This window comes from Microchirus variegatus (genome assembly GCF_963457635.1).
Source record: "Microchirus variegatus genome assembly, chromosome: 3".
Lineage (NCBI taxonomy): Eukaryota > Metazoa > Chordata > Actinopteri > Pleuronectiformes > Soleidae > Microchirus > Microchirus variegatus.
Genome location: NC_139804.1, coordinates 2,447,521 through 2,591,699, shown reverse-complemented (window position 1 = coordinate 2,591,699; position 144,179 = coordinate 2,447,521). Strand labels below are relative to the sequence as shown.

The 144,179-nt window shown below is 40.0% G+C and overlaps 5 protein-coding genes across 6 annotated transcripts in view; 2 read left to right on the top strand and 3 right to left on the bottom strand.

Annotated features, from left to right (window-relative positions):
• The window catches only part of synrg (synergin, gamma), a gene marked incomplete at its 5' end in the record, with an annotated part of 48,018 nt that extends 44,801 nt beyond the window's left edge, over positions 1-3,217 (bottom strand). For both annotated transcript variants that reach the window (XM_083887244.1, XM_083887245.1), the window contains one exon: positions 3,183-3,217. In XM_083887244.1, the coding sequence (XP_083743370.1) occupies positions 3,183-3,217 (35 nt within the window). The remainder of the gene's footprint in view (positions 1-3,182) is intronic.
• Positions 3,218-4,063: 846 nt separating this feature from the next.
• On the top strand, positions 4,064-8,364 carry thyn1 (thymocyte nuclear protein 1; the record flags this gene model as incomplete). Its single annotated transcript, XM_083886554.1, has 8 exons — positions 4,064-4,125; positions 5,494-5,552; positions 6,019-6,215; positions 6,667-6,735; positions 6,854-6,946; positions 7,050-7,145; positions 8,051-8,201; positions 8,318-8,364. Exons 2-8 carry the CDS (start codon positions 5,504-5,506, stop codon positions 8,362-8,364), a joined length of 702 nt encoding a protein of 233 aa, XP_083742680.1. The 5' UTR covers positions 4,064-4,125; positions 5,494-5,503.
• A 587-nt stretch (positions 8,365-8,951) lies between these two features.
• On the bottom strand, positions 8,952-14,998 carry LOC310924451 (vacuolar protein sorting-associated protein 26B-like). Its single transcript, XM_083886191.1, has 6 exons — positions 14,332-14,998; positions 13,203-13,359; positions 12,870-13,034; positions 11,626-11,801; positions 11,389-11,531; positions 8,952-9,973 (listed from the first exon to the last, which is right to left on the bottom strand). Exons 1-6 carry the CDS (start codon positions 14,552-14,554, stop codon positions 9,836-9,838), a joined length of 1,002 nt encoding a protein of 333 aa, XP_083742317.1. The 5' UTR covers positions 14,555-14,998; the 3' UTR covers positions 8,952-9,835.
• Positions 14,999-17,704: 2,706 nt separating this feature from the next.
• Positions 17,705-33,358, bottom strand: jam3a (junctional adhesion molecule 3a; the record flags this gene model as incomplete). Its single annotated transcript, XM_083886563.1, has 9 exons — positions 17,705-17,740; positions 17,845-17,896; positions 18,650-18,779; positions 18,899-18,998; positions 20,268-20,470; positions 22,020-22,172; positions 22,431-22,544; positions 23,386-23,457; positions 33,295-33,358. The coding sequence occupies 9 exons, from the start codon at positions 33,356-33,358 to the stop codon at positions 17,705-17,707; spliced, it is 924 nt and encodes a 307-aa protein (XP_083742689.1).
• An 11,040-nt stretch (positions 33,359-44,398) lies between these two features.
• On the top strand, positions 44,399-133,138 carry igsf9ba (immunoglobulin superfamily, member 9Ba; the record flags this gene model as incomplete). The annotated part of the gene is made up of 21 exons (XM_083887164.1): positions 44,399-44,462; positions 65,712-65,909; positions 72,361-72,507; positions 85,211-85,362; positions 92,341-92,458; positions 99,048-99,189; positions 101,447-101,592; positions 103,815-103,957; positions 105,627-105,767; positions 106,927-107,046; positions 107,132-107,282; positions 109,416-109,539; positions 110,406-110,581; positions 113,772-113,998; positions 114,116-114,200; positions 114,957-115,118; positions 115,221-115,266; positions 118,357-118,443; positions 121,262-122,887; positions 130,852-130,988; positions 132,909-133,138. 21 exons carry the CDS (start codon positions 44,399-44,401, stop codon positions 133,136-133,138), a joined length of 4,422 nt encoding a protein of 1,473 aa, XP_083743290.1.
• Between the last annotated feature and the right edge of the window lie 11,041 nt (positions 133,139-144,179).

The following is a 144,179-nucleotide window of genomic DNA, read 5'->3' as shown; positions in this document are numbered from 1 at the left end:
ATCATGAGACGTTCAGTAGGTCATCAGTTTACAGCGAGTCTGCTGACGACAAAGAAATCGACCTCGTCATATAGAAATCACGCGTCTATCACACGCTCTCTGTCTTTACACGGAGGTTTAAAATCACACTTTATTTCGTTTGTTTGTTTTAAAACGGCCAAATCCATTAATTCCAGTACAAGTCCAGTGGTTTTTAATTCACGTTTCATGAGGTTTGTTGAAGCTGCAAAACAAATCTACTTAAGCGGTAAAAAAAAAATAAAGTGAAAAGTCTAGATTTATTAACACGTATGAGTAATACTGATGCTTCCACTTCCACAGGTAGCTTCAGCTTGCACCACTGCGCCACCTCCTGGTTTTCCACCAAAACTATCCAAAATATACTTTCATTCACGTCATGTATAGTTTTGGAAATATAAGATAAGAGAGGGATTTTAATGTTCTGCAGGAAACAGACACTTCAAATGAGCAATATAACCATTTTTCTCTGTGAATCATCACTGGAAGTGCAATAATATCGAAACAAATTTTCACATTTTGTTGATTTCTAGACGAAAACACGATCATCGAGTGTTCTTACAGCGGTTATTTCAGTACTATTTCAGTACTTCCAGAACCCATAAAGCATCAAATTAACCCTGGATTTTGAAGCTCTTTTACAATACAGCAGCTCTTTCTCACGTCATCTGCTGTCAAACTGTTTTTTTTTTTTTATCCACCCACTCGTCCAGACTCGGTCACGCAGTCAGACGTGACGTCTTTGGTTTCACCGGTCAGATCAGTATCACCTGCGACGTCAGGAGACTCAGAACGTGACCATCTATTATTAAAGCTGCTCCAGTTCAGGCCATGAAAAACTCATGAGGCTTTTCTTCTTCTTCCTCCTCTGATGCTGATGCAGAACAACATCTTACAGCTTCAATAAAACACTTTTTAACTCCTTCTTCACAGACTGTGGAGATACAGAGGAGGACGTACAGGGTTTGTTATGTAATTGAATAAAGACGCGTTAATAAGAGGTAAATAAAGGTTCCCCGACACAATTAATCTACCTATCTAACTTATTTCTTTTTTGTTCTAAAAGATTCATAAACATAAAAAGATGTTCTGTCCGTAATCTACTTTCATTTTGCTTCGTAACTGTAAACTTTAAAGGTGCATTATGTAATAAATCTAAAGCAACTAAAGCCATGAAATCCTCCTAATATGTCACAGAGACTCAGGAATAATGTTCATATAACAAACGGAACTCACCAACAACAACAGTACAGACAAAATATTTGCATTAAAAAAAATATTGTTGTTTATGTTTTGAAATCATGTTTTGGCGTCATGTGGCGCCACCTACTGCCGTCTAACCAATCATTGCAGCCAGTAGAGTCTCAGCTGCCGAGCAACCACGGGTTGCCAGTTACGTAAGAAAACGAAACCTAAAAGACCTCTGTGTTTTGAATTTGAATGTAGTAACTGTTTTTGGCCACATTCTTACATATGGCACATTTAAGCATAAAATATACGAATAATACAAGAAAACAAAGTTCTCTGGTTTCTTTGCGCCATAAGTAATTATTGAAAATTGACCAAACAAAACATTTGAGAACATCATCAACAACATTGAATTCTGCAAATTTGTTTGGGGGACCCCATTACAATCTCTAGCGACCCAGTGTTTGAGAACCATTAACGTAGACTGGCTGTTGACTTTTTCGACAACATTTGCAAAAACTCTCTTTCTTGATGAAGAAAAATCCACCAAAAATAATCAACTTATCGCGTGAGCATTTTCATCGCAATGCAGAATATTATCGCGTATCGTCTGATCTACGATATTTAAAGCATGTGCCAGGACAATACAGATGACAATAGACATTTCCTGTATTTGAATGAGAAATTGTGAGAGATTTTTATTGCAATGTCTCGCCATATTGTCACTTCCCTGAGTGCAGAAGTAAAAAATAAGAGCAAGTTCACATCCCGTCAACATGATGTTCTTAAACACTGCACACGTTTACTGACACAATACTAAGCTAGTATAGCTAGTATAGTTATCAGAAAAATCTTTCGTCCGAACATTATAACTCCAGCAAATAAAACCTCTTATGGCTGGTTATCAATTGATGATTAAATAAATCGGCAACTATTTGATTCCTGACACAATACTAAGCTAGCATAGCAAGTAAAGTTATCAGCAAAATCTTTAGTCCGAATATGATAACTCCAGCAAATAAAACCTCTTTGAATAAATGTCATTATCAATCATTAGCTATCAAAATAAAATAAACTATAGAGATAATACAGAGCGTTAATAATATGATATTGTAATGAATATAATGTGTAAATGTTGTTAATATTACAGAATTGTTACTGGTCCACTCTGTTAGCACAACACATTATCGGTTATCAATTGACGATTAAATTAATCGGCAACTTTTTGATTATTAATCAATCAACTATGTCTTTTTCAAAATAAAACAAATTATTAATTTTATCGTTTTCTTAAATGTGAATATTTCATTTGTTTCCCCTTTCAGATGAAGAAACCAGGAAAACCAGAAATACTGCCAAATACTGGCTTTAGAATGTATTATCAGATATCGGCAAACACGCCAAGATCTGCTGATATGACCAACGACTACAACAGCAGGCTAAATAGGCTTCTAGAAAACATATATCTACATCTGCTGCGATAATTAGAACATTAATTTATCTACAGAAGTGACTCGATTACCTCTGCACTATATCGGTATCAGCTATCGGCCCAAACACTACCGATACATCAGCGTATCGGATATCGGCAAAAAAGCCCGATATCGTGCGAGCTTATTTCAAAGGTTTAGACACTTTTCCGCCACTTTCCATCACATTACGGAACAAACAATTACAGCGATTAATCGAGAGGGGTGAAATAATCGGTTAGTACGTAGCAGCCCAGTGACAGGGAGAGGCAGGAACCGCGAGCTAACGTTAGCTGTGACACCTGACAACCAGCCATCTCATCAGCACACACACACACACACACACACACACACACACCAACACACAATAAAAACAACGCCGGGCACCCGCGCCGTGTTTACAGCTCCCCTCCCCCCCGAGGACGAGTCGCTTTTCACGGGTCCCTACGTCGCGAACACGGACACATTTTTCGACGCAGGGTTGATTTAAAAAGAGGTTTAAAATACCTGCTGCCTCCTCCGGATCCTGGCCGCAGCGCCATCTTGAAACAGGCCAGTCACTCATAGAAGGGTGACGTCAGCAGTGACGAGGTGGACGCTGGGAGTTTGAGTCCTGGGTTTGTTCTGTCAGGTAAACGGCGACTGTGACGATGACGTCGATAAATGGTACAGGAAATTACGCTTTTGTGCATCTATAAACGTAAAAACAATGTTTTTTTCTAATGTTTGACGTTAACATTTTAATATTATGGTGTTCATAGATGGGTAATGCTAACACAATACAAGAAATGTGTTCTGTCATTGGTGCAAATTAATATGAGAGCATGAATAAAAAAAATTACAATGCAAAATCAAGAAAATAAAGAACAGTAATTTCCAAAGAGAAATATAAATATAAAGTAAAAGAATAATAATATTCTTCTATTTCACTCTGCAAACGTGTAACAGTTCACTTCTGCCACTGGAGGGTGACATTGCTCATATGTCTGAAAAGAATCATCAGCCACGGTTTCTACACAGATAAGAAATTCATTATTTTTTACATTATTCACAATTTTATGTACACTAGGATTAGTCCGTGCAGAGAAACATAATGGTAATTTATCAAAAAATACTACTAATATGAATAATGTCAGTAATAATAATAATAATAACATGTACTTATTTATTTATTTATGTATTTGTTTATTTATTTATGTCAGGTCTCGTCCTCATACACTGTAGCCGTGATTTGGAACGAATCGCGATGTTTTTCCTCACGTATATTACTATTATTTGTGTTTTCGAAACGTTATTTTTTTCCCCTCCTCGCCAATGGGAGGCGTCAGTAAACAAATCAAGCGCTCCTTCAGCTCCGTCGCGGTCACGTGACGTCAGCGGTGTGAACTGTTCGGCGGGTTTTCTCGTTTTCACGACTGACAACTTCCCCTAAAATCGTGTTCAGCTCGAGGTACAGTTAAATATATTTTATATTATTTAGTCATTTTCACATTTACACGCGTGTTTTTCTGACCACCGTGGGTACGCCGTGGAAGGAGCGTTTGGTTTGTGATACGCGGTGTCCAGGTTTGTGTGTGAATATGTAAGAAACTCCGGTAAATGTGTGTCATTTGTGATGCCTTTACTGACGTTTTTAAACTCCGGAGTGATGACGATTAAACTAACAAACAAACACGTATCTCTGCCAACTGTTGAAGTTGAAGCTAATTAAAGGTAAAGTGTGTAAAAGTAAGTTAGTTAGCTAACAATGAGGATGCAAACTGCATTGATTTAAAGACTGCTAGCTAACTCTTCTCTTTCCCAAGCGCATCGGGGAACTACGGTGGACTTGAAAAAGGATGTCAACAACAATATAGCCACAGCTTCTTTTTTTTTTGTTAGATATTACTTACTTTTATTACTTTTAAGATATTACTCATTAGTAAGATCCTAAGTATTAGTATTGTGTAGTTAGCTAACGTACAATCTGCCTTGTTTTTACCTGGTGCCACAAGATGGCAGACTTTTAGAATTTTACCTTGAGAAAATATACAATTCTAATTATTCTAAGGCTACAGTGACCAAACATTTTATTTTATTTTAAAAGCTCAGATACAACGTAATCTCATTATTAAAAAACAGGGGCTACTTTAGAGGCGTGTACGTTATTTAATAGAAAATAGTTTGGCGTTGTATTTGTGTTTTGTTGTTATTTGAATTTTGCTTTAAAAATGGTAATCATCACAATAATGTTGGCTTGTAGGTGTTGTGGTAACGAGATAAGACTAATAAATAAATACATGTATGTAAAGAATACATGCCTGACAACTATTAATGTCATAAATCCTAAATTTGTAGGCCCCTAATTACTAATAAATATATATCATAATTTCAATATCGATTAACATTAACTGCAATGCCCCTTTAATTATTTAAATCTGAATAACAAAGTGAGACATTATTAATACTTTTATTATTAACTTAACTAAGAACACATGATGACATTGAAATATAGAGAGGATTTGATAATTTGACTTTTTTTACAACCTTCTCCAAGGTGCACCTGCAATATCTTAAAGGCCCACTAGAGGGCCACAGCCCACAATTTAGGAAGCTTGGTGCTTTTGCAATTACAAGTAAAACATTTAATTATTTTTGATTTCTTATCATATAACTACATTTATATAAGTACAAATATAGCTCTAAAATAAGCACATTAATTGTCTGCTTTGCTGGTCACAGTAATCTGGTAAATAATGTTAAATATTATGTATATGTATATGTATATGTATATGTATATAAAACAAAACAAAACAAACTGCTGCATTTGTCTTTATAGCCTTTGAGAGATGCCACCCAAGAAAAAGGCCCGAGTGGTTAAAAAAACAGCAAAGTCAGGTAAGAAAATGAAAACGCTGACTCATTATAACCAGAGGTCGACTCATGAATTGGTAAATTTGATTAATGAGGACGATATTTTATATTTTTTGTTTATCAAACAGTTATTTCAAGTCATTTTGTTGTTCTCAGAAACGTGATAAATGTTGAAAAGTAACTAAAACAGTTAATTTCTTTAGTTTTTTGATGACCTGTTTCATGTTTTCAATATTTAGTTTGTCCAATAATTTCATCTAAACTACTTAATGGCACTACAGTGCAGACATAACATTTTAATTGATTGTAGAGACAGAACATTGGTATATATTGTATGCAATTATTTTGCATTATTTGTCATTGATATTTCTAAACATTGTCATCGGCCATAAGTCGACCTTTAATAATTACTGATAAAGGTGTTTTATTTAATATTATTTTATGTCGCGGTGTTTTTAATTGCGTTGTAAATGATTGAAAACTGTTGCAGAGAAGGGTGATGACACTGAAACAGCGCCCTCTGGTGGTAAGAGGAAAACTGCATCTTCTGTTGCCCGTGGAGGAAATAAGCAGAAGATTTCTTCATCATCATCATCATCATCATCATCAGCTGACTCGTCTCCGCTCTGCCATTGGCTGATGAAGTCTGAGCCCGAGAGTCGCTTTGAGAACGGGATCGATGTGAAGGTACAAGAGAAGTGACGTCATAATACGATATGATTAGATTACGTGTTTACAATACGAAGGCTACGATACGTGGTGGGATTTATTGTGAAATATTACCATAACTCGACACAACTTTTACCCATGTGATGTAAAGTGTCCATCATCTTTGCTAACAGTTACGCTAACAGGACCAAGTGTCCGCCATCTTTGCTAAGAGTTAAGCTAACAGGACCAATTGTCCGCCATCTTTGCAAATAGTTACGCTAACAGGACCAAGTGTCCGCCATCTTTGCTAACAGTTACGCTAACAGGAGCAAGACTATCGTCATAGCATTTGCTGCTGAACCTGACTGCTACAATTGAACATGCTAGCATGATTTACACAGAGGAGCTAGTGCGCCCCTACATGTCCTGTGGTCAAGTTTATTGTTGCAGTTTTACTGAAAAATGAATAGATGGGTTCACTCTGCAGTTTGGAATCGAGGATCTGAAGAAGCTGCCTGATCAAACCGGCTGTTGGGACGGAGTGCGAAACTATCAGGTTAGATTTTACGCTACGAAAATGAAACCACGTCATGTTTGAAGAAGACGTTCAGGAGAAAGACGAAGTGAACGCGTAGCTAACGTTATCGTTATCGTCGTCTGGTGTGAATCTGCAGGCACGAAACTTTATGAGGCAGATGAAAGAAGGACAACAAGCTTTCTTTTACCACAGCAACTGCAAAGAGCCGGGGATCGCAGGACTCATGAAAGTGAGGGTTTTAACTTTAAAATGTCATCATTTAATTGCATTTTAAATCCATATTTATATTTATATTTATATTAACTGCTCTCTTTTTTTTCCGTCCTCTCCAGATCGTGAAGGAGTCTTACGTGGACCACACTCAGTTTGACAGGAAAGACGTCCACTATGACGCCGGCAGCAAACCAGAGAACCCAAAGTGGAGCATGGTACTAAACGTTTATGATAAACTTCATTTGACGTTTGAAACGAGGCAAAGAAATAAAGCAGGAGTTAGCTTAAAAATTAAAGGTAATAATATGTGTATTTTAAGATCACAAAAACAGTGGATTATATGTTATTTCAGAGTGTATTTATAACAAGAAATTTTGAATTTTAAGTAGATTTTGAAACTATAAGTAGAATTTTAAGTTGATTTTGGAACTGTAAGTAGAATTTTAAGTACAATTTGGAACTATAAGTAGAATTTGGATCTATAAGTAGATTCTGGAACTATAAATAGAATTTTAAGTATATTTTGGAACTATAAGTAGAATTTTAAGTATATTTTGGAACTAAAAGTAGAATTTTAAGTAGAATTGGGAACTATAAGTAGAATTTTAAGTAGAATTTGGAACTATAAGTAGAATTTTAAGTAGAATTTGGAATTATAAGTAGAAATTTAAGTAGATTTTGGAACTATAAATATAATTTTAAGTATATTTTGGAACTATAAGTAGAATTTTAAGTATATTTTGGAACTAAAAGTAGAATTTTAAGTAGAAATTGAAAAATAGTAGAATTTTAAGTACATTTTGAAACTATAAGTAGAATTTTAAGTAGAATTTGGTACTATAAGTAGAATTTGGAACTATAAGTAGTATTTAAAGTAGAATTTGGTACTATAAGTAGAATTTTAAGTAGAAATTGGAACATAGTTGAATTTTAAGTAGAATTTTTAAGTCTTTACAGTGTATCATCACACATGACCTGTGTGCAGCTTCATATCCATATATATAGACTAAAAATCTATACACAGTATTTATACAATATCTTTTTAACGTTACCTCCTCAAGACGACTGTAAATGAAGTCTGGACACTTCCTGTCTTCTTCTTCTTCTTCTCCCATCTCAGGTTGACGTCCAGTACCAGAGGACGATGAATCGTTTCATTCCTCTGTCGGAGCTGAAGAAGCTTCACCTGCAGCACAGAGACAAAGGTGGTCCTCTGAAGGACATGGCACTGTTCACCAGGGCCAGACTCTCAGTGCAGCCTCTCACCACTGGTACGTCAAGGAAAAAAACTGTCTGTCGGTTAATAACTGTCCAAGCGGTCCTCAAGTTCCGAGTCATGGAAAGGTCGTGCTTTGTTGAAGACCGTGGTTCTTTTTTGTCTTCACAGAGGAGTTTGATTTTGTCCTGAGTTTGGAGGACAAAGAGCCGCTGTGACGACGTCAAACTGCTGCTTTTATGTCAGGATCACTTTCTTAAATATTATATATAATGGTTTTTTTTTCTTTGTCACATGACATGACGCCTTCTATGCATTTCTTTCTTATATACATTATATTAAGAACCCAGCAGTAAGGAGTCAGTGTTTATAACTACCTGAAAAATGTCTTGATTAGTCGTTTGGTCCATTAAAATATCATAAAACTTTAAATTAATATATTATAAGTAATTGTTGCAGGCATATATGGGGCACTCGGCTCCAGGGAGGGAAGCTGACAAGCTTGTGTCCAGGCAGGGGAGGCCCTAGTCTGGGTAGGAGAGGGGTCAGAGTCCCCTGGGGCAGAGTGGAGCCCCAGGGAGGGGAAGGGGAGCGGGATATGCTCGTGTCCGAGCAGGGAGGCCCTAGTCTGGGCAGGAGAGAGGTCAGAGTCCCCTGGGACGGAGTGGAGCTCCCTCTGTTCAGGGTCATCATCACATTCATTTCTGCATCACAACAACAACAACAAAAACAGACCCTGAAAGTATTTAGTTTTTCATTTGGCATCATTTATTTGACTTTCGGGGGTAACAACAGGGGGGAGGGGTTTAGTGATTAGCATTTTTCAAAAGATAGATAGTTGTACTGTCATTTTTCTCTGGTTAAAAGACTAAAGTTATGTTAGAGGCAGGATTTCATTATTTCATTAGCTTGAAACACTGAGGCACAAATTTCAAGTCTCTAATAAAGAAGATAAAGTTCATACTATCAGACTTTTTTTTTTGACACGCGTTCCTAACACTCACCACTGGAATGCTGAGGTAAAGCATACGTACATGAACGGCCACTGTGTGGCGCCGTGTGCTCTCTATTCTCCACGTACACCAGCTGCAACAGGATTTATCTGGTCTTATTTACAGGTTTAAAAAAAAAAAAAAAACAACAACAGAAATAGTGTCAGATAATACTTAAAAAGGTCAAAAAGGAAAAACAAAGATTCCAGTTTTCACTTCCACTTCTTTTTCTATAAACGCACGACGACACAAACCCAAAGAGACGAAATGAAGCAGTGCAAAAAAAAAAATCATCTCCGATCTCCTGATTTCTTGACCTTTTTTCTAACGACGTGGAATGTCAGACTTTTTGTTGTCGCGTGAATTTACGCCCGAACGAGCTGAAAGAATGTATGTAACAAAGAGGAATCGTAAAAAATACAGGGATTTTTTTTAATGTTTACACAGTGAATATCGTGATTAGTTTGATTCCCGTAAAGAAAAAAAAAGAATGAACGAGGAAAAGTGAAGACCAGCAGCAGCAGCTGTTTGAAATCCCTCATGGAAAAAGAAACGCTCTCATTGGTCACATACTGTGTGTCGTCGCTCTCCCTTCTTCTTCTTCTTCCTGCTGCTTGTTGACGAGTTGTTGAACAGTTGTCGGGCTAATTTGACGCAGACGTGGAGTTGGTGGGCGGCGGCGGCATCGATGGCGTCTCTAGCCGTTCTCTTCCTTGGCGGCCTGTTCCAGCGCGCTCTCCGACGCCGCCGAGCCCTCGAACCTCTGGGAGGCGATGGCGGCCTGGTGCGACATGCTCTTCCTCACCACGTCGCCTTTTCTCCACAGCGTGATTTCCTGCACACGGAGAGGAAATGAGGAGTTCAGTTGTTAGACGTTACTCCTCAACTCCAGAAATTACATTAGGAACTTTGAAAAAGTATGTGTGTTTCAATCTCGAGGATGAACACAAATTAAAGCGGAGTAACTCACCATAAATCAGTTTAAAAGAATACACAAAATACAAATTATAAATAAATATATAAGGATGAATAATAGTAGTTTAATCCAGGACGGTTTAGAGCCCGAAATATTCTTGTGTACATATGTAAATAGACTCGATGGCCGGGGAGTTACACAACAAATCACATCAGAAAATAATCCCGCAGCGCGCTAGACACAATAGCCGCGAAGCTACACTACAAAACGCTCCACAAAATGATCCCTGAGCACGATAGACGCGATGGCCACGGAGCTAAGCAGCTACTGCGACGCAATAAACGCAATGGCTGCAGAGCTATGCGACAAATTACATCACAAAAGGATCCCGCAGCGCGATAGACACGATGGTCGCAAAGCTATGTCACAAAATTATCCCGCAGCATGATAGACGCAATGGCCGCGAAGCTACAAATCCCGTCACAAAATGATCCTGCGACGCAACAAACGCTATGGCTGCAGAACTATGCAACAAATCGCGCCACAAAATGATCCCACAACGCGATACCCGCGAAGCTACTCTACAAATTGCATCACAAAACGATCCTGCGACGCAATAAACGCAATGGCTGCAGAGCTACGCAACAAATCACATCACAAAATGATCCCGCGGCGCGATAGACACGATAGCCGCGAAGCTACAAATCGTGTCACAAAATGATCCCACAGCATGGTAGACACGATCGACGCAGAGCTATGCTACAAATCGCATCACAAAATGACCCCACAGCATGCTAGACACGATAGCTGCGAAGCTACGCTACAAATCGCGTCAAAATGATCCCACAGCGTGCTAGACACGATAGAGGCAGAGCTATGCTACAATCGCGTCACAAAATGTTCCTGCAGCGTGCTAGAGACGATAGCTGCAAAGCTACGCTACAAATTGCGTCATAAAATGGTCCCACAGCATGCTAGACACGATAGCCGCGGAGCTATGTAACAAATTGCATCACAAAATGATCCCACAGTGCGCTAAATGCGATGGCCGCGAAGCTACGCAACAAATCACGTCACAAAATTATCCTGCGACACAATATACGCAATGGCTGCAGAGTTATGCGACAATTCACATCAAAACATGATCCCCTAGCGCGATATACGCTCCGAGTGTCCACACAAAAAAAATAATGTTTCCCCGACGCTAGCGAGCATGTGACGTCATTCGGAGAATCTCAACGCTGATTGGCCGTCGCGTCGTCGACTTTGTATGTAAACTTGTCGCACGTCCGGTGTGAACACGGCATTATTCTCCTCTCTGTTTAGAGCGCCACCTGCTGTTTGAAGTAGCGTCTCTCCTCCTCGTCGATCAGCACCAGGTTCAGGTAATATCGCACTGAGAACTTCTTGTTGATGTCTCGCATCGTCGGAGTCAGATCGTAACCGGCCAGGAATAACCGGATGGGAATGGATTCACCTGAACAACATTATAACACGTGGAAACAGGATAAATATTTTATCAGATCTGAACTGATTTAGGATTGAGATTAGGTGAAGTTACAGCTGTTCACCTCTGACCGGAGCGCCGTCCATGATCTCGTACTTGGCGATGGTGTCGTTTTCGTGGTAAACGCTGGGGCCGGTGCCTGTTGTTTCTCGTTTGATGATGTCGATCTCCATGTGTTTGATCTTGATCCTCACCAGCAGGAAATAGATCTTTCCAACAATGACATCTTTCAAATGGTACCTGGAAAAAAAACAACAATAGACAAATAAATAAAACGTAAACAGCAACTGAACTAAACTGTTCATACTATGTTCATACAGTATGTTCATACTGTTTCATGAGCTTGTACGGAGGCCCCTAAGGGCCAGGATGGGAAATGTTTCAGGGTAAACTTTTGCTTTCCGTTGCAGAATTTTTCTTTTGTAATAACTTTTGCAAGAGAAGGTAAAAGTATTACGAGGGAACGTAAAAGTATTGTGATGGAACGTAAAAGTAGTATTACAAGGGAACATAAAAGTATTGCGAGTAGGGAATGTAAAAGTATTACAAGGGAACGTAAAACAATTTCAAGGGAACATAAAAGTAGTATTGCGAGGGAACGTAAAAGTATTGCGAGTGAACGTAAAAGTATTACAAGGGAACATAAAAGTATTGCGAGGAGAGAATGTAAAAGTATTGTGAGGGAACATAAAAGTATTACGAGGGAACGTAAAAGTATTGCAAGGAAACGTAAAAGTATTGAGAGGAGGGAATGTAAAAGCATTACAAGGGAACGTAAACATTTTTCAAGGGAACATAAAAGTAGTATTGCAAGGGAACGTAAAAGTATTACGAGGGAATGTAAAGTATTGCAAGGAAACGTAAAAGTATTGCGAGGAGGGAACGTAAAAGTAGTACAAGGGAACGTAAAAGTATTTCAAGGGAACGTAAAAGTATTTAGAGGGAACGCAAAAGTATTTCAAGGGAACGTAAAAGCATTGCGAGAGAACGTAAAAGAATTGCGAGGGAACGTAAAAGTAAAAGTATTGCGAGGGAATGTAAAGTTATTGTGAGGGAACGTAAAAGTATGACATGGGAACGCAAAAGTATTGCGAGGTAGCATAAAAGAATTCGCGAGGGAACGTAAAAGAATTTCGAGGGACCGTATTGCAAAGGAACGTTAAGATATTGTGAGGAGGGAACTTAAAGGAACGGGGAAAGTATTGTTAGGGAACTTAAAAGTATTGCAAAGGAACATGGAGAGTATTTTAGGGAACGTAAAAGTATTGCGAGGTGAACGTAAAAGTATAAAGTGGCCACGCCTCTTACTTGGACTTGTTGTACTCGAACTCGATGTGGAGACAGTCCTCGATTCCGACCTCCATTTTGATGGAGGAGTTGAGTTCGGGGTAAGTGCTGAGAGTGTGGACCACGATGTCCATCTCTTTACTGATGTCATTGAGTCGTCTGACGACTGTCGCGCGGAGGAAGTATCTGAAAACACACAAACACCTGTAAATGTTTACGTTTCATCACATCTGAACCATAAATGTAAACGTTTACATATATATATAAAGAAAGTGTGAGTCGTGAGCGACAGCGTTAAAGAGTCACTGATTTCACGGAACCGTTAAAAAGAAGCGAGTCAATGATCAAACCGACCGTAGCTTGACGTTCTGTCCCGTGTACGACTCGTACGGTTTCTCCACGTGAGTGAACTCAAAGTCGAACGTCTGCGACTGAGTGATTTCACCAGGTCTGGCCAGATCTTTGACCAGAGAGACAAACTCGTGATGGTTTCCTCTGTCGTAATACAGCTCTGAAAGACAGACAAATGAAGAAGATAGAAATAACAACGTTATTATTGTGTTAGCAGCAGAAACTACTAAATAATTACACCTTTATCTGTATTTTTTAATTTCCACAGTTTGTTTATTTATATATTTGGCTACATTTTACATTTTCAAATTTTGGCTACATTTATGTTTCCAGGCTTTATTCTAAATATTTTAGCATTTCTAAAGTTTCTAAGATTTGACAAGTGGATATTTTGGCTAATTTTTTTTGAATATTTGTGGGGTTTTTTGTGTCTAAATTATAAAATATCCATATTTTGTTTAATGTTTTAAATTTTGGCAAGATTTTATGCTTCTATGTTTTGTCTTATTTCATATTTTTATTTTGTTGGACTTTGTATTTTAGCTGTATTTTTATTTAAGTTCATGTCTTTTTGTGTTTTTGATATATTCAATAATTATAATTACTAACTTCATCAAGGTTTTCTATCACATAGGTATTACAAGGGAACGCAAAAGTATTACAAGGGAATGTAAAAGTATTGCTTCTATGTTTTGTCTCATGATTTGACTACATCTCATATTTCTATTTTAGCTTTATTTTTTATTTAAGTTAATGTCGTTTTTGTGTGTTAATATATTCAATAATTATAATGACTGACTCCATTAAGGTTTTCTATCAATTTACAGAATTGCAATGCAAATATATTCTCAATTTTCAATACAAATAATGGCTAATACACAAAAAGAGAAACAAGCAACGCGTTTTTTGTTTTTTTTTAAATAAATGTCTGATAAATAAATAATAATTGATCAATGGATTATGAAAATATGGCAAAAATACCAGTCTGATTAATAGGTAATAGTCTGTCTACCTGTGGACAGGAATAACAGGAAGTAGACTGTATAATAATAATAATAACAATACTTTAACACTTCTGAATTAGATGGAGTTTATTTTTGTTAATTCAATGTAAAAATGGTGATTTTTGTACCTATTTGGCCCACAAACTCGATCTTGATGCCCTGGTGCTCGAGCCTCTTGCCGGGATTCTTCAGGGTCACATTCACTTTCCCACTGACAGTTTCTCCGTCGTAGAACAGGAAGTATTTGTCCTTCTTCCCGTCCTCGCTCTTGTGTTCCGCTTTCTTTCGCGTCTCCGCGTCGTTCAGCACGACGTCGATTTCTGCGCTCTGTCCGAAACTGAAGAAACTCATTGTGACGTCACGACGGTCTGCGCCGCTGCCGCTGCTACTACTACTGCGAAAGCTCCGTTTGTGTGTGCGTGGTTCGTTAGCAACCCCGCTAACGCAGCCCCGCTAACGCCTCAGAGTAAACAACAGGCGCGCGACAGGAGACCGGAAACGCACGGACAGCAAACAGAAGGACCCTTAAAACCCCGACAATGAAAAAGAGAAGGACCCTTAAAACCCCGGACCCGAAAGAGAGTCCAGAACGTTCCACAGGAGAACCGCTCCACGTTAGCTACATGTCAGCGCTCATTTCCCACGGGTGAAAGCCAAGTCACGCACAGAAACGCGGTCCGCGCGCTCAGGTGAAGCGAGCCGTTTCTGCGTTTCCTCCTGGTGACGTCACAGCGAAGTCGTCACAGCGCGGATGACGTAAACGACATGTTTGTTTCCTCTGACACAAGAAAAAAACCCGCCGTGCGAATAGTGTTGTCAAACGAACAGGAAGTGCGCCACCTGCACCCGCGCGACTACTTCCGGGTGGAGGTTTTCAAAATAAGAGCGAGAAGAGAGGCGACCCTCGCACCGGAAATGTTTTTTTTATTAATATTATAAATATAATTAGTTCCTAGTCATATCCAGTGTTTTTATTTATTTGATAATTGATTGTTTTGTTTTATGTTGTCCACTTTTAATAACTTATTTAAGCTTTATTAAAGATGATTAGATTAAAATACAAACACCTTGAAATTTAAATGTAACTAGTAAATACTGATTTTAATTCATAATTATGTGACATAACAACCACAAATATAAATCTACTTGTAATCTTGCTTTTTAGGATTTAATTATGTAAAATTAGCAATATTAACATTTATTATGAGCGAATATTGGGCTACTACTATCCATTATTACTACGTCTATATTATTATTATTTATACATATTGTCCTGTATTAGCACATAAGAATTTCACTATATTGTAAATGTATGTGACAATAAAACTTGAAACTACTAATTATCCAAAGTAAAAGGGAGATTTTCTCTTATCTAATAACTACATTATATGAATGTAGACACTCATATAATGTATATATTGTATTTAATGTTATACTAAATATAACATTTTTAGTTCAGAGCTTGTGTAAATATACTCACTACTCACCTTTATTTTATATTTATTGTGAGTATTTCCATCCAAAAATCACCATTAATTGGCAGATGAGGGTTTTATGAATGAAATCCTTTTGTTTTTTTGTCTACATTTTTATTAAATTGTCATAAAATACTCCACAACATATGAACTGTATATGTAAATAATGCAAATCTGAACTCGTCAATCGTAATGTGGTATTTTGTTAATATACTGCAGTAAAATAGTATTTTTTTTACACAGTGGTACTTTCTATAATATATGTAGTATTCTTTATCATTGGGTGATGAATAAATATATAATAAATGCTCAGTGATAAAATAGGTCCATATTTTGCACAAAAACCTCAGAAAAATATCCAAAAACATGTACAGTTCAACTGTATTTAATAGTAACAAAATAACATGAACATGTAGTAGCAGTAATATCAAACGAACAGTTCCTGAGTTCAGACACAAATAAAGAATAAACTGTTATCACTGCAGACACACACACACACACAGACACACACACATACACACCCAACAGTAAATACTGTACATTTATTTTCCAACAGTTTTATCGCCATATGTACACAATAAGGTATGGAGGGCAATGTATGAAAATCAAAAGGTCAAAATATGTATATTTATGTACATTAATACTCAATAATCAAAAAACTGGACAATATGTCCAATACTAACAGAATAAGTAAGTACAGAAGGTCACTTATACACAGAAACAGCACTCTGAAAATCATACTCCACCACCGTTATAGTCTGTAATGATTCTGCAGCATAGTGGGATACATGTGTTTATTTTGTTTTCATTTTTGTTCAAACTCAGTGGTTATTCTGTACTCGTAAATACTTGTTATTGTATGTAAATATAATAAAGGCTAATAAATTGTGCCATGTCAATCTGAGCTAATCACTCTTTTGCAGTCTGCTACTAGTTGTCTGTATAACGACAGTTTCTACAAGAACAAGGTTCCTCACTTTTCCCCCACGTGCAACGAACTTATGGACAAAAGCAAACGTAATCATAATAATAATAATAATAATAAAAAAAAGGAAAACGTCAGCGTACTCGGTAAAAATATTAAAAATTTTAACAAAATTGTCCGGAAAAAAACGTGGACAGACTGACGCGGCTTCCAGCATCTGACGCCGTGGACCAAATATCACAGCTTTGACATAACTTGTGTTTTTAAATAAAAATAAATAATAATATGCTGGAAAATTTGTTACAAAAAAATAAAAACAACTTAATGAAATTAAAATGTAAAATATGGAGGCATGTTTCCACCAGTTGGGGGAAAAAGGAGGCACATTTTCTGTCATAAATGTCATATTTATGACAAATGCTAAGTCATGCTAAGTCAGGCTAAGTCATAAATATGAGCTACCAAGTCATAATTATGAAATACTAAGTCATATATTTGAGCTACTAAGTCATAATTTAATGCTTAGTCATAAATATGAGCTGCTACGTCATGATTATGATATGCTAAGTTGTAAATGTGAGCTACTTACTTAGCATTGTATTATCATGACTCAGCATCTCATAATCATAAGATACTACGACTTAGCATTTTATTATCATGACTCAGCGTCTCATAATTATAAGATACTACGTCTTAGCATTTTATTATTATGACTCAGCGTCTCAATATTATAAGATACTATGACTTAGCATTTTATTATCATGACTCATCATGTGCCTGCCTTTTTTTCTGAAAGTGGCAGAAACGAGCTTCCGTAGTAAAAAAATTGAAATCAATACTAACAAATACTTTTTTTTTTTCTTTAATTAAATGCTGTTACCGTATAAATAAAAGAGAAAACTGTGCCACAAAATGATTTTAAAATTACTTTGGCAAGTTGGTTTGATTTTGATGTGCATCAGAGAATCATGTGCCATGTTACGTCTCATTGTTGCAAGTTTAACCTTAACAGTTTGTGTTTGTCTGTTTGTTTGTTTGTTTGTTTTTTGCCTCGGTTCCATCTCGTCCTCTCTCTCTCTCTCTCTCTCGCTCTCTCTGTCGTCAAATGATGAACGAACTCTTGTGGCGAAAGTGGCCCTGTGAACAATCAGAGTCAGTACAGTGAGTTTCACGGTCCTTGTCTTTCGTTAAAAAAGTAAATAAAATGTGCAAAAATACTGTTTAAATTACGGTTTATTCACCTCGTCTGTGTCGCCATAGTCAACAGCGTCACGCTGCGCTGGCCAGTTATAACTGAAATAAACACAGACGTACAAAAGTATATCATTATTTAAAAAATAAAAATAATGACAATAAAAACACATATAATAGTATATAATATATTACTGCAGTAGCTTTAACTGAGCCCGGAAATATGATTCTTCATATAAAATGTTATATTTTTCTAATCAATACATATAATATTTAGTGTATTTCACTAATTTACTCAATATAATATGATGATGATCAATGCCACAGCATTTAAAACCAGGAAAAGTCACCACAGATCACCCTTAAAGATTCACCCTTAAACACACCGAGACACATTTTTGTGTTTTTGCCTTATAATGGTTAAAATAAAAAATGCATATTGTTAAAACATTTATGCCAGGTTGTGCATTTTTGAGTGTTCTAAAAAAAATTCATGTATTTTTTATTTTTAGTCTCCTGTAAACAAAGTTAACTAAAATACTCACACTAACACACCTACGGACAAAAATGTGCTCATTGAAACTCATTCAAATCACAATTTTTGATGCATCATGACAAAAACTTTAACAAGGGGATAAAACTTAAAAAAAAACATATTTAATATATATGATGAGGGCTATTGTTGGTTAAAAAAAATTACGGTATTAACGTGACTTATTTGAAGGCACATCGACGGGGTTAATCACGATAAGATGATAATATAATTTCTTCAAATCTGGGAATATTGTAGGTTCTTTTCTGTGGGAACAGTGTGACGAGAAAAACACACACAGTGCAGTTTCTATTTGTACTCACTTGTTGTCGTTGTGACCTTTTTTGTGGAAGCATCCACGTCTGAGGTAATGACAAATGGACGCGGTCACGCCGAAGAAAACGATCACCGCGCCGAGGCACTTGAGGAAAATCCCCAGGATGTCGACGTCATCTGCAGCAGAGCAGAGATTACAGATTATCCCGTATCAGATTTAAACAGCAGGGGGCGGGGTTGAGTATCTCGTGTGAAGCCGAGTTTTCACAGAACACGGACACAAACGCGTCACTCACAGACTTCCATGGTTTGCGGCGAGCACTGCGCGTGTCCCGCGTCGTTCTTGGCCTGGCAGTAATATTCTCCCGCGTCCTCTTTCCTCACCCGACGGAATTTCTGCGGAAACAAGTTTCAGAGGGTTGACGGACACACAGCTAGCTGCTACGTCGACGTCTATTTATATCTGTTCTATGACATTGACCTGAAATGTATTCAATGATACGGTTGAATTTCTGCGACGTGTAAAACTTTTACGATGGGATGCAAGATATTATCGGCACGATATCGGTATTGGCTAATATTGTCTTAAAGATGTATGAGTAGGGCACGTTAACGCGCTAATGGCGGTTAACGGCGTCAACGTTAACGTACATTAATGCATGACACGTTTCCATGACGACTGACCGGAAAAAGACACGCGTGACGACATGTTTACGCACCAGAGTTCAGGCACCGTTTACCAGTTAGCTCCGTTAGCTGCGTTAGCTCCTTTTAGCGGCATTAGCGTGCCTACAGTGGAACTGGAGCGCTCTGCTTATTAAAGGAAAAGTGCAGTGCTACAAATAACTAGCATACCTGTGTACTGCGTATGTGTTAGCTGCGTTAGCTCCTTTAGTGCCATTTAGCCCGTCTACAGTGGAACTGGAGCGGTCTGTTTATTAAAGGAAAAGAGCTGCGCTACAAACGACTAGCGTAGCTGTGCACTGCGTATGTGTTAGCTCCTTTAGCGCCATTAGCACGTCTACAGTGGAACTGGAGCGGTCTGTTTATTAAAGGAAAAGAGCAGCGCTACAAATAACTAGCATACCTGTGTACTGCGTATGTGTTCGCTCCTTTAGCGCCATTAGCACGTCTACAGTGGAACTGGAGCAGTCTGTTTATTAAAGGAAAAGAGCAGCGCTACAAATAACTAGCATACCTGTGTACTGCGTATGTGTTCGCTGCGTTAGCTCCTTTAGTGCCAGTTAGCTCGTCTACAGTGGAACTGGAGCACTCTGTTTATTAAAAGAAAAGAGCAGCGCTACAAATAACTAGCGTAGCTGTGTACTGCGTATGTGTGCCTCTGTTTTCTAAAGTTTAGCGTTACTTTAGAGACTCATTTTAACAATTGGGAGTCACGTAAACATGACGTCACGTGTGTTTTTTTCCGGTCAGTCGTCATGGAATACGTATATATATATATAACATTAGCGCCGTTAACGTGCCCAGCACTAATAATGACATATCAGCTAACACGCTACAATGACTAACGACTAAAACAGTAGCTGAAATAAGCTGCTACGATCAAAAATAGAACAAATTAAATGGCATATGTTCGTAGAAAATCCCAAATATTCCAGGCTACGTAGTCGCCGTCGCAGTCGCCGCCGCCGTCGTCTTTCTTACCAGACCTCCAGTGTCGGGGTTGATGGTGTACGAGGAGTTGACGAACTTGGGGCTGGTTTTCGGATCCTGAGGAAGCTCCTCGTTGTTGTGGAACCAGCGGTACAGCGGCGTGGGGAAACCCTCGTTCTCCAGACATCGCAGCTCCGTCGTCGTTCCCACGGTGACGGATTCTGGAATGCTGCACCGCGGCACCACCGGTTTCACTGCAAGACACAAAAAAAACACGGCAAATCAACAACAGTCAGACGATCGTGGGGCTCAATTTTTTAACGTTCATTTATTTCTCTATACATTTCAGAGTCTCAGTATTTCAGGCAGCTAGCATGTACCAGACAAGGCTACAGCTAACTGTTTGACCGTCAGCTGACGCATAAAACACCCAAAGCTGACGCCATCACGAGTTCATAAAAACCTGAAGTAAAGACGTCAAGAAAAAGTCTCACATTTCGCTGAAGATTTAGTGAGGAAACACCAAAAGACCGTTAGCTAAATTTAGCATAAACGCTGTAAATCTGGAAGTGCGTCAGCAAAATCAGTCAAATTAATAGGACAGGAAAAAGGGAACAGAATATAAGTAATGTGAATATATTACTTAATAAATGAGAAGGTTTTTAAGTGAGTCACATTAAAAAAATCCTCTTTTTAAAGTTTCACTCAGACTGAACGAGCTAATAAACTGTGAAGAGAAATTTGAAGGACAAAGACATGAAAAGGATAGTTTGAGATTTTTAGTGTAGTGTTGAGTGAGGTGATTATACATCAGTCAGTGTTTAACACACAGATGAGGCAAATTCATTCAAACAGTTGTTAGAAACTGAAATAAAATTGTCCGCATATACCCTGACAAACATTCTCTTCTTTCTATGTACATAGATTTTCCTACAGTGAGCTGACTGATCTCAGAATTACTTGAAATTTACCATCATAATAGTCGGCATCGCCCTGAACAAGGATCCATTGAAAATATTTGCAAACCTCTTAAGGAATAATTTTTGTGAATTTTTGAAATTCAGGAAATGATCCATTTGCCCTGATGCACTTTGACAGTGAGCTGACTTTCTTCTCGAAAACAAAAAGTATCTCGGAATTACTCGAAATTTACCAACATAATAGTCTGCATCGCCCTGAACAAGGATCAGTTGAAAATATTTGGAAACCTCTTAAGGAATAATTTTATTGAGTTTTTGAAACTCAGGAAATTATCTAGCATATCTCGCTGACCGTTAGTCAGATTGCCCTAAGACCTTGGATATGGGTTGAGCATGGCCCGATGGTTTGCATCCTTGATTTTAAAAAATTTTGGGAGGAATTTTAATTTTCAGTGATTTATCATGCTGCACCAGGCAGGCAGCGGCTCATCAGCAGCAGCTGCGCTGTGTGGAGCGGGGAGGTGGGATTCACCAATACGTGAGCACATATTTATTTCCGCATTAGCATGCTACTACTTTGCAGCTAACTTGGCGAACCTGTTTCCAAAGGTAAGCTAGCGAGGCTACGATTAGCATTAGCGTAGGGCTAACATAATACAAACACTGCGCAACATCATTAGACACAACGCAAATGTTTTTGTTTTCAAACAGCATTAGCTTAGCTAGATGTTGCCGACAAAACATTTTTGCGTTATGCCTAATTGTTGCACAGTGTTACGTTCCTTATCATGCATTACCATAACTGAAGAATCTTCTTCAGCTCCCTCTATAGGAAAACATACTTCCTACGGGCGCTGCACTAGTGAATGCAAATGAACTTTACCTCTCACTGCAAGACTAATAAGAATCTCATCAAAGTCCCTTTGATCGTCGATGGCGGCCACCTCGCAGCGATACTCGGCCGTGTCAGAGCGAGTGGTGTTGAAGATCATGATGTTGGCCGGTTCTCTGAGCTGAGCTCTGTGCTCCAGGTCGCCTACACACACACACACACACACACACACACACACACACACACACATAGAGAGACGAACACTTAAGAATTGCTCATTGAAACACACAGCATCACTTCACAGAGCAAAAACAGAGCCTGGTGCCAACTTCTTTCAAGGAACCATTCATTCATTCATTCACTCATTCATTCAGCTTCAGAGGTTTGATTCCTGAGAGGCTGCTTTTAAATTCTGTGCTCTGCTGATTTTCAAAGAGAGAGACAGAGAGTTTTTTTTCTTACCTGATATCTTGTTTTGAAAGTAAACATAACTGGGAACGCCGTTTTTGATCTTCTTCCACTCAATCCTCGGGTTGTTTGTAGAAATTGACTCTATCAAACAGGTCAACTCGACGGCTGTGAAAGAAAACACACGTGACAATGAGACCCAACACTTCTTAAAGGCGCCATGTGTAAGAATGTGGCCAAAAACGGTTACTACACTCAAATTCAAAATACCGAGGTCTTTTAGGTTTCGTTTTCTCCGCCATTGTACCTCAGACGCAAGTGGCAACCCGTGGTTGCTCGGCAGCTGAGACTCTACTGACTGCAATGATTGGTAGACGACGGTAGGTGGCGCCACATGAAGCCAAAACATGATTTCAAAACATAAACATGATTTGCAGTCTGCAAAATATTTTCTTTTAATGCAAATATTGTGTCTGTACTGTTGTTGTTGGTGAGTTCAGTTTGTTATATGAACATTATTCCCGAGTCTCTGTGACATATTAGGAGGATTTTATGGCCATTTGCTTTAGATTTATTACATAATGCACCTTCACTTTCAACATTTGCTCACCATATTTTAGTTGTACTTATTTTATTTCCGTGCGTACTGCTGTATATTATATATACCTACGTTGACTGTGATTCTTTTTTGATTCTTTTTGTGGCATTGTTGCATTTAAGTTACTGTTGTAAGTTACTGTTTTTCCTTCTGTTTGGCACTTTGTTGCATTTGTCTTACTTGTTTATTTTACTTTATTTTATTTTTTTTTGTTTTATTTTTATTTTTATTTTATTTTATTTTATTTTATTTTATTTTATTTTATGTATCTTTTAACTCTTGTACATCTACACTTTTACCTCCCAATTGTTGCACAATAATTTCCCTCGGGATAAATAAAGCATCTTGAATTGAATTGAATTGAATTTAAATCAATGGCTTTCGTAGGAAGTGATTTTTCCTCAAACTTACGCTCAAACTCATTCGCCCACACAATCTTGTCCGTGGTCCGAAGCGTCACCCCGACCGACGATGGGATTTGGCCTGTGGAGAGAGCGAAAAAAAAGTTAGGAAATATAATATAATGTTTTTTATTGAATTTAGCTAGCTGCTGAGTTCGCAAAATTTAAATTTTCTCTGTTGTCATCTCGTGTCAAAAAGAAATGCAGTACTCTGAGAATGTTAGCATTGTTTAAAGAAGAGAAACAGAATAATAATAGAATACTAAGTTAGGATACTGTATAAATAATAAAGATAAACAATGAAAACACTCATAAAAATCAAATCAGAACAGTTTTTCATGTGATTTCAACACATCATACATCTGATTTAAATTTCACTTTTCTTTCTTCTAATTTAAAAAAAGGAAATGAATGGAGAGGGCAGGAAACGGCACGAGCACTCTTTATTCAACCTGATGAACGAATATTGGAGAAAATGTCAATATGCGTTTGGGCAGTTTGATTCCAATTTCCACAATTGTGTACGAACAATCAGGATTAAATTAAACTAGTGTTGAAATCAATGTGGATATTTATTTATTATTTAGCCGTTGCTCGGCCTGCAATAATTTTTTTTTAATCGGTGATTTAACTTAATTTGTAAACCTGACAGCACTCACAAGCTTTAGCTGACGTTATCGACCGGGCACGTTGCCGAATAAACAGAGGATTAGACGGATAAATATAGAAACTCAGAGAGTGTGAGAGGCCTGAGGTTTCATTCAGGGTAAACATATCACAACAGTTAATTCCCGTCTCTGTTTAAGACGATTAGCACCCGGTGCCAAAATGTGTAGTTTTTAAATGAACATGTGTCCTGCACATTATTGTGTTTTAGTAAGAAAAAAACTGACTCCAATATGAGGACAAGCCACTTTATTAGGTACACCGGCTCAAACTGCTTGTTACGGTGCGTTCTAGTTGTCGTTAGAAAGTTCCAATTTCAAAGTCGGAGGTTCCAACTGGTACGCCCCCCTCAAGTGAAAGTTCAAACAATTTGCAGCTTTATGAAAACACTCTTTCATAACCAAGAAAAATGTGTATGAAAACTGAAATGTATCGAAATAGATACATTAATAGACAACAGAGAAAAGCTTCACTTTTCTCTGTTGTCATTTTCGTGGTACGTTAGCATCGTTTAAAGAAAAGAAACAGAATAATAATAAGTTTGGATACTGCATAAATAATAAAGATAAATAATGCTTCCTATACTGCCTTCCAGTTGTAGTTAGAAGTTGTAATTTCAAAGTTCCTAGTCGGAGGTTCCAACTGGAACGCCCCCCACAAGTTGGATTCACAACTCGGAAAGTCGGACAACAGTCGGACATGGCTAACAAAATGGCTGCCGTTAGCATCAGTAGTAAAAACACTCTGCTACTTTGACTGTTAATAACACGTCTGTCTTATTCGCTTCACTTTAAGTCAGTTATAGATAAATCATAGCGTAGAAAGATGGCGATCGATGGCGTAGAAAGATAGATAAATAGCGTAAAAAGGTGGCTAATTAGCGTAGAAATATAGCTATAGATAGTGTAGAAACTGAGATAGATAGATAGATAGATAGATAGATAGATAGATAGATAGATAGATAGATAGATAGATAGATAGATAGATAGATAGATAGATAGATAGATAGATAGATAGATAGATAGATAGATAGATAGATAGATGGGCTAAGTTGCTAAAATCAGGACAAACGTCCAGATAAACCCATGCTAATGACTCACAGAACCTCCTTATTGGAGGTAAATTAAAAACTTGTAATGTGCCTTTTTTCTCTTCCATCTCTCAGAAACATTTATTTAGATTTGAACCTGAGCAGCTTTCAGACGTTTCTTTCCTTCTGTCAGTCACTGATGAGCGACAGTGACTGATCGTCACAGTCACTCGGGCTAAACGATGTGCGAGTGAGACGATAATAACTAAAAGCAGAACCAGAAACTTCTTCTGGATCCAGTGGGTCAACATTCCAGGTTTCAGGTGTTACGTAAACAGCCTTTTAGCCAGGCACTACCTTATCAGATGTCCTCTGTTCGAGAAGGTCCATTCTTATGACTTTGACTGCATTTGGACTGTGACTGACGTTTATGTGCTGACATTCAGCTTCTCTTTCTTTGAGGCTGTTACATGAGTGAATACTGAGGAGCCGGCGTAGGAGGCTTTTTCACTCTCAGTCCCTCTGTGTGTCGACCTCAGGTCACAGCAGCAGAACAGTGAGCATACAAAAACACAGCAGACCGGGAGCTTTTTCCACTGCAACAGTCACTTCACTGCAGCCACAAAGAGCAAGAAGCTCCTGAAAACACTCAAAACTCTACGTCATACTGTAGTTTTTAATGAATGTAATCAATCAGGTATATTTATATCGTTCTTTTCATACAAAGTAGAGTAACTCAAAAAGATACACAAATAAATATATAGTTTGCTTAGTTCATAATGATACAAATATCATGCAAATAATGTCCTAATCTACCCGTTAGCGGGGGAAAAAATCATCCGATTCTAATCATCCACGATTCTGAATCGATTCATCAATTTCAAAAATCGATTTTTTAAATTATTTCTTCTTTTTTTTTAAGTTTCTATTTTGAAAAACCACACAAAACACCAGTTTGTGTTATTTGTGTACAGTTTATTTTTGTAAATTCTGGGAGAAAAAGGCAGCTAGCCTAAGCTTTTATTTATGCTAGTTTTTTTTTTGTACAGTAAGTAAGTTTTTATTTGTTTTGAATGAATAAATGTTAACTTTTGTCCTAAGTTTGCCTTTGTGTGATCACATTATCACATTATCTTATACAAACTGTATTGTTTTGATGCCATAATTTGCCTTATCGGTTGAATCGAGAATCAATTTTGAATCATTCAGCCACTAAAACACCACAGAATACATTGTGACACCAAACTTGCACCGAATTTCACTGCAAAAATAACGTATTAAAAATCCCCTAAAACAAAAACAACCTCAGAAGCACAGAAATAACTTCAGCTCCAAACACATTTAATCAACGTCACTTTAACCTCGTGACCTCTGGCACAAACTCTACATGACATTTTCTTAGTTTCTTAGTTTCTTGCTTGAGTGAACGTCTTCAAGCTCCCAGTGTTTACTTTGTAAATGTCAGATTAGAATAGAAAGTACGGTGGCCCTGAGGTGCAAAACACAAACGCAAATCACAAAACACAACCGCAAATCAAAAAACACAAACGCAAAAGAAAAAACGCAAATCAAAAAACACAAACACAAATCAAAAACACAAAAACATGAACTCAAAACGGAAACACAAAAGCAGAAAACACAAAAGATTAACTCACAACGCAAACACAAAAGCAGAAAACACGAAAACATTAACTCACAACGCAAACACAAAAGCAGAAAACACAAAAAGATTAACTCACAACGCAAACACAAAAGCAGAAAACACAAAAACATTAACTCACAACGCAAACACAAATCAAGCGTTTTATGATTTGCGTTTCCGTTGTGAGATAATGTTGTTGTGTTAAATGCTTTTGTGTTTGTGTTTTCTGCTTTTGTGTTTGCGTTGTGTGATTTGTGTTTCCGTTTTGAGTTAATGTTTTTGTGTTTTTTGATTTGCGTTTGTGTTTTTTGATTTGCGTTTGTGCTTTTGATTTGTGTTGCGTTTTGTGATTTGCGTTTGTGTTTTGCACCTCAGGGCCACCGTAAGAAAGAGACGTAAGTTTCCTACCACAAAAAACAAATAGCAAATCTGGGCGAGAGGAGGATAATTATTGAATTAACAACAACAGGAGGATACATGTGAGCATCATAATTTACAATGAATTGAAAACACTGAGGATAAATGAGCACGTTGCCACCCTGCACTTAAACTATCACGTCCACGCCTCTTTTCTACATGTTGTAATTGCTGGGTTTGGATGGAACTAACAGCAGCTTCACTAACTGACTAATGAAGACGTTCACGGCCTCCGCCTGTGGTTAATATGAAGGGTTTACAATGAAGCTGAAAGCAGACAATAATAATCATCTGCACAGGCTTTTCTTAACTAATTAGCAACTGCTAAATTCCCCCATTCGCCCACTTGGGGCGGTCTTGTGTCTCCTCCATCCTAAGGTTCTGCACAGTATCTTAGGACTGCGTTCTTCTGGACAGAGATCTCAGATGTTCTTCACAGGATCACCTGGAGACAGTTCCTCCCAGTTTGAGCGTTATAGCCTCAAGTGCTCCAATCACCACCGGGTCCACAATTGTCGTTACATCCCACATCTTCTCTAGTGAGTGGAAGTTAGCAAAATAGTACCAAAATAAAATAACAACCCCAACCGTTCCATTCTTTGGCACCCTTCCCATGGGGTACCAGAGTAAAATTATATGGTACGGTCGAGGTAGAGCTAGACTAGCTAGATGTCCTACAATGTTGTCTGTTGTGTTGCACACCTGCCTACCAAGTAAAGGTACTGTTCTCGGTCGCCCAGGGCTTTACCATTACAAACTGTAATACGCTGAACCAAACCGGTAAGTACCATGATGGTAACACAGCATATTAGCCAGCACCAGTTTGTCTGTCTACATTTAAACATTTAACACTGGCTAAAGATAGAGTTGTTGTCATTGGAAGGGCAAGCACAGCGTTAGCATTAGCAACAGGCAATATATAACGTTCCTGTGCAGACTAGCTCTTGGTAAATCTAGTCTGAGTCCATGATTTACCAATGGCTGACCACGGAATCGGTCGCTTGTTGGTTCCCATCGCCGCGTCTTCTTCTTCTGCTACCTCAAATTCGAACGCAGTCGCAAATATGATAGAGCGATACCAGCTCGGACGTCGCCGCCGGGGGTCAACGAGGACTTTGATGGAAACAGCCTCGTTAGCATACGACTGACCCTGAGACCTGCAACGTGACTCTGAGCCACAGTGACCGAAACATAAAGCGGACAATCGCTGGCCTGAAAGTAAATGTGCGTCCGGTCACATGAGCACAGCTGCAGACGCTGCTGAGATCTGACTCCCAGGTCTCTGCTGCTGACTTTCCCACTCTGTCCACGGCGAGCTATTTTTGCCCCCACTGTGACTGGACGTCCTGGGAGACACAAGAAGTGCTTGTCCAACAAAAAAGATAAAAAATACAAAAACAAGCGCTCCCCTAAAACAGAGGGCTGGACCGAAAGAGGTCTCGTTTGAGGGACAAAATAAAAACCTGAGTGTCTCATTACAAAAAAAACAACAAATACGCATTAAAAACTCATTATTTCAGGGATTACAACACAGAGTGAACGTGTCACACAGACCGTTTGTTTTTATAAAGCTCTCTGGAGCGCTGATAAAAAGGTCCTTGGAGGCGACCTTTGGCACACATCGCCTCTTACATGGACGTCAGTCCAAAAACGTCCACCAGACACATTCTTTCTCTTTATTATTGCAGTACATAGAATAACAGTACAGTGAATATTTTCATGTTTCTGTGATTTTTCAGCTTCTCAAATGTGAATATTTTCATGTTTTTGTGATTTTTCAGCTTCTCAAATGTGAATATTTTCATGTTTTGTGATTTTTCAGCTTCTTAAATGTGAATATTTTGTAGTTTCTTAGATTTTTCAGCTCAAATGTGAATATTTTCGTGTTTCTTTAATTTTTCAGCTTCTTCAATGTGAATATTTTCTAGTTTCTGTCATTTTTCAGCTTCTTAAATGTGAATATTTTCAAGTTTCCTTGATTTTTCAACTTCTTAAATGTGAATATTTTCGAGTTTTTGATTTTTCAGCTTCTTAAATGTGAATATTTTCTCGTTTGTTTGATTTTTCAGCTTCTTAAATGTGAATATTTTCTTGTTTTTGATTTTTCAGCTTCTAAAATGTGAATATTTTCTAGTTTCTTTGATTTTTCAGCTTCTTAAATGTGAATATTTTCTTGTTTTTGATTTTTCAACTTCTTAAATGTGAATATTTTCGAGTTTTTGTCATTTTTCAGCTTCTCAAATGTGAATATTTTCTAGTTTCTTTGATATATCATGTAACATATATTAATTTAATTTCTGCCAGTCCACTTGGCTGTTTTCATTTCTACCCAAACAAAAACAACAAAAAAGTAGGTCGTGGGAAAGAATAAACAAAACCCGGTCAATTAAGCAGACAATGCTGGACTAATTACAAACACAGGTTTAGAATAAAAGCTATAAGAGTTCTGTGCCTCAGAGAAACAATGAGGCTGAAGAGAAGACAATGAAAAAAATAATCTCAGCGCTTATTTCTAATCCCGTAGAGACAATACAGGTTTATTATCGACTGTTCTGAGAGAAATAGCCCGCATTCAACAATCTTCTTCTGGGATAATTGTGAAAACAAACCTCCCTCATCCCCTCATCCCCTCATCCCCTCATCCCCTCATCACAAAGTTGTTGATCCAGTTGCGTCTATAAAAAGCCTTTTTCCCAGACATTCCAGTGCAGTCAGCGCTGCAAACATGCCGAGGGCAGACTCGGCTGCGCTGCGATTGGCAGAGCGACGGTGCAATAACCGTTAATCTCTGCAGCAGATTAAACTCACACAGAGAGTCACGTTGTCGTGAATAATTAAGGCCAACGTATGGAGGAGAAACAGGAAAATGTTACTTTACCTTTATATATATATATATATATTTTTTTTAGGGCCCGAGCAGCGACTAGGGCCAAAAAATTTCTACGCAACTGAATATCGGGCAAAAAACATGTCCAATGACGCACAAAAAAGTTTTTGTAATTTTGTAAATGTATCGTTAAAAAAGTAACTCAAATTTACCAAAACCAGTGCTGGGCACGCTAACACGCTAAGGAAGGTTAGAGGTGTTAACTGCGTCAACGTTAAAGTACGGAAAAAGAATGGAAAAAGACGCGCACGACGTCATGTTTACGTGACTCCCGATTGTCAAAACGAGTCTCTAAAGTAACGCTAAACTTTCCTTTAATAAACAGACCGCTCCACTGTAGGCGTGCTAATGGCGCTAAAGGAGCTAACGCAGCTAACGGAGCTAACTGGTAAACGGTGCCTGGACTCCGGTGCCATGACGTCACACGCGTCTTTTTTTGGTCAGTCGTCATGGAAACGCGTCCTGAAGAAAAGGTTTTTCAAGGGTTCTTGGTAACACTAATGATTCCAGTAAGAACCATTTTGGTCCAGAGAACCCTTTAAAAACCCCTGCCTGAATAAAGGGTTTTAAAAGGGTTCCAGGTAGAACCTTTTTATAACCTATTTCCAAGAGTGTAGCGTATAAAATCACTTCGTGGAGGTTTTCCGAGCTGTGATGACTCCGCTCACGTTAAGGAGGTTCTATCGTGATGTAAAATCATACCAAACCGAGTAGAGACGTTCTAGACCTACGTCGTGGAAAATCGGCATATCTGGAGATGATTTCTGGTCAATTTTGTGTTACACTCTTGGAAATAAAAGTGCTAAGAAGAACCATATAAGGTTCTTCGGCTTGTCCTCATAGGAGAACCCTTTTTGGCTCCAGGTAGAACCTTTGTATAAAGGTTCCACCTAGAACTCTTTTGGAGGGTTCCACCAAGAACCATTTTAAATCCCTTTATTTAGGAAAGGGGTTTTAAAGGGTTCTCTGGATCAAAATGGTTCTTACTGGAACCATTAGTGTTACCAAGAACCCTTGAAAAACCCTTTCTTCAGGAAAAGGGTTTTTCAGAAGCAAATGGTTCCAGGTAGAACCATCAGCCCTTGCAGAAGACCCCTTTTGGAACCCTTATTATTTAGAGTGTAGAGTCTTAAAACGTATCCACATATGCCGATTTTCCACGATACAGTTCCAGCACGTCTCTACTCGGTTTGGTATGGTTTCCCATCAACATAGAACCTCCTCAACGTGGGCGGAGTCATCACAGCACGGCTGCATAAAGACCTTTATAAAAAGGTTCTACCAAGAACCCTTTTAAAACCCTTTATTCAGGAAAGGGGTTTTAAAGGGTTCTCTTTCGTGTTACCAAGCACCCTTGGAAAAAAATTTCCTCGGGAAAGGGTTTTTCAGAAGCAAAGAACCTCAACTCTTGTAGAAGAACCGTTTTTGGAACCCCTATTTCTAAGAGTGTACGTTTTGAACAATAAATTGACAGAATTAGTCTTTTTTTGTGCAGGTTTTTGGCCCGATATTCAAAAAATGTCGGTCCCGGTCGCTGCTCGTCGTCGGACGCGACCGCCACGTTAAACGTTAGCCTCTTCAGTCGCCTGCTGAGTCGTGTGATTCACACACAGAGTTAAAAAGACCCGAGTCATGTTAAGCTCCACCACCTCAGTGATGTGCGAGCAGACTCTGTCTTCGCTCCAGCAGCTTCCACTCAGCATCAGCAGCAGCAGCAGCAGCAGCATCAGCACAGTGGACACAGCACATCCATCAATGTGAAGCTGTTTTCAGGACACTCGGTGTGTGTGTGTGTGTGTGTGTGTGTGTGTGTGTGTGTGTGTGTGTGTGTGTGTGTCGCCTCACACACATGTGTGACCTCACCATGACTGGCGTCCTCGACCTGCTGCTGCTGCTGCGCTCATGACATCACAGCCACCAACATTAGTCACCACCTCATCCACGAAAAAGGTCAACGCTCACAGGAGCGTTTTTCATCGTAGGGCCACAGCAGGAGACGCTCGTCATTTTAACGTTGCAATATTCCGTCATCCAGCAAAACTAACACAAGGTTTACGGTGCGTTTTATTTAAACCCCCGAGCTGATTGCGTTCCTGTTGGGGGTTTTAAGTATATTTTCAACGTTATTGATTCATAATTCCACAAATAAAAAAATCCCAGAGAAGTGGACGTATTAATAAGAAAACAACAATATCAGACGAAATGAAGCGTCAGTGAACGTCTCATCGTGAGTGAGTGAGTGAGTGAGTGTCACGGCAAAAATTTACGGCAGGTAAAAAAAAACAATGAAGTGTTTTATATTTTAACCGAAATAAAACTATTCATTCATTCATTCATTCATTCATGAAATATTAGAGTCAGTGAACGTCTCATGTGCTGTGAATTAATGAGTGAGTGAGTGAGTGAGTGTCTCACAGGTAAAAAAAACCAACTAAATATTTACACAATATATATACATACATTTATATATATATATATATATATATATATATATATATATACTATAATAATAATAATATTAGACAAAGAGTCAGTGAACGTCTCATGTGCTGTGAATTAATGAGTGAGTGTCTCAGGTAAAAAAAACAACAACTCAATATTTATAAATACATGTATATATATATATACATATATATTAGATAAAGAGTCAGTGAATGTCTCGTGTACTGTGAAAACAACTAAATATTCACGCAATATTTATACATATATATATATATATATATATATATATATATAAAAATAATATAATATAATAATAATATTAGACAAAGAGTCAGTGAACGTCTCACCGTGAGCTGCTGTGAATGAGTGAGTGGGTTAATGAGTGAACGTCTCACAGCGAACATTAACGTCAGGTAAAAACGCGAAATATTAACGCAAAAAATACATATATACACATATTTATATTTATGTGTGTTTTTTTTTTAAATAAACAATAATATGAAGCGTCAGTGAACGTCTCATCAGGAGCCCGTTAATGAGTGGGTGAGTGAGTGAACGTCACACAGCAAACATTTACGTCAGGTGTGAAACGGAATATTCACGCAAAACAAACAAACAAACAAACAAACAAAATCTCTGTGATATTTAAACACACACACACACACACAGAAAACACCAAGCCACGAAGCTAACGCGGTTAGCATGTAGTGACAGCTGCTACGCCTCTGCTTCGCGCTCTTAACGACACCTGCGACACCTTTTTACGGCAACAATGAGTCGAATAAAAGATTTTTTTTAAATAAAATAAATAAAAATAAAGATCAGTCACACTCACCGAGGCTCGAGCACAGCGCGAGACAAGCCACGAGCCGCGTCACCGCCATCTTGTAGCGTCTCATCATCTGTGGGTGACAGAAGCAGCTTCAGCGGCAGCAGCGGAACCTCTGTGAGAGGAGGAGGAGGAGGAGGAGAGGAGGAGAGGAGGAGGTGAGGAGGAGGAGAGGAGGAGGGAGGACACACTGGAGGCTGTTGCCATCGACCAGTTTCCATAGCAACAACAGAACACGAGGACTCCGCCCTCAGCGCCGTCTGACAGGCCTCAGCGGAGCAGAGGAGCTCCTCCCGCTGGACACGAGCGGTACTGCAGGTCAAAGATCCTCAACACGTACAGTAAACAGTAAATCTGTTGTGTCTAAATCATCGACATAAATCATTTATAATGAGGATTATATCATTGTGTGCATGTTTATGAGTTTGTAAACACAACAAATGGCTTTATTTAAAAATATTATTTATTATTTATTAAAATATTTATTGATTTATATCAATGGTATCTTTTAACTCCAATGCTCATTTGGCACAGGGAGTGCAAGTGTATATATATATATATTTGTATATATATATATATACATATATATATGTAGATAAAGTGATCAATCGCAGTGATCGATAAACGCAAATCACAGTGCATACTAAAGCAATCGAATCAATGACTCTGATCTGTTCCATTTATTCCACCAAATAGCCCGATTTCCCTCTTGTAACTCGTCAATCTTCTCAATTCCAGTGTCAGGCTATTCATTTATATCACATTTAATATGATTTTTAAGGTGGAAAATGCTATTTTGAGTCATTAAATTACTCCGTCAGACAGTTTTGTACCTGACGTCTTGAACAAATCGGTGTAAAACACAGTGATTATAGTTAAAATAGATAATTTCAGCACAAATAGATCACTAGAACATGATGGAAACACACTTATTTGTCTTTATTTGAGCATGAAACAAAAAATTATAGATAAAATACATAATTTCAGAACAAAAAACATACTGATTTGCCTTTATAATGAGAAAAAAATAAAGTTATCTTTAAAATACACAATTTCAGCACAAATAAACAACTAGAACTTGATATTGGACACACTGTTTTATCTTCATTTGGACATAAAACTAAAACATATAGTTAAAATTGATCATTTCAGCACTAGAACATGATGTAAAACACAGTCTTTTGCCTTCATATGGATGTAAAACTAAACATTTCGTTGAAAATACATCATTTCAGCACAAATAAACCACTAGAACATGATGTTAGACACACTGATTTGCCTTTATTTGGACATAAAACTAAAACATATAGTTAAAATAGATAATTTCAGCTCTAAAACATGATGTAAAACTTGATAATTTGCCAAATTTGGCCGTAAAACAAAAAAATACAGTGAAAATACATAATTTCAACACAAATTAACGTCAAGAACATGATGAAAAACACACCGATTTGCATTTATATGTCAGAAAATCTAAAATAGATAATTTCAACACAAATGATCGACTAAAACTTGATGTAAAAGACAGTGATTTGCCCTTTATTTGAGCACGAAACTAAAAATTATAGATAAAATACATAATTTCAGCAAAAATAAACATTAGAACATGATGTAAAACATACTGATTTGCCTTTATATGGATGTGAAACTAAAAATACAGTGAAAATATATCATTTCAACACAAATATCACAAATAATCATCATTTGAGTCCAAATAAAGGGCTGTAGTTGCCTGTGAGACGACGCTGAGGGCGAACACACACACACTCATGTTAATGTGCACGAGGACATCAGGAGGAGGATGGACGGTCACACACAGGAAGTTGCCGACACATCATTTTTTCTACATCACTGAAAACACAAAATCATCGTTGTTCTTCACCGGTGAGAAAAACAACAGGCGTCGTCATGGAAACATCACAGATCCCATAATAACAGATGATCCAAGAACACGTGAAAAGTCACATTTAGCACAAAAAAAACCCCCAGCAGTTTCATGAACTTAATTTTCTGTTATTTATTTTTTTTAATTGGTATTCTAATACACTGCACTCCTGCTAATAAACAGCAGGGGGCAGTGTATAACTGGACATGACCACAGCTGTCAAACTGTCACACACACATTCATCACAGATCACAGAGCACCATTTTGTGTCAATGGACAGAATTAAATATCATATTATAGACGGTTTTAAAAGTCCTTAAAGTCACTTAAACACGTTATTCTTCATTTAAAATCCCAACAACAAAAATAGTTTTGAATCAGATAAATAAATACGTACAAATAAAACGTAGTATATCAATGTAAATAGATTGATAGCATAATAGATAGGGTAGATAGAGATAGATAACATAGCGTAGAAAGATAGCATAGAAGCATAGAGGTAGATAGCATAAAAAGATAACGATAGATAGCATAGAAAGATAACGATAGATAGCATAGAAGCATAGAAGTAGATAGCATAAAAAGATAACGATAGATAGCATAAAAAGATAACGATAGATAGCATAGAAGCATAGCGGTAGATAGCATAGAAAGATAACGATAGATAGCATAGAAAGATAACGATGGATAGCATAGAAAGATAATGATAGATAGCATAGAAGCATAGAGGTAGATAGCATAGAAAGATAACGATAGATAGCACAGAAAGATAACGATAGATAGCATAGAAAGATAGAGGATAGCGTAGAAACATAGAGGTAGATAGCGTAGAAAGATATATAATTAGGGTCGAAAGGTGGATAATTAGCGTAGAAAGATGGCGATAGATAGCGTAGAACGATAGCTAGATGATAGCGTAGAAAGATGGCGTTAGATAGCATAGAAAGATAGATGGATGGATGATAGCGTAGAAAGATGGCAATAGATAACGTAGAAAGCTGGATAATTAGCGTAGAAAGGTGGATAATTAACGTAGAAAGCTAGCGATAGATAGTGTAGAAACTGAGATAGATAGCATAATAGATAGATAGCGTAGAAAAATGGTGATGATCGATAGATAGATGATATCGTAGAAAGATGGCGTTAGATAGCATAGAAATATAGATGGATGATGGCGTAGAAAGATGGACAATTAGCGTAGAGCGATGATGATAGAGAGTGTAGAAACAGAAATAGATAGATAGATAGATAGATAGATAGATAGATAGATAGATAGATAGATAGATAGATAGATAGATAGATAGATAGATAGATAGATAGATAGTGTAGAAACTGAGATAGATAGATAGATAGATAGATAGATAGATAGATAGATAGATAGATAGATAGATAGATAGATAGATAGATAGATAGATAGATAGATAGATAGTGTAGAAACTGAGATAGATAGATAGATAGATAGATAGATAGATAGATAGATAGATAGATAGATAGATAGATAGATAGATAGATAGATAGATAGATAGATAGATAGATAGATAGATAGATAGATAGATAGATAGCGTAGAAAGATGGCGATCGATGGTGTAGAAAGATAGATAAATAGCGTAAAAGGTGGCTAATTAGCGTAGAAATATAGCAAGAGATAGTGTAGAAACTGAGATAGATAGATAGATAGATAGATAGATAGATAGATAGATAGATAGATAGATAGATAGATAGATAGATAGATAGATAGATAGATAGATAGATAGATAGATAGATAGATAGATAGATAGATAGATAGATAGATGGGCTAAGTTGCTAACATCAGGACAAACGTCCAGATAAACCCGTGCTAATGACTCACAGAACCTCCTGATTGGAGGTAAATTAAAAACTTGTAATGTGCCTTTTTTTCTCTTCCATCTCTTAGAAACATTTATTGAGTTATTTAGATTTGAACCTCAGCAGATTTCAGACGTTTCATTCTCTCAGTCACTGACGAGCGACAGTGACTGATCATCACAGTCACTCGGGCTAAACGATGTGCGACTCTTTGCCAACCAAGAGTCAGGCATTAGCAGCTCAGCTCAATTAACACTGTGGTATTAATAGATTCCACATGTGAACTGAGCGATGACGTGATGCACGGGAGGGGAACGAGGAATAAATAACGCTTAGTTCGCTGTGATTCAAATCGTGAAGAAGATTTTGGGGCGTGAACTGTTCCACAGCGCGGTCACCGGCTGACTTTTTCCCCCTGGAATATTAATGACCGGGTTAATTTAGGAGCTCTATTTCTGGAAGGTAACGTTCACCTGTAGAGAAGGAGAGAGACATGGGAAACCATGGCAACCGTCCACGTTAGCTCCAGCTGAAAGGGGTTCAACGGCAGGAGCTAAGAGCTAAGACTTTAACAGGAAGAGCCGTGCAGATATTAAGTCGGGGGAAAAAAATGCTTAACAGTCAAAGTACGTCCTTAAATTCTAAAAAGACTTTTTTACGCTAGTCATAAAAATACATTTATGTCAAGATTTCCTGCATTTTCTGCACAAAATCTCACGGCCAAGTATCGCATAACCGTGACAGCTAAGCTAACGGCAGCGTATCAGCGTAGATAGATTAATAGCATAATAGATAGGATAGATAGAGATAGATAGCATAGATAACATGGATAGACAGCGTAGATAGATTGGTAGCATAATAAATAGCATAGATAGAGAAAGAATGTATTGCCCGTGGTGTTGATGCTAAGAGCTAATATTTAAACAGTAACAGCCTAAGACGGGGAAAAAGACACTTAACAATCAAAATATGTCCTTAAATACAAAAAAACTTTTTACGGTAGTCATAAAAATACATTTATGTCAAGATTTCCTGCATTTTCTGCACAAAATCTCACGGACAAGTATCGCATAACTGTGACAGCTAAGCTAACAGCAGTGTATCAGCGTAGATAGATTGATAGCATAATAGCTAGGATAGATAGAGATAGATAGCGTAGAAAGATGCATAGATAACATGGATAGATAGCGTAGATAGATTGGTAGCATAACAAATAGCATAGATAGATTAAGATTGAATCGCCCGTGGTGTTGATGCTAACAGCTAAGACTTTAACAGGAACAGCCTTGTAGATATTAAGTCGGGGAAAAAAACACTTAACATTCAAAATATGTCCTTAAATTCAAAAGTGGAAGTCCAAAAACTTTTTACGGGATTCAAAAAAAAAACTTTTATGTCAAGATTTCCTGCGTTTTGTGCACAAAATCTCGCAGTCACGTATCGCATAAGCGTGACAGCTAAGCTAACGGCAGTGTATCAGCGTCGATAGATTGATAGCATGATAGCTAGGATAGATAGAGATAGATAGCATAGAAAGATGGATAGATAACATGGATACAGCGTATCAGCGTAGGCTAGTTCAGGAAAGGGGTTTTAAAGGGTTCTCTGGATCAAAATGGTTCTTACTGGAACCATTAGTGTTACCAAGAACCCTTCAGGAAAGGGTTTTTCAGAAGCAAATGGTTCCAGGTAGAACCTCAGCCCTTGTAGAAGAACCCTTTTGGAACCCTTATTTCTAAGAGTTAGACTGAGGAGGACCTTCAGAGTCCCATATATAAGGATTTAAATGATTAAAAAGTTAATTTTGCTTAATATATCACCTTTGAATGCGTATTTGTATCGTGATATGCTAATATCTATGCTAATATCGCAATATTTCAGTTACTGCAAAAGTATGAAAAAAAAAACCTAACCAATCAAATCAAATCAATCAAATTTGTTCAAGAATCGCTACAAAACGACTAAAACCAAATATAACAGACGTTGTTTTGACAGAAAGAAGCAGAATCGTCAATAAATCACACGATTTAAGAACATTTAAAGTGAGGTGAACACAGTAGAGAGAGATGATCTTAAATAAAACAGCATAAACAGAAGCAGCTGAAAGTTCATACTTCACTGTGTCACTGAAGCATGTGAGTCTGGGAGATTTAGACAGTGAGAAAAACATGTCTGTCCAGTGAGAATGTCTTATATTATCTTATATTGTGGCCTAAAAATAAAAAGAATCTTGATGAGCTGAAAAAATAATATTAAAGTTTGTCTTCATGAGATATTATAAAAAATTTTTAAATTACTAAAGCACTGTTTTCTGTCTAGTTTCTGGTCTATTTGCAGTGTGGAGTTAAATCACTGTTGTCACTATAGTGACTGTTAAATACACTGAGTTATCATTATCGGGTCGCAATACGACAAAAATAGTCGTAATATAAAAAAAGGTCGCAATCCGACAAGAATAAAATCGCAATATGATAAGAATAAAGTCACAATATGACAATAATAAAGTCACAATACGATGAGAATAAAGTCGCAATCCTACGAGAAAAAAAGTAGCAATACGCAACACGACGAGAATAAAGTCACAAGACGACAAAAATAGTCGTAATATTTAAAAAGGTGGTAATATTAAAAAAAGTCGTAATACGATGAAAAAAGTCGCAATCTGACGCGAATAAAGTCGCAATACGACGAGAATAAAGTTTGAGGAAGTGAGGACATTTTGAGTGGTCCTCACTTTCCATCACATTTTAAAATGGTTATTTTTGTTTAAGTTAAGGTTAATTTTGATGGTTAAGGTCCATCATAAAGGTTTGTGTCTTTTGGTTTAAAACTAAACTAACTAGTAACTACTAAACAACCTGTGCTGCAAAACTCTCCTTTCTCTCAAATCAGCTTTTAGTGTGCGACCAGCAGGGGGCGTCGCAGCCACTTCACCACATCGGCCTCAGTCACAGTGGTGCAGCTGGAGAAGCAGATTAAAAGAAGGTTTTTTTGTTTTCTTGATTGTGTTTATGTGACAGTGACAGTAGAGAGAGACGATCCTCACATAACAAAGCTCAGACGCTGTGTTCTGGACTCTAACAGGAGGTCAACGATTTAAAGCGTTTAAAACTCCTTTATCTCAGTTGTGTCACACAGAGCTGAGTGTTGCACTCGTGACCTTTTCTTCATCACTGTGATGTTGAACAGTTGCTCCTCACACTCGTCTCCGTGGAGATGACTTTCAGTCGTGAAACACTCGTTTTCTCCTGTTTGTTCAAAGAGATCTGACTGAACAAAGACTCTGAGTCTGACACTGACACATCTGCTCATCATCACACATATACTGTATATACATATATATGTATATATATGCATATATGTATATATATATGTGTGTATATATGTATGCTAAAACTTTTGGCTTCAAAGGCTTTGAAGAGATGTTAAAGGAACAGTTCAGGTTTTTTTTTTTAAGTCTGTTTGTGACTGACTCTGTGTCTGACTGTGTTGTGTGCGCCCCCTGCTGCTGAGAACCAACATGAGTATTTACACTTTACGACTTTATTATTGTCGTATCAAGACTTTTTTCATCGTATTGCGACTTTTTTTTAATATTACGACTTTTTAAAATATTACAACTATTTTTGTCTTATTGCGACTTTATTCTCGTCGGATTGAGACTTTTTTCATCTTATTGCGACTTTTTTAATATTACGACTTTTTAAAAATATTCCGACTATTTTTGTCGTTTTGCGACTTTATTCTCGTTGGATTGTTACTTTATTCTCGTCGTATTGCGACTTTTTCATCTTATTGCCACTTATTTAATATTACGACTTCTTAAAATATTACGACTATTTTTGCCGTATTGCGACTTTATTCTCGTTGTGTTGCGTATTGCGACTTTATTCTCATCATATTGCGACTTTTAGTATTACGACTTTTTTGTCGTATTGTGACTTTATTCTCGTCGTATTGTGACTTTATTTTTCCTCTTATTGCAACTTTTTTCGTCTTATTACGACTTTTATTAATATTACGACTTTTTTTGTCGTATTGCGACTTTATTCTCATCATATTGCGACTTTATTCTCGTCGTATTGCGACTTATTCATCTTATTACGACTTTTTAAAATATTACGACCATTTTTGTCGTATTGTGACTTCATTCTTGTTATATTGAGACTTTATTCTCATTGTATTGTGTTTTTTTTCGTCTTATTACGCCTTTTTAACTATTACGACTATTTTTATCGTACTGCGACTTTACTCTGAAGAGGAACAACGCGATGTCGTTCCTCTTCAGTATGGCCCTAATACTCTGTCGCACATAAAATTAAAGGAGTGAAGACATAAACTCTGTGGTCTTGCATATAAAAATGGAGAAAGTCTCATTTTGGTTTGTCGCCCAGTGAGACTGTGATTTCAGAAAGTGACAGACGACAGGAGGAGGAGGAGGAGGAGGAAGAGGAAGAGGAGGAGGAAGAGGAGGAAGAGGAGGAAGAGGAGGAGGAGGCAGACACTGTGAGACACAGAGAGAAATCTGCTGGAAATACCAAGATTTAGGAAAAATATGGTGCTCACACACACACACACACACACACACACACACACACACACACACACACACACGTCACCAATCCTCAGTGGGTCATCATGCGTGTAGTAGAAAACACAGGGTGTGTGTGTGTGTGTGTGTGTGTGTGTGTGTGTGTGTGTGTGTGTGTGTGTGTGTGTGTGTGTGTGTGTGTGTGTGTGCAGCAGCAGCAGCCACGCTTGTGGCCGTCGAGGAAAAGCAGGCGGACGATGACGACGACGATGATGATGATGAAGGTGGTGGTGTCGCATGTGTCACCACACCCACGTGTGTGTGTGTGTGTGTGTGTGTGTGTGTGAGAGAGAGAGAGAGAGAGAGAGAGAGGGAGGGAAAAGAGCGTTTTTAATGCTAGTGACAGCGACATGACAACAGCCGAGGGCTACACACACACACACGTACACGCTCACACACACACACACACGTACACGCTCACACACACACACCCCCCCCACACACTCACACACATTCATTCTTGTACTGCTGTCTCAGTGAGGACACTCATAGACACAATGTATTGCCATAAGCCCTTAACTTAACTTACCTTAACTTAACTTAACTTAACTTAACTTAACTTAACTTAACTTACATTAACTTACCTTAACTTAAACCATCATAACTAACCAAACACTAACCCTAAACCCCAGGTGTCACAGGAAGTGAGAACCAGACAAAACGTACACACGTCCTGTGTGTCATAAATCAAAATGGACGTCACGAAGATGTACAGGATAGAATAGAAGAGATTTGAATAGAATAGAATAGAATAGAATAGAATAGATCACCCTTGACCCTAACCTTAACCATCACAACTAACCTTAACTTAACCTAAACAAAAACAACCATTTTAAGATGTGATGGAAAGTGAGGACCACTCAAAATGTCCTCACTTCCTCAAAATGTCCTCACTTCCTCAAAATGTCCTCACTTCTTCAAAATGTCCTCACTTCCACAATATGTCCTTGCTTCATTTCCTCACTTCCTTGTTATGTCCTCACTTCCTCGTTATGTCCTCACTTCCTCGTTATGTCCTCAAACTCTCCACCCTTCACGTCCTCAACACGTCCAACCTTCATGTCTTCATTTCCTCAAAATGTCCAACCTCCATGTCCTCACTTCCTCAAAATGTCCTCACTTTCTCAAAATGTTCTCACTTTCTAAAATTTCCTCACTTCTTCAAAATGTCCTCACTTCCTTAACATGTCTTCACTTCCACAATATGTCCTTGCTTCATTTCCTCACTTCCTCGTTATGTCCTCACTTCCTTGTTATGTCCTCACTTCCTCGTTATGTCCTCACTTCCTCAAAATGTCCTCAAACTCTCCACCCTTCACGTCCTCAACACGTCCAACCTCCATGTCCTCACTTCCTCAAAATGTCCTCACTTTCACAAAATGTCCTCACTTCCACAATATGTCCTTGCTTCATTTCCTCACTTCCTCAAAATGTCCTCACTTCCTTAACATGTCTTCACTTCCTCAATATGTCCTTGCTTCATTTCCTCATCACGGGGACATGAGGTCTGTCCCCGTGATGTGACTGTAAACAGACCTCAGGTCCTCACAACATCAGTAATACCTGACACACACAGACACACAGACACACACACACACACACACACACACACACACACACACACACACACACACACACACACACACACACACACTCTAATTTTATTAGTGTTATTATTATTAATGGACTTTTATAAGACAAACAGCAGCATCATCACATTTAACACTTTTTACAGCGTCATAAAAACACAACAATCATAAAGAAAAAACATGAATTAAAAACAGAATCATAAACTAAACATCATATAAATGTCTTTATTTATAAAATATTAATAATATATCATAATCCAGTCAGATTAGATCTGGGGAAACGCCCACTACAATCCAGCGGGTTCGAATCATCTCGCAACATTGACAGGAAATAAAAAATAAATAATAAAATAAAATAAAATAAAATATAATAAAATAAAATCCTGGGAGAGGGAAGAAGAAGAAGAAGAAGAAGAAAAATGTCGGCGCATGGATGACGAGGAGCGGCGCGCGCGCGCGGCTGTGCGGATGAATGGATGACGGTGCACGTGGGGACCAGTGTGTTGGGTATTTAAAGATGACACACACACACACACACACACACACACACACACACACACACACACACACACACACACACACACACACACACACACACACACACACACACACACACACACACACACTGTCAGTGCGCATGATACTGCGGCTCCACTACTACGGCACGCTCCAACTCACCTTGAATCGACGCACGCGGCACCACGGCGCGCACGCACGCACGCACGGGCCGCGCTCCTCCTGTCACTCCGTTAGAGGAGGAGAGAGAGGGAGGGATGGAGGTGTGGGGGGGGTGGGGGGGGGCGCGCACCGAGGCAGCCAATGCGCGCACCCACAGCCTCCGCGCGCAGCCAATCAGGCGCGAGCAGGGGCGGACCTGTGGCTCACTTGGTTTCACTATGCGCTCGTAGAAAAAGAAAAAAGGAAAAAAAAAAAAAAAAAAAAAAAGCCCCGTCTACTACGAACGGTGCAGGTGTCTGTGTCTGTGCGCGAGAGAGAGGAGGATGCGGATGGAAGGACGCGGGTGGGAAGACGACGAAGAAGAAGACGGAGAAGGGATGAAGGGAACCGCCGGCGCGAGGACACGGGCAGACGACGGGATATGAGAAGCGCGAGACGGTGCGAGAGCAGCGAGAGCGAGCGCGCGAGCTGCAAGGTCGAATATGCGAGCTTGGTCGAACGGGGCAGTGAGCGCGGCGCGAGCTGGTCGGCGGTAGTACTATGATTTGGTATGTGGCCGCTCTGATAGCAAGTGTGTTCGGCAGCAGAGGAACCGCCGCTCAAGGTGAGTCGAAGTGCACGATGTGCTGCACGCGCGCAAGCACAAGCACGCACGCACGCGCGCACAGAGTAAACGTCTGTCTGCTGCTGCTGCTGCTGCTCTTTGTCATAATATATATATATATATATATATGTGTGTGTAAATATATGTGTATCATTGAATCACATGAGGCTGTTTCACTCACTCATGTTTCATGTGAAAGTTCACCGTCACATATATGTATATATACACATATATGTATCCATATATGGATACATATATGTGAATATATGGATACATACATATGTATCCCATTGAATCACATGGAGTTTCACTCACTCATGTTTCATGTGAAAGTTCACCATCATATACATGTATATATACACATATATGTGTATATATACATGTATGTATACATATATTCATATATATGTTTACATACATGCATATATCCCATTGAATCACATGGAGTTTCACTCACTCATGTTTCATGTGAAAGTTCACCATCATATATATGTATCCATACATGTAAATATATATATATATGTATATATACATATATATGAATATATGTATCCATACATACATGTATCCCATTGAATCACATGGAGTTTCACTCACTCATATTTCATGTGAAAGTTCACCGTCACATATATGTATCCATACATGTATATATATATGTATACATATATATGAATATATGTATACATATATCCCATTGAATCACATGGAGCGTGAGGCTGTTTCACTCACTCATGTTTCATGTGAAAGTTCACCGTCATATACATCTATATATACACATATATGTATGTATATTCATGTATGTATACATATATATACATATATTCATATATATGTATTCGTACATGCATATATCCCATTGAATCACATGTAGTTTCACTCACTCATGTTTCATGTGAAAGTTCACCGTCATATATGTATCCATATATATATATATAATATATACATGTGTATATATGTTTATATATATACTCATATATACGCATATATGTATACTTATGTACGTTTATATATATATGTATCCCATTGAACCACATGGATAGTTTCACTCACTCATGTTTCATGTGAAAGTTTGCCATCATACATATATACACATATAAATATGTATACATACATGTATGTATAGATACATATATATGTGTATATATGTATATATGCACATATTTATCCCATTGAATCACATGGAGAGTTTCACTCACTGATGTGAAAGTTCACCATCATAGATATATACACATATAAATATGTATACATACATGTATGTATAGATACACGTATATGCATATATATGTGTCCCATTGAATCACATGGAGAGTTTCACTCACTCGTGTGAAAGTTCACCATCATCCACACCTGATTTTAATGGTCAATAATCACCCATTCATTAAGTGTGTTGGATCAGAGGTGATGGATACATGATGAAAATGATTAAATCTCAGATTAAATTATCCACATGTGATAGGAATGCTAGTCTGTTTGTTTTTTTAATCCTAAATCTTTCGTAGTTGTCTTTGTTGAAAATACTGTGACGTAAAATGCAGTAAAGTTCAGTAACTGGTTATTTGTTGTCTTTATCAGATTGAAGAAGAAAGAAAGAAAGTTGGGATTAACATATTAGCCAAAAATGTTTTTTTAAAAAAGCTGACAGAAAATCCTGTATCGCTGAACTTTGTAGTGCTGGTGTCCACATTCTGGGTTTGTGACAATATTATCACATATCGCGATATAAACATACGCAATAAGTTAATCGTAGAAAACGACCATTGTTGCGATATAATCGTGAACGGAGAAAATTGTTACATGAAGTGACTTGAAAATGCTATCCTGCTCGCCAGAGTGCAGTTTGTGTTAGTGCCACTAGGGGGAGCCTGGACTTTCAAAGTCATTCAGCGAAAAAAAAATATGTATGCTAAGTAACATAAAATTACATTTTGCATGAATGTTTTTATAACGAAACATTTCATCAAATTTTGTGGAAATGTAAGTGATGAAGTAGCACTTTTGTCATTTTACTTTTCGGTGACACAAGTGACATTAATTGTGCTCTCAGTAACATTTCTGTAACATTCTAAATACAATTTTTTGTATAAATTTGTCACTGTAGCACATTTTTGCGAATTTTTGTAATTTAACACGTTTTTGCGAATTTTTGTAATTTAACACAATTTTGCGAATTTTTGTAATTTAACGCGTTTTTTGTGATTTTTTGTAATTTAACACATTTTTGGGAATTTTTGTAATTTAACACATTTTTGGGAATTTTTGTAATTTAACACGTTTTTGCGAATTTTTGTAATTTAACACGTTTTTGTAATGTAACATTTCATAAAACTTTGTGGAAACGTAAGTGATACATTTTTATAATGTTACTTCTTGGCGACACAAGTGACATTAATTGTGCTCTTAGTAACATTTCTGTTACATTCTAAAAAATTATATTTTTCGAAATTTGATGTCAGGATTTTGCAAAATTTTGAAAACAGCAGTCATTTTTTCTGTAGTGAAACGAGTACGTAACATTAAATTTTTTTTTAGCAATTGTAACATGATTTTGTAAAAAAAGAATCATAAGATCAGTAATGTTTTATCATAACATTAGAAAGACATTTAAGATTTTGTATGATTATTGCAATAATATTGTGAATTGAGCTCAGTTTGTTGAGGATACTCCCACGTTCGAAAACCGACAGCCCTAACGCAAACAAAGAATTATATCTTTACTAGTAGACTGGTTTATGCTAGGTTCAAGAGACTGGAAACAAGTTTTGTTGTGGTTAGCTACGTAACATGCTAAAGGATGTTAGCGTAAGGATTAGCATTAGTGGCTAAAACATATCTGTATGAAGTTTCATCTTTAGCAAGAATCAGGACATGCTACATCTTCACGTAACCATTATTGTTTTCCACGACTCAGTTTTCCTTTCACCACAACCTGTCTCGACAGATGGCCGCACATCTTTGGGTGTGCATTGTTGGGTTCAGAGCCTTGAGAGAATTCATTGAATTGCTATACTAATGACGCATTCCAGTTGAAGATGGAAGTCGGAATTTCCTTGTTCCATGTCGGAAGTTTCAAATGGAAAATCTTTATCTGTGGAAATGTTGCTACACTGTGCAGAGCTTTGTTATCGACTGGTAGTGCTAGCATTGGCTAGTTTGAGATACACCAAAAGTTTAAGATTTTGTATGATTATTGCAATAATGTCAAGAATTGAGCTGAATGTGTTGAGGTCTCGTGTCAGAAAGTCGCGTTCCTGTGCAGCGTTTTTTCGCGTTCTCTGTCTCTGAGACTCATTTGTGTGATAAAGCGCTGAGTAAATATGAAAACCACATCCCGGGGCTGAGGCTAAATGTGTTTACGATAAATCATCGTGAACGTCGCGAGTCTTGTTTGAGTTCTCGGGAGAGGGCGGTGACTGGTGTCGGCCCCCTCGGAACGCAGCGCTAGCTGAATAATGCATCGCGGCACAGTGTCCACGTGCTGAATTTCACATATTCCACATGCGTGTGTGTGATTTCTTTACGCCGTTGTGTGTGTGTGTGTGATATGTGTGTGTGTGTGTGTTTGTGTGAACCCTCTGATCTCACATAAGCTGTAAACCTGGTCTGGTGCCGAGTTAAGACCTACTTCACAAACTAGTCTTTTCCTGGAGCTGCTAACGGCAGAAACAATATCCCTTTTGTTTCATTTTTTTCCCCCTTCTCTTGCCTCTCCTGAGCTCCCTGCGTTGACCCATGCACTGACTTAACCTTGCTCTTCCGCTTGCGTCCAGACGGGGGCGACATGTGCCAAGCTGTCGCCTGGTAACTGATCCCACCGACCCCCCCCCCCCCCCCCCCCGCATACCCAGTCAGAAGTGGTCTGCTCCTCCTGTGAAGGAGGACCGGGGCCGACGATGTGAAAACTCTATCTGCTAATAACCGGGAGTGAATAAGGTTTGATTTAGGAACAGAGATCCTCCCGGCGCTGTTCCTACTTAAAGCACAAATTCTCCATTTTATGACGGCGCGGCGGCGGTGGCTCGATATTATCGATTCGGAGGTGTTGTCTGGTATCGGCACTGCAGTGAAGGTGATTTATCTTAGCGTCACAGGCTGCGCCAGAGAGTCGCAGATCACAACGTATCGAGAACAAGAGCCGGTTATTACGTCTGGTGACTCGGAATATAAAATATTTGAATATTTTGGAGTCTGCAAACACAGACAGACAGGCAGACACCGGCTTGTTATTTCATCCCTCGTCGCTAAAGACAAGGAAACAACAATCCGTCTGCTTTCTGACGAGTGTTTAAAGCAGAGTTTTTGTGCAACACAATCTGCAGACAGACGTGCGTGAAGTGCGAGATCGATGGAAATACGCTAGAAGATATGCCACAATGTCATAAAGGTCTAATGTGTAACATTCAGGAGGCTTTTATTGGCAGAAATTGAATATACTTCCCCCCGTAAGTGTGTTTGTGTCAGTGTTTAATTGCTTTAAAATGAAAATCATTCCGGTTTTGTAGCCTTTGAATAAGACTTTTCTGTTTGTGTTTAAGCCAGAGTCTGCTACTAGCTAAACTGCGATACAGGTTTTTACGCAAAAATTTAATACGCAAGCTAGGACCGTCAGTTTTTCCCAAAAATTAATCTACAATGAGCCGTAACTTGTTGGAATTCATTATAACGTCACAGTTTTCTTCTTCACTATATGAGCAATTTTACACGTAAAAACGCGTTGGAACGCAAACTCTTAATCCCACGTTCGAAAAGTGACACCCCTAACGCAAACAAAGAATGACATCTTTACTAGTAGACTGGTTTATGCTAGGTTCAAGAGACTGCAAACAAGTTTTGTTGTGGTTAGCTACGTAACATGCTAAACGATGTTAGCGTAATGATTAGCATTAGTGGCTAAAAAACATATCTGTATGAAGTTTCATCTTAAGCAAGAATCAGGACACGCTACATCTTCACGTAACCATTATTGTTGTTTTCCACGACTCAGTTTTCCTTTCACCACAACCTGTCTCGGCAGATGGCCGCACATCTTTGAGTGTTGTGAATTGTTGGGTTGAGATAATTCATTGGATTGTTATACTAATGTCGCATTCCAGTTGAAGATGGAATTCGGAATTTCCTTGTTCCATGTCGGAAGTTTCAACTGGAAAATCTTTATCTGTGGAAATGTTGCTACACTGTGCAGATCTTTGTTAGCGCCTGGTAGTGCTAGCATTGGCTAGTTTGCGATACACCATATGGACAAAAGTATTGGGACGCCTGATCGTAGAGTGCGAAAAATGCAACTTAATCTTTTCTTTTTAAATTTTCGTCCTCTAAGACGCAACTAATTCAAGACAGATTTTCGATTGCCAACGGACGTGACTGAAAGCAGATGGTTAACAATCAATAATCTACAAAACAAACAGGAGAAAAGTCGGATTAAGGCCGAGTTATTGGAGAGTTCGGTTGAGCTGTGACTTGGCTCCTGTTTTCATGAGTGGTATTTTGTAATATTTGCACTTTGTTTAGACATAAGATGCTGTAATGTACCATGGAAAATATAATAGATATAATATATAATATTTTTTCAACTGATGTAACTGACTGGATTATATCTTATGATATTAATCTGTTTGCCCCGCAACTGTATTTCTCGTAATTCAGTGGTCTGTGATTTATAAATCATAGTTTTTTTTTACAGATAAATTAAAAATAAACATGTATAAATTTGAGATTAAAGTAAAAAAAAATATCAAAAAACTTTCAGATTTATCACTCTGTGGAAATTATTTATAAATACATTTAATTTTAATGAGCTTGGGCTGAAATTCACACCAGTCAAAATTTGGCTGACGTGTATCACATGTATAAAGTACCTTAAAGGGATACTTGAGTAAAAGTATCTTACCAGAAAATGACCTTGGTAGAAGTTGAAGTCCCTTTTTCATAATATTACTATAGTAAAAGTCTAATTTACTGTGTTAAAATGTATTCACAAAGATAGGAAATGTAGTGGAGTAAAAGTAAATGTTGCTAGAAATATAAATAAAGTAAAATACAGATACGTGAATTTTGTACTTTAGTTTAGTACTTTGTTACGTTACAAAACCACTGATTACCTATTGTTTCTTTGCCTGTGGCCCTCAGATGTCGAGGTGGTTGTCAAAAGTGTGGTGTCATCTGCAAACATGAGTAGTTTGACTACATGAGGAACCACATAAAGACATCACAATACAATGACTTAACCATGTCCGAAAGAACGAGATTGCGGGTACAAATGGCCGAAATGTGTTATCACAGAAGGGTGGCTGGGGGGTCACCCTTATAGGGTGAGAAGCTCAGCCGTTCAGGAGTAGAGCTCCTTCTCCTTAGTGTGAAAAGGAGTCCGTAGTTTGGGCACCTGGTAAGGATTCCACCAAGAACTAGGTAGATGTTCCTGGCATGTCCAACTGAGAGGAGACCTCGGGGCAGTCCAAGGACTAGGTGGAGATATTATATTCCCTTGCTGGCCTGGGAGAGTCCGAGGGATCCCCAAGCCAGAGCTGGATAGTTTGGCCAAGGAACAGGAAGTCTGGGGCCCCCTGCTAGAGCTTCTACCTTGATCTTGGATACATGGTTGACAATGGAAGTTTGGGCACATGGTAAGGAAGTAGGTAGATGTTCCTGGCATGTCCAACTGAGAGGAGATGTGGCGCAGACAAAGGACTAGGTGGAGATATTATATTTCCTTGCTGGCCTGGGAGAATCCGGGGATCCCCAAGATCCCCAGAGCTGGATAGTTTGGCCAAGGAACAGGAAGTCTGGGGCCCCCTGCTAGAGCTGCTACCTTGATCTTGGATATGTGGTTGACAATGGAAGTTTGGGCACCTGGAAATGATGCCACCAGGAACTAGGTAGATGTTCCTGGCATGTCCAACTGGGAGGAGACCTCGGGGCAGACCAAGGACTAGGTTGAGATATTTTATTTCCTTGCTGGCGCCAGGTCAGAGCTGGATGATGTGGCCAGGGAAAGGGAAGTCAGGGCCCCCCCTTGCTAAAAGTGCTACCTCAATCTCGGATAAGTGGTTGATGATGAATGGATGATTTAAAGCAATACTAGGTGTTGGTGTGAGTGTCCCTATGATGGACTGGCGACCCCTCCTTTCCCCCTATGTCAGCTGACATTGACTCCAGTGACCATCATGTGGAGGATACAACAGTATGAGTGAGTGAGTGAGTGAGTGAGTATACACACAACCACAGAACACATTTACATAGTGAACATAAAGTTGCACAGAAAAAAGCCAATAAGCAAAATGTAAAGACGAAATGCCAACGACATTACAAGCGGTGCAACCAAATCAGCCGGTGATTTACAGCAGAATAGCTCGGGTATGAATAATCAGTCACAGTAAATGGTCGGTCAAAGAAGTTTCCCGGTGCCAAGTGCACATCGGGGGAGGCAGCATATGTTCCGGGAGACTGGAGGTTAGTTCAAGAAAAGCAGTTGTGACTTGGCAACAAATCAAGGTGAAGCAACAGGGACACTGATGACACCGTGGAAGTAATTAAATGTCATTGGCGAGTGTTGAGGAGTGGATGATTTGAAGGACTATTTTTTCCGTGTGCTGGGACTTTTTTTGCTTTTGAAGCATTTGTTGTTGAGCTGGCTTTGGGCCAGATGGTCTTCACGTGAATTTTCCCTTCTTGTGAAACGGCGCCTTGATACTTCACAGGACGCACAGCTCCCTCGTGATCACAGACGCTCGTTCTTTTCACTGCCGAGTTTGTTCTGACGCCACAGATTTATGTAGATCTATTTTGGGGGCAGGAGCGAGTAAGTAAGACGTCCGCCGTGATTGTTGCACGAGGCTTCCGATCCGGCAGGACGGTAAACCTGAAAGATGACGCGACTTCTTTGAAAAACGGGTATCGTACGTACAGTCAGGGGTAGACGTGGGCGAGATATGTATCGTCTGAGATAATATCCTGATTGTTGCCTGAATTTATTTAGATTTGATGGCTGTAGAATCGTCAAAAAAAACGAGTGAGATCTGCCCATTTTTCTACACTCTTAGAAATAAAAGTACTAAGTAGAACCATATAAGGTTCTTCGGCTTGTCCTCACCACCTGGAGCCCTTTATTCAGGAAAGGGGTTTTAAAGGGTTCTCTGGATTTTTCAAGGGTTCTTAGTGTTACCAAGAACCCTTGAAAAACCCTTTCTTCTGGAAGGGGTTTTTCAGAAGCAAATGGTTCCAGGTAGAACCTCAGCCCTTGTAGTTGGACCTATTTGGAACTGTGCTGGACGGTCATTGGGGCTACACTCTTAGAAATAAAAGCGCTAAGTAGAACCATATAAGGTTCTTTGGCTTGTCCTCATAGGAGAACCCTTTTTGGCTCCAGGTAGAAGCTTTTTTATAAAGGTTCCACCTGGATCCCTTTTGGAGGGGTTCCACCAAGAACCCTTTTAAAACCCTTTATTCAGGGAAAGGGATTTTAAAGGGTTCTCTGGATCAAAATGGTTCTCACAGGAACCATTAGTGTTACCAAGAACCCTTGAAAACACCTTTCTTCTGGAAAAGTGTTTTTCAGAAGCAAATGGTTCCAGGTAGAACCTCAGCCCTTGTAGAAGAACCCTTATTTCTAAGAGTTTAAGACACCTTTCACTTTGCATATCTGTTATTTAGCCGTTTTCGGAATTGTGCTACTGAGAAGCTTACGTCGCAAACGTGTGATTGACGCGCTGGTGAATCTCGTCTGCGATTGGACGGTCGTTGGGGCTACCGTAATGACTAGTATATAGGAGCGTAAAGCTCTATTTTCTTTGCTTTCCTGTATCCATCCATCCATCCGTCTTCTACCGCTTTAAGCTCCACATGAGGGTTGCGGATACAAAATAGAATGTACATTATAGACAGTTACCAGAATATATACAGTATGGGCTTGATATCTACAGTATAATACGTTCAAATATATCGATTATTACAGTATTGTGAGATTATTGGTATCGTAAGGTACTTTGTGATTCCCGACCCAGTTACTAGTGAACAGTGTCCATCGCTGCTCTGCTCATTGTCTTATTTCATTCGTCAAAAGGCACAAATTAACAGTCACTTCCAGCTCTTCGCACATTAAAAATACACGTTTACTTCACTCATTATCATTATTTTTTTTCATGCCGTACTACAGTCATGTGCGATCAGCTCAGTAATGAGCTTCAGGCCTGCGCTCAAAGTGGTAGAGTCTCAGTTCTGGGAATGTGCCAGTTCCACCTCCTCCTCCTCCTCCTCCTCCTCCTCCTCCATCCTCCATCCTCCCTTCTCCTCTATCCACCCCTCCTCTCTCCTCCAGTCCCAGTGGAGTCTCCGTTCCCTGCAGCATTCTGGGAATGCCAGTTTTTCAGATCACACACATTTGGCCGGATGCAGCAGCCTCTCAGCTCTGAAAACATGTTGTGCTCATTACGAGTGAAACACACCGTGGTTTTGTGAGGATTTAACACACGTTATCATTAGTGCTGCAACGACTTAATTCATTACTAAGTCAGTCGCCGACTATTTTATTTTGATTATCGGTTAATCGTTTTAGTGTCGTTTTCAGCTTATTTAATGTGACTATTTTCAGTTTTCTTTGCTCCATATAACAAATACAGCTGTATGATTTTAGTTTTTGTTAGAGATCTGTTCCGATACCATTTTTTCCCTCCCGATACCGATTCCGATACTTGTGCTGATACTCGTCCGAAAAAACTACTAATACTACTACTACTACACTTCCTGCATGACTGTAATATGATTATCATTGTGGTGAAGCCTGGCTCAGGTTAAACCCTTTTAAAAACATGAATGAATACAGCAAATGGAAGCCATTTTTTATTTACTATATGCATTTAAGTAGAAGTAAAAGTACCACCATTTACTATTATGTACTTAAGTACAAGTAAAAGTACCACCATTTGCTATTATGTACAGGCAAGAGGTGGAAAGAATTACTGAAATATTCTACTCAAGTATAAGTACCACCATTTACTATATGTACATACGTACAAGTGGAAGTACCACTATTTACTATATGCACTTAAGTACAAGTAAAAGTATCACCATTTACTATATATATTTAAGTACAAGTAAAAGTACCACCATTTACTATATGTACATACGTACAAGTGGAAGTACCACTATTCACTATATGCACTTAAGTACAAGTAAAAGTACCACCATTTACTATTATGTACTTAAGTACAAGTAAAAGTACCACCATTTACTGTTATGTACTTAAGTACAAGTAAAAGTACCACCATTTACTATATATATTTAAGTACAAGTAAAAGTACCACCATTTACTATATGCACTTAAGTACGTCTTTAGCGTGATGCGACTTCTAATGTTTGATTAAGTTACCACCCCTCGAAATTGCTTCTTTGCATATGTTGCATGTCGCAGTTTTAGTGGTGGGAGCGTCCAGTGTGAAATACGGCCAAACCGCCGACATGATGCGATAACGTTAGCTCCTTAGCTAACGTCAGCTGATCTTCTTCGTGCCTCTAAAACAGCAGCTTTTAAGAGCGACGAAGAAGAAGAAGAACTGTGTCAGAGCTAACGGAGCTAACCAGTAAACGGATTCCTATTTCTAATAAGTTACGTGGTATCTGATCGGTGCCTGGACTCCAGGACTCGCCGATACCGATATCGGAGGCCTTTTTGATAATGGTATCGGAATCGGAACAACTCTAGTTTGTGTTGGAATCAACGTTGACGTGGAGTCCATGTCCATGTCGATCCGTTTTCTAAGCTTCCGCGTTTAAAAAAAAAAACGGTTTTCTCTGCTTCTTTTTCGCGTCTAAAAATAACGCTACCACGATCTGTGTCTGATTTCCCGCTAACAGACAGTAGGGGGCAGTGGAGACAAATGACTCGGAAGCTGTTGAATGAGGCTAAAAATCATCTTCATATTTCCGCTTTTTCTTTTACGTCAAAGAACGCTAACTCGTCGTAATCTCCATCTCATTTCTGTGAAAATTATTATTTTTTTAAAGTTAGCTGGAAATCACAAGGATATTCCCCACACAGCGTGGTGCTCATTATGAAAGGAAATAAAGTGTTTGGTTATTATTAAATAATGAGCAGGTAGCAGCGACACACACACACACACACACACACACACACACACACACACACACACACACACACACCTATTCTCATTATTCTTATTACTGCAGGTCTTTTGAAAATGAAGCAAAGATGTTTATCTTTAAAAAGGATAACGAATACCAGTTTTTGCCAGTTACGTCAGAAAATGAAACATTTTCACTGATCTTAAGTGTGATGATTATTTGATGAATTGTACATTTACATAAAACATTTTTTTGCACTTTTTTTTCAACAACAGACAGGAACATAAAATCCCGACAAATGAGATGGTTCAGTCTAAATCTCACTGATGCCGTAATTAAACAGCTGCCATTTAGTGACATAACGTTCGTCATATTAATCAACAGTGTTTTCATCCGTCCTCCACAAACCTCTGCAATCAAGACAACATTTCACGGATCTGAAAGAAACTTTTCAATCCTCAATCTGTCGAGTCTTTCTTCTGAATTTTCCTGGGGAAAAAAACATGTGTGTCGGCGTTTAATCCACACTGGTGTGTGTGTGTGTGTGTGTGTGTGTGTGAGAGAGAGAGGGAGTCATAGAAACAGGAAGTGAGAGAGCGAGGGAGGTTTTATAGAAGTGAATTATGTTGATATGACGTCAGAGCTGATGTTCTGTAAGGTCTAAGCACTTCCACACAAACCTCTGCCCTTTTTGTTTTTACTCAGACAAAATATACAGCTTAGAAATGCATCAGAACATTTGAAGGTATTACCTCATGCTCCAGCAGAGGGCGCTGTGGGCACAGCTCGGCCTCAACTCTGCTTTGAATTAGCTTCTTTTTAGTTTCTAAACGCGCAATGTTCAGCTACTTCCTGTCAAAACAGGAGGCCTTTATTGTTTTTTTTTGGACATAGCCCTCAAAAATCGCAGAAACAGTGTATCCCTACTTCCGGTTATTGCTCGGAACACGACCGCCAGTCGTAGCTTCTTATCGCTCTCATTTCCCAAATGTTAGCCAAGGCTGTGGTGCGACTCGTGAACGAACACGTCCAAACTGGAGAAAGGGTATACGTTCTTCTACGAGATAGTCGCGGGCTTAGCGTAGCAGGTTTCCTGAGCCTTATCGACTGTACGCTGTAAGCCGCTAGCATTAGCCTCTCCGCCTACTCCAAGACGCGCATTAACCCGGTTTGAAAAACCGACTGACGAAGAAGTACCCACGTCTTCCGCCAGCTATTCCGCGAACATCGAGAAGTACCACCTGTTTTTAGCTTCTTTTGCGGAATATGCTGACTCACCTGTCAGCTTAGCTGCTGGCTTGTTTATGTGGATGACATTGTTGTTTTTAATATGACTTCTTCTTAAATTTGACTATTTTTGTGGGGGAAAAAAACTCTTCTTCTCTGCTTCCTTGCGGGATGAAAAAACAGCAAGCAACACTGCCCCCAGCACTTCCTGTGGCTAGTTCTGGACAGCGCGAGTGTGTGTTTGTTTACACTGCAGTTACAGACGAGTGTGAAGCAGCCAGTGTGTACGGTGGCCCAGAGGTGTCAGGCCAAATACAAACGCCACAACACAAACACAAAAGCCACAACACAAATACAAAAGTTATCACTTATCAAAGGGGCAAGAGCTGTCTTCTTCCATGAAATAGTCCGCCAAGCAACGATCCGCAGCATTGTCAACATCCGTTACCGTTCACTTCCGTTGTGGTGTTTGTATTTGTGTTGTGGCTTTTGTATTTGTGTTGTGGCGTTTGTGTTTATGTTGTGGCTTTTGTATTTGTGTTGTGGCTTTTGTGTTTGTGTTGTGGCTTTTTTATGTGTGTTGTGGCGTTTGTATTTGTGTTGTGTCGTTAGTATTTGCGTTGTGGTGTTTGTGTTTGTGTTGTGGCTTTTGTATTTGTGTTGTGTCGTTAGTATTTGCATTGTGGCGTTTGTATTTGTGTTGTGGTGTTTGTATTTGTGTTGTGGCTTTTGTATTTGTGTTGTGTTGTTTGTGTTTGTGTTGTGGATTTTGTGTTTGTGTTGTGTCGTTTGTATTTGCGTTGTGGCTTTTGTGTTTGTGTTGTGACTTTTGCATTTGTGTTGTGGCTTTTGTATTTGTGTTGTGGCGTTTGTATTTGGCCTGACACCTCTGTGCCACCGTAGGTGTGTGATATACAACAAATATAACACGACGCGTTGACTCTTAAATTTTATCGTCAACAGATTTTTGTAGTAATGTCGGTTGAGTACTAATCGTTACAGCCCGAGTACAGATGTGTACATGTGAGTGTGGGATTATCCAAATATCTGCAAAAGTTTAATACATCACATAATATTCCCTCAAACTTGATTTTTGTAAAGAGTGACACCCGTGTAACTTAGGCTTTATTGATCCTGAATCACTCGCCTCAATTAAACCCTCATCAGCTCCGTTAGCAGCGATATTCCTCTGTGTAATTACCTTAAAACACTTTGGCCCAAAACGTTTAAAACTCATGTTTTTTCGCTGAGCGGCTCTGAAAAACTCAGTGAATCATGACCGGACTGAGGAAATACTGTGATTTACAGCTTCTGCCAAAGATGCTCGGTCATGTGCAGCTCTGGCAGCGCAGCGATGTGGGTTCACCCTCTGTGCCGTCTTTGGCACGAGCGGCCGATTTCACACATCCTCTCTGTCCTCTCTGCTTTGTGTTGGAGCAGGTGTCAGCACATCTACTCCATCCCTGACTGAGCATTGAAAGAGAGCGACAGTTTCCATTAAAGTGAGCTTAATAATGAAGAGGCCAAATCTATCTTCGATTGTCCCTGAACCAAAGTAAAAAGCAGGAGTCGCTGAGGTCGTTGTTGAACCCGGTTTAACCGCACTGGTCAAAAACCAGCTTAATCCTGGCTTGACCAGTTTAAACCTGGGTTTGAACAGATTTATGACCGGTGGGCATGTGTTTGATTAGCATATGCCCACTTGTCAGATGACTCTACATTGCTAACTGTGGGGACTGAACAGTCACTTTAGTTAGTTTAAACCCAGGTTCAAACAGGTTTTGATTAAACATGTTTTGACCAGTATAAGCCTGTGTTTAAACAGGTTTCAGTCAGTTTAGATTCAGGTTTAAACTGGTTATGGCCATCCTAAAGCAGTTTAAACATGTTTTTTTATCAATTCAAACCCAAGTTTAAACTGGTTTTGAACATCGTAAACTGGTTTTAACAGGTTTTGACCAGTATAAACCTGTGTTTAAACAGGTTTCAGTCAGTTTAGATTCAGGTTTAAACAGGTTATGACCACCTTAAAGCAGTTTAAACAGGGTTTTTATCAATTTAAACCCATGTTTAAACCGGTTTTGAACATCTTAAACCAGTTTAAACTCTGATGAGTTTAAATCCAGGTCTAAACCAGTTTAAACAGGTTTTGACCAGTATAAACCTGTGCCCAAATCTGTTTAAAAAGGGTTTTTATCAATTTAAACCCAGGTTTAAACTGGTTTTGAACATCTTAAACCAGTTTAAACTCTGATGAGTTTAAATCCAGGTCTAAACCAGTTTAAACAGGTTTTGATCAGTTTAAATCCAGGTTTAAACCAGTTTACATAGGTTTAGATCAGTCTAAACCTGGTTTAAACGGGTTTAGATCAGTCTAAACCCATGTTAAAACGGGTTTTCATCAGATTTGTGACCAGGGGGAATGTGTTTGATTGTAATTCACTCCTTTGTCAATGCTCTTTTTTTTTCGGTTTCTTTACATCCGATATCTAAACCGGGTTTAATATGCTAACGACTTTTGATTCCTGGACAATTTCTGGCAGCCAGAATTGATCCTCTTCAGCCTTTAGCATAGCAGTTAGCCATGAATTTTTTTTTTTTTTTTAGCAAACAGTTTGAGACAACACTCAATATTTTTCTTTATTTATAAAAAAAACTTGTTCAACCTTGTATTTTTTCCGAAAAAATCTGTGAATTTCAAATTCACACACTGTTTTGTATTCTATTGTACTCCAGCTGTTATTTATTTTGAATTTTACAGACCCAGGTTAACACTGATACATGTACGCACACACACACACACTCTCTCTCACACATTCTCTCACACACACACACACACAGACTATTCTCTTGCGTGACCTTCAGCACACACAGTCTGGCATTCAATTACCGCCCTGTCAGAGTCCAGTCCAGCGGCTGCACGTCCTTGAGCCTCAGTCCAGTCCATATTCCATCACGTCCTCCACATGGTGAACTCTGTCTGGCATGAAGCTCGTGTCTCGTGTCCTCACTACGACTGTCACTTTATCCACAAATTCAGTTTGAACGAACAGATACCGGGAAATTCCCTCTGACTGCGCCTGTTATGAACCGGTTATTGCTGTGCTACAGGTTTAAAACAATGACAAGGCTAACTAATATTAGCTTGCTAACTTATTAACCAATAGTAACTTTACATGATCTATAATAAGATAAGACCTCAGAGACATTTTAAACTGCCGTCCATCAAAGAAAAGAATTTGTGCTGTGCAAAAGGTTAAAATATTTTTAATCATGGCAATGTAGACGACAAGAATCTGCTGACTCACCTGCTAGCTTAGCTGTTAGCTCCACCTGAGGAGGCAAACCTCACGTGACTAATAGCCAGAGGGAAAATAGATAATTTTGTCATGTTTGTGAGTCACTTAGAGCAGAATAATTGATCGTTTTCAAATCAAAATCGCAATTTCGGAACAACAAAATTAGCTAATTGTGTTGGCCGCAATTTAATTGTTCTATTTTTTGTAGTGCTGTCAAACGTTAACGTGTCAATGGTGTTAACGCACGTTAGCGCACGACACGTTTCCACGACGACTGACCGGAAATAGACGCTCATGACGTCATGTTTACGTGTTAGCTCCGTTAGCTGCATTAGCTGCATTAGCCGTTTAGCGCCGTTAGCGGGCCTACAGTCCAACTGGAGCGGCCTGTTGATTATTTTCTCGGTCACGGAAACGCGATGTGCGCTAACGTTGACGTTGACACGTTAGCGTTTGACAGCACTACAAAAAATAGAAAAATAATTAGCTAATAGCTATTTTCACAATTTTCTTTTGCTATTAGTCACGTGAGGTTTGCCTCCTCAGGTGGAGCTAACAGCTAAGCTAGCAGGTGAGTCAGCAGATTTGTTCCTTTTCGTTTTTTTTTATTTTGAAAACCGAACAAGCGAACGATACACGGATTCTTGTCGTCTACGATGCCATGATTCAAAGTACAAGGTTTCTTATAAATGTTAATGATCGCGTAAGTTTGAATCTGCGAATCATCTTTCTAACTTTACTTCACTGGCAACTTTTCGGGTCACGTAACATTTTTCATTTTATTTAGAAAAATGAATGAACGAACGATACACGTATTGGTTTAGCAGCGGCAGTGAGTAATTCTCCTCCTCGCTCGTATGCTGAATCAAATTTGAGGTCAATATTAGATTTCAGTGTTTCTCGGTGAAATATTGCACTTTTTTCTTTTAAAGAGAGACGTTTAAAAACACTGCTTGTTTAAAAATCGTCTCTTGTCGAGCTCCCGCCGCAGTTTCTCATATGTTTCCTGGATATTGTTCAGCGTGTCATTGAGGCTCATTACTGTCAAAACACTTTCTGCAGCTCAGCTCTGCCTGATTATCAAAGCCCCCAAAACTGCAGCGAGAATCTGTTTAGTGAACAAATCTAAGATCGTCGCTCGCTTCCTCGGGGTGAAGTGCTGGAAAAGAGCCATTTTCTTTCATTCGATGCAACTTTAAAAGAAAAAAAGAACAAGAAGAAGAGTTGAAATCTGATGCAGATGTAACCTCACATGCCCCTGCACTGCTGCTGCTGCTGCTGCTGCTGCTGCTGCTGCTGCTGCTGATGGTTCATGATGGTTGTTAAGGGTTCCTACAGGTCCTTGAAATCCTTGAAAGTTTGTGAATTTGTAAAAAAAACCCTTGAATGTTATGGAAAGTCGCCCTAAATAGACACGTGTTCTTGAAATCCTTAAATTTGTGTGCATTTAAAACCAGAATTTCAAGGCCCTTGAAAGTTTTTGAGTCTCCCTAAATAGATGTGTTCTTGTAGTCCTTGAAAGTGTGTTCATTTAAATACAGAATTTCAAGGCTCATGAAAGTTTTTGAAAATCTCCCTAAATATACGTGTACGTGTTCTTGAAATCCTTGAAAGTGTGTGAATTTGAAAACAAACACATTTTCAAGGGCCTTGAAAGTTTTTGAAAATCGCCCTTAATAGACATGGGTCATTCAAATCCTTGAAAGGGTGTGAATTTGAAAACAAATTTTCAAGGCCCTTGAAAGTCTAATAAAATCGCCCTTAATAGACACGAGTCATTGAAATCCTTGAAAATGTGTGAATTAGAAAACACATTCAAGGCCCTTGAAAGTTTTTGAAAATTGCTCCCTTAATCGACGTGGGTCATTGAAATCCTTGAAAGTGTGTGCATTTAAAAACAGAATTTTCAAGGCCCTTGAAATGTTTGAAAATCGCCCTTAATAGACATGAGTCATTGGAATCATTGAAAGTGTTTGAATTTGAGAACACATTTTCAAGGCCCTTGAAATTTTTTGAAAATTGCCCATAATAGACATGGGTCATTGAAATCCTTGAAAGGGTGTGAATTTGAAAACAAATTTTCAAGGCCCTTGAAAGTTTTTCGAAAATTTCACTTGAAAGTTTTTGAAAATTACCCGAAATACATTGTCTGTGAATTTGAAAACAAATTTTTAAGGCCCTTGAAAGTTTTTGAAAATCGCCCTTAATAGACATGGGTCATTGAAATCCTTGAAAGTGTGTGAATTTGAAAACTGATTTTCAAGGCCCTTGAATGTTTTTGAAAATCGTCATGGGTCGTTGAAATTCTTAAAAGTGTGTTAATGTTTTATTCCAAGGCCCTTGAAAGTTTTTGAAAATCGCCCTTAATGACCCAGGAATGGGTCATTGAAAGTGCTTGAATTTTGTTCAAGGAAGAAGTGAAGTTATTAAGATATTGAGGTCAATGTTGCCCTTGTTTTTTGCAAAAAAAAAAAATTTTTTAAGGCCAAAACTTGTAAAAGATGGAACAAATCTTTGCCTAAAGACCAGATTAAAGAGTCATTTGTCAAACCGTGGGCAGGTGAATCGATAGTGAAGATAATCGTCGGCTAACCTGCTGTGACTTTGTCCGTTCAGGCGTCAGCGGCGAGTTATTGCTCTTCATACATGAGCTGTCTGTCGTTCTGATGATTCATCTGACGGCCGACTGAACTGTTACTCGTCAGGATTTCACGATCGCGGCGGTAAATCCGCTCCGCGCCGAGGACGGATTCATAAAACATATCGTTCTCCGGGATTTATTAGCTGCTTGATTTATTAAACACATTTCTGCCACTGTGTATTTTTTTCTTTGGGGGAGGGGTTGGGATTTCCACTTAAGTTGAATTGAAGTTATCGGTGCCAAAGCAATCTTGTGTTGCTGTCTTTTCTTAACCGTATTGATCTGTGTGCATCTACAAAAGCTTCAGTATGGACCTTATTTTTTATCTCGTCCGTATTTTTCTTTATTTTAAATAAACCGTCATAAATGCTACATTTTTCTAATACGGAAATTAAAAAGAGTGACAGAGAAAGCGTTTGATATAAACGGGAGAGTTATTAGCCGTAGAGTTGCGTATCGCGTTGACACAAATCTTTAAGCTCTGGAAACAGAACGAGCTCCAGCTCAACCCCCCGACGTCAGGATCCAAAAATAAAGTCGTGGAGAAACCAGAGCTGATAAAACTCCAGTAACCTGAGATGTTTGCAGAGAAAATAATAGTTTTTACCACATGAAGAGAACGAAAGAGTGAAAACAAACAAACCTGCCTGTCGTTTTCCTTCTGTCTGTACTGTGAATATCAAGCTACATTCAGCAAAGAGTTAGCTTAACATAACACTAATCTCTTTTTTACCCTTTGCTTTGCTAAAGCTAGCAACTGCTAGCTTAGAAAGCATATTTTGGATTCAGTTGTGAGGTTTTATTGAGTTCTTTTTACAATTTCCAACAAAATAATTTGATGTTTTTGCCACAATGCTAATGTCAAGTGACTTGTTTTCCTGTCTGTACTGTGAATATCAAGCTACATTCAGCAATGATTTAGCTTAACATAGCGCTAATCTCTTTGTTACCCTTTGTTTCTGGTTCTTCTGCTAGGCTAAAGCTAGCAACTGCTAGCTTAGAAAGCATATTTTGGATTCAGTTGTGAGGTTTTATTGAGTTATTTCTTTTTACAATTTTCCACAAAATAATTTGGTGTCTTAGCCAACAACGCTAGCACTGCTGTTGTCTGTTTTACCACATGGAGAGAGTGAGTCTGTGCTTCATGGCAAGTGACTCTATTTATTTAAAACAAACAAACCTGCCTGTTGTTTTCTTCTGTCTGTGTGAATTTCAAGCTACATTCAGCAAAGAGTTAGCTTATCATCAAGCGAACCTCTTTTTACCCTTTGTTTCTGGTTCTTCTGCTAGGCTAAAGCTAGCAACTGCTAGCTTAGAAAGCATATTTTGGATTCAGTTATGAGGTTTTATTGAGTTATTTCTTTTTACAATTTTCGACAAAATAATTTGGTGTCTTTGCCACAACGCGAGCAGTGCCGTTGACTTTGTGCTTCATGGCAAGTGACTATTTACTTAAAACAAACAAACCTGCCTGTTGTTTTCTTCTGTCTGTACTGTGAATTTCAAGCTACATTCAGCAAAGAGCTAGCTTATCATCAAGCTAATGATTCTGCTAATGAAAGCGCCGCGTTATTCAGCCGGAGTGAAACGTCAGCATGTCTCTTGATCCCTGAAGTGATTTTCCCCCCGGGGCGGGGTCGGTCGGTCGGTCGGTCGGTCGGTCTGTCGGTCGGTCGGGCGTGCAGGCAGGCGCTCAGGGGTGCGTGGACGGCCGGCGCTGCCCGCTCTGATGCTGGAGATGCGGCCGGGTTCAATGAGAGCGGGGGTGGCAGCTGGAGAAAATCCATTCCCGGAGCGAGCGTTCTGCTGAGGCAGGTACGCCGACCTTTCAGTCGTCTGATAGGTCGACGCGCGGCAGAGCGCCTGGACGTTTGTGGCTGAACGCCAGGCCCGGTGCTGCTCATAGTAAAAACCGCCCCAGCCATGATCCATGGGAGGCTTTGGCAGCACTTTTGTAGTAACAGCGTGGCTCAGCCGCGAGAAAACTCACCACCAGCAGATCGAGGCGACAGATGCCGGTGGAGAGGAGTGAGGAAAGCTGATGAAAAGCATGTGTGTGCGTGTGGTGACGGTTCAGTGTTTACTGCGAGCTTGTTGTGGTCCACGAGTGCTCGGCACAATGCTTAACCCTTCTGTTAGCGATCCTGTCGTCGTACCTCGCGTCGCCGCGACTCCTGGACCATCGTTTGTGGCAAAGAGTTAGCCTATCATCAAGCTAACCTCTTTTTACCCTTTGTTTGTGGTTCTACGCAGAGCTAACAACTGTTAGCTTAAAAAAAATTTGGTGTCTTTGCCACAACGCTAGCAGTGCTGTTGACTTTGGGCTTCATGGCAAGTGACTATTTATTTAAAACAAACAGACCGGCCTGTTGTTTTCCTTCTGTCTTTACTGTGAATATCAAGCTACATTTCAGCAAAGAGTTAGCTTATCATCAAGCTAACCTCTTTTTACCCTTTGTTTGTGGTTCTATGCAGAGCTAACAACTGTTAGCTTAGATAGCATATTTTGGATTCAGTTGTGAGGTTTTCGTGAGTTATTTCTTTTTACAATTTTCGACAGAATAATTTGGTGTCTTAGCCACAATGCTAGCAGTGCTGTTGACTGTTTTACCACATGTTGTTTTCCTGTCTGTTCTGTGAATATCAAGCTACATTCAGCAAAGAGTTAGCTTATCATCAAGCTAGCCTCTTTTTACCCTTTATTCCTGGTTCTAAGCAGAGCTAACAACTGCTAGCGTAGAAGGCATATTTTGGATTCAGTTATGAGGTTTTATTGCCTTATTTTTTTTTTGCAGTTTTCGACAAAATAATTTGGTGTCTTAGCCACAATGCTAGCAGTGCTGTTGACTGTTTTACCACATGTTGTTTTCCTGTATGATGTTGATGCTAAGAGGCTGTTTCCTAAGCTCACGAATGTCCGCCGATGCCAATATGTTGTAAAATGTCGGATTTTGGCGATTATTTTCCCGATGCTTTAGTTAAAAATGTGTCGTCGTCTTCTTCTTGCCTCAGGTGCCCACGCAGTGAGAGACGAGCCCCGGTTTGTGACGGCTCGCGCTGGAGAGAGCGTGATCCTGGGCTGTGACGTGACGCCTCCCCTGGACGGCCAGCAGCCTCCCTATGTGGTGGAGTGGTTCAAGTTCGGAGTGCCTATTCCCTTCTTCATCAACTACCGCTTCTACCCTCCTCATGTGGATCCAAAGTACACTGGTAAGAAACGGGGGGGGCGAAAAAAACGTTGTGGTTTCCCCCTTTTGTGGCCTGTGACGGTACTGCAGGTGGAGCGCGGCATATTTGAAAAGCACGACAGTGCGCCTTATAATCCGGAGCGCCTTATATATGGATCAATTGGTAAAGTTTTACTTTATCTGTTTTGTTGACATTCCCTTTAGCACTGCTCCATCTAGTGGATGCAAAACGCAACCCCAGTCAAACGTTGGACTGCAATATCTTCTATTCTATGCGCCTTATAATCCGGTGCGCCTTATAGTGCGAAAAATACGGTACTTCATGGCCTAAGCTCCCACCACAGAGTAGCCCCTGCTTCACTATTGTAAAAATGTAAAGCTATATGTTGCATTAATTATAGTTTTGTTAATTACTGCAAACCAGTGTCACATACACGGTTATTTTTAATATTAGAGGGCAGTAAAATCACAAAAGTGGCTTAGTATTCAGCACCAGGTGTGGATTTACTTAACTCTAATTAAAGAATACGCTTTCTGCGTTTCCATGACGACTGACCGGAAAATAACGCGCGTGACGCCATGTTTACATGCCGCGACACCGGAGTCCAGGCACCGTTTACCAGTTAGCTCCGTTAGCTAGGGATGGGAATCTTTGGGTGTCTCACGATTCGATTCAAAATCGATTCTCGATTCAACCGACTCGATTCATATGATTCAATCGATTCTCGATTCAAAAATGTATACAATGCATAGTGTGTTAAGGCAAATTATGGCATCGAAACAATACAGTTTGCATAGGATAATGTGATAATGTGAAAACACAAAGGCAAACTTAATACAAAAGTTAACATTTATTCATTCAAAACAAATAAAAACTTACTTACTGTACAAAAAAATTTCTAGCATAATATAGCATAAATAAAAGCTTAGGCTAGCTGCCTTTTTCTCCCAGAAGTTACAAAAAAATACAAAGAAAACACTACACAAATAACAAACTGCTGTTTTGTGTGGTTTTTCAAAATAGAAACTTAAAAAAACTATTTTTGAAGTTTATGAATCGATTCAGAATCGTGGAAGATTCCTATGTGAATTGAATTTTTCCCCCCACCCCTACCGTTAGCGGTGTTAGCTCCTTTAGCGATGTTAGCGTTAGCCTGCAGTTGAACTGCAGGGGTAGGTTTATTAAAGGAAAAGAGTACAAATAACCAGCGTACCTGTGTTACTGCGTATGTGTGCCTCTGTTTGTAAAGTTTAGCGTAACTTTAGAGACTCGTTTTAACAATCGGGGAGTCACGCAAACATGACGTCACGTGCGTTAACGTGCCCGTTACGCGTTAACATGCCCAGCACTAGTTTTTATAAAACTTTCTCAGCTTAAAAATAAAACTAAATAACGTAAGATATGTAAACATCTCTCTGTTAAAATGTTTTATTTCACCACGTGAAGCAGCCTCGTCGTTCCTCAGATCTCTGGCTGCGTGCACAGCGGTAACGGTACTTTTCTCTTTTTGTGATGTGCTGCACAGACTCTGTAGAGCTCTGTGCTGCATCATCACTGCCGTGTGCAGGGAAGCATGTATGTGCAGTGCAGTCATAAATTGCTGAGACACAGTTATTTCTCTTTGTGCACTTACTGTGGACGCAGCAGACGTTTTTCCTGCTCTGCCTTCGACGGTTCACGTTAGGAAAAAAGAACAAAGTGCAGCTCAATAAAAGCGGCGCAGTTTTTCACTCTCTCTCTGTGTCTCTTTACTGTAAAGGCTTCAGTGAACTGCACCGGGCTTTATTTACACCCAAATCCCACAACGGCTCCGGTAACAGTCGGAGCGTCGACACATTTCAGAGCATTGTGGTGAAATGACAGGTCAGTTCTGTCAATGATACATCTGCGCCGTATAATAACAGAAAACCTGAATAGTTTGTGCAGAAGTGAAGGTAAATATGTGAGTTTTGTGGGTAAAACACGTGTCAAACTCAAGGCCCGGGGTCCAGATGTGGCCCTCGAGTGATTAATCGGTCATAAAAATCAGTGTTAAAATAGGTCTGTGCTGCTTTAAGGCGCACGTTGACCGTAAACTACATTTCCCACAATGCATGGCGATTGCGTTAGCCGCAAAGTGACGGCATCCCGCCACTAGATCGCAGCGTATCATTGTATAATGCATCATTCGACGAGTGAAATAAATAATAAATACAGATATTTAGTTATTTATCAATATGTTATTTTATATAATGTATTTTATTATATTTGGTGACATTTAGTTACATTTATTCTGTATGACGGTTACATCTGGCCCTTTGGGGGTAACCATTATGCTGATGTGGCCCTCAGTGAAAATGAGTTTGACACCCCTTCATATTTCTACGTTTTTGATCCACTGGATACAGAAAACTTTGTGGATCTGTATAAAACTCCACCTGCTTATAGCTATTAGCATCTTACGTAAACAGGACAAAATTCATGTCAAGAAGTCGCAGAGATCCGGATGAAATTTTGTATCAAATCTGATCACTTATGACAGTTTCTCCTTTATGCCAGAGTCCTTGTATCCTTGTAAATGTTTCAAGGCCATTGAATGGAGTCATTGGGTCATTGAAAGTGCTTGAATCTTGTGCAAGAAAGAAGTGAAGTTGACATGCGTAGACTCAGCCGACGCAGAACAAATGTGGAGTCATAATTTCTAGCGGCGTGGTCTCTCTCGGTGGCACTCGACAGGTAGCCGCTGGCTAGGCTAGCTCTGCTAGCTCTGCTACATCTGGGTAGTTTTGTCAGTTTTGGACGTGTGTACCGGCGTTCAATCGAACACAAATACACTGGACTTGTCAGATTTCAATCACATTTGTGATTTCGGCGTTTACGAGGACGGAGAGAAACCGGCGTTGACGGAGAACGTAGCACGCTCCACCGGTAGAATTGTCAACATGTGACGTTAGGTTAGCGCGTTCGTTACGTTCACTACGCTAATTTGCATACAGTGGTGTCCCGATTCCATAGGGAAGCCACTTCCTTCAACGAGGGGAGTTTACGGTTGAGGGCAGTCCAAACCAAGAGGACATTTTAGACAGGGCCTAAAGCCCAATTTATACTCCTGCGTCGACGCAGAGCCTGTCGAAGAGCCTCTGCGTCGTCTCCGACTGCACGAAATATTTTTTAAGTGTCCGTCACTCCGTCAAGGGACAACGGACACGGCAAGAGCTGCGATTGGTCCTCAGGACAGGCCGAGCTAAGCTGCTCTGTGCCGGCTCACAGTGAGCACCGAGCGTCCACAGAGGCGGAGCTGCCAAACTATAAATACGTCATATCTTAACACACACAGCACATGTTTAGACTCTAAATGACCAATTTCTCGCCTCAAATTATCTTAAAACTGCGTTCCGTGACACAGAAAAGTGAGAAATGGCCACTGTTTCAACAACAACAGTCTTTCTTTCTCGGACGCCATTGCTCACTGTAGTCAGAAGCACAACAACCTTGCGTAGCGACCCCTACTGATCGGGCGGGAAATTGCAGCGCGTGTCCGTCACGGCGTCTCCGTGGTTAAGCAGTCGGAGAAGTATAATGTGGCCTTAAGACACAGGAAGTAGCGTGATTATCCAAATAACGATGGCGATGTTTCTTTACCCTCCGCCCTGTCTTTCTCGTAGACTCTTTTGTGATTTGTGATTTGTGAGTTGGTTTGACAAATCATGTCGTCTGTGAGTTTTTCAGTCTTTTTACAAAAACGCTAACGACTGTGAAAGTCGTGTCCACAGCTCAAGGCCGATCCACACCCTTCACTCCAGCGTCCGGCACGCTCAGCACTCCGATGTCCGGACAAGAGTCCGACAAAAAACAGACTTTTAACGACAAGCTACCATTTTACTGCAAGACTGCAGTCAACGCTGCTCTCTCTTCTTCTTCTTCTTCTTCTTTGCTCTATTGATTTTCTGCTAACAAAAAAAAAAAATAAAACATCAGTGTTCCACCCCGACGGTGGCAGCGTTCCCAGAGTCAGAGTTTGGTATCTAACGTTTGCGTTTATATCCGGTGCTGCTAGAGCAAATTCAGCGTCCCCCCTCCCCCCCTCAACATCAATACATCAGCCTGACAGTCAGTCTGCAGTAACAGGACACAGCGCTTACGCTACAGCTACACATCAAAGTCGGGGGGAGATGGCGGGGGGGAAGGAAAAGCTTCAGACGAGTCGTCAGACGCAGCAGCAGCAGCAGAGTGAGCGGCGAGCTGGAGGCTTGAAGACAGACGGCTTAGCAGCCCGAGATTTCCTCAACTACCTCGATCTTCCCCCTTTTTGCGGTTTCATCCTTTCAGAATTCCAATTTATCCTCGGCCTTGAAGAAAAGCTGCTCTGGCTCTGCAGTCGCTCCGCACACACACACACACACACACACACACACACACACACCGGAATGCTTCGTTTTAATTTAGACGGGCTTCCGGATAGTTTGATGCATAAATGCTGGAACTTCGAGCCATATGGTTCATTTATAGCTGAGCCGCGGCCGCAGCTGTTGCTTTAGCGCAGAGAGGAAGCTAACTAGCTAGTTTCTGTCATAATATGCATGTATTTTCATATAATTATCAGTTTCTGACGCTGTGGTGGGAACCGACGACCTGTCCGCGGTGTCTGGACTTATGTTTTTAAGACCTCCTTCATTCCAGATCTTCCCATACGTATTTGGAACTCTTTATTCGCATTTACAGAAATTACCGTTACGTGGGATGCTGTCCGCTGCTTCGTTTTGCTAGCATTGTGTTCAGCAGAAGTGGTGAAATGTTTTAGGCCAATTCCAATTCCTATCTTAACCCTCAAGCTTCAAAACCAAGTGTTGAGGGTTGTGAGGGAATGTTGAGATACGTCTTCAGACTGTAGGGGGCAGAATAACGCGAAAGCTGCGTCCATCGTAAAATAAAAATAAATGTTACTCAACAATGACGTCAGTAATCCATAATATGGGCCTAAACTAAGATAATACAATGGTTTTCATCATTTTTATATCTCTATTAACAAAGAAAATACTTCATTTTTAGCGCACTCGTTTCGCTGCTGTCGGCGCCATCTTTGTTATGCGAAAACACGCAATGCATTCTGGGTAGCCCTCGCTCCCAAGGGTGGTCTCGGAAAATCTCAATATCGAGGGCGATACAGCCCTTAAACTTGGCCCTCAACTTAATTTTTCTGAGAATCGGGACAGCACTTACACTAGAGGGAGCACATTTTTGAGATTGAGGATTAAGATTGAGGGTTAAGCAAGGAATTGGAATTCACCCCAACTTAATTTCCCGAGGATCAGCCAATTAAAATCCATCCATCCATCTTCTACCGCTTCATCCAATCCTCCACATGAGGTTCACTGGTGCCAATTCCACCTGACATAAGGGTACGAAAGCCGTCAATTTAGAGTGTCCAATTTGCCTAATCCCCAAATCTGCATGTCTTTGGACTGTGCGAGGAACCCGGAGAACCCGGAGAAAAAACCCAAGAATCCCGACGGGGTTTTCTTGCAGCAAAGACAAACGTGCTAACCACTACAGCAACCGTGTGGCCCCTATATTTCTGATGTTTTCTCTCAGTAAAGGTGGCCCCAACAATGGCGGACGTCACTTTAGCAACATTAGCGTCTCTTGTCTCTGAAGGTTCTCAGTCGTCTTCAGCAGTCACCATTTCATGTCTCGTCCGCCTTGGATATCGCCATGACGATACCCATGCCTATATTACACAGAATTTCAAAATAAAAGTGCTTGTTTTGACAAGTTTGGGACCTCTCATCTAGGCAAAATTCACAATAGGGTTCATCTCATCTGATTCTCATTCAGAATAGTCAAGGCCTTTTTGCCGAAATTGCCTTTTTTGGGCCAATAACGGATATAAGTATAATATACAGTATATATATTATTTAGGCACACATACGCAGTACACAGGTACGCTGGTTATTTGTTAGCTCTTTTCCTTTGATAAACAGACCGCTCCAGTTCCCCTGTAGTTGTGCTAACTGGCGCTAAAGGAGCTAACGGAGCTAACTAGTAAACAGTGTCTGGACTCTGGAGCTGCAGCACTAAAAACATGACGTCACGCGGGTCTTTTTCTGGTCAATCGTCATGGAAACGTGTCGTGCGTTAACGTGCGTTAGCGCTGACGCTGTTGACGCCGCGCTAATGCGCTAACATGCCGGGCGATAGTTTTCGGTCATTTAACAGAAACATTACAGAGGAACGTCCAAGAAATTCAATCGTGTTCAGAGTTGGTTCGACTGTAGGCTAACGCTAACGGCGCTAAAAGGAGCTAATGCAGCTAACGGAGCTAACTGGTAAACGGTGCCTGGGCTCCTGTGTCGCGGCACGTAAACATGACGTCACGCTAATAATCATTTATTCGTCTTGAATTGCAGGGATAACAGTAGAAATATGCTGTTGTTACGTTTATTAATGTCCCCCTCCTCCTCCTGTGTGTGTGTGTGTGTGTGTGTGTGCACAGGTCGAGCCTCTCTGCACGGGAAAGCCTCCCTGCAGATCGACCCGGTGCGCTCCGAGGACCAGGGCTGGTACGAGTGCCGGGTCCTGATGCTGGAGCAACAGTACGACACCTTCCACAACGGCAGCTGGGTGCACCTCACAGTCAACGGTGAGTCATCACACACACACACACACACACACACACACACACGTGTACGTACAGTATGTACACACACACATGTATACGCTGTGAACCTGGGAATTATATAGTGCACACGTCCGTGGGCGTGAACACGGAGAAAAAAAAGTCAAAATCGTGCGTCACGCGGTGAAAAGCACAAGGTCAGTCAGTCGTTTGTCGTGTGATGATCGTCACTCTGTGTGTCGTGTGGTTTGTTCTGCACAGATTTCACTTCCTATAGTAGCTACGCATTTAAATGTAAGCTTCTTCCTTTTGGTTACTGAATGAATAATCATTGAAAAAATGACATTTTTATTGTTATTGTAGGTTTTTTTAAGGTTAGAAATTGTCTTCTTGCATCAAATACAGTCAAAGACGCTCAAATGAAACAAATGCAACAGTGTGTTTCACAGAATTCTGACTTTGATCTTTAATCTCAGAATTCTGACTTTGATCTTTGATCTTTAATTCTGACTTTATTCTTTATAATTCTGACTTCAATCTTTAATCTCAGAATTCTGACTTTGATCTCTCAGAATTTTGACTTTGATCTCGGAATTCTGACTTTGATATATAATCTCAGAATTCTGACTTTAATCTCGCCATTCTGACTTTGATCTTTATAATTCTTATTGAATCTTTAATCTCATAATTCTGACTTTGATCTTTAATTCTGACTTTGATCTCGGAATTCTGACTTTGATATTTAATCTCAGAATTCTGACTTTAATCTCGCCATTCTGACTTTGATCTTTATAATTCTGATTGAATCTTTAATCTCATAATTCTGACTTTGATCTTTAATTCTGACTTTGATCTTTGATCTTTAATTCTGACTTTATTCTTTATAATTCTGACTTCAATCTTTAATCTCAGAATTCTGACTTTGATCTCTCAGAATTTTGACTTTGATCTCAGAATTCTGACTTTAATCTCGCCATTCTGACTTTGATCTTTATAATTCTGATTGAATCTTTAATCTCATAATTCTGACTTTGATCTCATAATTCTGACTTTAATCTAAAATCTCAGAATTCTGACTTTAATCGCAGAATTCATGCTTTTTAAAAAAAAATTTTTTTACGTGGCCCGAAAAAAGTCCGAATTCTGACTTTAATTCTAATAATTCTGACTTTGATCTCTCAGAATTCTGACTTTAATCTTTAATCTCAGAATTCTGACTTTAATCTGGGAATTCTGACTTTAATCTTTAATCTCAGAATTCTTACTTTGATCTCTCAGGATTCTGACTTTAATCTTGGAATTCTGACTTTGATCTTTTATTTCAGAATTCTGACTTTAATCTAAGAATTCCTGCTGTTTTATGTATTGTCTTTTTTACATGTGGCCTTAATACTCTTCCGTAACCTTTACCGTCTTTGCTCAAGTAAAATCAAATGTGTATCAGGACAAAGTTCAATATTCGTAGACTGTGTTAGTTGAGCAGAAACGATGAGTTGTTTGATTGACAGCGTTCAGAATGGTTTTTCCTCAGAATGTTGGGGGTAAAACAGGATCATGAACGTCTGCTTAGAAGAGAATTGATTGTGGTTTGTTCTGTGACAGTCTGAGAGCGATCAGAGTGATGACTGGGCGGAAAGAAAAAGAGGAAAAGTCTGCACCTTTGCATTTCACACCAATGTCTCAGCGAGAATCCCGAGGTGTCGCTGGGTCTTTTTTTCTGTTTCACATCAGTCGACTCGGCAGAAAATGTTAAACGATTAAATTAGTGCTGGGCGCTAGGTTAACGCACGTTAACGCATGGCACGTTTCCATAACGACTGACCAAAAGAAGGCGCGCGTGACGTCATGATTACGTGCCGCGACGCCGGAGTCCAGGCAACGTTTACCAGTTAGCGCCGTTAGCTGCATTAGCTCCTTTAGCGCCGTTAGCGCGCCTACAGTTGGAACTGGAGCGGTCTGTTTATTAAACCAGCGTTACCTATTGTACTGCGTATGTGTGCCTCTGTTTTTAAAGTTTAGCGTTACTTTAGAGACTCATTTTTACAATCGGGAGTCAACGTAAACATGACGTCACGTGCGTCTTTTTCCGATCAGTCGTCATGGAAACCCGTCATGCGTTAACGTTGCCGCTTACCGCCGCTATTGCGCGCCCAGCACTAGATTAAATCCATATTTTATTTGCAGCTTGTGTTTTTGCCGTCATTGAATTCGAGCTGAAATAATGAATCGATCATTAATCGATGACCAAATTAGTCGTCAACTATTTTGGTCATCGATTAATCAGTTTGAAGCTTTATTCACGATTAAAACCAGATTTCTGATTGTTTCAGCTTCTTAAAGGCGCCATATGTAAGAATGTGGCCAAAAACAGTTACTACATTCAAATTCAAAACACCGAGGTCTTTTAGGTTTCGTTTTTTGACGTAACTGGCAACCCGTGGTTGCTCGGCAGCTGAGACTCTACTGACTGCAATGATTGGTAGACGGCGGTAGGTGACGCCACATGACGCCAAAACATGATTTCAAAACATAAACATGATTTGCAGTCTGCAAAATATTTGTTTTAATGTCTGTACTGTTGTTGTTGGTGAGTTCAGTTTGTTATATGAACATTATTCCTGAGTCTCTGTGACATATTAGGAGGATTTTATGATTTATTACATAATGCACCTTTAAAGGTGAATATTTTCTTGGTTTCTTTAATCCACAAAACAAAGAAATAATTAAAACTGAATTGTTCAAGACATTCGACAAGATCTTCATCATCCAAACGATTCATCGAGAACAAAATAGACACAAAAATACGCAAAAACAATCGTTAGTTGCAGCTCTACGTTGAATAAATGTGCGACTTCTCTTTAAAATGACGTGATATAATCCGTCGCCGTGTGAGTAAAAGCAGCGTCGGCCTCGTTCACGTGTATATTTTCGGTCTGTGAACTCACGAGCGCCGCGTGAATCTCATGCATATTCCATGTCATCGAGCATATGTTTTTTTTTTAACAGTGGATGTAATTCTTTCCCCGTTTGAATAATGATTATGACCCAGTGTATGCAAAATACTGCGTAAAAAACAACAACTTTAATGTATTAAGTCGCTGCATAATCTGCTGTGTAATGAAAAAAATGCTGATGTTATTTGTTTTTTTTTGCGTTTTTACTGAGTGAAAATGACTTTTGTGTACATGTGTGAGTGTGTGCGTCACGATCCATGTCTGCTCGTGGGTTTGTGTGTCGGCGAAATGAGATTTCTGTCTGCTGGATGAAGTTGTAGCCGGAGAGTGAGAAGGTCGTACGCTGAGTTTGTAAATGTGTGTGTGTGTGTGTGTGTGTGTGTGTGTGGACCTCATCAGTATTCACTCTCTCTCTCTCGCTCTCCCTCCTCCTTCCTCTGATTCTCCATTTTTATCAGACACACTGAGCTCTTTTTGGCTGAAGCTGAAGCGACGAATACAAACTCTGGATTTTATAAATTGATGGCGTTTTTTTTTTTTTTTACTTTTTTTACGTACGATGAATACGTCGATTGTGGAGGGAATTTGTTCGTTTGTTGGCGATTATTGATATATTGAGAAAATTGGTCATAAACTGCAGCCCAGATCAGGTTTATGTGTAAGCATGTCCAGATTGTACCTACACTCTTAGAAATAAAAGTAGAACCATATAAGGTTCTTCGGGTTGTCCTCATAGGAGAACCCTTTTAGCTCCAGGTGGAACCTTAAAACCCTTTATTCAGGGAAGAGGTTTTCAAGGGTTCTCTGGATCAAAATGGTTCTTACTGGAACCATTTTGATCCAGAGAACCCTTGAAAAACCCTTTCTTCTGGAAAGGGTTTTTCAGAAGCAAATGGTTCCAGGTAGAACCTCAGCCCTTGTAGAAGAACCCTTTTGGAACCCTTATTTCCTACACTCTTAGAAATAAAAGTGCTAAGTAGAACCATATAAGGTTCTTTGGCTTGTCCTCATAGGAGAACCCTTTTTGGCTCCAGGTAGAACCTTTTTATAAAGGTTCCACCAAGAACCCTTTTAAAACCCTTTATTCAGGAAAGGGGTTTTAAAGGGTTCTCTGGATCAAAATGGTTCTTAGTGGAACCATTAGTGTTACCAAGAACCCTTGAAAAACCCTTTCTTCGTGAAGCAAATGGTTCCAGGTAGAACCTCAGTCCTTGTAGAAGAACCCTTTTGGAACCCTTATTTCTAAGAATGACAATAGCCTACACTCTTAGAAATAAAAATGCTAAGTAGACCCATATAAGGTTCTTTGGCTTGTCCTCATAGGAGAACCCTTTTTGTCTCCGGGTAGAACCTTTTTATAAAGGTTCCACCTGGAACCCTTTTGGAGGGTTCCACCAAGAACCCTTTTAAAACCCTTTATTCAGAAAAGGGGTTTTAAAAGGTTCTCTGGATCAAAATGGTTCTTACTGGAACCATTAGTGTTACCAAGAACCCTTGAAAAACCCTTTTTTCGGGAAAGGGTTTTTCAGAAGCAAATGGTTCCAGGTAGAACCTTGTAGAAGAACCCTCTTGGAACCCTTATTACTAAGAGGCAAATTATGGCATCAAAACAATAAGATAATGTGATAATGTGATCTAGTGCTGGGCAATAAGGCCTCAAATCAATATCACGATATATCGAGCAGCTCACATCGATAACGATAAGTTCGGAGTTGCTAAATTACGTCATCGCCTAATTTGCATAATTGACAATTTGCCTGATATAAGTGTCCGAGTGTCTTAAAGGGACATGAACATACAGGCAGCCTGCCTACACACACACACACAGCCAAAAACAACTTCTATTTTGTTTTTTAAATTATCAAATTTATCGATAACGGTGAAATTACGTCGATTATCGTCATAAATTTTAGATCACACAAAGGCAAACCTAAGACAAAAGTTAACATTTATTCATTCAAAACAAATAAAAGCTTAGGCTAGCTGCCTCAAAGGCGCCATATGTAAGAATGTGGCCAAAAACGGTTACTACACACAAATTCATGAGTGTAATTCAAAGTCTTTTAGGTTTCGTTTTCTGACCTAACTGGCAACCCGTGGTTGCTCGGCAGCTGAGACTCTACCGACTGCAATGATTAGTAGACGGCGGTAGGTGGCGCCACATGACGCCAAAAGACGATTTTCAAAACATAAACATAATTTGCAGTCTGCAAAAAAAAATTTTTTAATGCAAATAATTTGTCTGTACTGTTGTTGTTGGTGAGTTCAGTTTGTTATATGAACATTATTCCTGAGTCTCTGTGACATATTAGGAGGATTTCATGATTTATTACAGAATGCACCTTTAAGACAAACTGGTGTTTTGTGTGGTTTTACAAAATAGCAATTTTTTTTAATCGATTTTTGAAGTTTATGAATCAATTCAGAATGGTGGATGATTAGAATCAATAATATTGTAAAACATGATAAATTAGGTCATTGTAGAAAACAGTCAAAGCAGCAGTTTGTGTCTCTCTCGTATAAAGACTCTGTTCCTCTGTGGTCGTCCTCCTCCTCTAAATGGTCGCCTGTGAGCGAAGCAGGTGCCGTTTTTTTTTTGTTTTTTTTCTCCGTCTGGCGTCTCCACAGACGCGGCGTTCACCCGTTTCCTTTGGCCGCCGCCGCTCTCTGCACACACTCCCCTCCTTGTGAGTCCCGGTCTCGCTGGCCCTTCACTTCCTGCCAAACGGACAGGGAATGGCTGCCCGCTCAGTGGCAGGTGTCAGATGGCACGACCTCGTGCCCGAAAAAGACACTGGAGCTTCTCTTACTCTTTATCTGTGTGAGTGAGTGAGTGAGTGAGTGAGTGAGTTAGCCCTCCCTCCATCTCCACCTCCTCTTCCGTCTTGTCTCTGCTCTCCGTCCTCCTGCTATTTTCCACCTCCCTCCATAGATCAGAAGCTGCAACGTAAAGAATCCGACCGTCAGACGCCGTGTCACTGGGATAGTGATGGCCTGGCGTTTAGGGCTCATTTGGTCAAACCCAGCTGGGCTTTAAATGTCGCCTCATTTGTCGGACAGTGTTTTCCCTCACTGATGGACGCGATGTGTTCTACGCGAGTACAAGCCAACGAGAACCGTCCTTCATTTTGGCGACGCTCTAAGATGCAGATTTAACCCTTCGGTTGCTGTGGGTGAATTCCAATTCCTTGCTTAACCCTCAATCTTAATCCTCAATCTCAAAAATGCGCTCCCTATAGTGCATTGGTTCTCAAAGTGCGGCCCGGGGGCCAATGGCGGCCCGCAGAAACATTTCTGGCGGCCCCGCAGTGAATTACAGTTGATAGTTTTAATCCAGGAGCTAATAAAGCTTGTTAAATGTTTATATTGGACATTACTGGATACAGACCAATAAGTGTAAACTAAAATACTGGGTATTGACCTGGTTTCTATATGGTGAATTTTAGTATATTATTGTGTTATAAGCTGGTAATAAGCAGGTAGCTACAGCCCCCAATTACTAGCTATTTACCCAGCAACTATATGGTAACAGAAATGTGTTACTTGGTATTAACCTGTAATTAGAAGGTAAGAACAATGGCCAAAATACTGGGTAATTACCCAGTAAATTATAAAGCGTTATTATATTAACGTTTATATTACATTATATTAACGCTTATATTACTTAACGCTAAACTGTAGAACTGCAATCTGGTCATTAAAATGAATACAAATGGGATTTATTTCTGTTTTTTGTTCCTTTGACGGCCCTCAGTCCAATGTTGGGTTCCTAAATTGGCCTCAGGTATCAACACTTTGAGAAACCCTGCTCTAGTCCAAGTGCTGTCCCGATTCTCAAGAAAAATTAAGTTGAGGGCCAAGTTTAAGGGCTGTTTCGCCCTCAATATTGAGATTTTCCAAGACCACCCTTGGGAGCAAGGGCTACCCAGAATGCATTGCGTGTTTTTGACATAAAGATGGCGTTGAAAGCAGCGAAACGAGTACGCTACAAAATGTATTATCTTAGTTCAGGCCCATATTATGGATTACTGACGTCATTGTTGAGTAACGTTTATTTTTATTTTACGATCTTTTGTCAATAGTTGGCTGGTGTGGTTTACTTTTCAATAAGCCGTGGTGTGTGGTAACTGTCAAATAATCCTGACGTAAATGTGTTCTTCTTCTTCATCTTCTTTTTTGGAGTTGACAGACTGGACGCAGCTTTCGCGTTATTCTGCCCCCTACAGTCTGAAGACACATCTGCATTTAAGGGGTGTCCCATTTCTAAGTGACAAAATAACCCTCAACACTTGGTTTTGAGGGCCAGTTAAGATTAAGGGTTGAGCTTGAGGGTGAAGATAGGAATTGGAATTGGCTCTAATTGGCATGGGTATTTCTGGGTATTATATAGCTCGAAAATTCAAAAACTATGGACTGGCGATCTGTCCAGGGTGTGACCCCGCCTTTTGACCTATGACAGCTGAGATTGGCTAATGATAAAGTGGTAGAAGATGGATGGACACAGGAAAGCATCAAATAGAGCTTTGCGTTATATACTAGAACCGTAATGACGAGATTCACACGTTTGTGACATCAGCTTCTCAGTACCGTGATTCTTGAATCTTTCAAGGCCCTTGAAACCCCAAAACAGACATCGGTCATTGAAAGTCCTATCTTAAAATGTGTCATCACATTTAGTCCTTGAATTTGAGGGAATTGGTCCTGGAAAGTCCTTGAATGTGATGCCAACCAAGGTGTGGTTGATTCCCACCCTCGATGGATGGTTCATTTGATTCTCAATCGTTAAAAATTGATCATTAACTTTAAAAACAGTGAGGATGGGGAGCGTTGAGCAGAAAATGGGCTGATCCTCACCTGCGTTATTGGATTGTTCCGTTTCCCTCCTGCGGTGACGCTTCTATAACTAGGTCACTGATTTGTCGGCTGTCAGATTAAATCAGACTCGAGTCCGAACGCACGAGTTTTAATCTTCTTGGAATCACAAGTATGAACTTTTCATTGCACTCACAAAAAAGTCAACCAGAGTTTATCAATTTAAATGTGTCACACGCTGCAACATGGGCTTTAGGACACGTATAGACTAGCAGAGCCAGGAATTGAACCCACAACCTTCCAGGTGAACCTACCACTGAGCCGCCGTAGCTCTTTCCTACCTTCAACCTACTTTTACTTCTAGAATTGTACATTTTATAATCAGAAAATGACTTTTCATACTGACTTCAACTTCTACTAAAGTCATTTTCTGGTAATATACTTGTACTTTTTATTCAAGTATCACGTTAAGGTACTTTTTACAAGATTGGTAAAGTGTTAATTTTGCACTACGTCTGTCACTTTTTATCCAAAGTTAGACATCAGTTTGAATGTTAACGCTAAACCATCTACCAACACTAATCTGAAGATCGCAAGATGCTGACTCATCTTAGCTAGTTAGCGTAGCTAGTTAGCGTAGCTGTTAGCTCCGCAGAGTATGGGAATTTCTTTGAAGGAATTCCGCACATTTGATAATCCTGCAAATTTGATCAACACCATTCCCATTGCCTGATGTGTTGTTTTCCCCCTCTGTCAACATTGCGTGAATTGTGTGTCCGAACATTGATGGCTAACAGCTATGCTAACAGAAACCTGCACGAAAAATAGCATAAACCTTCATTGTTTATGGCTATGCCAACAAATGGAAGTCACGTGTCATAGTAAAAGCCAATAAAACATTAAATGTTCCTACTGATCAAAATCAATTTTAAACCCAGAACGTTGTACTCGAAAAGTCTGGAGAAACCATGGACGCTAACATTAGCATTAGCATCGAATACACATACGACTACATGGTGTTTTAAGGCAGAACAGGTAGCAGTAGCAGTGTTTGATTGGTGGCAGCCATCTTATTCATGGTTAGCGAGGTTGCTACAAGTTTTCCGTGTTCAGGGGAGGTTCCTTAAACGGGAATTTCAGGAGTTCTGATGACTGCTAATGGAACAAACCATTAGTGAAGTTGTGATTAATCAGTATGTCGTCACAGGGAGAAAACGTCAACGTTGAGCTAATGTAGCAACACTAGCGTGCTAGATCCGTGTTCCTTTTTTACGTGACAGGAAAAAGAAAGGGTGGATGATGGTGGTGATGAAGTGCGTGACGTGGGGATTGTGATGTTAGCAGCGGGAGGAAAGTCTCCTGAGTGCCTCTTTTATCTCTTTCTAACAACTTACGCTAAAACGTTTGAGGCCCGTGATGAGAAATCAATGAAAATGTGTACTTGTATATGTAGCCGAAGCTTCTGCGGAGCAGAGACGAGAGCAGGAAGCGAGGGGAACCGAATCAACGCAGACTCTGGAGAACGTGAGCAAACAGTAGCACCGCGGCGGCGGCGGCGGCTGCGTCGCCAAATCTCAATGAAGACGAGTTACACGGGAAGTAGGTCGACGGTTTGACGCCCAGGTTTACCGATTCTTTTGTGGAGCAACTCCCGGGTTTCAGTGCCGAGCTGCACCTGACGCCGTGAAAACAACTCCCCGCTGATCCGATGAACCTGCTGCTGTCGCCGCTCAACCGATGCTCAATCCCCTGAGGGAACGCTAAATTAGGATTAGAATTAATAACATCGCTTGGCGTAGTCGAAGGAGCACTCGGATCCTTAAGTAAAGGCAGTGGTGGGAAGTAGGTGACTCACTAAAGTACTGTACTTTTAGAATTGCGGCGTTTTTGTACCTTAGTAGTAGAGGTGGGGGGAAAAAATCGATTCATAAACTTCAAAAATCATTTTTGAAGTTTCTATTTTAAAAAAACCACACAAAACACCAGTTTGTGTTATTTGTGTACAGTTTATTTTTGTAACTTCTGGGAGAAAAAGGCAGCTAGCCTAAGCTTTTATTTATGCTAAAGCCGACCAAATAAATAAATATACTGGAAGAACGGAGTTCTTATTTCGAATGGTAAAATAATGGTTCATGGAGCATGAGTCAGCATTTTCACACATGGATTGGACACAGACTTAAAGTCAGAATTGTGAGATTAAAGGTAAAGTAAAGAATTCTAGATAAAAGTCAGAATTCTGAGTAAAAGTTGGAGTTGTGAGATTAAAGCAAAAGTAAAGAATTCTGAGATTAAAGTCAGAAATCTGAGGAAAAGTTAGAATTGTGAGATTAAATGAAAAAGTCAGAATTCCGAGTAAAAGTCGGTATTGTGAGATTAAAGCAAAGGTAAATAATTCTGAGATTAAAGTCAGATTTCTGAGGAAAAATTTGAATTCTGAGATTAAATGAAAAAGTCAGAATTCTGAGATATAATGAAAACTAAGATTATTGATATTGAAGTCAGATTTCTGAGATGAAAATTAAATTTCAGAATCCCGAGGGAAAAAGTCAGAGTTCTGAGATCAAAGGAAAAAGTTTGAATTCAGAGATTAAAGCAAAGAGTCAGAATTCTGAGATTAAATTTAAAAAAATCTAATTTCTGAGATGAAAATTAAATTTCAGAATCCCGAGGAAAAAGTCAGAATTCTGAGATTAAATAAAAAAAATCTGAATTGTGAGATTAAATGAAAAGTCAGAATTCTGAGATTAAAGGAAAAATCTGAGATTGAAGATTTTTCTTTTTTAATAATCTACTGTAATCTGGTTATCACCTATTCTTTGGAGTTTGACATTCACTTAAGCAGCAGATGATACCTCTCTTTGATGCCACGCAATTGCACTTGAATCCGGTGCTTAAGCGCATACATTTACCCACAATGCACCACGTGCCGGTGTATGTAGCAGTAGGTGCTGGACACAGGAACGAGCGGCTCGGCGTGAAAAAGCGACACGGGGTTTGTTTTCCTTTTGTTGACGACGCATCGTGATTTGTTTTTGCGTCGCCGTTGACCCGTCGACCGTGTTCCTCAGAGGAGGAGGTTCATAAAGCAGTCAAGCGTTTTATTAGACTCTCCATTAATCTAATGTATGATATAATGCAGCGAGAGTGAGGACGTGAGAGGCCGCTGAGGACGGACAGATGTCTCTCTCTCTCTCTCTCTCTCTGTGTGTTAATTGGACCGTTTGTTTACTCCACTCTGGGTGTTTTTGTGCATCGTGGAAACGCTCACAGCAGCAGGCGATGACCCACTTCAAAGCTTTCTCTCTCTTTAATAAAACACTATTTATAATCTAAATATTATGTTGAAACGCTGACAGCAGTCGGCCCAGAGAAATTCAGCTGGGAACGCAGCGATGTCGCTGTTTTATTACACTCTTCTAGCTCCAGTCGGTTTGGTTTCAGTCACGTCGTTTTCCACGACTTCATAGTTCCTCCTAAGAGTGGGCGAGGTCGTCATAGCAACAGCTGCGTGAAATTTAGTGAATTTAGTGAATTAGATCTAAATTAGCATGTGAGCTAGTTCAACAGAGCTAATGTTCAGAATGTTGATTTTATTTTTAGCGGCTATACGTTTGGCCAAATGCTAACACAAGCATGCTAACATGCTGAGAATATAATGTTTCAGCAGCTTAAACATTTAGCATAACATAGCATAGCATGCTAACATTTGACTCATTCGTAAACCTGGTTTTCATTTACATCGGCGCTGTGAAGCCAGAAACACAAACATACAGTATCTCAGGCTAGCCAGTGTTGGCAATACCAGTTGACAACAACGCTCTACGCGGTATTTTGTTCACACAAACTAGCCTAGCAACATGTCTGCTGTTAAATATTAAGCTAGTATTATGTGTACTACTGATTTACTGGGAAATAAATATGACGGAAGTGCAATCAACGAACCAAATGGAACCAGTAGGTGGTGTAAAATTTACAATACTGGTCACCGACATTTCCATGACTTCATAGTTCCTCCTCAGAGTGGGCGGGTTCATCATAGCAACGGCTGCTTGAAACTTAGACAAATTTGATTAAATCAGGTCTAAATGAACATGCGAGCTAATTCAACAGAGCTAATGTTCAGAATGTTGATTATTTAGCGGCTATACTTTTGGCCAAATGCTATTACGAGCATGCTAACATGCTAAGAATATAAAATAATATAATTTTTTAGCAGCTAAAGCATTTAGCATGTTCTCCTTCTGGTGTCAAGGTGTTAGCATGCTAACATTTGACTCATTCGTAAAAACCTGGTTTTCATTTGCACATTTCAACAGAATCTTCTGATAAGAGTGTTAGTTTGCTAATTCCACATTTCCATTTACATCGGAGCGCTGTGAAGCCGGACACACAAACATATATTTCAGGCTAGCCATTGTTAGCAATACCATACGACAACAACGCTCTACGCGGTATTTTGCTCACACAAACTAGTGTAGCAACATATCTGCTGTTAAATATTAAGCTAGTATCATGTGTACGGCTGATTTACTGTGAAACAATATGACAGAAGTGCAATCAACGACAGTTCAGACGACAAATGGAACCAGTAGGTGGTGTAATATTTACAATACTGGTCACCACTGAAGAAAGAAAACAATTATTTTACGTGCCTTCAAACCTAAAAACCTTATTTGCAACATTTAAAGTTGTTTTTCTTAATTTCTGCTAAAATTCAGGTGCTTTTTTGAAATGTGCAAATGTGCTAGCGATTTATAAAGTTGAATATCTGTGCAAAATGTACATTTTAGACCAAAATAATTGACATCACACAAGAAATACAAATATTTTAAGTTTAAAGGAGGCAGTAAAGCAACTTGACAGAGCATACAAGGCTAAAAAGTATTGAAAATACTCAATCCACCATTTTTGTTCTTCATTGTTGTCGTGACGACTGTTGTTTTGTCCACTTTCCTCCGCAGCCCCGCCTTCATTTATAGAAACGCCGCCTCAATATGTGGAAGTCAAGGAAGGGGGAAGCACTCTGCTCAGCTGCTCCGCCCAGGGAAATCCAAAACCAATGATCAGCTGGCTGAGGGAGGGGGAGGAGCTCGCAACCAACGCTAAATATTCAGTAAGAACCGCCATGATTCTCATTCAGGACTGTGTTCAAAAATAGAAGCACAGATGGCGTCGAGCGGCGAGTCCATCTGCACTGAAAGAGCAGAACTCCTATGGGTTTGTCATGTTGTGATGTTTTTAGAGTCAGACTTCTGTAAATAAGTCCGTCATCGATTGGTCTTTAAATGTGAGGCTCTGTGATGTTTCAGCGCAGCGTTTATTCCGTTTGGCTCCCACAACAAATTAGCCGAGTTTTACCGACCTTTTACTGAGGATAAATGTGCATATGTTTGAAAATAACATGTATAAAATTGGAACTTATAACTGAACTATCAAAATCCAAAATCTACTTATAGTTTCAAATTCGATGTAAGTTCCAAAATCTAATTCAGATTCCAAAATCTATTTATAGTTCCAAATTACACATATAGTTCCAAATCTACTGAAAGTTCCAAAATCTTCTTATATTTTTTAAAATCTACTCATAGTTCCAAATTTTACTTAAAGTTCCAAAATCTACTTATTCTTCCGAAATCTACTTAAATTTCTAAAATATACTAATACTTCCAAAATATACGTATACTTCCAAAATCTACTTATATTTCCAAAATCTACTTATAGTCCTAAAATCTACTTTTACTTCCAAATCTACTTAAAGTTCCACAATCTACTTATTATTCCAAATTCTGCTTATAGTTTCAAATTCTACTTATAATGTTCCAAAATCTACTTATAGTTCCAAATTCTACTTATACTTCCAAATCTACTTAAAGTTCCAAATTCCACTTATGATTCCAAAATATACTTATTCCAAAATCTACTTAAATTTCCAAATTCCACTTATAATTCCAAAATTGACTTATAGTTCCAAAATCTACTTAAAGTTTGAAAATATACTTATAATTCCAAAATCGACTTAAATTTCCAAATTCCACTTATAGTTCCAAATCTACTCAAAGTTATAAAATCTACTTATTATTCCAAATTCCACTTATAGTAGTGGTGAGACCATGTAGAGTTAAAGCAGTCGGGTAAAAGTAAAAGTTGCTCAAAAATCCAAATAACAAAGTAAAGTAGAGATATGTCAATGTTGTACTTAAGTACACTAACAAAGTATTTGTACTCTGTTACATGACAACAGTGTAATCAGGAGCACAGACTCTATAATGATATAATGATAAAAACACAGGTGAAAGCATTAGAACAGTGTTAAAAACAGCCTCACACTGTCTTATATTCCTGAGCTTAAACTGTGAGACTCAGACAGTCTGATGTCATCAGGGTATTTTTGGCCTGAGAACAGAGACGTGTCAACTGTAAACATCAGGTTTGTGGTGTCAGACGTTCTTCACGCTGCTTCACAGATGACTAACGCTGAGGTGAAGCTTCCATAGATGATGATGATGATGACGGGTTTTTTCACCTTCAGTAAAAAAGTGCAAAGTCACTTTTCTTCTCAAACCTACGTGTGAGAGAAAAACTTTATGTTAAATTTAAGAAGTTGTTTGAAAATTGTCTTCATGTGACTTTTACACTTGAGTCTGAATCAACGCATTTATGTAAGTGTTACTGATTTCAGTCGTTTTAGACGTTTTAAAACCACACATTTGTGCGTGTGAGTCATTTCAAGCCATATATATATAATAATAATATTCTTCTCCCATGAAGACAAACATGACTCAGCTAAAATGCTGTTGCTGGTTTTTATATTTACATATGTAGGATTTTAGAATCGCATTTTAGATTTTTTTCTGTCCGATATCGTTTCTTAATGTTTAGTTCTTCCTTTTTGTGTGTTGCTCTCACTTTGTTTCATGGTTCACACAGGTCCTTGAGATCCTTGAAAGTTTGTGAATTTGAGAAAACAAGGCCATTGAAAGTTTTTGAAAACTAGGTTATTGAAATCCTTCAAAATGTGTGAATTTGAAAAAGAAAAAAAAAATCAAGGCCCTTGAACGTTTTTGAAAATCTCCCTAAATAGGCATGCGTTCTTGAAATCCTTGAAAATGTGTTAATTTGAAATAAATAAAATTCAAGGACTTTGAAAGTTTTCCAAAATCTCCTTTTATAGACATGGGCTATTGAAATCCTTGAAAATGTGAATTTGAAAGAAAAAAAAATTCAAGGACCTTGAAAGTTTTAGAAAATCTCCCTAAATAGTAATGGGTCATTGAAATCCTTGAAAATTTTTGAATAAAAAAAAAAATCAAGGCCCTTGAAAGTTTTTGAAAATCTCCCTTAATACACGTGTTCTTGAAGTGTGTGAATTCCAGTGTGTGAAAATCAACATGGATCATTGAAATCCTTGAAAGTGTGTGAATTTGAAAACAAAAAATTCAAGGCCCTTAGCGAGTTTTTGAAAATCTCTCTAACGAGAAACGGGTCCTTGAAATCCTTGAAAGTGTGTACGTTTGAAAACAGTTCAACTTGAAACTGTTTCACAGCACATTCAGCCTGTGAATTTGAGAGGAATCGGTCCTGGAAAGTCCTTGAATAGTGCTTGAAACCAAGGTGTGGGAATCAAAACCTAAAAAAAAAAAGTGAAAAAGCTCAACACAGAAATCTGAAAGTTGATTAACTTTTGATAATCTGAGTGTGAACTGAACAAACAATGTGAAATCAGGTTTTTGTTTATCGTATTTTATTCCTCGTTGTGATTTCTGTGAGGAATATCCTCTTCCTCCTCCTCCTCCTCCTCCTCCTCCTCCTCCTCCTCCTCTTCCTCCCTCATGCCTTCAAACCGGCCAGTGTCACTGATATGGCAGACTGCTGCAGGCGCTATCAGCTCTTTACTGCTGTATGTGTGATACTGCATACAGGAAGTGACAGGAGCATACAGGCCTGTCTGCATCCTCGCCTTTTTTTACCCTCCACCATCCCTCCCTCCTTCCTTCCCTCCCTCCTTTCCTGCTTCCTCCTCCTCCTCCTCCTCAGTAAATGATTAGACAACATTCTGATGCATTATTAATCCCCGTCTCCCGCATCAATATTACATTAGTCGTAATATAAATGTTACGCTAAAGATGAAAGTGCGCGAGAGACAAAACGCCACGCTGGGTTATTTACTGAGAGCCGAAAGACGAATTTTCGTACATTTTCCAGACCTCGTCAAACCCGGGGAGAGAGGCGGCTTCTTATGGCGAGAGGGAAAAAAGCAGCAGCAGCAGCAGCAGCAGCAGCAGCAGCCTGTGTGTCTGCGTGAGAGCCAGCAGTGACAGTTTATTTGCTCATCCGCATGCTCAGATCCATGGAGACGTTCACGGAGAAAGGGGGGAATGTGACAGACAGGGTTAGAGGAGGAGGAGGAGGAGGAGGAGGAGGAAGAGGAGGAGGAGACTTTACTTCATCAGGCGCAGAGTTACAGCCACCAAACGGTTGTAAGAGAAGACAAAATGCCAGGTGGAATCGTGACGGTGGTTCCTTCAAAGTGCCGTCAGATCACAAACAAAACAAAAAAAACGACAGCAGCTCCTGCTGAGGCAGAGCCAGACGTGGGTTTTTTTTGTTTTTTTTACCCGGATATGTCGGAAAAAACGTTCGTCGCAGAGCTTCAGACTCTGCCTTCATCGTCTCGTGTCTCGCAGGTTGCAAACTTCCGCCTCCCTTTAACTCTCACGCGTGTTCGTACGTCGTCGGCGTTGAGAGGAACGGGCCGTTTCTAAGTTGTCGCGTTGACGGCCGCGACAGTTTTGTTTTGGCAGTAACGGGTCGTCATGTAGTGAATTAGTCCAGTGCAAGAAGACCCAGGTTCAGGACCCGGTCAGAACAAGTGACAACTTTCTGCATGGAGTTAGCATGTTCTCCAGGTTCTCCGGGTTCTCCGGTTTCCTCCCACTGTCCAAAAATATCCCATATGGGGAATTAGGTAAATAGGACGCTCTAAAGGTCACATTATACTTCTACGACTGCGTCACCACGGTGAGACCCCTCGAGCCTTCATAGTTCTCCGTCGTGGTGCCGGATACGCGCTGCAATTTCCCGCCCGATCAGTAGGGGTCGCCACGCAAGGTTGTTGTGCTTTTGGCTACAGTGAGCGATGGCGTCCGAGAGAGAAAGACTGTTGTCGTTGTTGTTGTTGTTGCAGTCGAAAGATTAGCGACGCTGGTGCTACTTTGTCCAAAGGGCCCGGGGCTCGACTTTAACCCGCACCACACTCTTAGCAATAAAAGTGCTAAGTAGAACCATATAAGGTTCTTCGGCTTGTCCTCATAGGAGAACCCTTTTAGGCTCCAGGTAGAACCTTTTTATAAAGGTTCCACTTGGAACCCTTTTGGAGGGTTCCACCAAGAACCCTTTTAAAACCCTTTATTCAGGAAAGGGGTTTTAAAGGGTTCTCTGGATCAAAATGGTTCTTACTGGAACCATTAGTGTTACCAAGAACCCTTGAAAAACCCTTTCTTCGGGAAAGGGTTGTTCAGAAGCAAATGGTTCGAGGTAGAACCTCAGCCCTTGTAGAAGAACCCTTTTGGAACACTTATTTCTAAGAGTGCAGAGTAGTCGCCAGGTTCTTGGTGGAAGGGTTTGGCCTTCACCTTTTTTTTTATTAGTTTCCACTTGGAACCTTTTTGGAGGGTTCCACCAAGAACCCTTTCTTTTAAAACCCTTTGTTCAGGAAAGGGGTTTTAAAGGGTGCTCTGGATCAAAATGGTTCTTACTGGAACCATTAGTGTTACCAAGAACCCCTGAAAAACCCTTTCTTCGGTAGAAAGGGTTTTCAGAAGCAAATGGTTCCAGGTAGAACCTCATCAACCCTTGTAGAAGGACCCTTTTGGAACCCTTATTTCTAGGGGTGTAGAGAGATTTTCCTGGAAGGTCCAACTGGCAGGAGACCTAGAAGCAGAGGCTGTAGGCCCTCGACCTGCTATCCCATCTTGGCTAAGCGGTTGACGATGGATGGATGAAAGAGTGTTTTTGCTAGAAATGCTCGTCCCTGGCCGTTCTGCGTGGTTCCTTCCACAGTCCGAAGACGTCGAGGTTTGGATTGGATAGGATTTTTTCAAATTGGACACTCTAAACTGACCGTAGGTGTGAGAGTGAGTGGTCGACCACCCCGCCTGCCGACCCCTACGTCAGCTGAGATTAGAAAGCGTTAGAAAATGGATGGAAAGCTCATGACGATGACATCATCCTGAAGCAGTTTTTACTCAGGGAAAAATAACGAGGGCAAACACGACTTTGAGCTTTGAGCTTCTCTGGGAACGCCGGCAGTCAAAATCCAAGCAAATCACACCTTTAGAAGGAAAAGCAAGTGAACACTCGAACCTCACACAGCTAGAATTCTATAAAAAGAGTCGGTAATCAAACAATTCTTCTCGGCAGGAATTCATTTAAAACAAAAGCCGTGGGTGACAAGTGATTAGTACAAGTCTGAAGAACAGAGAGAGAAGAATCCTGACAATTCTAATTAATTTTATGACTCCTTCAGATTCAACCTTCCACGATCTGATCTGACGCCTCACGACGCACCAGTGTTTGGTTAACACTCGCACGTCTTGCGCGAGGCGACGCCGAAACGCTGAAAAGTGTGATCTCGCGACAGACCGACGGAGAGCGAAGGACGATGAGCGTTTTGCCAAAACGCGGCCGCGGTCGACGCACTCGCTCAAATCTCCATCTGTAAAAACAGTGAACAGGACAAACTACAGCTGTGTGTGACTTGAATGGACAGAAGAAGAAGAAGAAGAAGAAAAAACAACCTGTTGCATTATTTATGAGGCTGTTTCTATGAGGTTTGCTTCATGCGTTTCTTCACCACTTATTGCCGGGACACAGGGGCTCGCGCGCGGGGTTTGACGTCTCCACGGTTACCGTGTGCAGGAATCGTGGGGCCCGGAGTTAATTAAAAACGTGGCACATTTGGTGACTTTTTCCTCGTGATAGTGTTTGATCCCCCCCCCCCCCCAATCAATATTGTGATGATGTTTTATTTGCCGTGTGGGAACGAACAAGCAGCCACTGCGGAAATAATTAGCAAAAGGAGACGGGAAAATAATAATAAATTCAACCTTGTACCTCAAACTTGAGGTAATAACCCATTCACACTGGTCCAAAAAAACATTGGTTTTGCATGTGTGTGTGTTTGTATGTACTGTGTATCCAGACCAAAGGAATTGAGAACATTCTGAGGGCTTCTTTTAAGGGTTAAGACTAGCGCCGGGCACTAGGCTAACGTGCGTCAGCACGCGTTAGCGCACGACGCGTTTCCACGACGACTGAACGGAAAAAGATGCGCGTAACGTCATGTTTACGTGCCGCTACACCGGAGTCCAGGCACCGTTTACTCCGTTAGCTCCCTTAGCTGCATTAGCTCGTTTAGCGCCGTTAGCGTTAGCCTACAGTGGAACTGGATTGGTCTGTTTATTATAGGAAATGAGCAGCGCTAACAAATAACCAGCGTACCCGTGTTACTGCGTATGTGTGCCTCTGTTTTTAAACTTTAGCGTTACTTTAGAGACTCGTTTTAACAATCGGGAGTCGCGGAAACATGACGTCACACGCGTCTTTTTCCGGTTGGTTGCCATGGAAACGTGCCATGCGTTATCGTGCGATAACGTTGACGCCGTTTAGGAATTACGATACGGTTATTACGGTAGCTGATTGGACGCTCGTTCTGCAGAAGTCCGTGGATGGACTAATAAGCTGTCTTTACACTCTTAGAAATGAAAGCGCTCAGTAGAACCATATAAGGTTCTTCAGCCTGTCCTCACAGGAGAACCCTTTTTGGTTCTTTTTGGTTCCCTTTTGGAGGGTTCCACCAAGAACCCTTTTTTTTATTCAGGAAAGGGGTTTTTAAAGGGATCTCTGGATCTTGGTAAGACATTAGGAACCATTAAATGGTTCCTAATGTCTTACCAAGAACCCTTGAAAAACCATTTCTTCGGGAAAGGGTTTTTCAGAAGCAAATGGTTCCAGGTAGAACCTCAGCCCTTGTAGAAGAACCCTTTTGGAACCCTTATTTCTAAGAGTGTCACCTGTAAATCTCTTTCTGCAGGTCCACGACGGCAGCCTGAGCATCCTCGCCATCACCAGAGACGACAGAGGAGCGTACACGTGTCGAGCCTACAGCGACCAGGGAGAAGTTCTGCACACCACGCGTCTGCTGGTCCAAGGTATTTATTATCGTTCAAAACACACACTCACAAAATGTGTGTTTCTTCAACTTTTAGTGTCGCTTTAAGGCCCAGAGCAGATCTCACAGGTGAATATTATTTAGCCACAAAAGTTCCCTTTGAGATACAAAGATGTCTTCTGGTCAAGAACTTAAAGAAGTAAAAGTCTTGAAGTCTACGACATTAACTGTACTTAAGTATCACTTAGGTAATTTTCTCATGTAAAATGGACTTAACTCTAGAACACTATTATCGCTCAGATTCAAAACACCATCACTATACATGACAAATTTGAGTCGTGTTCTTTTATTTTAAACTGTGTCATGTCTAACAAAATGAAAGAAAAGTATCATGAGGGGACAAATATAAATGAGGCTCCAAAATTACTGGAAAATTAGGAATTTGGGAACAAAAAATGTCCAAAAAAATAAATAAATAATGAAGATGAAAACTTGGTTTTCATGAAAAACACATACATTTATTAGCTCGGCAATGGTGTTCTAGGGTTAAGTTTTAAAAGTAAAAGTACTCTTAGAAATAAGGGTTCCTAAAGGGTTCTTCTAGAAGGGCTGAGGTTCTTCCTGGAACCATTTGCTTCTGAAAAACCCTTGAAGGTTCCCGAAGAAAGAGTTTTTTAAAGGTTCTTGGTAACACTAATGGTTCCAGTAAGAACCATTTTGATCCCGAGAACCCTTTAAAACCCCTTTCCTGAATAAAGGGTTTTAAAAGGGTTCTTGGTGGAACCTTCCAATAGGGTTCTTGGTGGAACCCTCCAAAAGGGTTCTAGGTGGTACCTTTATATCAAAAGGTTCTACCTGGAGCACTCTTCAGCTTGTCCTCATAAGAGAACCCTTTTTTGCTCCAGGTAGAACCTTTGTAAAAAGGTTCCACCTGGAACCCTTTTGGAGGGTTCCACCAAGAACCATTTTATTTTATTCAGGAAAGTGGTTTTCAAAGGGTTCTCTGGGTCAAAATGGTTCCTACTGTGTTACCAAGAACCCTTGAGAAACCCTTCAAAAGGGGAAAAACCCTCCAAAAGGGTTCCAGGTAGAACCTTCATAAAAAGGTTCTAGCTGGAACCAAAAAGAGTTCTCCTATGAGGACAAGCCGAAGAACCTTATATGGTTCTACTTATGGGCCAGTTGTGTTTCAACTGGAAGGTTGTGTGTTCAATTCCTGGACGAGGTAGACTATAACAGCTGTATATAAATACAGACCATAATAGCAACTCTTCTTCTTCTTCTGATTTTATTTGGTAGTAACGAGTAACAAAGAGAGGACATTTTCTGGACCAAACGATTGAGTCGTGGATTAATCTGGAGAATAACGTGACAGATTATTAGATCATGATGATGGAAGTCAGTGTGTGACGTTCTAGTGTGAAGTGCTGTAACACTGTGGTGGACTGAGGCATGTGACGCTGCTCCTGGGTCTGTGTCAGTCAGTCGATATCTCAGTCTGAGTGTGTGTGTGTGTGTGTGTGTGTGTGTGTGTGTGTGTGTGTGTGTGTGTGTGTGTGTGTGTGTGTGTGTGTGTGTGTGTGTGTGTGTGTGTGTGTGTGTTTGTGTGTGTGTGTGTGTGTGTGTGTGTGTGTGTGTGAGCGTCTCTCTCTCTCTGGTCCATTAACTAGACTGTGTTAGACACAGATCAGATAGATGGTCGTGATAGCAGCCTCCTCCTCCTCCTCCTCCTCCTCCTCCTCCTCCTCCTCCTCCTCCTCCTCTCGTCTCTCAGTCTCCTGATAGAGCAGAGGTTTTTTAACAGAGTTTATTTAACACATGTAAACCCAGCGTTTCACTGTAATGTCACCGTGTGTGTCCACAACTTTACATACGATTGGTCATGAGTGCGACGTGAAGACTACAAAAATCAAAGCTAACAATGTTCAACTGTGGATCAGTTAGGAGACTTACTTAAGACTACTTAAAGTTCCTAAATCTACTTATAGTTCCAAAATCTACTTAAAGTTCCAAAATATACTTATAATTCCAAATCTTCTTATATTTCCAAAATCTACTTATATTCCAAATTTGACTTATAATTCCAAAATCTACTTATAATTCCAAAATAGACTTATATTCCAAAATATACTTATAATTCCAAAATATACTTATAATTCCAAAATATACTTATATTCCAAATTTGACTTATAGTTCCAAAATCTACTTATAACTCAAAATTCTACTTATAATTCCAAATCTTCTTATAGTTCCAAAATCTACTTATAATCCCAAAATATACTTATATTCCAAATTTGACTTAGAATTCCAAAATCTACTTATAATTATAAATTCTACTTATAATTCGAATTTCTACTTATAATTCCAACTCTTCTTATATTTCCAAAATCTACTTATAATTCCCAATTTTACTTATAATTCCAAAATCTTCCTATAGTTCCAAAATCTACTTAAAGTTCCAAAATCTACTTATAATTACAAATCCCCTGATTGGTCAGAGGTTGTCGTCACTGAAGTCATGAGGTTAAAAAGACTTAATAATCTACTTATAGTTCCAAAACTGTTAATCTCCAACATTTAGCAAAGCAAATGTCTCAAATGTCAGTATTGAACAGAGGAGTCTGTGTATTCAGAGACAGTTCTGCTGAAACTCGGCCTCCTTTTCACACAAAACTAATATTTTCACTAGAGACGTGTGATGACACACGCCTGCTTCTCCGGGCACTGGAGATATTCTTAAAAAAATAAATAAATAAAAATAAAATAAATAAATTCTACTTTTTCTAAAGCGGCGAGTGCTTTCAGCTCGTCTTTTCAAACCAGAGCCAGAGAAGTAGGTCAAAGTGGTTCTTTGTGTCGACTCTGGAGTCAGTTTTTAACCTCCGTCATCCACGTGAAGCTACACACACACACACACACACACACACACACACACACACACACACACACACACACACACACACACACACACACACACACACACACACACACACACACACACACATATTATCTGTAAATACATCTGTCCGTCTGTTAATCACATAACTGTCCCACAGGTCACTCATGTGTTGTTTCCATTTCACGATTTTCCTCCAAAGTGACGGTTCGTCTTAAAAAAACAGAGATTTTTTTTTCCCAAACAGAAACTGTAAAAACAGACACGATAAAAAATCTCGTAAAAACAGACCTGAAAAAAAAAATCTCTCGTAAAAACAGACCCCGAAAAACAGCCTTAAAAATTTTTATTTTAGGTGAACGTGATACGTTTCAGTACTTTATTGTAAATAGATGAAATAACAATTAATGGAAATATTGATTTTCTGAATATGTATTTATTATTTTTTTTTAACAAATTTTAACTATTTAAATAAATATGAACATTTAAAGTTAAGGAACAATTTTAATGCATTTTTTAAATTGAAAATTGGAAATGATCCATTAACCCTGATTTACCACTGCACTTTGACAGTGAGGTGACTTTATTCAAAAAAAAAAAAAAAGTATCTCGAAATGACTTGACATTTGCTGTAATAATAGTCGGCATCGCCCTGAACAAGGATCAGTTGAAAATATTAGCAAACCTCTTAAGGAATATTTTTTATGATTTTTTGAATTTGAGGATATTTTCCATTTGCCCTGATTCACTTTTAGAGTGAGGTGACTTTATTCAAAAAAACAAAAAGTATCTTGAATTGACTTGATATCGAAATAAATATTAGCAAAACCTCTGAAATACAAACTTTTTTTTATACTCCGTTTTCATAAAACCTCTGTGAAACGACAGTTTAGAAATCCAGAGTGAGACGAAGCAGAACTAAAGAAACTGAACTGAATGATTTTCCTGATGTTGAGTTGAATATTGGCAGAAAAAAATATTAAAATTAAATCTGAAAATGATTAAAACCCAGAGCAATAACAAACACGTTTGTTAGTCGGAGCCTTGAGTCTCACTCTGGTGATCTGATTTTAATTGTTGTGTGAGTGACACACACACACACACACAGTTGTTTATGTCTTAACGAGCACACGTCACAAAATTATCCATACAAACACACATGCAAAACCAATTATTATTACCACAAGGTGGCAGCAGTAGTTAAACGGCAGGTCCTCGACGTCCATTCCAACGCAAAAGACGTACAGAGGAAAGTCGGACAGCAACGGAAATAACTGTCGGGACCTAAAACGGACAAAATTGTACACGTTTAAATGAATCTTTACACTAAAACTAGGCCTTAACCCTTAAACCCTTTACTACCACAAGGTGGCGGCAGCGGCTGCTTAACTTGAGGCGTATTTGCTTCTGGACGTCCTTTACGTCCATACCGACACAAAAATGTCCTCGATTCCTTTGGTTTGGTCGTCTCAAAGATACATAAACACGCAAAACCAATTCATTACCACAAGGTGGCAGCAGTAGCTAAACGGCAGGTCCTGGACGTCCATGCTAACACAAAAGACGCTCAGAGGCAAGTCGGACAGCTAACGTTAGGGACGTAAAATTAGCAAATATGTACACGTTCATATGGATCTTTACACTAAAACTAGGCCTTAACTAGTGCTGGGCGCTTTAACGCGTTAACGGCGGTTAACGGCGTCAACGTTAGCGCACGTTAACGCTCGGCGCGTTTCCATGACGACTGACCGGAAAAAGGCGCGCGTGACGTCATGTTTACGCGACTCCCGATTGTTAAAATGAGTCTCTAAAGTAACGCTAAACTTTAAAAACACGCATTTGTAGCGCTGCTCTTTTCCTTTAATAAACAGACCGCTACAGATCCACTGTAGGCGCGCTAACCAGCGCTAAACGAGCTAATGCAGCTAACGGAGCTAACTGCATTAGCTCGTCATGGAAACGCGTCGTGCGCTAACGTGTGTTAACCTCATGCCCAGCACTAGTCTTAACCCTTAAAAAAATCCCTTTAAATGTCCTCAATTCCTTTGGTTTAGTCCTCACAAAGATATACAGTACATTCTAACACACACACACATGCAAAACCAATATATCACCACAAGGTGGCAGCAGCAGCAGCTTAACAAAAGACGCACAGAGGGAAATAAAAAAAAAAAACATAAAATGTCCTCGCTTCCTTTGGTTTACGTGTGTTTTTTTTTTCTTCTTGTTCTTCATGTAGATAAAAACACACACACACACACACACACACACACACACACACACACACACACACACACACACACACACACACAGGAGTGCTGTATGAAGCAGTGCATGCTGGGAGGCAAATAAGCAGCAGTCGTCTGTGTGTCTGTGGCTGCTCATAAGCGACAGCTTACCTTTCATGGCTCCTGCTGTTTTTATCGAGAGCAAAACGTAGAGAAACGCTCGCCGAGGTGAAAAGGTTAAAAATGCGAAACGCGCGGAACATTCACGACGATACTGACGACGCGCTTACGTCTGCTCAACGTCAGCGACGCCACAAACGCCGGGATTTATCGTAAATAAGAGAGTAGAGTCGTGCTCGTGCGCACGCGGTCGCACAGAAAGTAAGATTCCTACAGTGGAAGCAGACGTAATTCAGCAAGGAATTAGTTATTTTCATATTTGATTGGTTTGTTTGGGGCCATAAAATGTTGGAAATGTGGAAATAATGATGTTCTCAAATGTCTTGTTTTTGTCCATAAACTAAAATGATCCAGTTTTAACGATTTCTTTGTTACGTGGAACAAAGAAACTAGAAAATATTCACATTCGAGAAGCTGAAAACGCTCAAACCGATTTATCGGTCATCGAATCTTGGCTTTTATTTTTGGAAATGATGATTAATCTACTCCACAAATGTGGTAAACGCACATTTTTCTTGTACCGATTTCTTTGATTTAAAAGAGCGAAAAAAAATTCACACGGAAACCAGATTTGGAGAATTTGGAGAATTATGTACGAAGCAAAAAAAAGAAGAGGAATTATAATAAATAAATAATTTAAATTGACCAAACCAAAAAGAAAATGATAATATGAATAATTTAAATTCAACTCGATTTCACAGAAACCAGAAAATGTTCACGTTTAAGAAGCTGAAAAACGGATTATTCATCAAAATTGGCAATTTATATTTTTTTAATTAATCTCTTCCGTATATTCAATAAATGGTATAAATTTTGCGAAACATTTTCATGGATAAAATTGTGTTTTAATTAATTGATTAAACAAACAAAACGAACACATATGTACAATACGTACAGATATGTCTGTAAACGAGTCGCTATATTTAGCACAAATTAGCTCTTGTCGTGATTTATGTTGCCATCTTTAAAAAGTGGGTCACCATCGAGAAAGTCTGGGAAAATACTGATTTAAGACATTCAAATATAATTTAAAAATAAATAAGGTTTGAAAACTTTCACCAACTTTCCATCTGCGGGTCCCCGACCCAGTGTTTGGAAACCACTGATTTAAAACATACACACAAACATAAAACTTAAAAAAAAAAAGTTTTGGAAAATTCTGCACATTTGTTTGTGGACCCTAAAATAAATCCTGTGACCATCTGCAGGTCCCCGACCCAGAGTTTGGGAACCACCGTTTTTTAGTATCACATGATAACTGTGTGTTTATATGAAGTTATATATAAATTATAAATGTAAACTAAAGTTTCTCCCGTCTCTCTCAGGACCTCCATACATCGTGTCACCGCCAGAAAACTCCACCGTCAACATTTCCCAGAATGCACTCTTCACCTGCCAAGCGGAGGCGTATCCTGGCAACCTGACGTACACCTGGTACTGGGAGGAGGACAACGTCTACTTCAAGAAGTAAAGTTATGATCGAACTAGGATTCTGTGTGTGTGTGTGTTAATGTCTTTGTGAGGTCCAAAAAAATGGACATATTGTCTTTTTTAGGGTTAAGACCTGGTTTTAGGGTTAGAATAGGGTTAAGGTAAGGGTAAGGGAATGTATTCTGTCAATGATGTGTCCTCACTAAGATATGACAACAAGTTCGTCAGTGTGTGTTCTTGTATTTATAGCTCTGTGAGGTCCAAAAAACGGACAGATCTGTCTTTGTGAGGACATTTTTTAGGGTTAAGACCTGGTTTTAGGGTTAGAATTGAGTTCAGGAAAGAGGCTCGGGAATGTGTGTCCTCACTAAGATATGAAAACAAGTTTGTCAGTGTGTGTTCTTATATTTATATCTTTGTAAGGTCCAAAAAACAGACAAATCTGTCTTTTTGAGGACATTTTTCAGGGTTAAGACCTGGTTTTAGGGTTAGAATTGAATAAAGGTTAGGGGCTAGGGAATATATTATGTCAATGATGGTTCTTTACCAAGATTAAGATTGAGATTTATATCTTTGTGAGGTCCAAAAAACGGAGACATTTTGTCTTAAAGAGCTTTTTCGGGGTTAAGACCTGGTTTTAGGGTTAAGGCAAGGGGCTAGGGAATATATTCTGTCAATGATGTGTCCTCACTAAGACATAAAAACAAGTTTGTGTGTGTAGGACATGTTCTTTCACAAACACTGATCTTTGTCCACACCAGTATAGTCCTCATGGAGACCAGAAACCTGGTCCTAATGAGGCAGAACCTCAACTTTCTGAGGAACTGGTAAAAGTTTAGGACTAAGATTTGAGTCATTTTATATTTCTACTCCTGGTCTCTTTCACCACAACCTGTCTTGGCACATTGCCGCACCTTTTCTGCCATTTCTTCCTTAAAAGGGAGTTATTTTTCTCTCCACCGATGCCTCTAGTGTTTGCTCGTGGTGTGAACTGTTGAGTTTTCTCGTCCCTCTATATAGTGGGCGTGTCCAAAGTCCGGCCCGCGGACCAATCGCGGCCCTCGGTCAGCTTTCTTACGGCCCGCAGCTTCGGTGTTAGGCGAACGGGGTTAGGCCGTGTTTTTGGTTTCAAAACAAACCTCCATGTTTGATTATGGACGCAAGTCATCGATCCGAAAACTATGATCCGATGAAGCCCGATCGAAAATTTAATTTGGATTGTTGTGAACTGACGTGTTTCCAAAAAACAAAAATACTGTAAATTCCACAGGAAACGAAAACGTTTCGCAATGTACGCGTTTTATTCTCATGTTATTTAAAGGCGCCGTATGTAAGAATGTGGCCAAAAACGTATTACTACATTCAAATTTAAAACACCAAGGTCTTTTAGGTTTCTGACGTAACTGGCAACCCGTGGTTGCTCGGCAGCTGAGACTCTACTGGCTGCAATGATTGGTACACGGCGGTAGGTGGCGCCACATGACGCCAAAACATGATTTCAAAACATAAACATGATTTGCAGTCTGCAAAATATTTGTTTTTTAATGCAAATATTGTGTCTGTACTGTTGTTGTTGGTGAGTTCAGTTTGTTATATGAACATTATTCCTGAGGATTTTATGGCCAGTTGCTTTAGATTTATTACATAATGCACATTTAAGTATATTATTATTATATTTAACATATTGTTTTACGTTATTCTGAGGCCTAATGCTGTGCCAGGTCGACCCAAACTGAAAAGATGGAGGAAGAAGATTTTAAAAAAAAACAAAAACATAAATCTGTGATTTAATCACAGATTTAAACCATCGTTTCAGTCTCTGCTCGAGTTTGAGTGACTTTAAAAAACAGTTTTGTTTCTGCTTCATCAGCCATTTTGTTGTCATTCCTTTCTGCTCACACGTGATTCCTACTGGATTTTGATGATTTATTTGGGTAAAACTGTGATTTTCATGTTAAAATCATATTAAAAAAAGAGAGAGAGAGAGAGCGAGAGAGAGCAGCTTCTTTACAAAATAAAACAAACTGAATGTGAGCTTTTTCATTTAAAATGGTTTGAAGGAGGCAGAGATGATGAAGAATAAGAAGGCAGCAGCACCGTTTTCTGCTTTTTTGGGGCGACCATGACACTTCCTCCTTCCTCAGAGCTGCAGCAGCAGCAGCAGCTGCAGCCTGCTCTTCTGACTCTCTGGCGCCCTCTTATGGCGCTCAACTGCAACTGCTGTGACCATAGCAAAATGAAAATGAAAAAATAAAAAGATAAAAAAATAATAAAACCTGTGATCTCCCTGCAGTGACCTGAAGCTGCGAGTGCGCATCCTCATCGACGGCACCCTCCTCATCTACCGGGTCAAGCCCGAGGATGCTGGGAAATACACCTGCAGCCCGAGCAACAGCCTCGGCATCTCGCCCTCGGCGTCGGCCCACCTGACTGTTCAGTGTGAGTGTTACCGTGGCAACGGGAGGGGAGGGGGGGGGGTGGTTAAGCAGCAGCAGCAGCAGCAGCAGCAGCAGATAACACAGCAGCCTCCATCCTGATGCTGCTGCTGCTGCTGCTGCTGCTGCTGCTGCTGCTGCTGCTGCTGCTGCTGCTGCTGCTGCTGCTGCTGCTCTGTCGCCGCCAATGCAACGTAACCTTCCCACAATCCCAAGGTCGGACGTCGCAGACAGAGCGTTCTCTCTCGCTCTCCGCCGCCAGTCGTATACAAATCTGAGGCACGTTGAGCTAATTCGCTCCCAAGTTGCTGCTGCTCATTGATTACTGTGCTACGCTATGAGACACTGAGAGAGAGAGAGGGAGGGGGAGAGAGAGAGGGAGAGCTGTGGGATTTCACAGCACTGCAGGCACTGATTTCATCAGACGACCAGTAAAGGAAAAAAAAAAAAACCCAGCGTCCTGCGATCGTTTTCTGCAAACACTGACTCTGCAGGTGTTTCCTGCAGGTGCTTGAAATCCTTGAAAGTGCTTGATTTTCCACGTGAAATGCTGGGGAAATTAATTCACAGAACAAAATCTGTGCGAGTGTCAGGTGTAAAATACTGAATACTGAATTTTTTTTAGTGTCTGGGACTGTTATCCGCAAGGTCTTAAAAAGTCTAAAATCCTATAATTTGAATTTAAGGCCTTAAAATAAATCTTAAATTCTCCCAAAATCTCATAAAAGGTCTTAAATACAATGTTAAAAGGTCTTAAAAATCAATTAACGTGATTTTTATTTAAAACGTGCGTAAATGTCAGTCTCGCCTTGAAATGTTTCTATTTTTGAGGATGCGATAACAACAATAACTACAACACGGAACCAAAGTAGGTCACCTGTGCTGCCCGGGGAGAATTTATCGAGCAACACTAGCTAGCGTGCTGTGCGCGCGCCGCGGTGTGTTATAGCTTAGCATAGCAGCGGAGAAAACTTAACGAACGCTAAGCCACAGCTAAGCCGAATTGCAAGTTCAACGATTTGTGGCTCCAATTTTCCTTCATGTCTTTTGTACTTTTTTGCAAGTACAGATTTGAAATGGGTCTTAGATTGTGTTCATTATGGTCTTAAAAACGTCTTAAAAAGTCTTACATTTGATAGTTTTAAAGCTGCAGAGACCCTGTTTTAACAAAATACACACTTTCAGTCTCCTTTAAAAGTCCACTGTGTAAAATTTACTTGATTATTTTCATTTTATAGACATTTAAGATAAATGGAAATAGTTGTACTTGTTTTTGCGCTTAATGTGAATAATCACCTGCTGGTTTGAATTGATAAAGCACCTTAAAAAACACAAAGTGCTGCACATCAGAGATGAATAAACAAGACATAAACGTAAAGGTTTATTAAATATAAGATGTTTCTCTGCATCATCAAAACAGAAAACGTGCTTTTTTTTAATCACTGCTAAATGGAATTCATGAACAAATGTGTTCTACACCAGTCCTACAGTGAGTTAACAGAGTTAAAATATTAAAATAAGGGTCTTAGACCCAAATAGATAGGAAATCATACAAAACAAGAAAATTGGAAGACACGTTTTTCCTTCCTGGTTCTCAGGACCTGAAACCAAACTATAAAAATAAACTGTAAAACAAAATAACAATAATATATAATATATAATATACACGTTTTAATAGTTTCTGGCTTCTTTGCTCCATACAACAAAGAAAATCATGTGTTAAATAAAATCTCCAGATTAATCGATTTTGAAAATAATCATTAGTTGCAGCCAGAGTTAAATGTGTTAGTTAACTCTGTGAGGCAGGGTTTGGTTGAACTCCAAACATGAATTAATCACTTTAAATATGTGTAAAATCTGTATAAACATGTCATTTACACACATTTTTTACAGCTGTATGGTCCTGGAAAATCATAAAAATTGACCTTGAAAGTGCTTGACATTGGAAAAGAAGTATGAACACTAACCCTGACTGAGCTCATACCATTATTTTAGCGTCACTACCATTAAAGTCAAACTACAGTATGATTAAATACCAATAACAGCCATAAAACTATGTTTATATTGCTCTTTTTGACTGAGACGCTTAGTGGAAGGTGATTATTTTATTAAATGACCAACGCTACATGGGGAAACACAGATACAGATAATTGTGTTTGGTTTTTAAGAATCAACAATCAACAAAATCCCTAATTCAAAAGTGTGTGTTGTGTTTTTGCCGTCCAGATCCTGCCCGGGTGATCAACATGCCCCCGATCATCTACGTCCCTCGGAAGCTGCCCGGCATCATCCGCTGCCCGGTGGACGCTAACCCACCGGTGACGTCCGTCAAGTGGGAGAAAGACGGCTATCCTCTGCGGGTGGAGAAGGTCAGAGTGAATATAATCCTATCCCGTAATTTATGACGTTAAAAATGATTTACAGGTGTTTTTAAGTAAAGGAATTATGTTACACGGGCTACGGGCTAGCGTCAACAGTAACATGATGTATTCCAGTTTGGAGCTCCTTTAACTTGAGGCTAAAGTCATTTTTGTTTCAAAAACACTTGACTTTACTGAAAAATTATAAAATTATAGCCCACTCCACCTCACAGATACAGGTATTTTAAAAGGTAGGTGAGTCAGCTAAATTATGCTAACAGGAGTTCTTGCTCACAATGAGTCTGTTAAAAGATTAGCTATCTGCCTGAAACTGTTTATTCATTAAAACTGTTATTCACAAGGAACCCCAGATGAAGTCAGCTAAATGATGCTAACATGAGTTCTTGTTAACAATGAGTCTGTTAAAAGATTAGCTATCTGTTCATGAACTCTGTCTGAAACTGTTTATTCATTAAAACTGTTATTCACTAAAACAGATAAATTTGTAATTTATAATATAATTTATTGACTGCGTTTCTTGGAGCGTGTTTCCTAGCTATGTCATGCTTGCAGGAACCCCAGATGAGGTCAGCTAAATTATGCTAACATGAGTTCTTGCTAACAATGAGTCTGTTAAAAGATTAGCTATCTGTTCATGAACTCTGTCTGAAACTGTTTATTCATTAAAACTGTTATTTACTAAAAAACATAAATGTGTAATTTATAAAATAATTTATTTACTAAGTCTGAGCACAGCTGTTTAACAGCCTTTAGCTTGGAGCATGTTTCCTTGCTATGTTATGCTAGCAGAAACCCCAGATGGGGTCAGCTAAATTATGCTAACATGAGTTCTTGCTAACAATGAGTCTGTTAAAGATTAGCTATCAGTCCATGAAATGTGTCAGAAACTGCTTATTCATTAAAACTGTTATTTACTAAAACAGATAAATGTGTAATTTATAAAATAATTTATTGACTAAGTCTGAGCACAGCTGTTTAACAGCCTTTAGCTTGGAGCATGTTTCCTTGCTATGTTATGCTAGCAGAAACCCCAGATGGGGTCAGCTAAATTATGCTAACATAAGTTCTTGCTAACAATGAGTCTGTTAAAAGATTAGCTATCTGTCCATGAAATGTGTCTGAAACTGTTTATACATTAAAACAGATAAATGTGTAATTTATAAAATCATTTTATTGACTTGCGTTTGAGCGCAGCTGTTTAACAGCCTTTAGCTTGGAGCATTTCTCCTAAATATGTCATGCTAGCAGGAACGCCAGATGAGTCAGCTAAATTATGCTAACATGAGTTCTTGCTAACAATGACTCTGTTAAAAGATCTGTCCATGAAATCTGTCTGAAACTGTTTATTCATTTAAACTGTTATTCACTAAAAAATATAAATGTGTAATTAATGCATTCATTTATTATTTATTATTTATATATATATGTGCTTCTCCACACGAGGGACAAAATCCTTTAGTACCACGTACGCTTACATGTCTTTGGACATAGCAAGTATTTCTGTTCCTCTATGATCCACTAGAGGGAGCTCATTACCACAGTTTGAAAGCCATCATTCACTTGTCATTGGTTCATTTTTTAAACACATTTAAATTTCAGGAATCCCTGAGCGTATGCTAATGTGCTAATGGAGCTAATGTTTTAATTTTTCCTGTAGTACCCCGGTTGGAGCCTGATGCCAGATGGAAGCATCCGAGTGGCGGAGGCCACAGAAGACTCCCTGGGCACCTACACCTGTGTGCCTTACAACGCCCTGGGTACCATGGGCAAGTCCCCCCCTGCCAATTTGGTGCTAAAGGTACGCTCCTGCTAATGTTTGAGTCTCAGTTTCACATTTTCTGTATGTTATGTAGCTAGGAAAAATAACTATACAGTATGCAGTATTATCTGTATACTACATAATGATAATACTTACTTTGGAGGCAGCCTGGGATTATGTCACTGATTGCCTACGATTTAGATTTTTTCCTCTTCCTATTATTTTTTAATAATACTCCCACTCAGCACCTTAAGTGCCAAAAATGTCCCATCTGTATAAACAGCAATTAAACAACACTTAGTTTTTCAGCACCACTCCTGATCATTAAAAAACAAAACTAATTGATTTTCAGTATTTCCCGATTAGATCCTAGCGCGGGCCATTTACGATGCAACACCGCCACCTGCTGGATAACCAGGAAAATTGCATTTGTGCCAAACAGAAATGACGAATAGAAACTTTTCAGTCAAACTTTCCAACTGTCTCGACGTAAAACAAATCACTTCCTGTATGCAGTGTGGGAAGGTCGCCCGGTGACACGCGATCTACAGCTACTGCGTTAGCCCGTTTGACTTCATTTGACTTCAAGTGATGTATTTTTGCTACGCTGTCTAAAATAACAATAAAGGGATTTACGTACTACAGCTTTAAGCACAGAAGAATCTGCCTTCATTCCTTCAGGGTATCCGCGGGGTCTTAAAAAGTCCAATAATTTGAATTTAAGGCCTTAAAATGTCTTAAATTTTCCAAAAATCTCATAAAAGGTCTTAAATACAAATTTGAAAGGTCTTAAAAATCTATTAACGTTACTTTTATTTAAAACGTGCAAAAACTTCGGTCTCGCTTTGATATTTCTATTTTGAGGATGCGCTAGCATAACTACAACACGGAACTAAAGTAGGCCATTTGTTCTGGCTAGCTATTGTGCTGTGCGCGTACGCCGCGGTGTGTTATAGCTTAGCATAGCAGCGGCGAAAACTTGACGAAAGCCCACAGCTAAGTCGAATTGCAAGTTCAACGGTTTGTGGCTCCAATTTTCCTTTGTGTCTTTTGTACTTTTTTGCCAGTACGGATTGGAAATGGGTCTTAAATTGTATTCATTATGGTCTTAAAAAAAGCCTTAAAAAGTCTTAAATTTGACCTGTCGAAACCTGCAGAGACCCTGTCCTTCACGATGCATTTTCCTGTGTTTATCAAGGATCCCCCTTACTTTAACGTGAGGCCTGGGGGGGAGTATCGTCAGGAGGCTGGCAGAGAGCTAGTCATCCCCTGTGCTGCTTCTGGAGACCCTGATATACCATCCATCACCTGGAGAAAGGTGCAGTAAAGTGATGTAATATCTTTTCTGTCATGTACCAAAACTTTTTATGTATTAATTGTTTGTTTAAAATTGTCTGTTGAAGGTGGGGAAGCCGAGCAGGAGTAAGCACAACATCCTCGCCAGCGGCAGCTTACAGTTTGTGTCCCTCGGCAAGGAAGACCACGGAGAATGGGAGTGCGTCGCCACCAACGTGGTCACTAGCATCACTGCCAGCACGCGCATCCTCGTTATCGGTACGAACAAATTCTAATTTGTGGCTAATTAGCAATGACGACCTTTGCCCAGCTACGCTAAAATGCAAAAGACAGAGGCGGACGGGGCCTTTCTACTGTATTGTGTGTTCATTTAGCGCTAGCGTCTATTGCGGGAGGGAACTTACAATGACGGAAATTGCGGTGGCAAAAGTCGTAGTGAGAGTTATCAAAAGTCGTGGTGGACGTACGGAAATATCTTGTATTTCAGTCTATTTCTGATCAAGCACGATATGTTTATACCTCTTAAATGGCGCTACTCGGCACTGACCTCTACAGGAAGTATTGCGTAAAACGTCCATACCACGCACAGAGGTATGTAGGGCAGTGACGGAGATAACTTATGGGAAGGACGGACGTAAAATGGACAAAACATTTGTTATTGTTATATATATATTTGTATATTTGGCCGAAACAGCGTCAAACCAAATCACGAATCAGGCTAGCTCATGTCCGATAAATAAAAACAATAAATACTGCTGATGTTAATGTGGATTTAACACAATCTTAGCTAGTTTCCTTCTCCCCTGCAGAGGAGGTGACTCTTATCCTTCAAACACTTCACTTTGACCCAATTTCTGCTTCGGCGACATTAGCATACGAGTTGATTATATCTGTAATAGCTTTGGACAGTTGCATTAAAGTGTGTGTGTGTGTGTGTGTGTGTGTGTGTGTTTAAAATCCTTTCACGTCAGCCCGTGTCTGTTCGGTCAAGGACGTCTTTTTCACTCCGACACTGATTCTCTGAGGTGTCGACAAAGACAGGTCTGTTCAGGTCAAACAGGGTCGTGCAGGTCCAGACGGCGCCGGCTGAAGCTAATGTTTACTCGTGTAATGTTTACATTTTGTTCTGGTTTTTTTTTTACGTGTTAAAGTCACGGTGCGACGAGCAACGTACGAAGTTTCCCGACAGATTTCAACATGAAATAAGTCTTTATTGTCCTCCCGCTCACTCGTTATTATGTCACTGACAGTGACCTGCTGCTCATTTTTTTTTAAATTTGGCACGGTCCAAACACCCAAACAGGGATGAATTCCTTCCCTCGTCCAAGCGTCGTCGTGTCATCGTGTTTTGGCCGACGCCCACCGTGGCCGCTCGTGCGTGAGCGCACGCGTGAGTGCACACAACAGGAAGTTGGCTTAAAAACTCCACTATCATTAACCCTGAGAATATAGAGCATTTAGACCAGGGATCAGCAAGTGAATGTTTGAGCCAAACCATGGTCACTTCATCCAGTAATAGCGTCTTAAAAGCTGCTTTAAGCTAACAATAATTTAGCTTTAGAAGTTGTACTTATGATAATAGTTATTTTATGGACGTTTATTCCCTAATCCTGCAGCAGTGTTTTTATTTTCATTGAAATATTTCAAACCAAACATTTAGTTCAGGTTAACTGTCAATTAGCGTTGGGCACGTTAATGTCCGTTAACGGCCTTGAAGGCGTCAACGGCATTGACGTTAACGCGCATTAGCGCATGGCGCGTTTCCATGGCGACTGAAACGGAAAAAGACGACATGCGTGACGTCATGTTTACGTGCCGTGGCACCGGAGTCCATGCACCAGTTTACCAGTTAGCTCCGTTAGCTGCGTTAGCTCTCTGTTTATTAAAGGAAAAGAGCAGCGCTAACAAATAACCAGCGTACCTGTGTACTGCGTATGTGTGCCTCTCTTTAGCGTTACTTTAGAGACTAAAGTAAGCATTTATCGGGATTTGCCTAAACATGACGTCACGCGCGTCTTTTTCCGGTTAGTCGTCATGGAAACATGGTAACGTTGCCACCTCGTGGCAACAGATGCGCCACGAATTAAGTCACTATTGTCGTAGTAAATGATCTAATTTTAGTATTTTGTCACTTATGATTGTTGTTTTCTCGTCCCATGATTCCACTCGACTGAGCAGAAATAACATACTGTGCCTTTAAAACTTAAACTCAGAATTAGCAGTTATATATTTATATAGTTTAAATGTGAACACATCCATAGCTTTAATTACTGCAAGTGATAAGAAATAATAATTATAAGAGTGCGTTAATGCTTGATAAGAAAATTGCTACTTGTGAGGTTTTAAATGTGTGTGTGTGCGTGTGTGTGTGTGTGTGTAATCCACATCCAGGAACCAGTCCACACGCTCCAGGAAATATCCACGTCTTACCTGCAACCACCTCTGCCAACGTGTCCTGGGAACCAGGCTACGACGGCGGCTTCGAGCAGACTTTCTCCGTGTGGTACGGTCCAGTGTGAGTGCTCTTCGCTTCACCTCCAAATCCACGTGTTATTATTTTGATATTTTCATCAGATTATTTTCACCTCGGGTTCGAGTGGAGCAAAGTTTTTGTTTGTTTTCCAATGAAAAAATTCACCTGGAATCAATCAAAATAATTTGAATTCATTCAAATCGATCAAACCTTTTTTAAATCTTCTCTAAACCCAATCACAGTGAATTGACTTATTATTATTGTACCACTTTTTTAGCAATAACAAATGAGACATAATATGTAAAGTAACAGTAAAGTATGAGACTAGGTTCTATATTTTGCTGAGTAATGAACCTACATGAGTACAAATGTTTACAAGACTCTTTAAATCTGTATAAATATGTATTTATGGTTCATTTTATCACTTTTTGTGTGACGTCATTAGCTTTAAAGTCTCTTACTTTGAAAGTCATAAGTTTGAGGTGAATTCTGCGATGAAACATCATTTCCCATGATCCCACAGCTGTTTAACGGCGTCATCAAACTTGGTCTTTTGTCATTGGCTTAAATACAGCCAGTGTGATTGACAGCTGGTGTCGTCCAATAGGAACCTCCGATTTCAAAAACTGACATGGCTTGGTAAATGATTCACAACATATGTTATGTATGTTATTTTATACACATACATTTGTACTAAACGGTTGCAAAACAGTCAGCAAATGTGTTTTGGAGCGACCCAAAAGTAGTCTCCTCTGACCCTTCTGTGGGTCCAGACCCAGGCTTTGAGAACCTCTGTGTTAGAAAATGACTCTGCACTTTTTGCAGTTGATATTTGAATCCTAATAATCCTCCTGTTTTTGTTGTGTTTTCCTCTCTTCTTCTTCTTCCATCTGGTTTTGTGTGGTCAGGTCAAAGAGAACAGACTTCGGTCCTCATGACTGGCACTCCATGCCGGTCTCTGGTGCTCTCACCTGGTTGCTGGTGCCGGGGCTGGAGCCTGGGACTGAGTACCAGTTCAGTGTGTTGGCGCAGAACAAACTGGGCACCGGCCCGTTCAGTGAAGTCGTGACAGTCAACACTGCAGGTGGGTTCACACACACACACACACACACACACACACAGAGCGCCACCTACAGGCCTGGCATACACACTGCAGCGGTTCAGTGTTATAACGTAGCTGGGCTTTACTTTGTTCTTTATATTTCTGGCAACTTTTACTTTTACTCTACTACATTTCCTCTAACTGTCTTTAAAATCAGATCAAATAAAATCAGAAGAAGAAGAGTTGATATTATGGTCTGTATTTATATAGAGCTGTTCTAGTCTTGATGAGCTGCTTTAACACTGCAGTGCAAGTGTCTTTGCTCAAGCGAGCAGAGCCAGGAATTGAACCCACAACCCACCAGTTGAAAGACAACTCACGAAAAAGCTCAAACTAAATAGAATTTTAACCCTAGAACACCAAATAAATGTATGTGATTTTCATGAAAACCAAGTTTTCATCTTCATTATTTTTTTTTATTATTATTATTTTGTTCCCAAATTCCTAATTTTCCAGTAATTTTGGAGAATTTTTATATGGGCCCCTCGTGATGCTTTTCTTTCGTTTTGTTAGACATGACACAGTTTTAAATAAAAGAACACTACTGTCATGTCATGTTGTTCTTTTTCTGTTAAAAAAGTGAAAATTTTAATAGTAGTTTTCCTGCCATTTTAATGTCAACTTTGTCAGAGCGCTGAGGCCACACCTTTTGATGTAGACAAAATCCTTTGACAACTTTTAATCATTAACTTGTTTAGAACACATGTACCAAGTTTGACGCGGCTAGCTCAAACGTGCTAGGACAAGCTTGTTCTAATGTGTAGACTAGCCATTTTTGTTTTTTTTCCAAAATGGCCGACTTTTAGGTGGGCGGAGCTAATGGAAGTACATTAGAAATTTGTTTGGAATCGTGAGAGCAACGACTGTACCAAGTTTGGTTAAAATCGGAACAACTATGTGCGACTTAGACCAGATAGAAAAAATCCCAAATTTAGCATTTAACAAAATTTTGGCGACTTTGTCTTGTGTCAAAAATTCCCCAAAAAATCCTCAAGAAACTTTGGAGTAAACCTGTCAAACTCACCAAATTTTGTCCCGATTCAACGACTTTTTTCTGACCACGACCTGACCTCTGGGGGTGCTATAGAGCCCTGGGGCTTCCCTAATCATTTTAAACAACACAACACACTGTCCTGTTGAAAACCTGAGATTCACAGAGTGGAATATTCCAAACTCTTTGAACTCTCACGGCAGGAAAAGCACAAGTGTAACTGACGACGTGAACAATGGCACCGTTCCATTTAGGCGTGAACCTTTACAGCCGGCACCAGGACAATAGAGACGGGCGTCTTTTTTGTTGTCTGTGGTATTTGATCCACCTGTGTTTGACTTGTTTGTTGTGAGAAAGTAAAAGGAACAAATTCAGTCTGAGGTCTTAAAGTTAAGCTGCTACAAAATAACAGGAGATTTTTTTTTTTGAAAAGTTTTGTAAAAAGAAAAACAGATTAACGTGTTTCAGATTCCTGCGCGTTTTAAAACCACGTCACGCCTCAAGGGCGTCGCTCTGCCGGTTCAGTCTTTGTTCGGCCGCGTTCACAAACTCAATTAGAAGGTGTGTGCGTGTGTGTGTGTGTGTGTGTGTGTGTGTGTGTGTGTGTGTGTGTGTGTGTGTGTGAAAAACTGATGACTCAGCAAAACTGGGGAAAGCAGTAAAGAGAGAAGAGAGTGTGTGTGACTGAATTTGCACAAAGGGACAAAGGAGTGAACTCTTGAACGGTGGGTTCCCAAACACTGGGTCGGGGACCCACAGATGGGTCGCGGGAGAATATTTTTGGGTCCCACAAACAAATTTTGCAAGATAGATTTATGTGTTTGTGTTTATGTTTAAAATAAAAATACATATATTTTTTTTTTTTGCTAATTTACCAGAACATAGCTTGGAAATGATTCATTTACCAAATTAATATCATATTAGGTTTTACAGATATGGTCATAAATTAGTTGGTAATTACGTACAAATTTGTGATTTGTCTAGCGCAGACACTTCTGATACGGGATGATTTTCTGTAGCGTTATTTTGTGGCGTTTCCTTGTCCCTCAGAGTTACAAAAAGTTCATACAGCGCTTCGTGTCCACATTCCCGTCCTGTTTGTGGCCGATAATCCAAATGTTCCCCTTTCATTAAAGTATTTTGGTTAAACCAACTGTCATAGCGACCCCTGACCCCTGACTGCCCGTACGATACCTGTTTTTCTAGAAGTCGTTTGAAAGTTATTGTCCTGCTGCCGCGTAAAGCTAGCTAGCTACTGACCAGAAACGCCAAATTGGAAGTCTCGCACTAAAATAACAAGAAGTGAGAAGTCAAAGCAAATTTTCCCCTTTTGAAACCAGTAGAGTCGCCTCCTGGTGGCTAGTAGGAATCCTTACCTTCTGGTTAGTTGGTTACTTGTTTCTTCTGAAAGTAAGGTCTATGGAAAGTTTGAGAATCTCTGCTCTTGAAGATACAATGACCTGCATGATGTTTCCTTTGGGTTCCTCAGGTTCTCCTCTCAGTACTTTTAGAGTCGCCCCCTGGTGGCTAGTAGTAATACTTTACCTTCTGGTTGTTTGGTTGGTTAAGTGTTTCTTCCGAAAGTAAGGTCTATATGACGTTTAGGAAACTCTGCTCTAAATGATACAATGATCTGGATGTTGTTTCAGTCGGGTTCCTCAGGTTCTCCTCTTGGTACCAGTAGAGTCGCCCTCTGGTGGCTAGTAGTAATTCTTACTTCCTGGTTGGTTGGTTGGTTGGTTGGTTACTTGTTTCCTGGAAGTCTATGGGAAGTTTGAGAAGCTCTGCTCTTGAAGATACAATGACCTGCATGATGTTTCCTTTGGGTTCCTCAGGTTCTCTTCTCAGTACCAGAAGAGTCGCCCCCTGGTGGCCAGTAGTAATCGTTTACCTCCTGGTTGGTCGGTTAATCGTTTCTTCTGAAAGTAAGGTCTATGGAAAGTTTGGGAAACTGCTCCTGACGATAAAATAATGACCTGGATGAAGTTTTATTTGGTTTCCTCAGGTTCTCCTCTCAGTACCAGAAGAGTCGCCCCCTGGTGGCTAGTAGTAATTCTTACTTCTTGGTTGGTTGGTTGGTTGGTTACTTGTCTCTTCTGAATGTAAGGTCTATGGAAAGTTTGAGAAGCTCTGCTCTTGAAGATACAATGACCCACATGATGTTTCATTTGGGTTCCTCAGGTTCTCCTCTCGGTACCCCAGAACCACTGGTGCTTCTTACTCCACCACGGTGCCTCACAGCCAATCGCACGCAGCACGGTGTCCTCCTCACGTGGCTCCCGCCGGGAAACCACTCCTCGCCCATCGACCGCTACATCATGGAGTTCCGTCTCGGGGAACGGTGGGAGGTCCTGGACGACCTGATCTCGTCCACGGAGACCGAGCTCATCGCCAAAGACCTCGTTCAGGTCAGCGACTCATCCAGGTTTTCAGCAGCCTGACCTGTTTTTGTGACTCTATGACTTTAATTTATCACGTGTGTGTGTGTGTGTGTGTGTGTGTGTGTGTGTGTGTGTGTGTGACAGGACTCCTGGTATGAGTTTCGAGTCATGGCCGTCATGGACGACCTGATCAGCGAGAGCAGCAACGTGGTGGGCGTGTCCAGCACTGGTCAGTTTGTAGTTACTTCACTGACCTCACACAGAAATACAAAAGAGTTTCATATTCTCCTGAATTTTTTTTTTTTTTCTTAAAGGTACATTTTTCTAAATGAATGAGATAATTTCCCAAAAAGACTAAATTTGTGAATTTCTTTTGCTAAATTTAAATTCAGCTCTATTTTGCTTAATCAAAAAATGTATTTCTTCATAAAGAATACATTTCTGGTTTAATTGATTTTATTGTATTTCATTTTCATTTAAAAATAAATTAAGTCCTGATCTCTTTTTCTGAATTAATGTTATTTTGATAAAACTATACATTTTTTTATTTTTGTGAATTTCGTTAAGTGCTGCGATATTTTCTTCAAATAATTAGTTAATTTCTTCTTTCTGCTGTTTTTCAGAATTTTTTAATTCAATTTTGTTACTGAATTAAATAGTAATATGCAATATTTTTCTGAATTGAGTAAAAACATATTTTTCTCCTGTGTTTTTGCCAAAATAATAAGCTATGATTTTTCATTAGAAAATTAGAATTTCTGTTTTTCTGAATTAATGTAAAAGAAAATTTTGCCCATTTTTTTTCTTTTTTAAATAAGTGGATCCTTAGAAAAGTAAAACCCCTTAATTAGCGAGCTAAGTGTATCGTTTGTTTATTTATTTTTTTAATATACTTATTAAAAAATATATACTATATACTATACTATACTAAGTGAATTCCCTTAATTAGCAGCTAAGTGTATTGTTTGTTCCCTTCCACCCTCAGATCCCTTCCCTCCCGCTGAGTTACCTGAAGAAGGCCTGGCTCGGCCCGTGGTGGCCGGCGTCGTGGCGACCATCTGCTTCCTGGCAGCGGCCGTTTTGTTCAGCACTCTGGCGGCGTGCTTCGTCAATAAACAACACCGGCGCAAACTCAAACGTAAACCAGGTCGGTCTCTAACGTGCACATGTGACTCTGACTCTGTCCTGATTCTGCCGAGTAGAGGAAAACGCTGAAATTTAACGTACGCGTGTTTGTTCGTCCTCTCAGATCCTCCGTTGTCGGTGACGCACTTCAGGAAAAGCATCGAGTCTCCGTAAGTAAAGACGACCTCAACTGCTGCTGCTGCTGTGCATCCTCTCTGCACCTTTATACAAATCTGACCTCATATAAAAGCTGTGAGACACATTTTAACTTTTTAGTTTTTTTTTCGTTTTGTCCAAAAACCTTTTTTTGAATTTTTCGTGAATTTTTACGCGGTTTTTTTGCGGGGAAATGTGAGAAATGTGTAAACGTCACTTTACGAGCTTGTCATCACGGTAACTTGACAAATATTCGACATATTGATGTCAAACTGGCACTGTCCATGCCTCTTACAAGTATCTTGGACAAGTTCGAAGATGGGTGACCTTGACGTACTTTTCAAGGTCACAGCTGCACTTGAAACTTGAAAAATAGCCAAAAACCGGAACTTTTCAACCTTGTCAACACGATAACTTGACAAATATTTATTGTATTGCTGCCAAACTGGCACTGTGGATGCCTCTTACAAGTATCTTGAACAAGTTTGAAGATCGGGGACCTTGACCTACTTTCCAAGGTCACCGCTGCACACCACATGTCCAAAGTGGCCTTCATTGCCTGTGCAAAATTTGCTTTAAAATTGGCATAAAAATGTGGGCGCATGGACTCAGCGCGGAGCATTAGTAGTCGTCGACTATCACCACTCTAGTTATGTAAAGCCTGAAGATGCGACCTATAAACACCAGCCCCCCAGGATGTCCATATAAGGAGTTGTGTATTATTCCCATGGTAATTTACCAAGGCTGCACCACTGATTTGTGCCGTGTGGTCGCTGAAGCCTGTGGTATACTTCCGCGCACATGCCGCATGACCCGTGGTATAATCACGCGTCAGGATCCTGTAGTATCGCACTTCACCACCGGGTGGCGGTACGAGTCTGAGCACAGGGAATAGGACGCGTTCATTCTAAAAAAGAAGAAGTAGAAAACGATGCCTCAGCTCCATCGGACACGCTGAAAGGTCCGTCAGGCGGGGGAGTCGGGTTTGTCAGGCGGTTCGACACTCGGATGACTATCCTTGGTGATTACGTCGGGGTTTATACGCCACCTACTGGTGGGGCAGAAGCTCAGTTAGCACATGCGCTGTCATTTTGTGCGTGGTTCCAAAATCCGAGCTGCAATTCTTGTCATGCACACGGTGTACGTTGGGAAGTATGCCAGGGCCTTAAGGGTTAACCGTGCATAAGAAATGCCAAATATGACACAAAATTGCCTATTTTCCAGTAAAAAGAAGAATAAGTTCATGTTTTATTTATGATTTTTATTATATGAATAGTTAGAGGTTGTGTTCAGAGGGTGTAGAGGATCATGTGCAGCAGCAAACTCTCTTTCTGTCTCAGATGACAGAGTTAATTCTGTAAAAGCAGCCGCGTCAGCGTTTTTCAGACATTTTCTTTTTTGCCAAAGCTGCAGATCTGTGTGTGTGTGTGTGTGTGTGTGTGTGTGTGTGTGTGTGTGTGTGTGTGTGTGTATCGATTTCTGATCCATCTGTGTCCTTTAACCTCAAACACTGTCTGCTTTTCTGCATGATTCTCTGTGTTTAACCATGTACAGTTTCAGCTCTGTGTGTGTGTGTGTGTGTGTGTGTGTGTGTGTGTGTTACCTGTGTACGAGTGCATTTCAAATCTGCTGAACGAGCTCATTTGTGACTGTGATAATCTGTGTAAATCCCATTTCAGAGTAAATGTTTGACTTCAGTCATTTGTCTATTTTTATTCAAATAGTCGAGGCCGTGGAGCTGCACACTTAATCACAAAATACTTAAAATCGCCTTAAAAAGTTATATTCAAAACAAAGATTTTTGTCAAAATAGTGCAAAGATGAAAGGTTTCTTTGTGGATAGACAGTCACATTTTTTAAATTTGGTACAAACCACATATCTAGAATAGTTTGGACACTTTAAAAAAAATGCAATAAAGACTAAATTCTATAATTTCTGAAATGAATTTAACCTTTCTCCAACAGATGAAAGCACAAAGAAAATACTTTGAGTGATTTCTCTGACAAAGCTGATTTTAATTTGCAAATAGAACAAAAAATGTGTGAGGTTATAAAAATAATAAAATAACATAATTGGAAAAGTTGAAAGTTCCACAGTTATACAGTGACCTGGTAACAGGTTAGGGGATTAAAACTGGTTAGAAGAAACAAAACTCTAACAAACGCTCTTTGGATTGTGGAGAGGTTTTTTCGGGGGAATATAATGCATCAAACATCGGAAATTACATGCCTCAGAAAGAATAAAAGAAAAATTTTAAAAACTAGCATGTACATTAGCAGAACACTGAAAATCTTTTCTTTGTGTTACAACCCAAAAGCAGGTCTTTTTACTCTGGAAAATATCCTCCAAAAAAACGTACGCGATAAATAGCGCAAAAAAAACCAAAAAAACAGTGTCGAAACAAAAAAATATTGGTACAATAACAAGTAAAACGGAAAATACGAGCTGGTAGAGTTCTAAAGGGGCAGGGATAACAACAAGCAGTAGGTGCAATCAGTAAGGGCGGGGTCAGAAATCAGGCCACAGGAAGTCAATAAAAGTCCACTTCCTGTTTCGTGGCAACTGGTAGAAATCTGCCAAAATTCCGATGGTTGTCTTTCAATAACTGTTCATCTTTGATGTGTCTAATATAAATTGGTAAAGAAAATGTATATTGGTACGATAAACGTGTTCGGACGAGTTTGTTCATTTACAAAAATCGCCAAAATGGACGCCAAATCCAACATGGCCGACTTCCTGCTTGGTCAAAACTTCACTTCAGATTGAGGGTAACAAATTCGGCCAAAATTGAAGCAGCATTTTAAAATTACGAGTTTTTATTCTGCGCTGTTGAGCAATAATGCTAACACACAGGTCCACTATCATGAGTGTTTATTGCTTTTTTTTAGAAAGTGTCCCAACTCGTCTCTAAATGGAGGTTTCACGACAAAAGAAGCGAAAACGATGAGTCGTTTTATGTAAATAAACTAGCGTCACTTTGACTCTCTGACTGTTCGGTGCAGCTCTACCAGGCAGAGTCAGGCCGTGGACACTGAGCCGTGACTCAGTCGTAGTGACTTAGATGAAGGTGAACCAGGCCCGTGTCGTTTGTCTCCCACCGCAGGCCTCCTCTCACCCCTTTGCCCGGGGTAGAGCCCTGCTGGGACGAGCCTGCCAGGAGCAGTTTCATGCCCCCGCCCGCCAGCCCCCTGTGAGTGTGCTGCACGGCACTGCACTGGCTCGGCTGCATGGATAATTAATGCACTTGCACACGAATGATGACACCAACGACTATTGACAAGGATTATTCTTTATTTTTTATTTTTTTTTTTGCGAATTCAAACGCTGCTCCTGTTGCATGCACTGACTCTCACATGCAAACCACAGGGATTTGATTAGCATCAGCTCGGCTGCATGTAGCAGTACAACACTGTGGATTTGCATTCTTTACACGTCCACAAACTCTTATTTGCCTAAAGCTCCAGTTCCTAATTTTATTTTATTTTTGCTCTATTATTTTTGGTGTAGAGTCGAATACTCACGTTCACCACCTTAAGCGCCAAAAATGTGCCGCCTGTGTAAACAGCAATTTAACTTACATTTGCAATTATTTTCAACCGAAAATAAGCATTTTTAGTCTTTTCCAAATAGATTTTCACAGGCCACTATTTATACAACGCTGCCACCTGCTGGATTACCAGGGAATTACATCTATGTAGTGTCAAATACTCCCTCTCACCACCTTAAGCGCCAAAAATGTCCGACTTATTAATGTGATTTAAAGCTGCAGTGCGTAACTTTTGTCGATTGATGATTATTCTGAATGTGTTTGATTTTCATTAAGAGAAACAAGGTAACCTTGTTAATCCTTCATTTGAAAACACACCTGACTGAGGGAGCGTTTGTGCGTAAACAGCAGCAGAGAAAAGGCGGGTGGGCACAAGAAGTGCTTACGATCGGGGGTTTTTGAGCAGCAGAATTTACTTCTGAATCTTTTTGTCGTGATGTTATTTTGTGTTTTCAGTCACATTCTGTTTTTTTGCGACCATTGTCCTGTACTTGCTCAATGTCGCCTCTGTCTGTCTTTGCATAAAACAAATCAATGGCTTTGTGTCTCCGGGCGACACAAGATCTAAACACAGCTGTAGTTGTGTGGAGTGACAGACTTAATCGGGTCAACTCATTTTACAATGGTTTGAATGTTGCAGATTTGTCATAAAGTTCGCTTTAAAAAGTTACGCACTACAGCTTTAAATACGTTCATTCATTCAGTGAATCTGCAGAGTCATCTCAGCAGCTCCCAGGCTGTGGTTGCTGAAGAATGACTGATTTGACAGAAATCTGTCAAATTTTTTACGCATTTTTAGAAGATGCACATGAACGGTCCCTATTGTAAATATATACGTGATGCATTCACTGACCCGGTAAATGTCCACTCTGCTGCTCCTGCTGTGAGAAAATTGAGGCCTGCTTTTTTTCCCCCCTCACGTCATAATTTTGCGCAGCATATGGAAATTAGAGATTAGAGATTCAGTAGTTAAATGTGTTTTCCGGGTTGTCGTGGATACGTCATTGTTCCTCCTCTCGTCCTGTCATTCTGGCTCGATTCATTAGCTGCTGCCATAATCTGGTCATGATCATAATACTCTTCATCATGGCTGTGTGGACAAGAGTGCATTGGCTTTGTATTGTGTCAACTGATCAGTGTAAAGGGATAAAGTTCAGTTTTTTTTTGAAGTGTGGTTGTTTTTTTGACCATATCTTAAGATTGTTTTTCAATGTTTCCTCACACTTAGGCCCCGTCCCAATACCTCCCCTAACCCTACATTTTGGCCCTAACCCTAAATTTTGCGCCTTCACGCGTAGCTACGAGCAAGGGGGAGTGCGATTTTCCCCTTATAATCGACCCTCAAAATGTAGTGGAAGATGAAATTACCCATGATGCTTTGCCAGACTTTTTTTTCAACAAAGATGGCGGCCACATCTGCCGAGGAATGATTCCGTTGTCATATATTTTTCGCAAATAAGCACGTTACGATGTGGAAAATGTGTTGGAATATTTCGGTTTGATATACATCCAAAGGACCGTTGAGCTTTGAACACTAATGTCAGAAAATAAGCGACGATTTACGAAAGCAGCTAACTAACTAGCTAACCAGCTAACTAGCTGGCTGGCGGCTGTTTGCCGGTGCTTTCGGGAGAGTATGCCTGCCATGTAGAGCTGCATGGCGGGCGGACTCTCTCTGGGCACTCGACAGGTAGCTGCTAGCTAGCTCTGCTACATCTGGGTAGTGTAGCAGAGCTAGCTACCAGGACTTGTCAGATTTCAATCAGGACGGAGAAAAACAAACAAAACAGCTGGATCCGCCGGCATTTTTCCTGAATGAAAATAGTAGCACGCTCCACCGGTAGAATTGTCAACATGTGACATATAGGTTAGCACGTTCGCTACGTTCGCTACGCTAATTTGCATGTAGTGGTGCCCCAATTCCATAGGGAAGGCACTTCCCTCAACGAGGGGAATTTACGGTGGAGGGCAGTCCAAACCAAGTGGAGAATTTTAAGGGGGATAAATGATGACGGGGCCTTGGACAGCCTTTCACTATCTGGAAACTGAAGTTTGGTTAACCATCCTCATCCTCCTGCACCAAACCCCTTAGAGAAAATCTGTGTTTTTTCTGCAGCAACACAGGAACTGCTTATTTACTGCATTTTATTAGGTGAGCCTTTTGTTGAGTGGTCAAAATCTATTTTTTCCTTCCCCTCCCTGCTGGCAGCCATGTTTTCATTGAGAATGAGTGTCTGGCTCCCAGGTTGGTCCCTGGAAACAGCGGTGTTCATGGTCAATAATTCATACAACCACGCTTTAAAAAAAAAAATCAAACGTATCCCTTTAGAAATACTGATTACGTTACAGCCTGAGAAGTTTTTCTTTGGTTCTGAAATAACTTTTTAACAAGCTTCCTTTTGGTTTTTGTTTTAAATCGAGCCCATTTGTTTTGTCTGCATTTTTTTTCTCCCCCCATTAGGTTATCATCTGGGAAGATAAGTCCAGAGAGCTCTCCTCCATCTCGCCCTCGCTCTCTTTCTTCCGAGGGTTCCCACGGTCCGGGCCTTTACGTCCGGAAGCTGCCCAGCCCTCAGAGCGAAAAAGACAAGGAGCTCTCCTTCTACAAGAAAACCAAGCGTGCCATAGCCAGCAAGAAATACAGCGTGTCCAAGCACGAAGCGGAGGTCACCACGCCCATCGAGCTGATAAGCCGCGGCCCCGACGGCCGCTTCGTGGTGGACACCAGCCCGCCGCCGCGCCGCATCCAGGGCTTCCCCTTCGCAGAGGAGTCCGACATGTACCCGGAGTTCCGGCAGTCTGACGAGGAGAACGATTTTGACCCCGGGCCGCTGCCGCCCATCATGCCCACGCTGCGGCCCCAGCTCTCGCCAACGTCCTCCAGCCTGGAGTCAACGCAGCCCCCCAACTACAGCCCCCGCCTGCACAGGGCCATGGAAGGTATGAGCTTCGCAGACAGCAGTGCTCTTCACGCCTCGGGGCAGGCCCCGGCATCCCGCTACAGGGGCTTCCCCCAGGGCCCGTTCTATGGGTATCTAGGCAGCCGCGCCGAATCAGGGATTCCACCGCCATTCTATATGCCCGACATCAGCCCACGTAGCTCCGCTCTGTCCTCCCCCCCGGGCACCGCCGAGGGCCCCTTCGGTTACCCGTCGATCCCAGAGGAGAGCGGCGAGCTGGAGCACCATCAGTACACCGCCTCCGGCCACTCGCTGTCTCACACTCACAGCCCGCCGTCGCACTCGCCAGACAGCTGGCAGCCTCACGAGCTGCCCTTCCTGGGTCTGGAGGGTCCGCGCTTCATATACCCGCCTCATCATCCTTTGCATCATCCCCAGGACCTCCCCGACCCTCCCCCGTACCCTCCTCACTCTCTTCCTCCCAGTCGCCTGCACCTCCCTTCCCTGCAGGACCCAACAAGCCCTGGACTCCTGCAGCTGGAGGTTCCCGTGGCTCCCCCCGGCAGAGACAGGCCCCCGGGGCCTCCGGTTAGGCGTTTAGCTATGCAACAGGCCCAAAGTCTCGGCCAGCTCAGACACACGTCCCACGGTGTGGGTGTACCAGTGTTGCCTTACCCCGACCCGGCAATCCGTGCAGGGAGCCCAAGCACAGCGCCCAGTAGTAGTCCTCAGTCCTGGCTCAGCCCGAGGGCGGGGCGCCGGGCAGACCCCAGCCTCCCGCCGCTCGTCCTCCAGCCCTCGCGCCTCTCTCCGCTCTCCCAGAGCCCGCTTAGCACCCAGCCGGGTTCTCCGGACATTCTGGTGCGGCCCCCTCCGCGGCCCAGCATCCTCCGCACCTCTCGGTCTCTGGAGATGCCCGAGATCGGCCGGCAGCCCTCGGCCACCGTCAGTTTCTCGCGGAGGTCGTCCCTGAGCGCCTCCCCCACTCAGAGCCAGGGCGGCATGCAGCCCAGCCCCAGTTACCGTGCCCACATGTCGTACGCCTCCACCGCGGCCAGTTACCCCTCCCAGTCCCCCTCTCCCCCTTCAGAGGGCAGGGACGTTTTCGGGCAGAGGCCGTCCCAGAGAAGGACAGAGGAGGAGATGCTGCCCTCAGAGTCCCCGCAGCTCCAGATCTCAGCCTCAGGGTAGGTGATCCAACTCCAGAGGAGACTCGTCTCCACATCTGCTCTTTAGTCCAGAGTTCCTCCACGGTTTTAAATTCACCCCATTTCCAGAAAAGTTGGGACACTTTCAAAATATGCAATAGAACCTAAAATGTGTTGTTTTGGTAAGAGTGACAAAGATCTTTGAAGGTTCTCCTTAGACCATATGAGGACTTTGACCATCATGGTACCACCTGAGGTTTCCCCTGATTTCATGAACCTTTTCATGAGACTATGAACTTCAGATGGTGTAAGACCTAAGTCTTTCACTGATAAACATCGTCTTTGACTCCTTTTGAGTATCAAGTCTCTCACAAATGTTGGCCCAGAATGGTGATGCTAATGGTACGTTCCAGTTATAGTCGGAAGTCGGATATTTCCAAGTTCCTAGTCACAAGTTGGATTTCCAACTTGGAAAAGTTGGAAGATCCTCGCAGACCCTGGCGCAGGGTTCTAAGATGGCTGCCAAGGTGATCGCACCACATGCGTTTTGCTAGGTTTTCTCACTTTGCTAATCGCGGAACCTTCCGGAAACTTTACACCAAGTTTCACCAACTTTTTCCGAGTGTGTTACAAGCATCACGTTCTATTATATTTTTATATATTTGTAAATAAGGTTTTTCGGGGGAAAACCTTGACTTCTTTTTTTTTATCTGTTAAATTAACAAAATTCAACAAATGACAGATTTTAGTTTTCATTTAATTTTGAGAAAGCGTCCCAACTTTTTCTATAAATGGGGTTTTTCTACTTTAATGTTTCCACTCAGGCTTAATTACAATGCATAATACATATATCAATATAAATACACAGAATGCATGTATTTGCATTTAGCACAGATTTGTGATAAATTTTTTTTTACAAAACTTTGATCCGACCATTTTTGGTCTTTATTATTTTATAGCTCTTATAATATATATATATTATAATATAGCTCTCTTTTCCTGTCCCTCATGAAACAACAGCAGCTTGATATTAATTAAATTTGATCAGATTCATCACTGATTGAAATAGTCAAAGTGAACACATGTGAAACCCTAGCAAAAACGATTATATTTACACAAATAAAACAAAAATGGTACCACTTTCTAATAAGGTCACACTTTCAAAGCTTTTAAAAGCTGTAAATAATGGTTTTGAGTACATTTTTCCACATTTGCAAACGTGAAATAGCACCACAACAATCGTCTGTTAACGATTAATTGGCATTTATAAATATCGTACACATAGTTTTAGCAGCAGAGGCACCTTTGCCCTGTTATTTCACATTCTCAGCTGCAGGGGGCGATGAATGATTAACACGCCACAGATTATTTCTCTCGTTTACAAACTGTTAGTCGCTCATAGCTGTTCAAAAAGGAATCAGTAGGCCATTTATTTACGTTCGTTACGGCCGTTACAGCTGCAGCTCTTTGATAAATCATGAATAAATGATTCACGTTTCTAATCTGTGTTAGTCTTTATGATGTTATTATGTCATTAACAGATGGCTCTTGTGAAAAAAACCAGGTCTGTTATCGTAAATCATGGTAAGTTGTTAATATTAAAAAGTGATGTTGTGCGTATTTTTCCCTGAAGGTTTTTTTAATGTCGGACGATCTATTAGAGGAATTTCCTCCATCATTTAAAGACAAATCGAGTGTCGACAGAAGCCAAAGACACTGTTTTTTTTACTTTTTATTATGGTCTGTGACTGTCCTCTAAAGCAAGTGCAGGTGATTTATCACCCATTCACTTCATTACTTAAAGCTACAGTACGTAATTGGTTTCTAAAAGACTATCTTTTTTGTTGGAGCTCCTAATCGACATCGGTTAGCAAAGTTTTTTGGCGTCGATAGTGAAAAATAAACATTAAAAAATATCAACATTTTTACGTTAAAGCAAGATTATTTTTACGTTTTTATTCTATATTTTCCACCTTATTTCAGCACACCAAGTTATAAGGCTATTATATTAGCACACATGAACACATAGATATAATCAGAGCGCCACCTACTGACGACAGGAAGTAAGACATTGTGAGATTGACGTAAACTCCCAAGATGACATTATTGGTGATCTACAGTGCCACCTAGTGGGTACAGGAAGCAACAGCAGCTCCTTTTGTTGACTTATTTTCAGAAATGTATTTTAACAAACCATGTAAAAAGACATGTTTTTGTTTAAAGGTGCAGAATTTCAGGTAAATTTGTTTGTTAATTAATTGTTAGTCATCTCTTCATTTCATCTGTAAGTATAGTCACCGCGCCAAAGTTAGCATTTGTATTTAGCGACAAAGTATAGAATTTTACCACTAATTTGGTACATGTTAGCATCCCATACTTGAGTATTTGTTTGTTAATTGTTAGTTATCTCATTATTTCACTTTTCCACAGTGTTATCACGTTACAAATCGGGCTTTTTACAGACAGTCCAGAAGGTGGCGGTAATGCATCCCCAAATGCTTATGCTAGTTAAAAGCTCAGTTCCTGATTTTCAATAAGCTAGCTTGACCATTTTCAGTAAGTTGTCAACCATAGATGCTCAAGATGTTCTACAGTCGGTGTCTGCAGAATTTAGCAATCGTTATTTAGCGACAATTTATAGAATTTTATTACTAAAAGACAACATAAATCTTTAGATAGGTATCGTACGGACGTTTTAGTCATTAAGGTTAGCTTACAAATGAAAATTTTCCCTTTAGGGACAACTGACAACTTTGATAAACATCATGAGATGTTTTACGAACTCTACAGTGCCACCTAGTGGTTACAGAAAGCAACAGCAACTCCTTTTATTTACTTATTTTCAGACATGTAGCTTAACAATCCACGTAGTAAGGCATGTTTTTTTTAACAAAAGCAGAATTTCAAAAACATATGTAATTTGGTCCGTGTTAGCATCTCATGCGTGAGTATTAATTTGTTACTCATCTCGTCATTTTCAGTTTTCCACAGTGTTGTCGCATAAAATGTTATTTATTGATGGACGAAATAAGCATTTTCAAGAAATATAATATTTTAAGAAAGTGTTAGAAAGCAATTACGCAATGTTTTGGTAATTTATTAATTTTACACATGTTATTTAAAACATATACACAAAATTTGTTTGGGAACCCCCCAAAAAAACACCCGCGTCCCATCTGTGGGTCCCGCCCCAGTCTTTGGGAACCACTGCTTTAAACCATACTTACAGTATAAACCCCACCTTTATTAGAAAGTGGTACCCATGATAGTATAAAACGAAGTGTTACTGCAGTACATTTTAAGTATAAATATAAGGGATTTTAAGACAGTTTTAGACACATAAAAACACAGCTGAGACTCATGTAGACGTTGAGGCCCCCATCGTGTTTTCTACGCTGCACACACTCCTCACACACACTCCTCACACACACACACTCACCTCACAACCCAAGACCGTGGCTAAGACCACGATGCAGCAGAGACCTGGTCCTGCACGTTCACTGGCCTTTAAAGGGCAAGTAGCTGATAGTGCTGCTGCTGCTGCTGCTGCTGTGTAGAGGGTAAGGGTCTTACCTCATTTGTTTTTGATTGATCTCAGCTATCTGGGCAGCGTTGTTGTGAGCCGGTCCCCTACGCCGCAATAGGTAAGGGTCGGACCCATGTCTGAGAGGGGAGGGGTCAGCAGGGGGAGGGCTCTAATCACTCTCTCCTTTAAAGGGGAATGGCTTTGGGTTGTGCCTCTGTGCTGGATTCAAGTCAACAACAACAACAAGAACAACAACGTCACGACGACGACTGTCACCGCACGAATTGCGTCGCGGCTCGATCGTACGTGCGTTAGCCGGGCGTTCTCATCTTAGACGTTTGGTACAGAACACGACGTGGACAAACTAGGAATAGGACGATACCACTTTTTAGTGTCTTCTCTTTAGTTTTTTTTTGAGTGAGTGTGTGTGTGTGTGAGTGTGAGTGTGAGTGAGTGAGGGAGGGAGTGAGTGAGTGAGTGAGTGAGTGAGAGTGTGAGTGTGTGAGTGTGTGAGTGAGTGAGTAAGAGTGTGAGTGAGTGAGTAAGAGTGTGAGTGAGTGAGGGAGGGAGTGAGTGAGTGAGTGAGTGAGTGAGTGAGAGTGTGAGTGAGTGAGGGAGGGAGTGAGTGAGTGAGTGAGTGAGAGTGTGAGTGTGTGAGTGAGTGAGTGTGTGAGTGAGTGAGTAAGAGTGTGAGTGAGTGAGTAAGAGTGTGAGTGTGTGAGTGAGTGAGAATGAGTGAGTGAGTGTGTGAGTGAGTGAGTAAGAGTGTGAGTGAGTGAGTGTGAGTGAGTCAGTGAGAGTGTGAGTGAGTGAGTGTGAGTGAGTGAGTGAGAGTGTAAGAGAGTGAGTGAGAGTGTAAGTGAGCGAGTGAGTGAGTGAGAGTGTAAGTGAGTGAGTGAGTGAGTGAGTGAGTGAGTGAGAGTGTGAGTGAGTGAGAGTGTAAGAGAGTGTAAGTGAGCGAGTGAGAGTGTAAGAGAGTGTAAGTGAGTGAGAATGAGTGAGTGAGAGTGTGAGTGAGTGAATGAGTGAGTGAGTGAGAGTGAGTGAGTGTGTGAGTGAGTGAGTGAGTGAGTGAGTGAGTGAGTGAGAGTGTGTGAGTGAGAATGAGTGAGTGTGTGAGTGTGAGTGAGAGAGTGTGTGAGTAAGAGTGTGAGTGAGTGAGAATGAGTGAGTGAGTGAGTGAGTCAGTGAGTGAGTGAGTGAGTGTGAGTGAGTGAGTGAGAGTGTAAGAGAGTGAGTGAGAGTGTAAGTGAGCGAGTGAGTGAGTGAGAGTGTAAGTGAGTGAGTGAGAGTGTAAGTGAGTGAGTGAGAGTGTAAGAGAGTGAGTGAGAGTGTAAGTGAGTGAGTGAGAGTGTAAGTGAGTGAGTGAGAGTGTAAGTGAGCGAGTGAGAGTGTAAGTGAGTGAGTGAGAGTGTAAGTGAGCAAGTGAGTGAGTGTGTATGAGGGAGTGTCTGAGTGAGTGAGTGAGAGTGTAAGAGAGTGAGTGAGAGTGTAAGTGAGTGAGAGAGAGAATGTGAGTGAGTGAGAGAATGTGAGTGAGTGAGAGAGTGTAAGTGAGTGAGTGACTGACTTTTATTAGGTAGTAACAATTAACAAACAGAGTTAGAGTAAATGTAGTTGACTAAAAGTCAAAGTTGCTTGAAATATGAATAACAAAGTAAGTTTGTCCCAGTCGTGTTGCCGTACCTCGAGCGCAGATCGAGTCTCGCCGCAGATCGGACGGTGACAGGATGATAAACGATTACAGGACACATTTGTCAATAAAGTTTTAAAGCCTGCTACGTCGTAGCACGAGGAGCATTTTAAAAAAAAAAAATATTTGCCGACAAAGCCTTGAATCACTAGAGGGCGCACATGAGTGAAAGACTGCAGTATTCCCCTTTAAAGTTGTGTTCCATGTGCAAAATGCCATGCATGCGTTCTTCTAAACTTCTCTCTACGACCAAACAAATAACAAACGACCCTCCGACTAAATTCTCTGTCACATCCGTTGTCCTGAGTGCTGTCGTCTTCTCTGTCATGTGACTGTTTCCCACTTCCTGTCATGTGACTCGTCCTTTTTTAACGGCCATTCCCCTCTTCCTGCCATCTCCTCCCGTCAGCATGGTGAAAGCCTCTGTGCGCAGTGTTCATGTCGGTCAGAGTGTTGCTGTGTTGACGGTGTTTCGCGTCTCTTTTTAAAGGACGCTGTGGGACAGTGTGTGTGTGTGTGTGTGTGTGTGTGTGTGTGTGTGTGTGTGTGTGTTAACGCCTCTCACTCTGTCTTTCCACAGAGACGAGGTGATGGAAACAAACTAACCTCATGATTGTTTTTATTTGAACTGTTTTTATCCATTTCTGTGAGCGATGGAGTCGCCAACGTTTATGGTGTTTTTCCACGACACGGTCACTGAACTTTAAGTAGATTTTGGAACTTTAAGTAAAATTTGGAACTTTAAGTAGATTTTGGAACTTTAAGTGGAATTTGAAACTGTACATAGATTTGGGAAATATAAGTAGAATTTGAAAAACTTTATATAGATTTTGAAACTATACGTAGATTTTGGAACTTCCAGTAGAATTTGAAAAAACTATAAGTAGAATTTGAAACTATGTAGATTTGGGAAATATAAGTAGAATTTGGCAATATAAGTAACATTTTGGAACTTTAAGTAGCTTTTGGAACTATACATAGAATTTGAAAAAAATATAAGTAGATTTTGGAATTATTCATAGATTTTAGAAATATAAGTAAAATTTTGAACTTTAAGTAGATTTTAGAAATATAAGTAACATTTTGAACTTTAAGTAGAATTTCGAAATGTAAGTGGAATTTGGAACTTTAAGTAAAATTGGAAACTATAAGTGGATTTGGGAAATATAAGTAGAATTTGGAATACGTAGAATTTGGGGAATATAAGTAGAATTTGAAAAAACTATAAGTAGATTTTAGAACTATATGTAGATTTGGAAAATATAAGTAACATTTTGAACTTTAAGTAGCTTTTGGAACTATACATAGAATTTGAAAAAAATATAAGTAATTTTTGGAATTATACATAGATTTTGGAAATATAAGCATATTTGGGAAATAAAAGTAGAATTTGGAAATATAAGTAGAATTTGGAAATATAAGTAACATTTTCAACTTTACATAGAATTTGAAAAAAATATAAGTAGATTTTGGAATTATAAGTAGAATTTCGAACTATAAGTGGAATTTGGAACTTTAAGTAAAATTGGAAACTATAAGTGGATTTGGAAATAAAAGTAGAATTTATAAGTAAAATATTGAATTTTAAGTAGATTTTGGAACTTAAAGTAGAATTTGAAAAAACTATAAGTAGATATTGGAACTATACGTAGATTTGGGAAATGTTTGTGTAATTTGGAACTATAAGTAAAATATTGAATTTTAAGTAGATTTTGAACTATAAGTAGAATTTGGAACTTTTAGCAGAATTTGGAATTTTAAGTAGAATTTGAAACTATAACTAGATATTGAAATTATAAGTAGAATTTGGGTCGATAAGTCGAATTTAGATATTTAAGTAAAATTTGAAACTATAAGTAGATTTGGAACTTTAAGTAGATTTTGGAATAATAAGTAGTATTTTTAATGGTTTTTCACTGATCTACAGTTAGACATTGTTGGCTTTGATTCTTATGTCAGACGTCATGTTCATGACTCCTGAACAGGAAGTAAAAATAAAAAACCTGTGGAGTCAGGACTGTGTCGTGGAAAAAACGTTTTTAGTTTTATTTTCACTGTGTTTTTAAATGAATCATCATCTGTTGCAGGAACTTAACATTTACATGAACACAGATTATTTTCATTTTGTGAGTTTTAGAAAACAGAGAAATGATGATGATGATGATGATGATGATGAAGCAGTCACTGTGTAAAGACCTAAAAACTGAAGAAACACTTCAGAACAAAATCCACTAACATCTTTCTTTCTTTATTTCCTTAGTCCTACTTTCTTTACTAGTATATATTTGTTTCCCTTTTCTCCTTCTTTCTTTTTTCTTTCGTTCCTGTCTTCTTGCTATTCTTTCTTTCCTCAGTCGTTTCCTTTTCTCTAGTTATTATTGCTCTCATTTCCTTTATTTCCTTCTTCTTCTTCTTCTCTCGCTGTGTTTTCTTTATTTTTTGTCTGTATCCTGAATCGTTCATCACAGCAGACAGTGGGGACGTTAGACCATAGCAGAGCTCTTCCTCCTCCTCCTCATCATCATCATCATCATCAGACCATGATCATGTTGTAGCAGCAGCTTCTGGACTGTAACATTGTAACAGTGTAACATTGTAACTGTATCAGTGTGTGTTTCTTCTCTCTGAGTGTGGACTGAAGCTGACTGATGTGTTAATGCAGCTCCATGTTTGCTGTCTGTCTGTCTGTCTGTCTCTCTCCCTATGTCTGTCTGTCTGTCTGTCTGTCTCCCTCTGTCTGTCCCTCTGTCTCTCCCCCTGTCTGTCTGCCTGTCTGTCTCTCAGGGAGCCTCTAGGTGCGTCTGCTGAAGCCGTCAGGTCTGAGAGTGAGAGTTTACCAGCTCTGCTGCACCACTGTATCACTAAAGCTAAGGGAGAGGCGGCTAACAACAATAACAACACCGACCCTGCACGGAGAACAGGTTTGTGCAAGTCTAAGTCACGTGACGCCAGGTTTAAGTCACGTGACGCGAGGTTTAAGTCACGTGATGTGAGGTTTAAGTCACATGACACGAGGTTTGAGTCACGTGACGCATGAGTGAGAGTGTAAGTGAATGAGGTTTAAGTCACATGACGTGAGGTTTAAGTCACATGATGTGAGGTTTTCGAGGTTTAAGTCACGTGACGCAAGGTTTAAGTCACATGATGTGAGGTTTAAGTCACGTGACGTGAGGTTTTCGAGGTTTAAGTCACATGCCGAGAGGTTTAAGTCACATGACGCGAGGTTTAAGTCACGTGCCGAGAGGTTTAAGTCACATGCCGAGAGGTTTAAGTCACATGCCGAGAGGTTTAAGTCACATGACGCGAGGTTTAAGTCACGTGCCGAGAGGTTTAAGTCACATGACGCGAGGTTTAAGTCACGTGCCGAGAGGTTTAAGTCACGTGACGCGAGGTTTAAGTCAGGTGACGCAAGGTTTAAGTCAGGTGATGTGAGGTTTAAGTCACGTGCCGAGAGGTTTAAGTCACGTGACGCGAGGTTTAAGTCAGGTGACGCAAGGTTTAAGTCAGGTGATGTGAGGTTTAAGTCACGTGACGCGAGGTTTAAGTCAGGTGACGCAAGGTTTAAGTCAGGTGATGTGAGGTTTAAGTCATGTGACATGAGGTTCAAGTCACGTAACGCGAGGTTTAAGTCACGTGACGCGAGGTGTAAGTCACATGACGCGAGGTTTAAGTCACGTGACGCGAGGTTTAAGTCACATGATGTCAGGTTTTCGAGGTTTAAGTCACATGATGTGAGGTTTTCGAGGTTTAAGTCACATGACGCAAGGTTTAAGTCACATGATGTGAGGTTTTCGAGGTTTAAGTCACATGACGCAAGGTTTAAGTCACATGGCGCAAGGTTTAAGTCACATGACGCAAGGTTTAAGTCACATGATGTGAGATTTAAGTCGCATGACGTGAGGTTTAAGTCGCATTACGCAAGGTTTAAGTCACGTGACGTGAGGTTTAAGTGGTTTAAGTCACATGATGTGAGGTTTTCGAGGTTTAAGTCACTTGCCGAGAGGTTTAAGTCACATGACGTGAGGTTTAAGTCACATGCCGAGAGGTTTAAGTCACATGACGCAAGGTTTAAGTCACATGCCGAGAGATTTAAGTCACGTGACGCGAGGTTTAAGTCACGTGACGTGAGCTTTAAGTCACGTGACGCAAGGTTTAAGTCACGTGACGTGATGTTTAAGTGGTTTAAGTCACATGACGTGAGGTTTAAGTCACGTGATGCGAGGTTTAAGTCATGTGACGTGAGGTTTAAGTCACATGACGTGAGGTAGTAGTTTTGGTAGTTGTTTTAGTCATAGTATTACTAGTAGTAGTTTTTGTAGATTTGGTTGTTGTTTTAGTTGTAGTAGTTTTATTGGTAGTTTTGGTAGCTGATTGAGTAGTAGTTGTTTTTGTGGTAGTTTTGGTAGTTGTTCTAGTAGTAATAGTTTTAGTGGTAGTTTTGGTTGTTGTTTGAGTAATAGTTGTTGTAGTGGTAGTTTTAGTAGTTTTGGTAGTTGTTTTAGTAGTAGTTTAGTAGTTTTAGTGGTAGTTTTGGTACTTTTAGTAATAGTTTTTGTAGTAGTAGTTCTTTTAGTTGTAGTAGTTTTGATGGTAGTTTAGTCGTAGTAGTTTTTGCTGTAGTTTTGTGGTAGTTTAGTTGTCGTTATTTTAGTGGTAATAGTTTCGGTGGTAGTTTAGCAGTAGTTCCTGAGGGTCAATGGGGGGGACACAGATGCTGGGCTTCTTCTTGCTGATTGGTCATCATGATCGGTGCAATCACAGGCCTCTGCACCACTCTTTGACCCCGGGGCTCAAACCTCTGGATTAAAGCCTTTTTCCTTCCTCTCTTCTTCCTCTTCCAGGTGCGTCTCCCTCTCAGACCCGGCAGCGAACTCAGACTCCCCGAGACGGCGGCGGCGGCGGCGGCGGCAGCGACGACCTCGACTTCCACCGTAAGAGGAAGCGACAGAACAAGAAAAACCCTTATTTCTACTTGACCTCCTTCCTGCACCGCAGGAAGTCAGCCGAGGACCAGACGGGCATTCTGGCCGGTGCGGACACCGAGGGCCCGAACTACGGCACCCTACGATGACGCCCGCCCGTGTGCCCTTCACCAAGCCATCGGACTGGAGTGATTCACACACACAATTACACACACACACACACACACACACACACACACACACACACCTCGGCGCTCCATCCCAGCCTCTGTACACATTTCTTCAAAGATTCAAAGATGGAGCAGGAAACGTGGAGCTGAATCCTCGTTTTGCGGAGAAAATCTGACAGGGGGGACGAGGACACTGGCGTCCGCCGCCCGCGACGACGACGACGACTCGCCTCTGAGCGGAAACTCCGCTTGAAGAAAAAAAAAATAAACATATACAACGTTGTACATAAATAATAGTGAAACAAGGGAATTTAGCTTCCTCCTCCTACAGTAATAACAACACGAGTTCTCGCTCACTGGGTCCATATCTTGAGGTTTTTTTGCAGTCAGACTGTTAAACCTGGTGCATCTCTGGACAGGGACGTCTTCACCCCTTTTTCCTACAGTACAAACTAGTGTCAGTATTTAAAAGAAAACAACAACAACGACGACGACGACGACGACAAAAAAAAAACACAGGGTTTTTACCACAAAATATACCTCAGAGTAAAACGCAGAGTTGCTGTAATTCTTGTGGTATACTTGTACGTACTTGACCTTTTTACGTATGGGTTAAAAAGGTTTATATCACACACACACACACACACACACGCGTGCGCGCACACTCGCGCGGCCGCCGCTCATTCAAACCCGATAATACGGCTTAGCTCGATCCGATTAGGAGGCTTTTTTTTGATTTTTTACGATCCAGTGCCAACCGTTAAAGGACGCGAAGAAGAAGACGGCAGCCTGCGCGAGGACGCTTTTGAAAAGAATAACAATAATAAAAAGGACGTAAAGAAGAAGAAGAACAGGGTGATGAGTTAGCGGAGTGAACCGAGTGTCGTATGTACGTACGTTTTACATCGTTAGCGTGGCACGTCGTCTCCCCCCCCCCCCGTGCCTTTATTATTATTATTTTTTTGTTTACTTTCTTTGCCAAGGACACGCGAGAGAAAATGCAAAAACCTCCTGGAAACGTTTTTCGTGCAAAGAAGGAAAACCAGAGCGGCCGAGTTTCCGCGTTAATGTTTAACCGCGACTCTGTTTGAGGAGAATGTTATTGCTTCATAAAGCTGTGGGGGGGGAACAAACCCGACTGTTTATCTTTAACTAAGTCTATATTTACTTGCTCGCTCTAACTTCTCTGTACGTTTCTTTTTTATTTTAATTATCATCGTTTTTATTCACACTAACCGATAATGAATGTATGCTTTTTGCTGTACAGGAAATGAATGTCCCGGTGTCGCAGTGCTTTGAATGAACCGCAGCTGCGTTTGAGGCTAAACGAGACGTCAACGTCGGCGTCGGCACGTTTAAAGGTGCAGTGTGTGCAATTTAGACGCATTTTATTGCTTGTAAAGTTGCTCCTGTAAAAAAAAAAAAACATGGTGGTCTCTAAACGAACGGCCGCCACGTGATGGTTTTTATCCACACGGAAACACAACGTTCCCCCATACGATGTTTTGCTTCTTCGTTCTTAGAAGAAATTAAGTCCAGACATGCGGCTAAACGTACATCGTGTTTACATTAGTTTGATTAAAAAAAAAAAAAAAAAACACTCGTGAATAGGTTTACATGCACAGTTTAATCGAGCTAAGGTCGTAGTCCGACTAAGACAATCAGACAACTTGCCGGAGGATAAAATCGATTTATAGGCCATGTACACTGTAAAAAAAAAAAAAAAGTTGAGAAAACTGAAAAATTTCAAGGCAACTTGATGCAATCAATTTTTAATTTGAGTTTACAGCCCAACAAAAGATTGCGAGTTTTAAAAATAAATTCTCAATTCAAACAGTTTGGCTAACTAATCTTGGTCCGGATAATGTAAAAAAAAATATTAAAAAATAAAATTTTGAGAATTTTGATCTAAGTTTGTCTAACACAATAATATTAGTTGATGGAACAAAAAAAAAAATCTTTTGTTGGGCCGTAAACAAAAATTGATTGTATCAAGTTGCCTTGAAATTTTGAGATTTCTTTTTTCAGTGGACGTCTGACTCCACGTCCGTAGGTGGCGCTGTCTGTATCTCTCTGTATTGAATCATCCAAAAGTACAAAACTACGTAGCGTTCGCTCTCGCCGACAAAAGTTCTGCAGTTTATACGTCGTTTCTTGTACTTAGTCCGACTAAGCGTAGGAATAATCAGACTCTGAATCACATTATCCAGGTAATGTATGTTCGTCCGACTAAGACTAGCTCGACTTTAGTCGGACCAACGTGTTTACATGACATAAAGAAAACCAAATTATTGTCTTAGTCCGACTAAAATCGGACTTTTAGAACGTTCCCTCTACGTTAACACGGAGGGAAAACCAACAAAAAGGACTCCAAATGCTGTAGTGTGTGCTGTACATGCCAGGCCTGTAGGTGGCGCTGTAACACTGCCACGAAAATACACCAAAAAAAAAAAACCAGAAGAAGAAGACACTGAGAATTCGCTCAAAGATTGCGCGGAACCAATCACAAACTGCGGGTGAGCTCGAGGCGGGGTTTATCGCAATGACGGGTTTATCGCGAGGACGACAACCAAGCTAGCTAGTTGTTTACATACTAAGATGCAGTCTGGCGTTAGCCAAACGATGACGTCATCATAATTTTCCGATTTCTTTAACTCTAGGACTGGTTTAGAAACTCCAAAAAAAACGGTTCCGTGTGGATAAAAAGCGCTAACGCGATAAAAACCTTTACGTGTTAGCTCTTAATCTCGCTCTCGTGTGAACTAAAGATAATCATTTTTTAATCTTCAAATTCTGCCAGAGGACAATAAATCCGTCTAAATTTGACACACTGGACCTTTATGTCAATTTGTTTAATACTTTAATTCGCTCTTTATTCTCATTTTTGCTCTGAGGGCGATAAAGAAGAAACAAAAAAAAGAAGCCTTTTTCTTGTTTGCTAATACTTTTTCCATTTCACGACAAATTCCCAACAAACTTAACGTGAATGAATCGACTCGCTTTCAAAGTGAGAAAGCGGTGATTTTTTTTCTTTTCTGCCTGAAATAATAAGCGAATTCTACTTTAAGAAATTGGTTTCCTGTAAAATAGAAGGCGGAGGAGGAGGGAAAAAAGGATCTATATTTGTTATGTTCTGTACATGGTGCGTATTGTATTTGTAGAGATGAATCAAACCATGTTTTACAGGACGACAGATTCTTGTGTTGAGGGAACGTGAGGTAAAGAAAAAAGAGGAAAAACTATATAAAAGTATTTGCCTAACGTACGGCTTTACGTGGATAAGGTTTTTAAAAGGTGCCTCATTTGTCATATTTTCGCGGACGTTACTTTATCGGAGAAGAAACCTTAACGCTAGTACCGTACGATGTATTATTGCCATAGCCCGCTGGCTGCACAAGTTGAGTAGTATTTCCTCTGATGTATATAAACGTGAATGCTCACTTTGGAAAACGAAAAACAAACAAAAAAAAAAACAAGAAAAACGCTTTAGAAGCAGAAGTGTGTTTGCCCTCTATAAATATTTACAGAACAAATGCCGCTTTTCCACTAGCGTGACTCGCCTCGGCACGGCACGGTTATTTTAGCTTTTCCATCAGTGATAGAACATTTCGTTCCTGCTCTGAAGAGGTTCCAAGCAAACGGAGCCGGTACTAAAATGTGACGTGGACAGAATGCCGGCCACCGATTGGTCAGAGAGTGTCGTCACTGAAGAGTCATGAGCTCAACGTCCGACACAAGACTCAAAGCTAACAATGTTAAAAAGACTTAAAAATCTACTTATAGTTTCAATTTTTACATATAGTTCCAAAATCTATTTAACGTTTCAACATCTACTTAGAATTCCAAAATTTACTTATAGGTCCAATATTTACTTAGAATTCCAAAATTTACTTATAGTTCCAAAATCTACTTAGAATTCCAAAATCTATTTATATTTCCAAAATCTACTATAAGTTCCAAAATCTACTTAAAGTTCCAAAATCTACTTAGAATTCCAAAATCTACTTAAAATTCCAAAAATCTACTTAGAATTACATAATCTACTTAAATTTCCAAAATCTACGTAGAATTCCAAAATCTACTCAGAACTCCAAAATCTATTTATATTTCAAAAATCTACTATAAGTTCCAAAATGTACTTAGAATTCCAAAATCTACGTAGAATTCCAAAATCTACTGAGAACTCCAAAATCTACTTAGAATTCCAAAATCTACTTAGAATTCCAAAAATCTACTCAGAATTCCAAAATCTATTTAAAATTCCAAAATCTACTTAGAATTCCAAAACTACTCAAAATTCCAAAATCCACTTAGAATTACAAAAAAAACTTATAGTTCCAAAATCTACGTAGAATTCCAAAATCTACTTAGAATTACAAAATCTATTTAGAATTCCGAAATTTACTTATCATTTCTACCTATGATTCTAATAATTCTGTCAACAAATCTTTTTTAACTGATTCTAACGATTCAGTTCCACCCAGAACAACTGCTTTACAAGTCACTGGCTTGTGTTTGTGTCGCGTAGAAAAACCGCGTCACTGCAGTTTTACGCAGCTGTGCTACGACGATGCTATGATGGAAAACCAACCAAACCGAGCCGAGCTGAGGCGAGCCGGTACTGTATCGTGGAAAAGCGGCAAATGTCAGTTGCCCGTTCGTTAGCGCACTCGTGCTCGCGTAGATTCACTCCTCGTCGTTCAGGTGTCCAAAAAACAAACGGCGCCGAAAGTTAAGTCGCAGACACGATATATACTCTAGCTAACATTTGTACAAACGTGCTGCTGCGGAAGAAGAGGAGGAGGAACTCGTTGTTTACATTAGTTTGACAAAAGAACAGTTAGCGTTAGCGGCGCGTAGTTGCTTCGAAACATTACGACCTGGTGCTATGTTTAAACTTCGTGGTGCTGTAGAGCCGTAGCCGTCTTTTTTTCTGTTTCCGCGACGGCGGACAGCGAGGACTCTTTTCTTCGCGTGTTTCCGAGCGACTAAAACTATAGACACTTTAGGTCCTTATCATAACAGTGTCATGGTTGTGACGCACAGTGATAGACAATAATGGAAAATAGTCGTATAACCTCAAAGCTAGTAGACGCGTCGAGCTGTTTTCTATCGTGTGTTTTGCGATGTCTGTCCGTGCTTCCAAGGTGCCCTCGCTACAGACGTATATATGTGACGGTATTGACAATTATAACCTAAACAGCCTAAAAAAAACAACAACATAACTCGATTTTCTTTTTAGATTAGACGCACACGACATGAGAGGGAATCTGCTAGCATCGTCGGGTGGAACCTTTTTTCTACGTCTTTACAATCTTTGGTTGACAGCACTGATTTTCCAAGCACACACTTCTGCAGAAGCCGCCTCGCATCGCGACCGACTTTTATTTCATTTCCTGTTATTTTCTCGGAAGAATTTCCTACGAGTACTGTACAGGAAAGAGGTCCGACGACGACGACGACGTCGCGCGACTCGGGTTTGTTTTGGGCCGCCATGTTGGCGGGAAAAGCTTCAGCAAAAGTGAACGTCTGAACCACGAATCCACGAAGATCTACGGCGAAACATCGCAGAACCCGATTATATCTGACTCTTATGTCGCCCCCTGGTGCTTAGCATGGAAAAGCATGTTTTCCGGTCAGTTATCATATTTCGGGGCTAGCTATTTGGGTTAGCTGTTGTTATCAATACCAGTGGCTAACAACATGGTATTTTGCCAGATTTTTATTATTATTATAATAAGGTCAGGTCTGGCGAAAATTTTTCGCAATATTGGCATAGTGCCCAGATCTGCGAGTTGCTCAAGGGCTCTATAGCGCCCCCTAAGGTGCCAAAATTGGGTTTACCGAATTTCCCGAAACTTGGTGGGAAGATGTTATAGACCAAGACGAACAAAAAAGTCCATCGAACCCATGGCCTCAACTCAACAGGAGGTCGGCCATTTTTAATTTTGCACCAGACTTGCAGTAAGTTAGGGAACTCTTGAGCGCGTTTGTCGTACAAACATTAAAAATGTACGTATGATTTTAGGTAATCCGGTAAATTTGTCTCCCGCTTGTTTGTCCCTGACCCTAACAGCTATACGACGATATTGCCTGGTAGTGTACGTCGCCCCCTGGTGCTTAGCATGGAAAAGCATGTTTTCCAGTCAGTTATCGTATTTCGGGGCTAGCTATTTGGGTTAGCCGTTGTTATCAATACCAGTAGCTAACAACAGGTCAGGTCTGGCAAAAATACGATATTGGCATAGTGCCCAGATGTGCGAGTTGCTCAAGGGCTCTACAGCGCCCCCTAAGGTGAAAGCAGAGCCAAAATTGAGTTCTACCGAATTTCCCGAAACTCGGTGGGAAGATGTTATAGACCAAGACGAACAAAAAAGTCGATCGGACCCATGGCCTCAACTCAACTGGAAGTCGGCCATTTTTAATTTTGGTGATTTGCACCCTACTTTTACAAACATTAAAAAATTGACCTATGATTTTAGGTAATCAGGTAAATTTATCTCCCGCTTGTTGACCCTAACACCGACGATATTGCCTGGTAACGTACATATGTTGCCTGTGGATTTGAGCAGCGCCACAACTTCCCGCCAAAATGGCGTCGTTTTTTTAGTTTTTTTGCGACCGTTGCATGATGGGAGCGCGTGACGTCAGCTCGCGGAGCTCTTCAGCCACGACTCACACATTTGTATTTACTGCTGGGTTAGAAGGTTGTCGGAAACGCTCGTACGCGTCCGTCTCCGAGGGGTGTATTGGGGGGCGGGGCTTAAAAGGAATGGACGCCGTCTTCCGGGCTCTTTTTTTTCTCTCTCCGCGTATTCAACACAAAAACATGTACAGTGTTTTACGAGGGCTGCTTTGGACGTACTGTTAGCTCAGTTTGTTCGGGGTTTTCTGTTTGTTTTTACATTTTATTTTCTGCTTACAGCTTTTAGTGCATTACTAGGTGCTGGTAGGGACGATACTTAGAACTGATATGATTTTTCTTTTTCTCAAATTGTATTAATCTTGCATGTAGAGACAATACAAAAAAAAAACACACAAAAAAAACAACAACAACGCCTATTTAGCAATCATTCATGGACATCCAAGCTGGTTGTTATTGGAGAGGAACTAGAAATATGTAGTATTTTCTATATTCTCTGTTTTTCCATGTGTACCAGCACTGAGAAACTAGAATGTATTATTATGATTATTATGATTACTATTGTAGACTATTATAATAATAAGCACTACATCGTCGACTGTTTTAGCTAATGCTCATACTCAAGCAAACCAAGTAGTGCTTAAAAAGTGTTCATTTCCATCCACTCTGTGCTGTACATCACATGTTTACATCCTGTATTATATGTTGTTTTGCGTTCTTTACACATGTTCATATGTAAATATTTCAAAGCAAAAACATTGTTTTTCTTTTTGTCCGTTTCAGAACAACCTGATTTTCTGTTACATCAGGTCAATCGACACGTCACGTAACGCGGAACTCTTTGGTTTTTTCCAAGTAACTCATACTGTATGGTGCTGTACCAAAGCCTTATGTAGAATATTTGTATTACTTTCCTCTGGTTTTGGCCACTGCTGTCCAGTGAATTCTGTAATCGTCTCAGAGATCACGTCTCACGTCTCGCTCTTCATGTTCGACTGCCATGGATCTCCTCCCTGTTTTCGTTTCAAAAACAGAAACCTTGGACGAAGTTATGACGCGATAGCTCCGGCCCTGTAAAACCAACCGGGGCCGCCCGGCTCACGGACGGTAGCTCATCGCGAACGTAGCTACGTCGTTTGCGATCTACGCTCTCTCTCTCTGTCTACGTCGTTATCTACGTCACGTCCGTGAGAGGATGAACGCAGTGTTGTTTTCGTGTCACCATATCATTTCAAAATGCTTAGTCCCATATGAAATTTTCCTCTCAAATTTTTTGTATTTTGATATAATAAAAAAATCAAAAGAGGTTTCTTTTTTTTCGTCTTTTTGGGGATGTATTGCCTTAAAATGTAGTTCAGGTAGTGGACACCAGGTGTCAGTATTGGGCTGAGAATGTGTGTGTGTGTGTGTGTGTGTGTGTTGAGGATTGGGGGCAGTGAAATCAGGTCAAGGTGTTTTTGTTCTGCATGAAACAAAGTTCAAATGAACAAGGCTGTGAATACAGATTATATAAATACAGTAATATCTATAGTCCTCTGAATACATATATATATGCGCATATACACAGTATGTGTATATATAACATTTACAAGATAATAATTTAGTGTCAAAGTACAGTGGCCCAGAGGTGTCAGGCCAAATACAAATGCCTTTTGTGTTGTGGCTTTTGTATTTGTGTGGTGGCTTTTGCATTTGTGTGGGGGCTTTTGTATTTGTGTTGTGGCTTTTGTATTTGTGTTGTGGCTTTTGCATTTGTGTTGTGGCTTTTGCATTTGTGTTGTGGCTTTTGTATATGTGTGGTGGCTTTTGCATTTGTGTTATGGCTTTTGTATTTGTGTTGTGGCTTTTACATTTGTGTTGCATTTGTGTTGTGGCTTTTGCATTTGTGTTGCATTTGTGTTATGGCTTTTGCATTTGTGTTGCATTTGTGTTGTGGCTTTTGCATTTGTGTTGTGGCTTTTGTATTTGTGTTGTGGCTTTTGCATTTGTGTTGTGGCTTTTGTATTTGTGTTGTGGCTTTTGGATTTGTGTTGTGGCTTTTGTATTTGTGTTGTGGCTTTTGCATTTGTGTTGTGGCTTTTGCATTTGTGTTGTGGCTTTTGTATTTGTGTTGTGGCTTTTGGATTTGTGTTGTGGCTTTTGTATTTGTGTTGTGGCTTTTGTATTTGTGTTGTGGCTTTTGTATTTGTGTTGTGGCTTTTGTATTTGTGTTGTGGCTTTTGGATTTGTGTTGTGGCTTTTGTATTTGTGTTGTGGCTTTTGCATTTGTGTTGTGGCTTTTGCATTTGTGTTGCATTTGTGTTGTCGCTTTTGCATATGTGTTGCATTTGTGTTATGGCTTTTGCATTTGTGTTGCATCTGTGTTGTGGCTTTTGCATTTGTGTTGTGGCTTTTGCATTTGTGTTGTGGCTTTTGAATTTGTGTTGTGGCTTTTGTATTTGTGTTGTGGCTTTTTCATTTGTGTTGTGGCTTTATTATTGTCGTTATTGTTATTATGTTATTAAGTAAATAAAATAAAATAATAGAAAATGCATAAAAAATACAAATAAATAATTTTTCCTTTTCTTTTTTCTCGGTGCGTACCACACAAACTGTGTGCAATTATGTTTTTGAGTGCAAAATTTGCTTGCAAATATATATTTGTTTTTCTTTTCAGGCTAAAAAGTAAGTAAATTTGACCCATTTTTGCTAATTTCACGATCAAATACGCTCTCCACTGTGGCTTCCTCTCGCCTGACATTCAGAGATGAACTGTTTGCTGACGGTTGAACCAGAACCAGGAAAACAAACACTGAACGAGGAGGATTCTTTGTTTGGTTTGTTTTTTTTTCTTCATAATTCTCTCAAACAAACATTGACCTGAAGAGAACGTGCCGTTGATCCACAGGTCAAACACACAGACCTTTAAAGACCTGCTCACTTTTCATGTTCTTTAATGTTTTTTGTCTTTCTTAAAAAGCTTATTTCTAATTTTGACTAAAACCTCTGCAGCAGAACGTCCTAAACTTTAGAATCTAAGCTCAATTTTGTACATAATCAATGATGTAGCACATAATAATAATAACACACTGAGAAACTAGCTAGCTAAACATAGCGCTAGCGCTAGCATGATTCGGGTGATAGCTAGCTAGCAGACTGGATATATATAGTATGAATATTGGACACAAAGCATAGATATACTCTAAGCATGTTTCCATTAATTTAGTAAAATAAAGATTAATGAAGGTGAAAACCTGGCATTTAAATAACATCATGACAATTATAAAGTAAGGAAACACTTATACACATTGTTTATAAAGAAAACAAAAATGATAGTATAGGTACTATTTAAATTTTAAAAAACAACTAAATTCCAAAACAAAGAAATACAAAATGACATTATTTTTAGCTTGGATTAGACTAGATTACAGCAGAAAAAAGGTCAGAGTTAGTCAAAAGTGATATGAAAGTAGAATAGAGACGAGCGTGAGGTCATATTTACGTGCCCCTGCACCGGAGCACCGTTTACCAGTTAGCTCCGTTAGCTGCGTTAGCTTCTTTTTGCGCCGTTAGCGCGCCTACAGTGGAACTGTAGCGGTCTGTTTATTAAAGGAAAAGAGCAGCGCTAACAAATAACTTTAGCGTACCTGTGTACTGCGTATGTATGCCTCTGTTTTTAAAGTTTAGCGTTACTTTAGAGACTCATTTTAACAATCGGGAGTCACGTAAACACGACGTCGTGTGCGTCTTTTTGTGGCCGTTCATCGTGGAAACGCGCCGCACGTTGATTGTGCTACGTTACAGTGCCCGGCGCTAGCTTAAATCCACCACTGACTGAATACGGTTACAAATGCGCCGCTAGCACTTGTTACAGAGTTAGCACGAGGTTGAAGTTTTTTGCTCCAAACGAGGACAGAATAAAAAATACAAAATGGACAGAGAACAAACATTAAAATATTAAAATATGATAAAAAAAAAAAACATTTGAAAATTTAAGAGAAGATTTCAGGATATTTACATAATGTACAACATGTATACTTTCACTAATGTAGGAGGTACGAACATGTGTATTGAGATGGGATTATAGTTGTAACAGGTATCATCCTATAATTATGGGATTATAGAAATAGTTCTTTTACAATCATCATCTCTGTAATGACTTAATAAGAAATTCTGGTAATTAATATCTTGGAAAATGGACTCACACTTGTGTTTTATTGTAAAAATATTATTTAAAAAAAAGAATATTCCAATGTGATATAAATAGACAATAATAAAAACAGTTCTTCCTCTGGCAAAATAAAAAGAGTGCTGGCTGGAATTCACATTATCTTCTCCAGTGAGCAGCCACAATGAGATGATGAATAATTGGAAGGCGCTCGTGCGCACCACCCCCAC

Bases quoted from the DNA above. Each gene is read 5' to 3' on its own strand.
- LOC310924451 (XM_083886191.1), bottom strand. From the start codon at position 14,554: ATGAGTTTCTTCAGTTTCGGACAGAGCGCAGAAATCGACGTCGTGCTG. The intron at 13,360-14,331 runs GTACAAAAATCA...TCTGTCTTTCAG, and splicing joins CGAGTTTGTGGGCCAAATAG to AGCTGTATTACGACAGAGGA. The intron at 9,974-11,388 runs GTGGCGCTCTAA...CTCCGTGTGCAG, and splicing joins GACGCTACTTCAAACAGCAG to GAAATCACGCTGTGGAGAAA.